This window comes from Oryza brachyantha, chromosome 10 (genome assembly GCF_000231095.2).
Source record: "Oryza brachyantha chromosome 10, ObraRS2, whole genome shotgun sequence".
Taxonomy (NCBI): Eukaryota; Viridiplantae; Streptophyta; class Magnoliopsida; order Poales; family Poaceae; genus Oryza; species Oryza brachyantha.
The window spans coordinates 9,095,176-9,218,993 of record NC_023172.2 but is presented as its reverse complement, the minus strand read 5'-3'; the positions used below and the strand labels follow the sequence as shown (position 1 = coordinate 9,218,993).

Here is a 123,818-nt window from a genome sequence, read left to right as displayed (position 1 = left end):
AGCTAACAGTTCCATTTGCACTAGAAAATTAAAAGCTTTTTGGCCAGATCGTCAAAAATTGGAAGCTAACGGTACAATTTAACCAATTTTTTTCCTTTTTCAACTTTAGCATAAAGGGAAAAAATGGTTAAATGGTACTACTAGCTTTCAGTTTTCGACGATAAGCTTTTAATTTTCTAGTCCATATGCAATCATGTTCAGCATGGCATCAAAAAAATTAGTGCAATATACAAACTATCCGAATTAGTCCATATGCAATCATATTCACCTGAATTAGTGTAATATACAAGGCATCAAAAAATCATGTTAAAAAAAATTCTGCCAGCATGGCAAAACAAGGAGCAAAACCACCAAAGCCAACGTGAAGGGATAATCTAAACAGTATTAGATTGATTAGGGGATTAAATACCTAATTTGTTAGGTGAGAGGGTTAAGTGATTAGTGGTAAAACGTTGGGGTTACGTAGACTTATTTCTTTTTATAATAGTTATTTAATGGTGTAAATAATAGAATTAGATAATATAAAGTTTAAAAAAACTATTTTAGAATGGTTTTTTATCATCCTTGAAAAACACCTTGAGTTATCAAAAATTAGTGTAAAATTCAGGTATCTCAAGGTATATTGTATATCGAGGGTATCAATTTTTTATACTGAAAAAATCTGGTGCCTTGAAATACTTTTCAAATATGTTAAAAAACATATTTTAGAAATGTAAGATGATAACCTCCTTTATAGAAACTTTTTGCAGAAAATTACACCATTTAATAATTTAGAAAATGTGCATATAAAACCCAAGAGAAAATTCTGAGAACAATCAGAGGAAAGGAACGCAACCATACTCATGTGCGTAAGGTCTGCCTCCCAATTTTTCTAGTATCTCATAAGTCACTTTAATGGTTTAATTAGTGGCAGTTGCTGCAATCAAGGACTAATTTGTAGTAGACTCCAAGACTTTTTACCTGTGATGACTCGTTGACTTGTCCCCATCCAAAATCCAGTAGGAATGGAGCGTTTTTGTAGCGTTTTTTTGTCTGTCCTGACAAAGCATGATACCAGAACAGTGCAATTGACCTGGTTACCTTACCTGCTGTCTAATTCTGCACTTTATCCTCGACATTGACATGGCATATATATGTTCGGTAGGTCTGACAAAGATTCAAAGTTTAGACTAGAGAAAAATGACAATACTCAAGACGATAGTCATCTTAATCACAATTTATGTCAGAGAAGCTTCTCTCTCTCTCTCTTTTTTTTGGTATGACATGGTTGTCTTGGACAAACTTGGCGAAGGTCACAGAAAACGGCAAAGGTAAACGCGTTGAGGTGGGTCACACGTACGTGCAGAGTTGGATTAAAAAAAAAAACCAGTGGGCCCTGGATTGATGACCAGTGTAGATCACTACATGGAGAGTCTAATATGCACGAGAATGGTCCGATCTTTCGGTGAGTTAGGATAACTACGATTTAGGAGAAACGTTGACGATCCAACTATAACCGTACAAGACGTTGTATTGCGCCTTAGCGATCTATACACCTCTCCTTAGGTTGTTGATCAAGCTCGTGCAAGTCAACCTTATTACTGCAAGCAAATCGAAGAAACAAGCAAGAACAAGATAAAAACAATCTGATATTGCAAATAGAAATTGAATACAAAACATAAGTTGGGGTTCCGAAGAACAAGTATCCGAGTGGTTGCGCCAACACACACGTATACAAGCAAGTAGCAAAGGCTAAACTTTAATCTAACAAAACCCGAGAAACCCTGAAAGGGTAGCTAGCTATTTATAGGAGTGGAGGAGGCCTTAGGGGCGTTCTCCCTGTGGTTGGGGCGCAGTCTCCCTTGGGCCCCTCTTGGGCCAGGGTCCCAGACGAAGTTACAAGCCCATAGGCCCACTACTGGTGACATGACACATTGTTTTTGTGATTTCCGTTGAGTCGTGTGGAATTGACAACGAGGCTGGATCCGTTGGAGAGAGGACTCCGAAACCTTTCCATCAAGTACTCATGGGCTGAAAACGAAGCTCGTATGAAGATTTGGCGACCGTTTGAACTTAGCAGTGTAGCATGTGGCCGAATCGGATTCCAGCACTTGATCAACAGGATCTTGATGTGAGCAATGGTTGTATCCACGGTAGTCGTGGTCACATCATCCTTCCGTTCTTCACAGAAAACCGTCCTCGGTTTTTCCATATGGTTCTCTTCACGTAGCGCATGATCTTCTCCATAGAACTGAATACATGAAAACAAACGCAACAAACTTCCATCATGTAATATCATTAGTTCTTTAGCAAATAGGCTTAATCTCCTATGAAACGAATGTACCTGGTAATTAGGATGCACAACATTGTACGTACGAACTACATTGAAATTATTCTCTTGTAGCTCATCTCGCTGCCCTTCTTTAAAAGCAAAGTAAGGATATGATAAATTTTCAATGGTGTAGGGCAGCAATGTTGGGCGATATTGTCGCTCCCCTTCTTCAAAACTAACATGTTTCTTCAAATCAAAACAAGACAAACTCGAGATAATATGATTAGCAAGAACATGTATCTCTAGCTTGCATATTTTGTCCACATGAACAGGAGGTTCTAAATCTAAACAGATGTAAACTCTATGCACCAAATATATTCCTTTATCATTATATTTGCCAAATATATGAAAAATAGCACTAGTTGGACATGGCAAATCAGACTTACAAATAATTTCTCCTTCAAATTGTCGAGCTCACAAAAATCATCAAACTGAACATATCCCAAAGTATTTAAAGAAGATTGCAATTCATGTTCCTCAACTTTATTAGCAACGTGAACAAGGTGCTTAAAATCAGCGCAGAAAGAATTAACAACAGGAATAGCATGTTCATTCATTAGTTGCGGCATAGATATAGTGAAGTATTATCACACAACTCTTCTTTATCACAAGAAACAGCCAGTAAATCAACTTGTGACAAAGGCATCACAACAATTGGTTCCACTAATGATTGCTCTACGATAGCATGAAAAGTGGACATGTGTAGCTCACCTTGAGAATACTCACATTCATTTACCTCGGCACCATTTAATTTACCTTGCAAATTCTCTTCAAACATCGCAGGTGCTTCATGCTTTTCCGCTTTCTTCTCAAGAACATCATTTTCCTCCTTTTGTTGATGGTTCTGAACTCCCTGCAAAACGTTAGTAACAGGAGACACAAAAGATTGCTCCTTGCATATTTGCACACCATCATTGCATAAGGATATAGGGGATTCAAAAACATGAGATAATTCACATTCTTCATGCTTCCTCTCATTCAATATGATCTTACTCTCACTGCTACAAGCAAGCATGAATAGGTGTCCAATATGATTATATGTCACATTAGCAAGCATAACCTAATTTTAGAATTAAGACCATTGAAAAATCTAGTCATTGTGTTCTCATTGCTTTCTTTTAAACTACTATAAGTGATGCAAATTTTAAACTCATGAAAATACTCCCGCACAGTTTTGTCACCTTGTTTTAGATGTTCAAATTTCTCACGAAGGGTACATTTGTAATAAGAACTCACAAAACGCTTTCTAATCATGGTTTTGCATTCATCCCAAGTTTCAGGTTTGTTACTCAGATTAGTTCACCGAAATAATGCAGAGGAGGTAAACTTATTACTAGCAGCCTTAATCATTTTAGCATCAGAGAAATCATAGTTATCCAATTCATTGTCTACTGCTAGCTCCCAATCAATATAAGTGGTAGAATCATACTTTCCATCAAAAGTTGGCAAAAGAGACTCTACTCTTGCAAGATTATAGTCTTGTACCTTATATGCATCATGTTGATCACTCCTCATGTGTCGACGAAGATGTCGATGTCGAGCAAAGTCATCTCCAATAGTCTTGCGTATCCCTGTCATTGTTAGTAGAAAACAAGAAACATACACAAAAATATGCACGTTCCTATTAACTACTAGGTAGTGGAGGCTTAAATATCACACACACTTAAGCTTTTAGCCAAGCTCTTACAAGATCTTACCAATGCAAGTGGAATGGTGACATACACCGACTCAACCAAGCACCTCAATAGAGGTTGGATGTATCGATGTCTTGGCAAACACTTGTTTTACAATTGTAATCAAATATGTGGAGCTCTAGGTAGACTTAAATATGTAGCAAAGGGATAGAAAATGCTCAAATCAAATAATGCAAAGTTGAATAACGGTTCAAAGTCAAGTACCGTGCTAAGTCCTAGGCTAGAACAATCTAGAGACGTGAGCCTAGACACAAACGATACAACAAGATAACATGACGCAACTCAAGCATCACTCTAATATATGTAATCAAAACCAAAGATACAATATGTTGTTTTTTTTTCTTTTTTTTCTCTTCTCTTTTCTCTTTTTTTGGTGCGGCTTTTCTCTCCTTTTTTATGCACCTTTTTACCTTTTCTATTTTTTTAATATTTTTTGACCTTTTTTCACCAAAATTGACCATGGACCAAAATTCAGAGTTACAGGGACTGAAATGTAAAAATCAAAAATTTCAGGGACCTAAATGTAAAATTATCATCCAAAAGTTTGATCCATACAAAAATGGAATCCTGATGACACGCCGATTCCGTTTTCACAAACGGATCTCGATTCCGACAACAAATAAAAAGGTTTCCAAATTTGTATGGAAAAGAGGGAGGTGGGAGGGAGTTCGGTGAAAAGGGAGTATGGTGGAGAGGACAAGGTGCATGGCCGAAGGTGGGAGAGGACTTAGATTCGCCCTAACTTGGTGGGGAAGGAGATATGCGGCCTTGGTGGACCATACCAAAGAAGGAAACAATCTAAACCTTCCTTTCTTGTGGACCAAGTAAGGAAATAAATCAATCTAGACACAATTTGTGATCTGTTATCCCATCCTTTTTCCTTCTCAAGTGCAACCTTTGAGCACGGTATTGGCACAAAGAAAGACCCCAGATGCAAACGACACAACTTCCAAACTAACCAACGAAAAATTTCGAAAACCACAAAAACAGAACCGTGGCAGCGAGCTGATTCCGTTTTCATAGGTCCCGACAAAAACAAAGACACGACGGTGAACAACAATGGTGGTACTAGACGGAACTCGAAACTCTAGACGTACTAACCCTAAGACCAACCAGACGACTCAACAATGCAACGCAAAACTCAACAATGAAAAAACTGAAAAGAACAATGCACGGCACAAAGATGGCTAGGTAAGGGATGAATTAATCTAATCTAATCTAATCTAATCTAATCTAATCTACTATTTTTGGTTGTTTTTTGTTTATGGGAAGATAAAAACTCACCGAGCAACGAAAGCTCTGATACCACTTGATGTGCATGAGGGTGGCCTGATCTTTCGGTGAGTTAGGATAACTACGATTTAGGAGAAACGTTGACGATCCGACTACAACCGTACAAGACATTGTGTTGCGCCTTAGCGATTGATACACCTCTCCTTGGGTTGTTGATCTTGCCCGTGCAAGTCAACCTTATTCCTGCAAGCAAATCGAAGAAACAAGCAAGAACAAGATAAAAGCAATCTAATATTGCAAATAGGAATTGAATACAAAACATAAGTTGGGGTTCCGAAGAACAAGTATCCGAGTGATTGCGCCAACACACACGTGTACAAGCAAGTAGCAAAGGCTAAACTTTAATCTAACAAAACCCGAGAAACCCTGAAGGGGTAGCTAGCTATTTATAAGAGTGGAGGAGGCCTTCGGGGCGTCCTCCCTGTGGTTGGAGCGCAGCCTCCCTTAGGCCCCTCTTGGGCCAAGGTCCCAGACGAAGTTACAAGCCCATAGGCCCACTACTGGTGACATGACACATTGTTTTTGTGATTCCCGTTGAGTCGTGTGGAATTTGACAACGAGGCTGGATCCGTTCGAGAGAGGACTCCGAAACATTTCCATTAAGTACTCATGGGCCAAAAACGGAGCTCGTATAAAGATTTGGTGACCGTTTGAACTTAGCAATGTAGCATGTGGCCGAATCGGATTCCAGCACTTGATCAACATGATTTTGATGTGAGCAATGGTTGTATCCATAGTAGTCGTGGTCACATCAGAGTCCAAGAAGGATGTTTTCTCTAGCAAAATAACTCATTTTGACCACGCAAGTTAATTATGTCGTCTAAACAGTGCTTTACGTTTCCGCATGAGATGCTCAGAAGACATTGGTCAATAAACCACCGATTGGTATCTCAACTGCTTGACATCGTTGATATTTGGGACCGTTTATTTTATTCAAATTTTTTATAAATATATAAAATTAAAAGTCATACTTAAAATTCTTTTGTAACAAATAAAATCATAAAAAATAATTAATAATTATAATAAATTAGAATAAGACAAACGGTCAAATATAGACCAAAATATCAATGTGCCAAATGAAAATACCAAGAGAGTACTTAAAAGTGAAGTCAATACTAAAGCTATGCTTATTACCCATCCTATTCTAACGCCGAACAAGTTACAATGCATGGCTATGTTACAAGTCGAGTAAAATGCACCCAATATTGTCTTCTTAGTCTTCTTGATGTTTTTTTCTTGTGCCCCCATGTCGCTCCTAAAGATGACACGAGCAGTGATCGCACCATATGCTATAGAACCAACGTCCCAACTCATTCTCTCTACCCTCACCGCCGTTGAATCATGTCATAGGAAAATGGGAGGCTGCAAGGATGGCCATGATGGGTCTTGTCCATTCCTCCATTTCAAGGCAGGCAACGTGGATATTGTCACAATTAGGACAGATGTCGAGGCAACACCGACTACGATGGTTATCGACTGACCAAATAAGGAGAGTACCAGTAATGGTTAGCAACATCAGAGACATGGTGTGAGAAGAGCGGTTGCAATGGCATGGCAGCAAGTTGGCATCCTTGGCAGTTGTCCTCCTCTCCTCTCGTACTTGGTCACTAGGATGAGACCAGCTACCAAGTAGGGAAGATGATGATTTGTGGCAATGGCGTAGGTTGGAGTGGAGGAGTGGTATAGCAACACAAGTCTAGTGTGGTGTAGGAGTTCTAAGCTAGCGCACAGAGGAGTGACGGTAGGGTATAGTGGTGATCTTGCAATAGGTAGGACCAGAAGTCGATAAGCGAGGAGGCATTGGTCTATTGGCCTCCTTAGACCACTCTAGAAAAAAATGCCCCAAAAAATTTACATAAATTTAAACTAATGAGCATGAAGTGGACAATTCATTTTGTATTTCAATGTCTAAACTTAAATAAGTTAAACAAAAATTTTAGTCCAAATCCTATATTAGAAGAAGGTTATATGGACATGTTTGGTATGGTTTCACTTTTAGCGTATTAGCAGTGGTATGATTTCACTTTAGCATATTAGCAGTGGCACACCCACACCATATAAATGTAGACGTGTTTCTAGAACGGGTATATAGGTTTTTTTTCGTACGTGTGGATCCATGATTCTACACAATTCATTCATAGGACCGATTGACATGAAAAAGAATTTTCTTACTACCCTCTGTAATTTAAACATTACAGATGCTCTAATTAAGGTCTTACTCGTGTCTAATCTGATCAACGATCCTTGGCATTCTTCGATAGCAGCAGTTATTCAGTGAAAGAGACAAGGCTGCGAGGGCGCTTCACAGACAAGTCTAATGTAACCACATACTGACAAAAGAGCAATCAAACAGGGCTGAACCAAGTGTTCCACATCATTGGTCAGAAATAGCGACTAGTAAATGGATCAGATTCCCTTATTGGCCACCAGATATTTCTTTTAAAATACTTCTTCTGGTTTTTCTTATTTAACGCAGTTATGTTTTATTAAATTTTGATTATTTATCTTATTTTTTAAAAAATATAAATGTGCAAAATAATATGTCATGTTTAAAGTAAAATAAATCATAAAAAAATAATTAATAATTATTTTAAAAATAAATAAGATGAATGCTTGGACGTATATTGACTTATTAAATAAACAATGAGACAATATTTAGTTGGTTGCTACGTTCTGGGTTCTACCTATCTTATATTAGTCGCTCAATTGCTTTTAAGCCGGTGGTTTAGTTTTCTTGGACTGTCCTTTGTCATATATTGTGTCTTCCATTTGGCGAAGCCTCTCTAGAATGCCTTCCAGATCCTAGAGAAAAGTACGAAATTAAAAGCTACAGCTTTAGTTAATGAAGTATATTATTAGGACATGTAAAGGGCTCTTATTTCCGTCTCTATCGCTTCATACTCGCAAACGTTGAAGAGAAAGTCGATAGGAGAGAGAAAATGAGTTGTTTTGCATGAAGTCAGCAAAACATCAACTCTTGGTGCATAAAACACGAAGACAACTAAAAAATCTACTTTGTACGTGTGCTGAATCTAATTAGAGATGCCGATCAGATGAAATGCAAACAAAAAAATTAATTAGCCTATAATTATGAAGAGTTAGCTTAATAGAATGTCCTTTGTATGAGGAGTTTAGTCTATAATGGGTTTTACCGTTGAACATGCCCTTAGATGTGATAAAACCAATCAATTAATCAATCATCTCATCAGAAGTACATGACCATATTTACTTAATAGTTAGCACTAACTATCAGATGGCAAATGGATGTTAGGGAATGCTTAAGTGATATTTATCATGAGAAGCCTTCACTTTATAGCAGTGGAACTGCATGTGTTGCTCTGGTTGGGTTCAAACGTAACTCTCACAATTAAGCTAGCGTCCTAATAAGCTTTGCACTTCCTCAAAAGAAAAAAAAAAGAGCTTTGCACTTTAATGGGCATTTTTGCCGTTATGGTATAAGTACTAATAATTATAAACTTTTTTAACGACGGAATAAAATAACCAAGCATGGATTTGCGACTAATAATTCAATATGTGGTCTTGTTATTAATTATCATATTCAATCCGATAATAGTATTGATCTATAGTTAGTACTCCCTTCACTATTTTACATTTGACTGTGTTAATTTTAGTCATGCAAATTATTTTTTTTGTTTTCAACCTTTTTTAAAAATATGAAAATATATGTCATAATTAAAGTCCTTTTAATAATAAAAATCACAACAAAATAAATAATAATTACGTGAGTTTTTAATAGGACAAATGATTAAATATAGATCCAAAAATTAGTGCCAACTGCATAGCATAAAAAAAACCCAACGTCCAGGATTCATCATTCAGTAGCAACTATATATGTGTATCTAGTGTGTAATGACTACGATGGTACGTGCTCTCTGAACACAACAATATAACTATATATTACCTCCGTTTCATACTGTAAGACGTTATAGTCTTGTCTAAATTTATCAATTGATGAATATATATAATTTATATATATATATATATGTCTAGATTCATTAGCATTCATATAAATCTAGATAAGGCTAGAAAGTCTTATATTATGAAACAGAGTATATTAAAACCTCCATTATCATCTTTTATTATCCAATATATCACGTAGGTTTTATCTAGATTATCAATCATATATGAGCATATCATAAGGGTGTATTCTTTTCCCCATGTTATTTCTCAATTTTCATGTGTGTTGCCCAAATTGTTAAACGCTGATTTTTTTTAAAAAAAAGTTTCTATTGATCATCTCATATTTTAAAACTAGATTTTCAACTCTATAGCAACTAATTTTTTAGATTATACTAGAAAAGAACTATCATAAAAATCAGATAATCATTTATCTTTCAACTAAACAACACCGGCTAACAAATAACACGGCAAATTCTCCACGAGTCAAGATACCACCGTACCCTACCCTACTGTCTACTGTAGTCTACTCTCCCCCAACCAAACCAAAACTAAACCAAACCCCTTGAAAGACGACGATGGCAACAACCACTCCTACAAATAAAACCCACCCCACCCACAAAACACTCCTCCTATAAAAACTTCTCCTCCTTCCTCCCCTCCATCCACACACGCACCGCGCGCCGCGCATGGGGAAGAAGACGACGTCGTCGCCGTCGCCGTCGTGGAGCTCGCTGTTCGGGCTCGGCTGCTTCACCTCCTCCTCCCATTCCCACCACCACCTGCGCCACGACGGCGGCGGGTCCGCCAAGAACCCGGCGCCGGCACCGCTGCCGGCCCGGCTGTCGTGCGGCAATGGCACCGACGGCGGCGGCGGCGGCGTGAAGATGCTGCTGCCGTCGCCGGAGGAGCTGTCGCTGTCGCTGGCGGGGTCCGGGGTGCAGGCGTTCACGGTGGAGGAGCTCCGGACGGCGACGAGGGACTTCTCGGTGAGCAACTTCGTCGGCGAGGGCGGGTTCGGGCCGGTGTACAAGGGGTACGTCGACGAGCGGCTTAAGCCCGGCGTGCGCGCGCAGGCCGTCGCCGTCAAGCTGCTCGACCTCGAGGGCTCACAAGGCCACAAGGAATGGCTGGTAATTCATTATTCTTATAACTAACTATTAAATTACTCTCACTCAGATTATCACACGTCAGGTTAATTAACTATTGTAAATTACTGTCGTAAAATTAAGATTATTAGTGATTAATGAATTTTCGACTCTAAATTCGGAATTGATTTTAGAGAGTTTTCATTGTAGTTTATTTTTTCGTCTTGGCTTGGCTTTTGAGTCGTTATGAATACTTATATAAAAGTTTTTGTTTATAAATTATTATTCGTTTGCAAATATGTCATGTGGGATTTTTATTTTAAAAGTGAAAAGATGGCCCCTTGATTTCTTAAGCAAATATTAAATCTCACTCCGATTATCACACGCCAAGTTAATTAACTATTGTAAATTACTGTCATAAAAACTAGGATTAGTTAGTGACCAGTGTGTTTAATTTCTTGAAAGGTTTGCTTCAATTTGCACTATTTTGAAAGCAAACTCTACCAAATATATTATTACAGTCAGGCAATGGCTGATCCACAACAAAAATGAGTTTCAATCGATTAGCATGTTTTATCTAGGACGGTTTGGTAAGAAAACAAGTTTCATATCATTTTTGTTAATGTGCACAATCATATCAATACGGGAAATACTGTGGGAATAGCACCTTTTTCTACAAAATTTCGTAATTTGAAATTGTCCAGTACATATGCCTTTTGCCTTTGAATTGAATGATGACTTGGTAAACATGGTTTACTAATCAACATGCAGTATTTGAGTTGCCATATGCAGCTTGATTTGTTAGTAGTTAGTTCTTCGCCCAAATTAATTGATAGGTATTGTTTGTGATAATTTCATCAGTTCTGTTAAACCAGATTTCCAGGGTCGTGACATTGACCGTTCTATTAACATTCACTTTAAATTTAGCCTACCCTACTTTTAAATTCATTAAACATACTTGGAAAAAGAACAACTGGAAAATTCCAAAAAAATTAATTAATCTCTTTCATATTGTTAGACGTGCATTTAGCTAGCGTGTTTATGAATGATGATTTATATTTAAAGTTATATAATTTTATCTTTTATCTAAGAATATACTTCACTGCACCTTGCGACACAAAATTGGCAAATTAAAAATGAATATATACCCAATAAATTTAATTCTCCTTTTATTTTTATGGATAATTTCATTTCACATGAGTTGAGCACAAACAAACCGTTGAACTGTCCATTTTAGTACTTCATTTGGCAACTAGTAGGAAACAAGGTCCAATTAACGTACAAATCCTGTCAGTCATGTGGGTAAACCCTACTCCAAAGCAAATTAATAATTAGTCAGTGCATGCCAGCTACTTAAATAGCTGTGATCCCTTTAGAAAGTCGCCACGTCTTCTCATAATCACTAATTAGTTCATAGTTAACAATCTCCTAGTATATACTATAAAAATCCTTTGGTACCCGGAGACATGGATAATGTGAGCCACCTAACTAACTAATATACTTGATAAATTATCTCTCAATTTGGTCAAATAACTAGTATTTTTATGAGTGGTACAGATTTGGTCAAATTTTGGCACAACATGCTGATGAAATGTGGGCGTGTGCTGACCTAATTAATTAATGGATGTAAAAATGTATTTGGGCAGGCTGAAGTGATATTTCTTGGGCAATTAAGGCATCATCACCTCGTCAAATTGATCGGGTATTGCTACGAGGATGAGCACAGGCTCCTCGTCTACGAGTTCATGGCTAGGGGCAGCTTGGAGAAGCATCTCTTCAAAAGTACGTCAAATTCCATCTTAAAATTCCATATTTTTTAACCAAAATATCTGGATTAGTGCGGAAGTTTAATTTAAAGAAGAGTTTTAATTAATTTATAAGCATTGTTTAGCGCATAATTAATAGCTACAATCAAATATGTATCCTACCCTACCCACCATCTCTAATGATAGGGCCGGATATTATATATTATTGTAAATATCTTTTATTGTTATGAGAAAATATAAATTTATTAATGGAGCAACGTAGAATTAGCATTAGCGTAAGATATTTACAATAATATAATGGTTAATTACTAATAGTTCAATAAAAGATATATTATTATAATATATCTTTTATTGAACTATTAGTAATTAACCATAAAAATTCATTCCACGGTACATTACTGACCCTACCTAAGTCGTTTACATTGTGCTTAATACTCACAACTCATCCCTCCGTCTTAAATATTATAACTTTTAGGTTTCAAAATTGTCTTAAAATATAACGATTTCTCCTCCTATAATTTTTATCTCAACCATTCACAAAACTTTTTTTATTTAATTTCTTCATATATTTTCCCATCTCAACATTTCTCACCTTAACCTAAATCACTTCAAAATACAGGATACATAGGCTGACTTCTTTTAGGTAGATTATTGCACAATTTTTACATGCATGTTTTTTAAACTGCTTAACGTTCTATTAAAAAAATTCTTTTATATAATTTTTAATCTCTCACCTCTATAGAGTAGTTTTTTTTAATTTTATATTAGTTAATTTTATCATTATATTATTAAATAACCATTAGAAAATAAGTTAATCTTTCATTAGAAAAAGAGTACAACCGTAGTTATATTTTAAGATGGATGGAGTAGTTTTTAATGTATGGTTGACATCAAACTATTCCAACTTAGAACCGAAAATAATATCTTAACACCTCCAGCTGTGCATCTTGTTACGACAAGTTACCGTTTTGACCATTGACCTCATGGTTCATACTGCTTTTGGGAGGGATTTACACTGGTTGGCGTAAAGTCTGTTGCATGTTTACATCAACGTTCTCACTAGCATGTACTCCCTTCGTCCCAAAACAAATCAAAGTTTTTAATTTTTAGATACAATGTTTAACTATTTATTTTATTAGAAAAATTTACGATTAATAATTTTATTTTTATTAGATGATAAAACATAAATAGTACTTTATGTGTAACTAATATTTTTAAATTTTTTTAAAAATTTTTCAAATAAGACGGATGGTCAAATGGTCGACACAAAAAACAAAAAATTGGTTTTTCATGGGACGAAGCGAGTAGCCATGTACACATGGTAATTAAAATAGCATCATGGCCAGGACATTATTTCCCATTGACGAATTACGACTCGTTTAATTTATTTGATGCAAACAACATTTACTATTTCATTTATCTATTATCGTTTTGGTGTGTGCCCTAAAATGCTAAAATTCGTTTATTTGGTCATCAACGCAAAAGGGACAACACCCATTTTTTTCCATGGTTAGAATTAATAATTGAAGCATGGTAAAATAAACATGCATCATCACATGTACATTTCTAATTTCTTCGGTAGGTGATCACAGTGCACTACCACATTGGAGAATACATGTATGCCACAATGATGACAAGTCATGTAGTTTGGATAACACACTTATTAGCACATAACCACAAGTCAAAAGTAGCCAATCATTTGGCAAACAAAATGTATATCTCTCCATTAAAAAAAATTCAACATCTCTACATAAAAAAAAAACTCATATACGGGAGGGAGAGCTAGCATGTGACGATGGACTTATAGGGTGCACAATTTCATCCACCAGAATATTAATTTTGGTCCTCATAACGCTGTATAAATTTGCCCCTGAACTCAGCCTCTTAATCATAAGCCTCGTTTTTTCGCTCCGGCTTAAATTCAAGTTTTAATTCAAGGTAGATTTTAGGATTTTTTTATCATAGCTTTTTTAAACATTGGCTTTTAGATTGTTAAGAACACGCATAGAAAAGTTTTATTTATAAATTATTTTTTATTTGTAAATATGTTTCTTGTTTTTTTTAAATAAGTCAAACGCCACATGTATTTGGTATTCATGGTTGTGTTTGCATGTGCTTCTGCATCTTCCAGTTATCGGACAAAAAGTGCATCTGTATTTTGTTGCTAGAGGCAAAGCAATTAAAATGGAAACGTGTCATTTTAATTTATCCTCGCAATATTGCTGGTACCTATCAATCTATTGTGTTTCTTATTAAGACAACACAAGTGTTCAAAAGGTTGCATTGAAATTTTAGTGGAGATGCACCAAGTTACTGCTCCCTCTAATTTCTTTATTTGGAGCTGTTGGCTTTTGGATCTATGTTTTGATAATTTTAATTTTAATGTTCTTTTTATTCAAATTATTTATCCAAATATGCAAATTATAAGTCATGCTTAAAGTTCCTATAACAATAAATTAGATTGTAACAAAATAATTAATAACTAAGTAAAACGAATGATCAAATATAAACCTAAAAGTCAAATAGAAAATAAAAAATCAGAGAGTACTTAATTGGCTGCTCCTAACAATTGGCATTGCCTCCTTTTTGCTTTCAATCATCTGATCATCTGTGACGGGCTATGATTGTTGACGAAATAATGCACGACGAACTGATCGATCATCCTGCAAATTAAAACGGGCAGAGTACTCATCGTCGCTGCCGTGGTCAACACGGCTGAAGATCGCCATTGGAGCAGCCAGAGGTTTGGCGTTCCTCCATGAGGCTGCCAAGCCCGTCATCTATCGCGACTTCAAGACCTCCAACATCCTACTCGATTCGGTACGTACGCATGTCTATCTATCAATCTATGATTGCTTTTGTATGCATATGTGCCCAACCCTGAAATTAACCTTTTTTTAATTCTGTTGCAAAAAAAAAAGAGAGAAACCTTTCAATTAATCACTTACTTTGATGTATTAATGCAATTTAAGAATTATATATGAAAATGTGATAGCACACCTGGAATGATAATGATGGAATTTGTCAAGTGAAAAGTGAAAATTCGGGGGCTTCTGTCGTCTTGGCAGTGGTTGTCCATGTGACATTTTGTGACTGAATTATCTGGTTTTGTTGTAGGATTACGAGGCAAAATTGTCGGATTTCGGACTGGCCAAAGACGGGCCTCAAGAAGACGAGACACATGTCTCTACAAGAGTCATGGGCACGCAGGGCTACGCAGCACCAGAGTACATCATGACCGGTACTAATTATCTCATGTTCTCACTGGCTAGCTACTCAAACACCATTTTTTTTTTCTCCTTGCATATGATTTTTATAAGCCAAAATTTAAATTTTTAATCTCGAGTTGAATTTGAACTTTTTTTGCCAAAATTTACTTTTCAACTTTAGCTTTTAAATCACTAAGAATACGTATATAAAAGTTTTATTTATAAATTATTTTTCATTTGCAAATATATCGTTCAATCACCCCGTAACTCCGTTTCAGAATATAAATATTTTTGTGAATTTGAATCTATACTAAAATATAAGCATTTTATACAATCTATGGTAGTACTTGTTCCATCAATTAGTTATATTCAAAATGCTTTCTATTTTAGCTTTGCATACCCTCTTACCCCGTCCATTTCTCATTTACTAAAAGACACTATATTTTTGCCTCTTAACCTTAATCTCCGCTAAACAATACAGAATACTTATATTTTGGGATAGAGTAGCAGTCCTTTAAACAAGAGTAAAAACAGGACCAGCTAACATTAAAAAAAATATCCAACGTAACGCAGGCCACCTGACGACGAAGAGCGACGTGTACAGCTACGGCGTGGTGCTGCTGGAGCTGCTGACGGGGCGGAAGGCAGTGGACAAGAAGAGGCCGCTGCGGGAGCAAAACCTAGTGGAATGGGCGCGGCCGTGCCTGCACGACTCCCGCCGGCTCGACCGCGTCATCGATAAGGGGCTGAACGGGCAGTACTCGGGCCGGGCCGCGCGCAGGGCCGCAGCCGTGGCGCACCAGTGCCTGAGCGTCAGCCCCAAGTCCCGGCCCCGCATGTCAGCGGTCGTGGAGGCCCTGGAGCCACTGCTGGCCATGGACGACGGCATCGTGGAGCCATTCGTGTACACTGCGCCACCCGAGAGTAAATAAATAATCAAATGTGTGTGTAGAGCATATGTAGAGATGAGACAAAGTCATATTTTCCTAGTGTTCTTGGTCAATTTAAATATGACGAAAATTTGCAAAAGCTCTCCGGTCCCTAAATAGTAGTTAATTTTGAGATTGCTCTCCTCCCATAAATCGGTTTGTTACTGATACCCACGTCATAGTTCACTTTGGTTTGATATTCTATTCTACTGAAATTTGTCACGATGGCTCGCGTATGTTTTTTAGGTTGTAGAGCCCATCTGTATTCCTATGAATAGTAATAGGTCAAGAGGAGTGGTGTTTAGCCAGACCTAGTGAGACAGTGTGGTATATCCACTCGTGCTGTGCAGCATGTTGTTTGGGTGACAATGGCCACAAGTCTCTGTTATTGAACATCGGGGTCATCGGAAGATAAGTTGTGTTGCGCTTGTCTCATGGGGTTTGATGGTAGTTGATTTATTCGGTGGATTCTACATAGATAAGATGATCCACCATTGTGTCGCTAAGATGAAAATTGTGTTTGGTTCCATATTATTGACCAAGAGTTCTGCTAGCTACATCATGCAACTCATATGGACAGGCCTAAGTAACACGTACGTGAGTAATGGAAAATTGGAAGAATCTTAGACCAATGTGAATTAAGAGACGAGTATTTACAACAAGTTTTTTTATAGAGGCAATCCTAAACTCATAGGTATGCTTACGAGGGATTTTGCAGCTTTCCCATTTAAATGTATTAAAAAATTTCAGTACGTGCCCCTAAGCTTTTCTTATTTCTCTTTACTAGCTAAATGTATGTGTGTTGCATAGGTTATTAAAAATAGCAAAATTAAGTCTTGTTGAAAAAGTATTTTTAATTGGTTGAAACAAGATCTACTGTGTTTAAAAAATTAAAAAAAAAATTTATCTGAAAAACAAAACAGCCTCGCTTAGAAAATTAAATGGTAGAGCTGCGCAAACACATGATGTACTAATATAATATATAATAGTCCACTTAACAGAGATGGTGGTGGTAATGATACCACCATAAGTACTATCTAGTAGTATAGATAAGGGGTGGGAATGGGTCAAGACCAGTGGGTTCTTTCACAACCCTATGTAATTCTTAAAAAAATTTAGCTCAAAACTCCATACAATTTTATTTTCAACCATTTTGTAGACAAAATAATTAGGTCTATTATCACCCCTAGTATAGATAATCAAGACTTTTGTGTCCTATGCACGGCGTGCCCATCCATCACGGCATCACCTAAGAATTAAGACAATTTTGATCTTCCCCAATTAAGACAATTTTGATCTTCCCCAATTAAGACAATTTTGATCTTCAACCTCAGTCTTCACGTACGTTTACTCGCATGATATGCGAGCTTTCTCGCCGCAACCTACACCTTGCTATAAAAAATAAAATACTCCTATCGTTTTATATTATAATATATTTTTTAAAGTCAACTTTCAATAAGCTTTAACTAAATTTATATGAGAATATAGCAACATCTACATACCAAATTAGTTGTACTAAATATAAGATTGAATATATTTCGATTAGATCGTATATTTGTTTGGTGTTGAATTAATGTTTGTGTGTTTTTATATAAACATAATTAAGCTCAAAGATATTTGATTCTTTTAAAAAAGAAGTTAGCAATGTCTTGTAATGATATGAAATGAGTAGTTGCTCATTTTTAACTTTAACACCTGAACCATTTAGTAGAAGTTGGGAAAGAGGAGCGCGTCGAACACACCCTTAAGTGTGCAACTTACTATGCAATATTTGCTTTGTTCACTTGCTGTAGAGTCACCATCTATACTAGAAGAACCATTTGTGTACGAGTCATTTGAATGATCCATGCTATATTCACTGTAGCCTTCAATGTTTATACTAAGAAACTCACCCATTCTATCAAAGAAATTCCATTACTACATCTATTCTGATTTTGCCTAAATTTATTGATGGATAAATATATACTTTATATATGTGTCTAGATTCATTAGCATATATATGAATCTAGGCAATGCTAGAAAAACTTACATTGTGAAACGGAGGGAGTATATTATTTGGACGGAAATCCATGCCACTGCAGCAATTTGGTTTACAAAATAAAGTTCTTTGTATATTTTTCAAGGAATAATTAACTTTTTACCACTCTTAGAAATGGCACTAACATATTTGCCACTGGACCCACATGTCATAGACACATGAGGCCCCACGTGTTATAGAAAAGCGGGTGGTAAATATGTTAGGTGTCATTTCTAAAAATGGCAAAAAGTTAAATGCCCCATTTTTCAAATGACATGCCACCAAGTTGCATACTTTGACATATCAGCCATATACAAACCCAAAAAAAATCCATAGCTTACTGGTAGTTACATTGTAATTAAGCTATACTATAGTTACATATGTGTGATTTTAAGGCAAAATCTCTCTGGTGATTTATGCACAAGGGCCAAAAATTCTTGCAATATGGAAAAGTGAGTAGTAATTTTAATGCCTTCCAAACTTCCAACTACTGGTTGGGATGGCTTAAACATGCAACAAAATTTAACAGGCAGCCTTGGATTCATGCTTCGATTGCACTGGGCCAAAACTTGGGCCAGCCTCTTGCCGATCTTGTTAGACAAGCAGTGCGAGTAAGTATGCAACTAATCATGTCCACAGACACCGGCGCGTGAAAGGGGATGCGCGTGCGTTACGGACGCACACGCATGTTGGATCAAAAGAAAAGAATCTTTCGGATCATTCGATTTGATTTTGGCCACCACTTTACAGTTCATTCTTCTGTGTGTGTGAGTGTCATCTTCACCAGATCCCTGAACTGATTCATGTTCCCTTTCCTTTCCTGATTCCTAATTATGCACACAACGAACTCTGCTGGTCAGATAAGAACATATAGCCAATGCAACAATCATTTCATTCTTCAGTTAATTCAGGAGTACAAGAATCAGTATATGGATAATACCATGGCTGGTCATTGGCATAAAACAACCGATTCATTTCAGGGTTATATTTCATGTCTGACAACATTGGCGCTAGAAAGAAATGAAACCTCACATGTTAATAGTGGTAGCAGATAAGCTTCTTGCCGGGCAAACGCACTGACAACTACAAGGGGAAAAAACTAGGTTCGGCGAGTGACCGACACTGGGAAGAACGAACTGCAGGTCTGCATTGCAGTCGAGAGCTTCACGCCGATTCTCTTTGTGAAGCAATCAGCAAACTACACCGATATCAAGTTACCTATCTTTCATCTCCTCCAGGACATAACTGAACATATCCAGTAAGGATCACTCACTGTCCTCACATCTTCCATGTATAAGCGACCGGACTCCGAACGACATGCTCGTTGCTCAACCAGGATATCCAACCGAAATCCGGTTTCACGCTGCCTGTGTCGTCGACCTTAGCCGCGAACGTGACATAGTATCTCTGCTTCTGTCCCACCCTGTTGAACACAATCCTTGATGGTGTCACCTTAACACTGACTGATGCAGGGCTGGTGACCTTCACATTGTAAACAGACATTGCTGGGCCGACATTGGTCACCTCCCTTCTGAACCTCATAACATGCCTTGAATTCTTCTTGAACACAACTGAGAATGAGGGGTAGTTGAGGTCACCGGGGCGGAACTTTCTCGGGCAGGTGATGTTGGACATCTTAGTGATCACTTGGATATGTGGGGTGCTGTAGTTCAGGGAGCAGAGGAAGGAGACATAGTCCTTAGTCGAGATGTCGTAGACGAGGCCTGGAGAGAGCGCCTTCTGCGGGTCTACATGGCCTGCGCCGAAAGCGAAAGGGTTCGCAAGCAACCCCCCAGCAGCATCCCGGAGAGAAGAGTTTGTGTTGTCAACGGTGTATGCGGTCGTCATCAGAGCAGATTTGATCGCGGCAGGGCTCCAACCAGGGTGTGCGGCCTTGAGGAGCGCCGCAACTCCGCTTATGTGAGGGCATGACATTGATGTCCCTGAATGGATCAAATGGTAGTTAGAATTTAAGCATTGATGCATCCAAGCATTGAGAAATATGTAGCTTTCATCTTGGCTGATGTAGCATGCAAATCAACAATTCTACAAGCTTACAGAAACCATAGAAGAAAAAATACTGTGTAAGCATTGGACAAGACAAGCATCATACATCCAAATGCTACCTTTTGCACCCTGCTGAATAATTTGCCCATAGAACTGAACAGTTGTTCCTTTTGATTTTATAAGTTGGATCTTGTTTTAAGTTTATAATGAAGTTGCAACTACATCCTAAACAAGATCCAGCTTATAAAGTTAGAAACCACTCAAACCAGTGGTGTGCCAATGTCTCCCAGCCTCATGCTAGTAAAACCACTTTCAGAATGGGGCAATCAAAAGAAACAAAAGTAAAAGGGTAACTTGTCTCAGCTGTTGTTCCCTCATCTGCAAGAGCATCACATGTGTATCCCTGACAAAGGGGCAGTGAAAGCAAATGCCATTTCATCCAACAAACAAGAAAGTTGAAATGAAAATTGCCTTTCTGCAACAGGGTCCATAGCTGAAATCTAAAGGCTCTGTTTGCTTGCATTTTCTTTTATCTGACTGAATTGTCTACTGCGATGGCAGTAAATGAGTAACTCCAAACATGACAGCAACATGACATGGTCAGAACAATTTGAATCTGGGCAATGTGAGAGCTTTTGGCAGGGAGTGTGGAATGCTCACCGGAGATGATGTTGAAGTTTGTCCGGCGGCCGTCATTGACGAGTCCGGTCGGCCCGGCGACGCCGGACCAGCCGGCGAGGATGTTCACTCCGGGGCCAATCATGTCCGGCTTCAGGACCTCCGGCACGACGGTGTTTGGGCCGCGGGAGCTGAACGCCGCCACGACCGGCGACGGCCGGACACCAAGAACCGTGCCGCCGAAGCTCAGCATTGCCATCGGCCTGCCACCGCCGCCGTGCGAGGCGTAGTCGCGTATCTTGTCGCCGGCCAACTTCCCGACCGCGACGGCGGGGAGGAGGTGGCTGTCCGCCACGAGCTCCTCCCCGCTTGCGGCGGTGTTGGCCAGCACCATCCCGGCGCCGCCCGCGGCCTTGACGACGGCGCCCTTCTCCACGCGCGCGTTGACGCCGCGGTCGCACAGCACGATCTTGCCGCGCACGGCGGCTGGGTCGAGGGTCCCCGACAGGCAGAGCTTGCTGGCGTTGTCGCTGCCGCCCCCGTAGACGAGAGGAAGCATGGCGGGGCGAGGCGCGGGCGAGGGGCCAGCGTAGAGAGACACGCCGGCGAGACGCGCTCCGGTGGGGAGCGTGACGTAGGCGGGGAAGTCACGGTCGAGCGTGCCGGCGCCAACGGTGGCGACCCACGGCGCGGAGTTCGCGACCGTGGCGCCGGACGGGCCGGAGTTTCCGGCCGAGCAGGCAACGAACACGCCGGCCGCGGCGGCACCGAAGGCGCCCACGGCAACAGTATCCCGGAAATACGGCGCCGAGCCGCCGCCGAGGGACAGGGAGAGCACGCCGACCCCATCCGCCACCGCGGCGTCGATGCCGGCCAGAATGTCTGAGCCGAGGCAACCTTCGGGCCAGCACACCTTGTACGCGGCGACGCGCGCGCCGAGCGCCATCCCGCGCGCCGTGCCCGTGGCGTACCCGAGCAAGCTCGCGTTCGCCACCACCGCGCCCGCCGCCGTCGTCGCCGTGTGCGTCCCGTGCCCGTCCCTATCCCTCGCCGACGCGTACACCCTCCTTCCCACTCCCAGCCTCCCACGGCCACCGTTCGCCGCGTGGAGCCCCCGCGAGAAGCTCCGCGCGCCGACAAGCTTCCTCCCGCACACGCTCGGCGGGAAGTCGACGCCCGCCTCGCACACCCCCTTCCACCTCGCAGGAGGCGGCGGCAGGCCCGCACCGGCAAAGCTCGGCGACTCCGGCCACACGCCGGTATCAAGAACCCCAATGACCACGTCGTGCGTGGCCGCCTCCAGGCCGTGGATGGCCGGCTGGTAGGCCGGGGCCAGCAGCCCCAGGAACTCCGGCGTGCGCGTGGTGTGCAGCCGGAACACCTCGTCCGGCACGACCTGGAGCACGCCGGGGCTGCCCCGCAGCAGCGGCACGTGGTGCGGGAGCAGCGCCGCCGCGAACCCGTGCGCCGCGGCGGAGTAGGAGTAGAGCAAGTGCCTGCCCGGGTCGATGGCCAGCGACTGGAGGTGCGCCGCGTGCCAGTCCGCCGGCGACGGGTGCGCGGCCGGCATGCGCGCCGGGTCCATGAACACGACGTAGGTCGTCGCCGTCGCGTTGGTGCCCCCCGCGTCGGCATTGGTGAGGAGGAGGAGGAGTAGGAGCAGGAGAGGAAGGAGGAGCGGCGCGAGCTCCATCGGAGAGGAGCGAGCGAGTGAGAGTGGGAGTGGGAGTGGGAGTGAGGTGGTGATAATGGTGGGTGGGAATGGCAAAGCAAGCACGCACTAGATGGGATTGGGATTTGGGAGTGGGAGGGAATGGTAGGTGTGGGCCCTCCCTCTCTCTCTCTCACTCACTCACTCTCGCAGGCAGGGCTTTGGAGAGTGTTTGGGGGCTTTTGGGATGAGCACGAGTGACGTGGAACTATGCACATAGGGAGAATGTTCCTGTTTCAAATATGCTCCCTTTTTATGTCTAGAGACTTCTTCTATACTAGTAGTATCTGTATTATAAAAGTTTTATATTTTAAGTAATGATTATGTTGTAGTTTGATAAAATATTTAACATAGATGATTAATACATCATGATTATTTAACATAGATGATAAATGCATCATGATTTATAAAGACGAAGGTCTCTGGCTTTTTCAGTAAAAAAAACTCAAACAATAAATTTACGAATGAAAAATAATTTACGAATAAAAAATTAATATTGTATTCTATACGATATAATGAAAAAGGAAAAAGTGAAATATAAATGCAATAAAAAAACTCCAAAATTAGCTTGAAATTTAAGATTAAAAATCAAATTTTAACATATCAAAAGCAAAAGCAAAATGATAAAGCTAAGGGCCTCTTCAGTTTGGCAGATTTTCAAAGGAAAATTAGAGAAACTGAACTGTTTTCTCTGAAAATCCAATTATGTGTTTCGAACAGATCCTAAAAGTTACTCCGGTGTTTTTTTAGCTTTACAAAGTAAGCATATATAAGGTCATTCCCAACCCAATTAGTAGGATGGTGTCCATAGTATTAAATAAGTTGCCACTTAGGATAAAAAATGATGTGGCAAGTGAATAAATGAGGAAAGAAAATAAAACCATATCTTGTATGAGACATAGTTTTTATACAACATCCAAGATATCATATGAGATAAGTAGTATTAAATTGAAGTATGTAATAGTGGTTTGCATTAGAATAGTAGTGTCTAGTACTAGTTTTTTAATAATGTGTACTTTATGAAAACTATATCTAGTGTTATGGGTTAGGAACGGTCTAAGAGAGGTTAAATATAAAGCATTTTTAATAAGGATACATTATTTTCTATTGTCTTTCCCCCATCATTTCAGGCTTTTCTTAATATGATTAGTGAGTAATGAAACATCATTATCCCCCCACGGTAAGTGGATTATGTAGTATTACATCCGTCCTATAATAACTCTATTTTTCGTTTTTCCGTCCAACGACCGTTCGTCTTATTTTGAAAAATTTATAAAAAACTTTAAAAAATTAGTCACGTATAAAATACTATTCATATTTTATCATCTAGTAAGAATAAAAATATTTATCCTAAAAATTTTTTAATAAGATGAAAAGTGTATCAAAAAACTAAAAATTGATTTTATTTTAGAACAAAGTTGTATTATTTATAAATGCTAGTACCAGCACAGGACCAACCGTCACCCTGGGCGTGGGCCCCGGGGTTGTACGGACCGAACGCAACAGCCGTGGCAGGGTGGGGCCACGGGGTCAGAGGCAGCGGAAGGATTTGAATTTTGTATCTAGTTCTAGCGGTCACGCTCGCTTTCTCTTGCCGGCCCTGCTCCCCAAGCCAGAGTGTCCCAACGGAAGGAAGACGTTGGATTTCATGCATGCATCGTCCGCATCCGCGTCGGCGTCGCGTCGCGCATGGGGATGCTCGTGTTCTAGGCGGCGTGATCAGGTTCCCGTTACCACGCAAGCCGTTAAAACCATGGTATCATGCTTCTGCGGATCTCGCACGATAACCGTAAAAATCGTGATAAATTTGAATTTAAACTCGTGCGGATTCGCGGCTTACCGCGCGGTTTACCGCGGTTACCGCGCGATAAGCCGCGAAAACCGCGCTAACTACTTGATGAAACAACACATGAGAAGAGCGGTTACCGCGTGGTTTTTTAGCCGAAACCGCGGTTACCGCGAGAAACCGTAGTTACCGCGAGAAGACCGTGGATGTGATGTCAAATGCAAAAAAAAACTTTAAAAAATCTAAAAAATACATGAAAAATAGGAAAATATTTTGTGACTATATTTATGACAATAGGACATGTTATAGGGAAAACAAGAAAATTTCACATGACATTTTCTAAATTCTTGATATTGCAACATACAAACATACACCGGCATATCACCATTCACCAAATAATTCACTTCAATAACAAGTAACGACAACTTCATTTTGATTGCTGCGTCACAACTATACCTACTACTTATTATTACAAATAAAACTATTATGTATGTACTAAGATACACGTATAATTTTTCTCTATACATATTTTTTATATATCTATCGTTGCATATTTGTATTTCAACATTATGTACCCAAGTGGCTAGTGTAAATTAAGAATGACTCAACACAATATATTCTTGACCATCTTCCTATGAAATATTACTTGCAATAGAGAATTTTTTAATTTGTTTCCTGAAATACTCGTTTATGATTTTTAATTACGCCGGGAATACATTTTTTCATTAATTTCTTTGACAAAACTACACTATATATCAACATATACAACATATATTTTTTTCATTAAATTTTCTCAAATTTTTTAAATTCTCTTCAAATTTAAACTTGGTTACCGCGGCTTACCGAAGTCGTGCCTCGGCAGAGGGCGCGGTTACCGCGGTAACCGGGGTAACGCGAACCCTGCGGCGGACTCTTTGCTTGCCCGCGCACGCTCTCACCAGGTAATGCTTGTTTTTAATGAATTTTTTGGATTTTTAATTTTATTTATTAATTAATTCACAAATTTGATTTTTCATTTTGAAAAATCGCAGATCTAACCTCCTGCCGCGAGCAGCCATCTTGCATTTTTACATAAAACACCTTGCCGCCCTCTGTAAGGGTGGAAAGGGGCAAAACACAAAAAAATCACCGAGTGCCGTCATCGCGTTTACTGCCGTCCGCCGTGCCGTGTGCTACATATGCTTTTCGCCCTCCTAAAGGGCGACAGGAGGTTAGATATGTTATTTTTTAAAATAAAAGTTCAAATTTATTAATTATTTAATAAATAAAATTAAAAATCCAAAAAAAATCTGTTTTTAACTCCCCACATCTCATAACATAAATAACTACTATCTCAGTCCCATAATATAGAGAGTCATGACTATTCACTTATAATAAATAACTACTATCTCGGTCCCATAATATAGAGAATTATGACTATTTATTTATAATTTTTGACCATTTGTCTTATTAAAAATTTAGTGTAAGTATAAAAATTTATAAGTAATACTTAAACTACTCTTAATAGTAAAGAAAATAATAAACAAAATAAATAATACTTTTAATTTTTTTGAATAAGACGAGTAGTCAAAGATTATAAACAGAAAGTCAAAATTCTTTATAATCTATGATGAAGGGAGTACTTTTTTTACATAATATAAGACATATATATAAGTATGTATTAACTAGCACATTCTTAACCGTCAAATATCTAACCAATAGCCACGTTACATGTATGTATACATGCACATAGGTAATCTAAACGAGTAGTTAGATATAGCTCTTTCTTCATCTTTGTGTTAGTGGTAGTTACGCCTTATATTATGAAATAGATGGAGTAGTACTCTTTGCCATCGATGCTTTTAGCTGTGGGGAGTGTAAATGGGAAAAATTCAGTTTATACATCTGTTGATTCGGCCTATGTGGAGTTAACTCGATCAAAAATGCCCTCGCATCAAGTGCAATAACTTGTTTTTCTTCATCATGACTGATACTCATGTTATTTTCACTTCTTGCACTAAAATTCTTAATCCTAGATGTTGAACGACGCCACGTAGATTGGAGTTGAGGAGATGATGTTGGCGACAACCGAAATAGTGTTACAGACCACGAACAATGATGGGCAACACAAACCATCCCAACTAGTAACGGTGTAACACATCTATGGAAGCACCATTCCAAAGAATATCATAATTGAGCCCATTACTCCCGAGGCCTAGCCCTCAATTGTCTCTCTCTTCTTCTTGCCATAGGTGGTAGGAGAGACGAAGTGAAAAGGGTGATATGCCTAAAAAGTGGAAGGGTATAAGAGGCCAACGGTCGATAACTTCCATATGAGAGAAGAAGCCAACGGTGACCAATTGAGGAGGCCACAACGTCGAAGACGAGGGCCCTTATCACACCTTGCCTTGGTACTCTCTACGTTGATGATACCAAAGGGGATGCGCCATAGGAGATCGGCATGAACCAACTCCCATGAGGCTGCTTTGTTGGTACCAATTCCAAGACACATCGCTGGTACCCACGGTCGTGCTAAGATACATCATAGCAACTAATAATAACATAGATTATACCTTTCGTAGGTCACACCTTTGGAGCGCTTCCTAAGGTTGACCGGCAAGTGTAGAAGCACCAACATAACTTAGCGCAAGTAACAACTTGAGATTAGGAAGGAAACTACCATTAGCTTCAATTTTACTTTCTTCAACAATCATGTCTGCTCTTGAGACTGCTAAGTATATAGCGTCAAGGGTGAGTACGAAAACGTACTTCAGCGAGTCAAGGGACAAATGAATGTGTAAAAGCCAAAAAAAAAACAGTTGGAGGGATGGAGAGGTTTTTAAATCCACACCCTACGTCATCTAGCAGTAGATAAAACAGAATTACTAGATATTCTCACCCCTATGGCCTGGAGCCTCCGACCAACACTTAGAACTTCCGGTCCTCTAGTCAATAACCTTCAGTAAAAAAAAACATAATTCCTCCTGACAAGGTTTAAGTGTTGTACAATGTGTCTCTCGCGTTATCTAAAGTGATCTTTGAGCATCAGAGGATCAATGGTCCATGGTTTGCTACTCCTCTTCATAGTACAACTTTCCTAGGGATAAATTTCAAAAGAAAAATAAATTTTGAATACACTTCTTTGCTATCATTCTAAAATATCTTCATAGTTGTCAAAATCAGTCGTGCCTATTCACCTTAAACTAACCTTTGTATTTATCTCATACATAGCATTATTTCCTTAGCAATTTTGTTATTAATAATCCAAAACTCACCTAGAGGCTTAATGCACTTTCAAAAATACAAATAGATCCAACAGTTATGACGCGCCGTTGACGTGTATTGCCATGTGGATAGTATTGTGTGGTCTTCCAAGTTGTTGCCTGTGCAAGTACTCCATTTGTCCTAGTTATTTTGGAGGGATCAATAATGAAAAAATAAGACTATAATGTCCCTTTTTCAATGATGAGTGAATATAAAGTGTGAGCATGGATGGTTGGAGTAAATGGTGAAAAATAATTGAGTGATAATTGTGAAAAAAAAAGTCACTTGGAGAGGGAGTCTGAATAGGCATTTTCTAAATTATATAAACCTGTGGTGGAATTAGCACCAACAATACAATACGGGGTTGTGAGTCTTCCAATAGGAATCACGTCTTCATCTAACTTGTATTCAGAACAAAAATAAGAAAAAAACACGCAAAATTGAAGGAAGTCTATGTTTTAATCGCAAGTTGGCAAATGACAACTTCATTTGGACAACAAGCCAATTCATATAGCCACATGTGTAAATGACATCTCAAGCTCACGAGCCAAATGAGTGGCCTGTGAGCCAGCTTTGGCTTGACTCATTGTAGGAACAAGCTAGAAAGGATGCCTGGTCTATTTGAGGCGGGGCGAGCTCACGAGCCTGATCTTTTTTTTTATCTAAAAGTATATTCAATAGAAATAGTTTATAGATAAATTTTTTTATATGAGTGTCATTGCCGATTTAAAAGCAAATGTAGAAATAAACTATGATGAAAAAAATTCTAAAAATCAACTTTGAAATTAAATTATAAAATTTGAATTTTGGCAACAACTTGTAAGCTAAAGGGTAAATGATGATAGTGCTTCAATGGGAGCCTCTTGTTTATCTCATTGGTCCGTCATATTTAGTGGCCAAGCCTAAAGGTAGTCTAATGGACGCGTGACTATCTCTGATTTTAGCCCATAAAGATCACTCTATATATATTTTCTATATTTGTACTAATTAAAACTATACTCGTATTTATGATGTACTGTGTTTAAATTAAATTAATGTGTGATATGGGCCGAAGGTGTAGGACTACCCAAAAAAAATTCATGACCACACCACTGCTCAGGGCATTCACACTGCACCGACGTGGCGAGGAGCCCTAGCCCGCCACGTCGGCTACGGTGTATATGGGCCCACATTTTGATCGCCTCGCAGAGGAGGCCGTATCTTGGCCAAGGCGTGCGGTTCTCCACCTCGGGCTCGGCGAAGACATGAGATGGCGCCGCACTGTGAAGCAAGTGGTTTGGCGTGGCTTCCGAGAAAGGGGTCGCTGGCGGAGGAGGAAGAGGACGGTGTTGCCGGTGGAGGGAGGCACGACGCTGGCCGAGCTCCGCCGATCCGTGCCGACGGAGGAAGAGAGGACGCGTTGATCCGCGCCGCCTGAACGTCGGATCTGTGCCGTGACCACCGCATCCGCCCAACGCTAGCGTCGTCGTCGTCTCGGCCGCCTCGGCCTGCACTGGCGCTGTCGTCGTCGTCGTGCGCGCGGCCTCAGACTCGAGCTCTGGCCGCCACGGCCTCTCCACGCCGGCCGCATCCGCCCAATGTCGGCGTCGTCGTCGGCGCCCGCGGCTCAGACACGAGCTCCGGCTGCTCCGCGTCGGCCGCCTCCTGCTCGTTGAGAATGTGGAAAGGTAGAGAACGTAGAAAGGTGAGAGAACTCAGATAAGGGGAAAAGTGGAGAGAGAGTGCCTAATAAAAAATACGATGAGTCCCACTCTAAGTAGCCTGTAATTTAGGGGGTTTCATCTGCATGATAGTTGAGAATGTATCCTGACCTTATGCCTCTTGGTGCATGCTTTTCCCCGAGCTTCGCCGCCGCCGTCGATCCGTAGGGCGGCAGAGCGCGGCGATTGCGGGGGGACGCGGGAATCCGATCATCTCCCACTCGACGGAATCTCCGGGGCCGGGGTAGGGTGATGGTGGACCGGCAGTGGCCCACGTGCCAGTCACACTCCTACTCGAGTCATATTTTAGCACATTTAAAAGGAAGAAGTTAAAATGTATATTTGTAAAAAAAATTTACGAATAAAATTTTATATATGTGTTTATAGTGATCTAAAATCCAAGAAAAAAATCAAACTAAATTCTAAATTTTAGATAAAAATTTAAATTCTAGGTTATAAGCATAAGCAATAGTCAAAAGATAGGGGTTACCTTTGCTGGCTCTTGCTAATCGTCCACGTAACAGTGATGCTAGTCAACTCTGATCAATGCATTGCATGAAGCTGCACTAGCTTCGTGAGTGAGTAGCGAGTAGTGATTAGTGAAGCGATACTCCACCTCCACTACACCGTAGCTGGCCTGAAAGCCAAATCTCCAAAGCGTAGGACCCCATAGCCGATGATACGACCTATACCACATCCCATATGGCCATACTACGCGTGCACACCATGCACCTAACAGAGCAAGCACAATGTATATCCAACTAATCATTCCACAACTTTAGAGGTTATCGTCGTCGTCGTCATCTTCTTGTGAACTTTTGTTTTTTAAATTTTAAAACTAAACTTAACTAGGATTTATTATTGTATCTAAACCTTTTGGTCGACGGAACAGTGTCAAATCCTCATGGTAGTATTGTTTGGTCACACCAGTTGGATTGATATAGCCATATAAAACTAGGTGTGTTAATGTGGTTTGACCCACGTCAAACTTGGTGGTTCCATTCAATCATGGAAATAAAATTCGGCGAACTTTACTTTTAAAATTCCTTTAAAATAAAATGTTTCTCAAAATGAAAAAAAAATCCACACCTTTTTCTTGGGAAAGAGAAGCATTCCTTTTCTCCATGCTACCTTTCGGGTGATTGCGTAATGGTGACCGACGCCACACGCAGTGAGCCGGAGACCGCGGTGCCTGGGCCTTGGTGGGCCGGCCCGCCATTCCGTGGGCCGAGGCCCATCTCTTTTCTGTCCTTTCGTCGTCGCGGCCGGCGAAACTCCATCCGGAAAACGGTTGGCTGAGACGCCGCGCGCTCGCAGCCGCAGCCGCAGGCAGGGCAGCTCACCGGAGTCCGCAGCTTGACTCCCACCTTTCTTTTCACCGCGCGTCTTCTACCTAATTAGTTACGGCGTGGTTTCACCGCCACGTCTTTTTTTATTTTGCTCGTACGGATAGGGATAGAGAAGTGACCAGCGGGCAGCGGCATGGCGGTGCTTCCGCCGGTGAGGGTCGCGGCGGCGGCGGCTTTTGGCCGCTGCTCGTCGCCGGCGACGGCTCCTGCAGGTTGCTGTCGTGGTTGTCCTAGAGGAGGCCGTGCCGTGGCCAGCGGGACCAGGCGGGGTTCTCTCGCGTGCTGCGCCGCGTCTGGGGGAGGGGGAGGCGGCGGCCGGCCGGCCATCGCCGTCGCCGGGGACCCGCCCACGTTCGTCAGCGCGCCTGGCCGCCGCATCGTCGCTGGTATATGCTATACATTCGCACACTTGTTTCGATAGGTTCATTTTCCATTTGTATCGAGAATTATCTAAACGAACTATCCTTTTAACTTTAAGTCTGTAGTTGATTTTGGAAATATTTTATTATATTTTATTTTTCAGTCTTTGCTTTTGGTGTTAAAAACACATGTATAAATAATATTATTCACAATTTATTTTAAATATGTCATTTTGGTTTTTTAGAGTAAAAAGCAGTGTTAAGGTCCTTAGAATTAATTGTTCTTAATAAGTTCGTTTCAAACTACTCCATTTGAGAGAAAAAAGCATAGATGAATTTATTTTTTGAACGAAACATAAATGAATTTCTTGCCTGACAAAATAATTACATCAAACGAAAAACATGATTGGATATTAGTGCTAAGTACACATTACGTGCCCCAAATTTATTTCATACGTTGAGGTAATTGGAACGGATGAACCTGTTGTACCCTTATCACTCCAACGATTAAGCTCATTTTCAAAAGATTTCAAGATTTTTGCCTTTGAATGGTAACATTTGAACATTGATGGTAGATTAATGTCTTGATAATAGTAAGCCATTATCAAATTCACAGTTGGTGACCTCCACGGTGATCTCTACCAAACGAGGGCGGCGCTGATGATGGCTGGTGTCCTGAGCTCAGAATCGGATGGCCATGTATGGACAGGAGGGCAGACGGTAGATATCCATGTTCCTGTTCCAATGTTTGCTATACATTCTCAATTCCCTTCATTAGATCCCGTTGCAAATAGAACATAATCTGTTAATCAATTGCATGTCAGTCAAAAACTAAAAACATGTCAAACTCTGTACTATTTCTGTGCATTTTACTTGTATTATACTACCGGTAGAAAAAAATATTTGTGTACTTTGTTAAAGCATTATTTTATAATTTTATTTTTTTGCAATAAAGATAATAAAAAGGACGACATTGCCCCTTCAAATTTCTACTACACCTAATATTGTTGGTAGTATAATTTTATAGTTTAATCATAGTCGTCCGATAAAAATAGATTAACTATATGAATTAAATTCTATTACCAGTAAAATGCAGCCCATTTCTGTATGGATGCCATGCTACAATGTGCGCTCTATTACCTTTTAGTAGCATAGATGCAACAGTGGTATCTGCTGCTTGATCCCACATCCCAGGTCAAGCTACTCTTTTGTTCTGTGGTATCCTCACTCCCCAGCACAGAGAAGTAGTATGATGTGAAATGTTTTCTTTTTCGTGCAGGTGCTGGTTCAAGTTGGAGATATCCTTGACCGCGGTGAGGATGAAATCGCGATACTCTCTCTCTTGAGTTCACTGAATATGCAGGCCAAATCTCAAGGGGGTGCAGTGTTTCAGGTTTGACCTTTCACTTCCTGTATTATATATGGTTTTGTTCATACTCAGTATAGCATCAATTAAGGAAGACAACACTTATTGATATGCTGATTGAGCTTAATCCCATCCGGTAGGTTAATGGAAATCATGAAACCATGAATGTGGAAGGTGACTTTCGGTATGTCGACCCAGGAGCATTTGATGAGTGCATACGCTTCGTGGAGTACTTGGATGAATGTGGTGGCAACTGGGATGCTGCTTTTCTCAACTGGGTTAATGTTTGTGAAAGATGGAAGGAAGAATACCCAACGTCACCCAATGGTGACTGGCGTCCTTGGAACTTTGTCAAGGTAATAAGTATTGTTAAACTTGTTCAATTTTGAAGAAAAAGACACCCCTTTTGCATGATATATAGAGGGTGATTGTTCGGATTTTTTAATGGAAAAAACAAACGTCACATTTGTAAATAAAAAATAATTTATGAGTAAAACTTTTACATGATCTAAAAGCCAATGCTAGAAATGTGAAAAAAAAACCCCAAAATCAACTCTAATTTAAGGTAAAAAACAAATTTTGATTTTAAGCATAAGCAGAAGTGGAAAGATGGATATGATAATCAAATGAAAAAAAGAAAAAAATCAAGGGCAACAAAATGTCGGTTAACAAATAGAGCAATTTTATAGTTCTTAAGAAGATATCATGAGGTACCAAAATTTTAGTATAAAATTTTGGTGCCTCTTGATACCTAGGTGTCTGATGAGGTACCATCAAGTAATTTATAACGCTTCTGAAATATTTTCCTCGAAATGTTGAGGCAGAAGCAGAAAGGTATTGCTGCTAGAGCATCGCTTTTCAAGCAAGGTGGCCCGTTAGCTTGTGAGTTGGCACGACATCCCGTTGTCCTAAGTGTTAACGATTGGATCTTCTGCCATGGTGGCCTTCTTCCTCATCATGGTGAGCCTTCTCATCTTCTAATGTCACCTGGGCTTGTGCTTTTGCTCACATGATTTTTCCTCTGAAGCTGTGAAGCATGGTCACTATACCATGTATCTCTTGTGCTGTACATTTTAATATATTACACTCTCCTGACTAGAATACCAGTTAAATGATAAATCAAATTCCAGAACTGCATTATAGTTTGAGATGGGCATGAACTGGAGTGGGTACTGTACCCTAACTATAAGTTCCACACATGATATTCTACTTAATTATACCGATTGCATCAAATGATGTATGAAATCTTCAGTTGATTTTCACCTCTACTTGCAGTTGAATATGGTATCGAGCGTATGAACAGAGAAGTATCAGTTTGGATGAAACGTTCGAGCGTAGACAGCGATGATGAGCTAGATATCCCCTTCATAGCAACTAGAGGCTATGACAGTGTAGTATGGAGTCGTCTGTACTCACAAGGGCCTACAGAAATGACGCGCCATTCCTGGAAGGTGAGGAACTTTGTCCACAAAATGCACGCTTAATTATTTTGCAGAATGGTCAATGAAAAACATATACAGCGTGCCAGTGATAAGATATACATACTTGTCAAATTAGGGTTTTTTCCCGTCCTTAAAAAATACCTTGTGGTACCAAAAATTTTATTGTAATATGGGTTTTTTACCATCTTTAAAAAATACCTTAGGTACCAAAATTTTAATGCAAAATTCTTGTATCTCAAGTATATTGTAACTCGAGGTATTAAATTTTTACACCAAAAAATATAGTATCTCAAGTTATTTTTTAAATGATGTTAAAAAAACTCTAGTGTAAAATTATGATATTTTAAGGTACATTACATCTCAAGAAAATATGGTACTTTGAGATACTTTTTTAAAAAGATGTTAAAAAATATTACTGATGTCTTTGTTGGTTTTGTAGCTATCTTCTGTGGTTGCCGAACGAACGCTGAAATCTGTGGGAGCCAAAGGGATGGTGGTGGGGCACACTCCCCAGACTCGCGGGGTGAATTGGTATCCATTTCTTGCAGTTTGGGTAATTACACTTGAGTGAAATGAAATCAGAGATTCAGAAGTAATAGATGGCCATTTCTTTGTCCCAGCAAATGCGATGGCAAGGTTTGGTGCGTCGATGTGGGCATGTCTTATGGTGTTCTCTACTCAAGACCAGAGGTCATCCTTTTGCCTGGAAATTTGGCATGCCCTTGTTTCTTCCTATTGATTTTAGGTTTCATTTTTTGATGTTAATAGTTGTGTTAAAACTTAAAACAGTTATGTGCTTGGTTGATGGGGTGTGGTTCAGTTTTTCTGACGCTCTAAACAGTTGTACACTAACTTATTTGCGGTAACCTACATAGCAAAACCATGAAATTTTTTCTAGGATATTAAGGCAGGCATATTAATTGGTTTTTTAGATAATGGATATTTATTGGACATATGCTTGCTTTTCTTATCTGAAATTATATCCTCGATATATTTATCGAGTAGTAGCAATATGTTGGTCCCATAAATGCATAACATGTTTTGCTTATAATGATTCGCAATTTTTTTAAGAAATGAACTTTCTCCCCAGTGTTTGATGTTCAACTCTGATGAGCTAGGTCCTAGAAATAGTCAATGACAGACCAAGGGTTTTGAAGAATCGGAGGGACTCATACGATGAGATGGAAGTGCTGGACTATCTATGAAACCTGAAGAAACTTGTGTAAGCACTCTAAATTTATCTCAGCCTCTTATTTATCTCTGAAGTTAGCTGAAAGGTGAGAAGAGTATAATTGTGTTTTTCAGAATGTTTAATTCTGTTAGGTACTTTGGGAAAACTGTATTATTGTTGTTCTGATAACCATTTTCTTATCAGTAAACAACTAATGTCATTTCTTTGTACTTATTGGTGGCTCACTGTTTGTTGACTGCAGGCATCTATACCAAAAATTCTTTGTCTGCAAAGCTACTGTACTAGATAAATTTGGACGGACATACAGGAATGGAAAATGCTAGCTAGAGGGACTGATATACACAAAAAGAATTTGATCTTCCTCCATCTGTGGTTAGTACATTTATATTTTATTAAGGAAACCATGTTCACTGTATGACCAAAATTACATGGCATTCAATCAGTCTTTCCTTTATTTTAAGATCATACCTATTAGTTTGGAAGGGTTAGAAAGATATTTTAAGCTCGCATACTCGTTCAAAAAAAAAAAAATTAAGCATACATGATTTACCACATTCACTAGTTTGTATGCATAAATTTTTAACTAAAACTAGAATCTTTTTCCAAAATACTTGAGGTCTACCAATTAAGATTAATAAGGGCAATCCGGAAATTCAGAAAAATAGAATCTGCTATCAGAATTCAAACCCAGAAATTCATTTCTTTCTGGACCGAAGGGAGTATGTTAATACACAGTGAATACAATTAAGTACTCATTTCAGTTCTTTTTTATTTGACACCATTAAATTTTGAATATACATTTAGCTATTTGTCTTATTCAAAACATAATATAATTATTAATTATTTCATTATTTTTTGATTTATTACTAAAGGATTTTAAGAATATCTTTTAGTTTTGCACAAAAAAGTTAAAAGAAGATAAATGGTCAAATGTAGATCTAAAAGCGAGCAACGTAAAATAAAAAATAGAGGGAGTAATACTCAACTACTCAAGGGTTTGGCAGCTGCATATCATATTGTGATGTATATGGATGAATCAAATCATTGATTTTGTTTGATTTACGGTTATGTTAAAAAAAATTCCCCGAAAGAACTGATTATGTCAAAAATTTTCAAGTACTAAATCTCAAACAGTTACAATAATCTGATAAGTCCTTCGGCTATTGTTATCTACTGAATACTGACAAAACATCAAAATTTACATTAAAATCTCATTTTAACTCCTGTAGACTGCTGTTGGGTGCTTCTCTTGCACACATGGAAACCGAAGTCAGAAGCTTATGTCTGCAACTTGGTTGTGCCTGTCGAAGCATACAGATTTCCCTTTGAGGAATTTTTGGTGGCCACCATCAAAATCAAACTCAGGAATGAATATAATTAACTGAAGAAGGCATGTATAATTGTATATCAATAGGATTCTCATACAGCATCTGCATACAGTAAGCAAGCTGGTGCTATTTTTCTTTTATGGTGGCTGTAGCACATTCAGAAAGCTATTGTGTTTTAGACTTGCAGTGTTCAGACAAACAGAGAATGAATTGTGCAGCATCAGCAACCTTTCCTATGTAGCCCTGATGCCGAGTCATGCTGAACATATCTTGTGTGAGCATTGTACAACACAAAACCTCAACTGAGCAATTTGACAGATGAATACACTCTGAAACCACCTGTCAGTTAGTGCCTCAATGATTGTTTTAGTGACAATTTTTGACCATGATGACTTAGTGATCAAGGAAGTTCTCCAGGAGAAACTTCTGATGGCCCTGCCAAACTAGTCAAGGGCCAAGACTGCACAGGAATTATTTTAAGCTGTACAATTAACTGGAGAAGCCATGAAATAATTGTCCATCAAAAACTTGAGAAAGCAGACAAACTGGTCCTGCATTCTTTATGATTGTGGTCAAGGACTCATGGCACCTTCAGATATTGTGTATTTTTGCAGGAGTTATGCCCCCTTGCATTATTTTTTGCAATTTTCCATTTGGAACAGAATGGCGTATCAAAACGGGGGCATCTAACTTTTTGCCACTTTTAAAAATGACACATAACATATTTGTCACCCGTTGTCTATAACACGTGGATGTGTCTATGACATGTGGGCCCAGTGACAAATATATTAGTGTCATTTTAAAGAGTGGCAAAAAAGTTAATTATTCCATTAAAACGAGAGAAAGGGCATTTTGTACGGAGAAAAACAAATGCATGCCATCACACAATTTTTAATTCTTTGCAACGGCATCATCGATCATCACACATACTTTGACTGATCGATGCATACTGATTGCCTTTGCTTCATGTACCTCGTGGAATTTATTTAACAGAAATTCTAAAAATATTAAGATACTATTGTAACTAAAGAGAAATATAATACACATATGTATTAGCATAATACCTAGGTAGCAGACAGAACGGGATCCTCTAACGTAGAAATTAGAGAGATTCAGTAACGGTCACGTAGACCCATAAACAGTGAGATCTATGACCATGTCCTTCTAACTTAAAACCGTGTCTCATGTTAGACATATTCCGTTCTGAAATATTATACTGTTCCGTAGTCTTCCTCTTTATTTAACTATACATAACAATTTATCTAATTTTCAATAGTTCCAAGACAAGAATATTGGGGGCGTGGTATACCGTCCTTCCACGATGCCATGAGCGATGACTCTGTTAGCCGCCTCCGTGTAGTGTATCCCGTCCAAAGAAACGTACTACAACGGGTCGCCGCACGCCGCCGTCCCCGCTCCGCCGCACCTCGCCGTCAGGTTCACGTTGTACGGCCCGCCGCCGCCGCCGCAGCACGCGAACAGCGGCTCGTCGCCGAACCCTGCGTGCGCCACGAACTGCACCGGTGAGAGTGTGTGTGCGTTGATTACTGGTGCGTGGTGCTTTTGCCGGGAGGAGTACCGTATCTGCGCGGCGAGGCGGCGATGTCGGTGACGGCGCGGCAGTAGTCGGCGTACGCGATGGCCGTGCCGGGGTGGGCGCGCCGGAGCTCGTCCAGGGCGTGGCTGAGCGCACGGTTGTGCTCCTCGGCGAGCTCGTTGAGGCCTGTCAGGCAGCCGGTCTCGGCGTCGTGGTCGCCGGCGCCGGCGGCACGGCCGCGCTCCTTGAAGAGCTCGAGTAGCCGCGGCTCGCAGCCGATCGGCAGCATCCCCTGAACCACCACCGTCTTCGCTCCGGCTTCGATCAACTCCTGCATGCACCAAACACATTGTCATCACTAGCTAGCTAAGGTGGATTGCATTTGCATCAGTGATCATGGTGGTGCGCCGCGTGTTCGTACTGTGAGAGATGAACGGATGGCGTCGATGATGCCCGGCACGAAGGTCTTGGCCTCGTCGAGAGTCCGGTTCTGGAAGACGGCGATGAGGTAGTCGTTGCCTCCCATCTCGCCGACGACGAACAGCGAGCTCGCCGTGATCTCTCTTCGCTCTACGTACGTATTTCCGATCATCATAAGGAATCAGAAAAAAAAGGCTCAGAACAATTCCTGATACATTTCAGTGTACTTACCATGATCACCGGAGCCAAGAAGCAGCAAGAGTTTCTTGAACCAGGCCATCTCGGTGGCGAAGGACACGGGCACGGACGACGTGAGCCCCCGGCGCTCGAAGAAACCCGGGTCCTGCGCCGTCGCGCCGCCCACCGCGAGTTTCGCGCCGTGCACGAAGTCGCCGGCGAGATACGGTATCAGGTGCGGCAGCTCCAGCGCCGCCACTGCAGCAAATTATAGATTGGATGATTGATCGGGTTGCAAGAAGAAGAAGAAGAAGAAGAAACCGTGCAGCCATTATTAGGTGTTGGCGCAGCACCGACGAAGTCGATGGCGAGGCGGCCGTCGGAGGCGCGGCCAGTGGCGCGGTGGAAGTAGGTCCGGCCGTAGGGGAGGCGGCTCTCCGGGACATCACGGCCGGCGGGGAGGAGCATCAGGTTGCCGGTGTCGGTCAGCGAGTCCCCGAAGCTAAACACGTGGGAGAACCTGGCCGCTGCGCCGGCGGTGGTCGTCGCAGCGCCGACGAGGAGCAAGTGGAGAAGCGCCACTCGGACAGGCGCCCTGCTAGTCTGCTGCGGCGACTCTGGAGCTGCAGAGTTAGGAGATTTTGTCGACGCACCCAACGAGCTCCGACACATATTTTACTTTCTAAAAACTTGCATTTGGTTTATCTAAAAAAAATATTAAGTGTAAAAAATACACACTCCTCTGACATAAATCTAAAAACGAATAATTTATATTAAGAACACATATTTCTTTTTTCTAAATTTAGGATATAAATGAGCTAATTTTAGACATGTGTAAATATTATGAATGCATTTGGTAGCGATATATTTACTAGCATAACATCTAAAATTTAATTTAGAGATCAATTTGAGATATTTCTTCAAGATGCTCGTAGTACTATTTTGACATGTTCAAAGACTTAGGCCATCAATATAAACGAAGTCCCTACTCCCTACGCAGTATCAATAGCTGTTTCGAACGTGGTTTGTTTGACTTAGGCCATCAGCTGATAGTTATCTTACCCCATATTCTCTCTGTAATTGTTCAGCTTACAATAATTATTCAGGTGGGGAAACTCTCCCCCTAGTGAATTTCAAAAAAAAAACTCATATTCTCTCGTTTTTCACGCGCACGATTCCCGAACGGGTAAACAGTGTATTTTTTGTGAAAATTTTGTATAGAAAAGTTGCTTTAAAAATCATATTAATCTACTTTATTTTTTAAAATAATTAATAATTAATTTATCATGTAATAATCTATTACTCCGTTGAATAACCAACACCCATTTCTACTCCTCCCAAACCCAGCCTTAGCCTATGTCTTATATGACACTGGCGTGATGTTTTTACGGCACTAAAAATATAAACAAAATAAATAGGTGAACTGTCACCCAAAAAGATAAAGATTTAATGGAAAAACCTACGTATAAGTGAATCTCGCATTGTTTATGGCTCCTCCTCACCCCTCCTTACTCTCTCCTCATCTTCCTCTTCTCCCCTTTCCCATGTATTCTCCCCACCCCGTGATGAGCTTAAGCTTGACCTCCGATAAGGGCAGGGACATCGAAGAAGCGCAGAGGAAGTGACCTCAGGGTAGTACGGAGGTGGAAACTGTTGAAAGTATAAGCACATAATGATTTAATCTATCGCGTAAATAAATCATGACATTGTAAAGCGAAAGCATGGCAGCACATAGATCAACCAACATGTACAGATCTAATCTAAACATGTATGTGAAATAGCTACACACGAATAGATTAAATAGACGCAAAACTAGATTAAACATAATTGACCTGTACCGAAGGTTGTTTTGAAGAGGATTGAAAGCAGCACGAACAACTCGCGGCGTAGGATGTTGACGACGGCGAGCCGCGACCGATCGACGGGGAAGACGAGCCGTCGTTGATGAACAACAGATCGCTGGTGCACGCCGGCGAAGGGGTTGGCGGACCATTAAAGGAAGCCGCAGCAAAAGCAAGCACGAGGAGCCAATTTTGGCGGACCATTCAAAGGAAGCCGGCGAGGTGAGCGAGCGCGCGCATGTTGCTCTATTTCCTTCTTGCTCAAGAGCCTAGAGAGCACTCTTCTATTTATGAAGATCTCACTCTCATAGAACTAGCAAGGTGGTACTAAATGTTCTCATACATGTTTACATGAGGTGGGTTTTTATGATTTTTCCTAAAAATTATTCTACACATGGGTCTTAGCCCAATTAATAATTCCAACAGAAACATCACTCGATGTTTCTATCTCCGTCTGGACCTGATATCCAGTTCCATATAAGCATCGTAGTAACGTTATGTATGACATAGATTAAGGTAGATAAGACACACATGCGTCATGTTAGCCAAAAACGCTACCAATATTATCTAATCACTTGGTTTGAAATGGTGTCGATAGTTAGAGAAATGCTTTGTATCCGGTTTTACGATCGAGGCATGAAAACAAAATTTGACTAATAGCAGGAAGAGCTTGGCAGATTGGTACGGGGCAGAGGCCCACATAGCAGCCCAGGCAGCTTTACCAGCTGCACGGCCGAGCTAAACAGCGGAGGGAACGGCCCAGCCGATTTCCAACCCGCCAGCTTCGGCCCAGAATAAAGGCTAGTAGGGCTGAGACGGTCGCGGGCCACCCAGCAATCAGGCCCGGCACGTACCCTACCCGCGCTCGCCGCAATAAAAGTAGTCCCTCCGTATTTTTTTTAAATTAATGTTATCGACTTTGGATCCATGTTTAACTATTTATATTATTTAAAAAAATTATATAATTATTTTATTATAATATGACTAGCAAAATGCGCGTGAGTTGCACCGGGCTAAGTTAATTTTAATTGTATAAATTAAAATAAATTTTAAAAATAAGTTTTAAAAGTAAGTTATGTGTTGAGTCGGCAATAGTAAAGTGCGCAAACACAGTTGATTTGAAAACATATGTTAAATCGTGAAGATTATAATTGAGAATAGTTAATTGTGCTCAATATCATAAATTAATTAAATAAGATGGGTGATCATTCGAGCGGCTGGTGTGGGAAAGCAGATGGAACATAGCACCGCTCGCTCCATCGAAATCAGAAAGAAGTTGAGATTCGTGACCGGGTGATAAGATTGGATTTAAGATGGTTCATGGACAGACAACATTCGCAGAAATAATTCGCGAAGAAGAGGAGGAGCAGCACATGCACATTGCTGCATGCATACCTACGTTCGGTATCTCACGTGCATGGACAAGCTTGCTGGCTGATTTGGCTACTGATCGCATGCACGCGGACGGCTTGGCCACGGCTCAGTGGCAGGCTGGTGGAGCAGGCTGGCTCAAGCTAGCCCAGGCGGCGAGCGAAGATGGCTGACGGTCCAAGTCAGCCCAGTGAAGGCAGGGCATGCAAGCCGGTCACCAGTGGAGGCACGCGCACAACTCGGCGTCGCTGGCAAGTGGGCCAGGAGGGAGCACGATGTACCGGAAGGAGCACTCGCGGAGGCAGTTGGGTCGCTGACGGGTGGACCCGGCCAGAACCAGATGCATGTGCGTGGATGCAGTTTTTGCATCACGCGGAGTCGCAGAGAGCGCGCCGTACAGGAGGCATGGAGGAAAGGGATTCGAGGGACCGAGTCCGGAGGCGATGCGTGGCGGCTGCTGTTGACGTCATCATGACGTAGGGATGCCGTCATAGACGAAAAAAAAGTTCGGCACTCATTATCGCTTTTTATAATAGTATAGATTTGTTTCTATAGAAAATTTAAGCGTAATTTATAATTGTATATATTTCTAAAAAATTTTTTAAATAAGACAAATAATTAAACTTATATATATAAAAGTTAAGCGTCAATTTAAAAAAAAACAGATTGAATAGTACTTTCTACGTGCGAATTACAGATAGGTGGCTATGTGGCTATACCCACCTTTTCTGTTCTTTCACGCGTGGGTCTCTTTTATATATATATAATTTTGTTCTTTGGGCATGATATATACAAGATTCTTTTTTTATCATAAATACGAAACATTATATATTAGATGTTTATGTATTTAATGTTTTAATATGTAAAGTCAGTACATATAATTATTAGTGTATAAAGTTTATATGTGCAATATTGTACTACCCCGTTTCATATTATAAGACTTTTTAGTATTGTCTAAATTTATCAATTAATAAATATATATAATTTATATATATGTCTAGATTCGTTAGCATCCATATAAATTAATGTAAAGTTAGAAGTCTTATATTTTGAAACAGAGGAGGAGGGAGTATATATAAAGGTTATACACTGAAATTGCATGCGTAAGGTTTATACATAATTCGCTGGTGAAAGAAACACATGAATGCGCGCGTTTTGAGACCGACCCGTGCGTCCGGCGCCGCAGCCGCGTGCGTTTGGATTCGGTCTTGTTCGCTTTCCGCACTAGTAGCAGCCTAACCTTTTTTCTCCACGCCGCCCGCGCGTTGCTTCCTTTCTTTCCGTAGTGCGCTGCAACCAGACACGGAGGTTTTTACTTGTGCCCCATTAAAAAAAATGGTGCCTACCTATGTACCACTAAAAAATTTGAATCTCCCTCTATACCATCGTCAAACTTTATCGCGTCCTCCATACCGCTCCGTCCGTTTTTGCTTCTAACGGGGAGTAACGGTATATCATAATGACTTAGTTGCACTTAGGTTTGAGAGACCATTTTAACAAGTTGTTTTTCTTCTGACATTTGGAGATTATGTTTGGTTGGTTGCATCTATCAAATATATGAAATCTATATAATTTTTTTTGTTAAGATGTCAACTCTTATATATATATATAAAACGTAAACTAGTTTTTTCCTTAAAACCATAAAAGAAGGATAAAAGAAAAAACTGAGATCTGTAGTAGGTTGGACCTGTTTGAAACACATAATAGATTTGGTGTAACACGAAAATTACTAAAATGTTCTGAGATAAAAAAAATATATGTACACTGACGTGTCGGAAAACAAAACCATTACGGAGTATATAGTATACACACTGTTCCGGTGTAAATTATTGCTATACTAATTTCATTGGTTTTCATATGGTGGCTGCTGGCTAGCAGAGTAGCAATAGTAGTCTAGCACACCAACGTTGCCCTCGTCGAGGAGGAGAACCAACCAACCAATCAATCCGGCGGCGCTAGCCCTCGCCGCCGCCACCGCCTGCGCTGCCATGGCCGCCCGCTGCGGCCCGCACGTCATAAAGCTGCACTATCCGCGCCGCCGCTACTCGGTCGCGCGCCGATGGCGCCGCCGCCTGGTGCTTGCGACGAGCCTCTGCCGGCCGCCATGCTCATCCACCACCCGCGAGGGGGCTCGCCCCTCATCCCGCCGTCGCGGCGCTCGAGGACTGGCTGTCCGCCCGAGACAGCGACATCCAGGACCACCTCGTCGACAACCAGCGGTTCGCGGCCACACACGTCGCGCTCCAGCAGCAGCTCATCTGCGCACAGCACGAGCTCCGGGTGGTGTCGATCGCCGCCACCAAGGCACGAGCCGAGCGCGAGGATGAGGTCCGCGCCATGGCGGAGCAGTCCGAGGCTCGGACCTTCGTTGCCGTTGCGCATCGAGAGGAGAGTGACACTGGCTGTTAAATGGGCAAGATGGACATTTTTCCCGCCCGGGCCCACATGTCAGAGCTAAATTCTAACATAATAGCGACGAAATGGCATGGAGGGCACGATAAAGTTCGCCGATGGTATAGAGGGATGCTCAAACTTTTTAATAGCACAGAGGCATGCACCATTTTTCTTAATGGCATACAAATAGAGACCTTCCAGACACGAGGCGACCAGATGAAATGAGGCAGGCCTCACATTGAGGCCTGCCGATCGCGGGCGCGATTGTTTGGCTTTTTTTTAATAAAAAACAAGCAGTATATTTGTAAATAAATAAAAATTATAATATATATGTATTTTTAGCGATTTAAAGTCAAAGCTAGAATGTAAACTTTAGCAAAAAAATGTAAAATTAATTCTAAATTTAAGGTTAAAAATTCAAATTCTGGATTCTAAACATAAACATAAAGTAAAAAGATGGGGGTTTGTCTATCCCTATGTCTACTACATTTGTTCCAAAACATAAGAATATCTAGGTGGTTTAGAACAGACTAATAAGATATAAAAAATTAGTCATTTTAGTGATTAATTTTTTTAAATTTAAATTGATGAGATTCACTCTAAATATATAATTGGTTATGTAATAATTAAAAATTTAAAAGATAGAAATCATGATAACGAGTGAAAAACATTTATATTATGGTGCAAATTATATATTATAGAAATAATTATATTTTGAAATATAGGGATTAGCCATCTATCTATCAGCACCATCCATCTGCCATGATTGATTAATCGTCCTCTTCTTCCTCAGCCAATGGAGAATATTGGTCCTGATTTCCGCTGAAATTTTCTTCTCACTTCCCAATCAGGGTACATCGGGCTACAACAGAAGTGCTGATTTTCTGCCGGAAATTGCACCATCTTGTGCGTCAGTAACCAGAACTGCTTGTTGGAAGTACCTGTTTGTTTTCATCTGATGGGAGATATATTTGACACATACCTACTAGTACTGCATTTCAACTTGTTAGGTACACCGTAAGAACCGGATCATGTAACACGGTCTGCAAAACCTGCTATGAAAGTGGCAGCACCCCTGAAACTTTGGCATTCAGACTGACAGCAAGTTAGCCAACTGCTGCCTACAAATTGTCGGAGGAGTGCTATAGGTACGATCTTCATATGTACGATTCATGGCATGAGCAGCGAGCAAATCGGCGTGTAACGGAGCGGCAAACAAATCACAGCGACGGCGGCGGAAATCATCATACACAAAGCAATTCCTCAAATTGTCTATAGCTGACTTAATAGCCAATTCATAGATAGCCATATACTACACAATTAATATTCAGCTCCACCTGTCATACATATATATCTTGGAGTCCGTGCTGCAGATGGCTATAAATCTGTAGCCTGTTGCTCTTCTCTCTACTCTCTTATCACATTAAATATGTTTATAGCTATATACTACCTCGGTTTCTTAAAAATATAATATTTTGGTTTCCTGTCCAGCTTTTGATCATCCGTCTTATTTAATTTTTAAAAAATTAAAAAAGTTAGTCATAAGTAAAATAATATTTATATTTTATCAACTAATAAAGTAAAAATATTAATCATAATTTATATATATATAATGAAGAGTCAAATATTGTATTTAAAAACTAAAAAATAGGTTTATTTTGGAATGGAGGGAGTATTTGCTTAATTTGTCCAGGGCTTTTATTGAACATAACTTCTATTATGCTCCTTTCCCTATCATTAGTTCAGTGCCGATCGACAAGGATTGCGTTACAATTGCGTGTTTACGAAACTATAAACAGTATTTAGCTGAACTTCTTCTGTCTGATATTTCCGTATCATATGAATTCCAATCAACAACTACAATGCATGCTTGATTCACTAGACATATGACGAAATAGGCTAATCCACCAGCACATACTTGACCCACCGAGGGTTTATAATATCGCGATAATTGCCACATATCGCCAGGGCACAATAATGGTAAACCACGGTTTTATTCGGTAAATATCGTGATAATTCAAAATTTTTAAAAAGATTGAAAGAAAAATAAAAAAATATGCAAATATATCGTGATACTTGTGACATATCGTATGGTTTTCGCATAAAGCCGTGATTGTCGATATGGCAAAAAAGTCACGATTATCGTCTCCGATACCACGATTATCGATTTCACAAAAACCACAGTGATAACCACTGCAAATCGTGCGATTATCATGCCCTACTGTGTGGTATATGATGATTTTGTCCAAAACTTTCAAATTCAAATGCGTACGATTTTTGTGTGATTATCGCCGATAATCACACTATTGTGGAGGAGCAATTCCAGTCCCTCCACGATAAATGGAACCTTGAACCACCTAGTTTAAACTAAAGAAACTAGATATGTTTAGTATAGCTCTACCTCGGATTTGCATCCTATGCATTTATGGTGTTACTACAACTTAAGTGGTCGTAGTACGGCTGTTTGATGCAAATTAATCCAAGGGTCCAAATATTTCAAGATATCATTTACTCTAGCATATAAAAACAGCAGTAATTGATATAGTCTTTCGTATGAAAATGAACGGTTGAGACTACGTGCAGTCCCTAACTTATAGATAGGACTGGACATGATCTCAATTCTTCTACCTCCATTTGCAGAAGATCTTAGATCTAGGAGAAATTTAACTTTTTGCCACTCTTACGAGGGGTCAAAACAGATTTGCCACTCGCTGTCTATGACATGTGGACCCTCATGAGTCTATAACAGAAGGGTCCAGTGGTAAATCTGTTATGAAAATCCGTAAGAATGACAAAAAGTTAAAAGCCCCTTGAGCGAGTTGTATCAAACATAACTGTATTTGATAGCCTCTCTGATAGGTGGATCAGGGAGTATTCACAAGTCAGTATGTGTCCATCCAATTACTTTTTTACTTTAGCAAACGCAAGGGATTTACCTTTACCATTGCTTCGTATATATATGCTCATATTCACTACGACCTTTACATTCATTATAAAGCCATATCTAATATGAATTGTGTCATTGAACAAGCAAATATTTTTACTCCTACATATATTGAAGCCAAACTCTTTAACAATATCAAAGAAAGAAACATATATGGTTCAAAGAGCAATAAATGGAAGCTGGGAGTCTTAAACAACTTGAGTTTTGTCTTGTCACGCAAATTTGATATTGATTTGTTTTGACCTTTTTTTTTAATCACAATGCATGGTTTAGACTGCCATGTCCTAATTTGTGTGCTTTTTATGTGCTGTCGTTTTATGTTGCTTTATTTTTTTTAAGCCCATGATGCTATCTTTTTCATATATTGAGTTGCTATGTATACAGTAGCTGTTAAATTTCCCCCATCTTTTATGCATGCTACTCGACTATTTCATGGATGATAAAGACAAGGAGAGTGCTTTTCTCTTTTGACGTGATGACTTTTACATGGGTTTAGAAATTTCTTTTTGCTAAAAAGTTATTCACTTTCTCACTGCGTTGTTTCACTTCCAACTCTACTATACATACTTAGAAGACAGTAAGAGAATGTTTATACATCACACGAAAAATTACAACTGCATCCATCGTAATAACTAACCAATTTAATTTTGTGGTTAACATTTACCGTCCTTAAGATATTAATAGCTACCATATTTTTCTTGTAAAACTTGATATCTTTATGTCACTGTCATTCTATCAACGTAAAATTTGGTAATTTCTCAAGAGCCATAAAATCTCTCAACTTTTATATATTTGCGCTAGCTATGTATACCATATCTATCACAACTTGTGATATTTGCCCTATCAGTCAGATGTTGCTTCATGCATATTTGCCAAATCTTTTGGTGGTAGAGAAACACTGCACATCTCTTTTTCTCACGTTGTTTGCCAATAATTGCCACTAAAACCTTCTTTTTAATTTTAAAGTCTGCTAGTGTCATGGTGTTCATGATAACTTTATGCAAAACACGATTTAAACTGTTCGACTCATCCAAAAGTTCCTCGAGATAGTGTGATCCACCAATCCACCCCAGGGCGCTTGCACTTTATCCATATTTTAATAACATGCATGATGGTCATTAAAAGATGGCTCTTAGACTTCTTAATTAAAAATATTTATTTGTACGAAAGAGAGATGATATAAAAATCTTTGCTAAATAGCTCAACACCTACTCTTAACCTTTATAAATGAAACCGTTTCTGTGTAAAGGTGGGGAAAAAATGAAACAATAGTTATATAAAAAATAGATTAATGGTTAGAATTTTGTAACCTTAACAATTATAGGATCGCATTCTCAAAAAAAATGTGTACTTCTTAAGAGCCTATACTAACAATTCTATCTTTGAAAATTAACAAGACATGAGATGCTACTTATATGGGTCTGTCGTTTTCTTCCGCTAATTAAGCTGGATGCATGTACATGCGCACAAAAAGCAACATCTCGAACCTTATCACTTAATTGTGTCACATTCTTCTCCAAGCTCCAAGGTATGGAAATATATGTAGTGTCAGTGTGGCACTTTTGGTCGATAGTTTTATTGGCATGAGTAGCTTTAGGTTTTATTATTAAGATCCTTTATTAGATCCTGAGGTTGGTGGTAGCCGGAGGATGTTTTAGACACGATACTCACGCGAATTAAAGGTCACAAACTAATCAAGATAGGAAATGAGTTGTCCAACCATATCATTCCATTTCTCTTTACGACTGAAAACAGCACTTCTTAGAAACCCTTGCTCGTCTCACTCCGCTCCCCTCCTCTCTACTCCCATACTGATGTAAAAAAAACCATTCTAATCTTTATCTTAATATTGGTTAACCCTCGTCTTAATTAACTAGACTGATACCCCACGCATTGCTGCGTGAGAACCGTGTGATAACATAGTAGTTATGAATTTTTTAGAATTTCTTACCTACTGTACGATTTTTTCATGTGTTTATATATTTTTTAACCTTTATCAATTATCTATAGGTTATAAATGGTTCGGTTGTATAGTGTGTTTTTTTAGGGAAGAGATGTAATTTACACCCTTGATGAATCATCCAAAGGCTAAAAATAATTGAGGTGTTGTGAAGGGATGTAATTTACACCCTTGATGTATCATCCTAATCCTAAAAATAATTGAGGTGACGTGGTGTTAGACCCGCGGGCCAAGGGACAGTCTTAGATAGACAGTTTCTATGGGGCGTAGGCCTCTCAAAAGGTAACGGAGGCGTACAAAGGTTTCCTCGGGCCAGACGGACATTGGTCCTCGAGCGCAAAGACAGAAGAGAGCTTGACTGCAAGACTCACCCGTCAAGCAGAGAGAGGTCTCCGAAGACTTTTGCGTAAACGTCAACGTTTGCAGCTTACAACTTTTATCGTACTGTGCTCTCCAAAGAGCAACTTTTCATGAGATAAAAGAGAAGAGAATGACATTAACTTTATTGAGGTGATGCGAAGAGATGCAAAGGGTGAGGCACCATCTACTTCATCCTTTCAATATATAAGAAGCTTGTTACCATAATAAAAGCACTTAAGTGTTGATTTTCTTAATTTTACATTGTAACTATTCTTCAACTAATTAAGTGGTTGGAAAGATAATCTAAATAGTTAAAAAAATTAACCACTGGTGTGACTAAAAGTAAATTTGTTATCAGTATTTGTTAATAACGTAGTAATGTTTATATTTTATTCCATCTGTTTCAAAATAACCTTATTTTCCACCCATACCACATGTATCAACATAAGCTATAATACCTTTTACTTTATTAAATCCTAATTCAATCATCCATCACTTTATATAACTTCAATATACTTATTTTATACTTTCAAGAAATTTCGATGCAATGATTGTTAAAAAATAAAGTTATTTTATGACAAAGAAGATGTAACAAAAATAATCAGATTTTGGGATGAATGTAATAGTATAAAGAAATTACTCTTTTACTGCTTTTAACACCCCGTTTTAATTAACTCTTAATCACCGGTCACCAAATATTTTCCAATCAACCAGTAGGACATCATTGAATACATCTACTGCAGTTAAATGTCTGACGGCAACAGCAGTCTGCTTTTACTGAAGTAGTCAAAAAGAGGACGAGAATCAATTCGTCAGCAGATTCGGCAAAAGCGTGTAGGTGTGGGAAACTTTGCATGTAATCTAAATAGTCATAAAAATATTAAAAAATGTAAAAATATTAAAAAATGTAATATAATAGATTAATATAAGTTATATCACTTCATAAACGTACAAGTTTAAATTCAACTCACAAATAAACAAACAAAACTGAAACTAAATATACGCATATTCATAATTGTTTTTGTTATTTTTGCTACAACTGATAGAAGTTAAATTTAAACTTGTATGGTGGTGGAATAATATAACTCGTATCAAATTATTTTATCAATTTTTTTATATTTTTTATAACTATTTAGATCGTATATAATCAACGAGTGTATACACCCGTACGCTTAAAAAACTTCTGAGGCGGTAGGTGTGTTCGTCTTTAGCCTACGACGACGGTTAACGGGGCTCCACATAAAAGCATCTCAGCCGTCCACGTGGGCCCGGTCAGATCAGCACCCGATCCTCCTACGTCCAGCCTCCGCCGCCGCCGGCCACGTCGTCGACGTTGCCATGCCCGGCGGCGCGGCGCCGGCGGGGCGCACCTTCAGCATGGCGCAGGCGATGTGCCTGTTGGCCGCCTCCGTGAAGTGCACCCCGTCCCACGACACGTACACCGACGGGTCCGCGCACGCCGTCGCCCCCGAGGCGCCGCAGAACGCCGTCACGTTGAAGTTGTACGAGCCGGCGCCGCCGCAGCAGGCCTCCAGCGGCATGTCCCCGAAGCCGTACCTGCCCGGCGAGACGACGATGTCGGTGACGGCGCGGTAGAGGTCGGCGTAGACGACGGACGTCGACGTGCCCCAGTGCGCGCGGCGGAGCTCCGCGACGGCGCAGCGCAGCTCGCGGTTGTGGCGCTCGGCGAGGCCGTTCAGCCGCGCCATGCAGCCGGACCTGGGGTCGTAGTCGCCGGCGTCGGAGCTGCCAGCACCGCCTTGGTAGAGGGCGAGCAGCTGCGGCTCGCAGCCGAGCGGTATCATCCCCGGCACCACCACCGTCGTCGCTCCGGCGGCGATCACCTCCTGCACACATCTCTACTTCTCATGACACTTACGTTACTACTAATCAAGATGAACTCCGAGCTAGCTAGCTAGACAGCTTACGTACGTTCACGACGGACCGGATGGCGCCGACGATGTGCGGCACGAAGGACTCGACCTCGCCGACGGTGAGGTTCCCGACGAGGGAGACCAGGTAGTCGTTCACCCCGATCTCTCCGACGATGAACAGCGAGCTCGCCATGACCTTCCTCCGATCTGTCGATCCAGTACGTACGTAGCACGTGCAAACACGTGTTTATTTTAGTTTAATTACCCGTGCGTATTAATTGTGTCAGAGATTAAAGCACTCGATGATCGATGGTGCACTGAACATTTCGCAATCCACTAGTGTCTACCGTGATCTGAAGATCCAAGAAGCTGCACGACGTTGTGGAACCAGATGGTCTGGTTGGCGAGAGAGACCGGCACGAACGGCTTGAGACCCCTGCCCGCGTAGAACTCCGGCGAGAGCGCCGTCGACCCGGCCACCGCGAAGTTCACGCCGTGGTCGAAGCCCGCCGCCGTCTTGCCGGCAGCGGCGAGGTACGGCGCCGGGTGCGGCAGCCGCAGCGCCTCCACTGCATCATGCAAGAACGCGCAGGTAAAGTGTGTCGTCAGAAAATGACGCGTGGATCGATGGATGCAGCACGTGTGTCGTCGACGGCCGGAGTGAGTGGGAGAGGAGAGGTGTGTGTGGGTTACCGACGAAGTCGACGGCGAGGCGGCCGTCGGAGGCGCGGCCGGTGGGGCGGCGGAAGAAGGTCTCGCCGTAGGGCGGGCGGCTGGCGGGGCCGCCGCCGCCGGTGCACGGGAGGCGCAGCGCGTTCCCGGTGTCGGTGAGCGAGTCGCCGAAGCTGAACACGCGGGCGTATCCTCCCGTCCCGCCGCCGGCGAGGGCGGCCGAGGCTGTGGCGAGAAGAACGCCGAGAAGCGCGGCGGCGGAGGCGGCCACGACGTCGAGGCGCGGGCATAGTGGCGGCGCCATCGATCGATCGATCGATCACGCGAACGCCGCCGCGACCTGACAGGCTGATCGATACGCTCGATCAGCTGCCATCTATTTGTAGGCGTCGTGTGGCGGGAGTGATTAATTTGTGTTTATCGAGAGAATTCTCCTCGTTTCCCTTCAATTTTTGGGATTGTTTCCAAGACTTATGCTAGGGGTACGTTGTTGGGCGGGCTGAACGAACCCACACACCACAATCGTCGCTATACATGTATTTTAAAAAGATAAAAAGGAAGAGAAGAGAGAACAGTAATAAGCTACAGATTTATAGCTAGTTACAGCACGGACACTAAGACACAATATATGTTTGATACGTGAGATATATTAGTATATGTTTTGTAGGTAACTATTATATGAATTGACTATTAGATTGAGTATAGATGAATTGGAGCTACTAGTTGACTATAGTGTTAAACTCGCTCTAAGCTTGGTGTCTCGAGTGGGTACACATCAGTTGTTAGGGTGTGTGTTGGTTTTGTTTTTCTGTCTTCTATTATCTGAGTTTGTTGGTTTTGTTTTCATTAACCATACCCTATAAATACAATTTAGAAATATCTAAAATTCCAATTTAAAATAAGTAAAATTAAGAGAAAGAGTCAACATATAAATACAATTTAGAAATATTTAAATTTTGAATTACAAATTAATTATTACGTAGTATAGAATAGAGATAAATAAGGTTCCACATAAAAATAAATATAGATAGATTTAATTTCAAATTAACTATTATCCAGATAAAAGACCCTATATAATGATGCTAGTCGCGTAATATTGTAGGCTACCATGCTAGTCTATACATACTAAGGAGCAACTTTAAATCAAAATGAGTTACACGTGAGGTATTTGCACCAAATCAATGCACAGGGGGAATCAAAGTAGGATTGACATTTGGAGGTTTGCAATTTCTCTTTTAATATTATGTAGTTTAATCCCAATTTTATATATTTCTATATGGATTCTTCTCTCAATATTAAGTTTTTAAAATTTTAAACCGAGTTTCGTGTTTCTCCCAAAATTGTATTTCTACGTGAACTTTTATCTCAATAATAATATTTTTTTACTTTTTAATCATAATTCCAGATTTTTGTAAATTATATTTTCACACACACTTCTTTCACTCTTTTTTCTCTTTTCTGAATTTTGCATATTTTAAACCATACTCCCTCCGTTTTTTCTTCTTATTTAAAGTCGTTGGCTTTTGTATCATATTTGACAGTTAATCTTATTTAAAAGTTTGGTTCAAATATATAACATTATAAGTCATCCTTAAAGTATTTTTAATAATAAATCAAAACATAAAAGAATTAATAATTACGTAAATTATTTGAATATGACTATTGGTCAAACGTAAACTCAAAAATCAGCTGTATCAAGTAAAAAAAATAGATGGAGTATATTTCTACTTAGATGTTTTTTTGTTTTTATTGATGTGCGAGTTTATAGACCGTAACAACAGTTTTCTTAGTATTATTACTTTATTAATGGATCGTGAACCATTCAGCCAAACCGGGAGAACGACGATAAGAATGCAAATCATAGAGGCGCGCCGCACGCATCGGTCCTGCACTCGTGTCTCTCTTGCAAATTGCTAGGCTTGGGCCACAACATACGAACAAATTAGCCGACGCAGCCGAAAAGACCAGCAATTATATATACTAATGACACGATATATTTATATAAAGAGATTTGCTTCAGTTTAATAAAAAGTGATAAAAAATATCTCAAAATACGGGTATCGCAGTACCAAATCATTTCTGATCGTTGGATCTAATAGTGCACATCCTATTCAGCTAGATCCAATGGTAAAAAATAATTTGGTGTCTTTGAGATATTTTTTTACTTAGACCGTAGCAAATCACTGCTACGAAACAACAAAGTAAGCCGAGTCTACATTGCTTTTTTTTTTGTGTCGCATATATTGTTGACGAGTTTCTTTTCTTTTCTCTTTTTTTTTTAAGATTTTGGGTCTCTTACGGTGGTACTTGTTAGGATGGCATGGGCGACGAGTCTGTTGGTGGCCTCCGTGTAGTGGATGCCGTCCCACGAGATGGACGCCGACGGCCCGCCCGCGCACACCGTCGACCCCGCCGTGCCGCAGAACCCCGTGAAGTTGGCGTTGAAGTTGTACGGCTCGCCGCCGCCGCCGCAGCACGCCGCCAACGCCGACGACCTTCTTCCGAACCCTGCAAAATTCATTTAAAGACGCGAAGCAAATTAATTAACATCGGCCGGCGGCGAACCGGCGGGCGGCGACCATTCCGTGCGTGGTGAGTACTGTTACCGTATTTTCTGGGGGAGGCGACGGCTGCGGAGACGGGGCCGTACAGGTCGGCGTAGCGGACGACGGCGGCGCCGGGGTGGGCTCGCCGGAGCTCGCGGAGCGCCCGCTGCAGCTCGCGGTTGTGCAGCTCGGCGAGGTCGTTGAACCGCGCGATGCAGCCGGACGCCGGGTCGTAGTAGCCGCCCGCGGCGGTGGCTCCGCCGCCGCTCGGCGGCGGGAAGAGCGCGAGCATCTCCGGCTCGCAGCCGATCGGTATCATCCCGGCGACCACCACCGCCCTTGCTCCGGCGGCGATCACGTCCTGCATTTGTAGTAGCCAAGAGCCCAAGACATCTAAGCGATCGGCGGTGTCAATATATATGCAACCATAGTCGATCGAGCTCCAGAGCTTACGGCGACGGATGAACGGATGACGCCGATGATGTCGGGCACCAAGCTCGCCGCCGCGTCGACGGTGCCGTTGCCGGCGGAGAGGGCGAAGGAGTAGTCGTTGAATCCGATCTCGCCGAAGTAGAAGAGCGAGCTTGCCGCGATCGTGCGCTGCGCGTGCTCTGCATGCGGCGGTAGAAAATATTTGGTGGTAAAAACAAGTTAATTACAGGGGTACGTGGTGCACTTGTCCGATCTAAATCTAATTAAGTTATGCCAGTTGTTTGTGTTTTTTATGGGTGGAGAAGTTACAAGTCAAAACTGTACTGCGATCTGCACATGAGAATTAACTGTGGAATCCAATATTGTTGAGTAAAACAGTGTTTTCCATTGATAAATAGACACAGCACACAAACCAATTGTTCATTTATGGTCTTTCGTTTGTTTTTAAATAGAGTTTTTTTTACATCCTTAAAAAGTAGCTCAAGGTACCATATTTTTAGTGTAAAAGGTGTGGTATATTCAGATATCAAAAATTTATACTAAAATTCTTGGTAAGAAAACCTTAAGATACTTTTTTAAGGATGGTAAAAAAACCATTTTAAATATATTAAGCTTTCACCATTTTGCGAGCTTCTCAAATCATATAATACGAGTAAAATCAGGACAAATTAATAAGTTCTTTTAAGCAGAGGACACAGTTGAACATTTAAAATTATGTTTGACTATTCATTATGTTATAAAAATTACCTGGTTATCAATTATTTGGTTATAATTTAATTTATTATTAAATATGGTAAGTATGATTAATATTTTTACATATATATACACAAAACTAATAATACATATAAAAAAATTTAATAGTGTTAACTAGAGAATATATATAGATAGATAGATATATAGATAGAGAGAGAGAGGGGTAGTACACCGAAAGCCTTGGAAGGTCAGAGACAGTCAATTAAGTGAAAAGTTGACCTTTTTGTTACTTGTATGAAAAACCTACCAATCACAGTTCAATGGCCTTTGATTAAAGAAAAGTTTTCACCGGGTCAACATCTTCTAGGGATCTGTGGATGCTAACTGTTGGCGCAACTTGCAACTTGCCATGTGAAGCACTAGCTAAAGACTCGTTTCAAACGTGGAAATTAATTTTACATGACTTTTAGAAAGAGTCAGTTCTTTTCCTTTTTGAAACTAAAAGAGTTGGTTCAATTTCTCTAGTTTTAGGTTCCTCTTATTCTTGGCCGTATGTGAACGTCAAATGGAACTAATTAAATGAAATAAAATGGATCTCTCTCTATCCTCTAAATTTGTAATAAATTCATACTATTGTAAAATTAAGCGGGTCGTCCTCCTACTCCCTAATCGTCGTTCTTCCCGTAGACAAAAAAACATCCTACCTTAAAAAAAAAACTTAAACTGGCTGTCATAAGCATTTATCTGTCATTCTCTGTCTCACTGCAAGACACCAGGTTAACAATAGTAAACATTAAATTTAGAGTATACATGTATGCTATTATATCACGATGAAGTAAAGATGAGACTAGCTGGGAAATTGATTTATTTTTATCACTCGGTTGGATATTCACTCATTTCTTTCATGTTACCTAAAGAGTTTTTACAAATTAAAAAATTATATAACATGATCGATTAATATGAGATATATCACCCCACCAACATGTAAGCTGAAATTTGACTAATGCAAGTTTTAACAAAAAAATATAAATTTAATTATAAATGTGCTCATGCTAGTTTCAGTTTAATTAGTGTTTCTTTTGTAACAACTTATAAAAGTCAAATTTGAACATACATGTTTAATTGAATTTAAACTTGCATATTTATGAAATGATATATATCTTATATTAATTTATCTTATTATTTTTTTTACTATCTTCATAACTATTTAGATGACATGCAGGGGGAAAGAATGTAGAACTAAGAGATGGACGACATCCATATATTTGTTTCAAGGAACGAACAAATCATACGTGGTAAACTGCAAGAGATCGTAATTTTCCACTAAACATGCAATGCCTTGTACTCTACCAATCAATAACTACCATGGCAATGGTCACATACATGCTCATAATTACCATGACAATAGTGATAATGTGACTGCTTACCGTCGTCGGCTGCAGCGGCGAGCTGCCGCAAGACATCGTGGAACCACCTCGTCTCGTTACTGGCGAGCGACACCGGCACGAACGACGTGACCCCTCTGCCCCTCAGGAACGCCGGGTCGAGCGCCGTCGCGCCGCCCACCGCGAAGTTCGCCCCGCGCCGGAAGTCCGCCGCCGCCTTGCCGGCGAGGTACGGCGTCGGCTCCGGCAACCCCAGCGCCTCCGCTGCATCCACAAGACAGTAGCAGCACGGAATCACGACGGCGGACGTGATTGAGAGATCGTCGCGCGTCGGTCGAGCTCGCGTCGTGCTCGTGCTTTACCGAGGAAGTCGACGACGAGGCGGCCGTCGGAGGCGCGGCCGGTGGGGCGGCGGAAGTAGGTCATCCCGTAGGGCGGCCGCGTGAAGGGCCCGCCGGCGGTGGCCGGGAGGATGGCCGCGTTGCCGGTGTCGGTCAGCGAGTCCCCGAAGCTGAACACGCGAGAGCAGCGCGGCAGACGCCGGCGCCCTTCGTCGTCCGCCGCAACGGCGACGAGGAGGACGCCGAGCGCGAGCCCGGCGAGAAGACGTGGAAGTGGCGGCGGCGGCGCCATGCGTGGAAAGTCAATCAAGCTCTCTTTACACTCTTACAATAATTAGCATAGTGTAATCGAGATATTCAATTGTATATAGGGAGAGATTAGAGATGGATCGTCGTTTAACTGCAGCTGCGTGCGGAGTGGTGGTGGCAGCACGTCGTCGAAGTGTGATCAATGCCGTGAGAGGGAAGCAATATTTTTAGCATACGGGGTAGGTACACCCGTTAATCTAAATAGTCATAAAATATTATGAAACAATTTAACAAAATAGTTTAATATGAGTTATATCACTACATCAATATGCAAGTTTAAATTTAACTTCTATAAGTTGTAGCAAAAATAACAAAAACAATTATAAATATGCGTATACTTAGTTTCAGTTTTGTTTTTTTCTACAACTTGCAGAAGTCGAATTTAAACTTGCATGTTTGTAGAGTGATATAAATCATATTAATCTATCTTGTCAAATTTTTTCATATTTTTTATAACTATTTAAATAGTATGCAAGCACACAGGTGTATCTACACTCGTATCCTAAAAACTGTTTCCCGCGGTGAGAGAGATTAATTTCTTGAGCCGCCACTGCACCGCTGACTTTGATTTGGATCTCGTACACACCAACTAACATGCATGCAGAATGGAAACAGTAGGCCGTGGATGCATGATTGGAATTTTGCTTTATTTTGTTCCTTCTCTCTCTTTTTTTCTCTTCATTTTAGGGAGTTACTATTTATTAATTAAGGGTAAGTATAACAGTGGAAACTGTTATTGTCAATCTATTTGACATACAGAGACAGTGAATAGACGGTTTGTATAATGACTTATCTATTTGTTTGTCTGCAAAACATTTAATTTATCTTTCGACACATAAATCAAGGTAATCAATGGTACTAGCGAATAGACGAGACGCGGCGTATAACAGTGCTAGCGGTGTCGGTTTGGCATTGGAGCACGTACCCGTGCCGTCTCTTCACAAAGAGATGTTATGGTCGTCTGTTAGATAAGGTGGGGTTTTTCTGCAAATTTCGCAACATACAGACGGCTTAAAAACAGACCGTTGTACATGCCCTAAGATGTTCATTTACATTTATCTTCTTACATAAAAGTGTAGCTCTACGTTCTCTCATCAGTACAAAACTACAACATACACACAATAGAAATTAGGGCACAACAATCTGAAGCGCAAACAGTCTCCCCAAACAAGCCATCAAAAAAGTGGTTGGTAAAGGGAAAAAAAGATATTTTTTTACCACATGTTTGAAAAGTAACTCGAGATACCATAGTTTTTAATGTAAATATTTAGTACCTTGAGGTACACTATATTAGCAGAATTTTACACTAAAATTTTTGATACCTCAGGATACTTTTCTTAAGAATGATAAAAAATCCCTTAAAAATAGTCCACTTCTAATCATAATGTTCCACGTTCCTGATCCATCCCCAATTACAACGTTGTTTATCCCAGTTGTATAGGGCCATTAATTATTTTTCAACGGGCATGTTACTATAGTTTGAGAAAATGTTTTAGTCATTATAGTCCCTCTTGGATTAATTGCCTATATTTAACAGGATTGTGGAAGGAGTACATAGATGGGTTTTGGTTGATCATAGCTGTGACATTGTATCTGTGGTGCACCGTGCAGCCACTTGGCGATATAGAGATATCGACATCATGTTGGGATCTGCAGATCACAGTACATAAATGGTTTTGCTAATATATATAGCAATTCTCATTTTTAAGTCGATTTTTCCAACGTATATGATCTGTACGTTCAAACATGAGATGAGTTGTCTTGTTTGACTAAATTATACTATATTCGGCCCTATGCGTGCATGATATATTATTTGATTCGAATCCCTACTTATATGCACATGTATGTTATTAAACAATTAAACCAAATCAGTTATGAGAGATAGATGTGGCTTTTCTTTTATTTATTTTCCATCATTTCCTAATTCTTAATTATCACTCATATCTTTTTGCTTACGCTTATACTTATAGGCTCAACATTTGAATTTTCAACCTTAAATTTGAAGTTATATTTAGGGTTTTTCACCAAAGTTTACTTTTCAGCTTTGACGTTTAGATCACTAAGAATACGTATTAAAAATTTTATTCATAAATTATTTTTTGTTTATAAATATGTCGTGTGGCATATAAGTGACTTGTCATGAAAGAGGTACTCACGAGCACAATTTTGCTGAACCAAATACGGAACACACATTTTCCATAGCTTCGAGTGATGTTCAACTATTCTTATTATTAATGTATGATTTGATGGAGCTAGAACAAAATACAAATAGAATTGAGTTTAGGCTAATGCGAGTGCTTGAAATTAGACCAAGGGATATTTATATGGTCAAAATAAGCAAACGGTAGCTAAAAAATATTTTAGACTTCTTGGGCACCCCTTTTTCTCGAGAGCATGAGCAATGGAGGCCACAAGTAGCAGTGGTCTTAGGTTAACCATATGGGCTTAGCTCATATATAGGACACACTACCTACAATGGAGGCTACGATAAATTGTTAAATTGCTTTTGTATTTTAGGCCCCGATTATTTATACATCAGCCCAGGGATTATTCATTATTATAAAATCCATTGAAACTTATGTTTTTGATCATTTGGCACAAAGATAATTCATATGTACCATTTCTTTAGACGTCGTTTGCCGACGCTGAGCTTGCGAGCCCTCCCACCTTATCGATCGATCGGAGAGGGGGAGGTGGACGTTTCTTTAGTGAGGTCATGTTGATTTCATCAACTGTGGCTTGATTTGCTTCCTCGCCGCTTGATCTACACTCCATAGGCCTCCATTAGATTTGCTCCATGTTTCCTCGTGTCGTCATTGTTCCATTTCCACTCTCTCTCCTTCTCTCCTCTACTCAGGCCTGGACAACTGAAGCTATCGTGTCATCTGATTGACACATATACTTCTTGTAGGGTACATGCATCCCTGCATGGGCATACCCAGTGCCGTAGCTAGGAAAGAATTAGTGGGTAGTCCTGTCCAAACTTCAAAGTTTCAATTTAACGTGACATAAAAAAACATCACAATTCCATGTATAGGTACACATTTAAGTTAAAATATGATAGAATATTGAAATACTACCTCTGTCCCATTATAACTTCATTTTCAGTTTTTTGGTACAATGTTTTGACTCTTTGTCTTATTTGAAATTTTTGCGATTGATATTTTTATTGTTACTAGATGATAAAATATGAATATTACTTTATGCATGACTAATTTTTTTAAGTTTTTGTACAAATTTTTCAAATAAAACGAATGGTTAAACGTTGGATACGGAAAAACGAAAAATGAGGTTATTATGAGACGGAGGTAGTAACATTTTACGACATCGAAAAATTAAGTTTGAATTGTTAAAATATCTCTTTTCCTTCACATATTTTACTTAAATAAAAATAGTCCAAAACAAATCCTATAATAACAAGTGGAGTAAATCATAAGATGGTGTAACAATGAAATAGTATTTTATTCGAGCATGAGCAGTATCATAATTGCAATCGATTGGATTGGAAACGAATGTAATTAGAGAGAACTGAGTAGTGGCTTATTTATGTTACTAACCTACTGTGAGAGTTAACAGAGAGACAGTAGAGAGGCTGAGCGCCCAGCGGAGAGGGAGCTGCGCAGGGCGGACGGGGCGGCTGGCGTCGGACAGCGGGGCAAAGCCGCGCAGGGCCATGACAGACCGGGGCCGCAGCGCGACGGCCGACGAGCAGCGCCACAGCGGGACGCGGACGCTGGGCGAGCAAGTGAGGGTCGCGGGGCTGCGGTCCACGCCCAGCGCCGAGGCGGACTAGGCGGGCAGTGGTGGGTGCAGATTCAGGGTTGCAGGGAGAGGCGCCGCTGCCACTGCTATGCTCACTGCTCCATGCCTCGGCGCGTGCGGCTGCAAACCCTCGCCTTTCTTTAATTTATTCCGAGCTGTGCGACGTCGCTGGGGTCCCGTTATTGCGCCGCCCCTGGGCATACCTCCATCCTCACTAGTGTGCAGTGAATATTGAACTGAGACGGGATGAAATCATCCTTCATAGAGGAGCATTGGGCATCACCTTACTAGCTCCGCCTCCAATTACAATGATGCGTGATATGTGGATATCTCTAAATGCGATGAAAACACAAGTAATATTGAATTGGACTTTTGCATTAGCAACGACTGATTTTTGTTTTAGGTAACGGCGGTGCATGCATCCAAGAAAAAGGAGTACGACCAGCCTTCCTCAGATTCTTGCTATTTGGCTTGCATAATGCAATAACGATATCTACTGACAACAGTGGCATGGAGGCGTCCCTAGTTCATGAGCAATGGCTACATCGAGGCCTCTCCATAGCTCATGGATGATGACAACTAGCGATGGAGCCCATCGATAGTTCACAAGCAACATTTAGATTTTAATATGATCAAAGCTTAAATATAAATAGTAGTTGTTATTGACTACTCCGTCCGTCCTTTGATACAAATGATTCTAGATTAAACTAATATTAAGAAAAAATATTATAATACTCCTCGTCGTATAGAAAGTAAAGAGTGACTAAGGGGTAAATAAATAAGAATTAATATAAGCCATAAAACAATATAATGTTGAAATGAATAGACTAATAGACTAATACCTAGATATTAAATCTGATACACATATTTTTCATATCTGATACCTATATCAGATCATATTGTTCTCCAACATTATACCATTCCAAAGACTCAAAAATTAAATGTGGAATCATTGTTCACTCATATACTAGAAAAGAAAGAAAATTACGTGAGACATCTGTGTACGACTCAAAAAGGTTCCACTTCTCGATTGCCACGTGTCCAGCACATATCTTTTACCTCTAGCTCAATTACCCAAAATTTCTTCTTCTCTCTTATTCGCTTTAGCTAGAGCCATAACTCTAAGATTCGTGCGAATACATGACCGTAGATAAGGCAAGTCTTTCTAAACATAGAAAGAACATAGATGCCGTACTTATTTTCTTACAAACTACTCTGTAGAAAACTACGGAGGGAGTACTCCTCCATCCCAAAATAAATCAAATTTTTAGTTTTTACAGTTTTTAGATATATGTTTGACTCTTCGTCTTATTAAAAAATTTATGATTAATATTTTTATTTTTATTAGATGATAAACCATAAATATTACTTTATATGTAACTAATTCTTTTAAAATTTCTTAAATTTTTTTAAATAATACCGATGGTCAAACACTTAAAAAAAATTACAAGTTGGTCTTTTGAAGCACATAGGGAGTATGGAGGAGTGGATGGAGTACTTTTATCCGGTACAGGATGCAATTTACTGTGGTGCCCCTTGGCCCCACTCTCCCGTCTGACGGCGGCGCACTCACCTCACCCGACCCCGAGCTCGCGTCGCATGGTGGGGGCCCGCTTGCGAAGTGGGAGGAGGAGCTAGAGCAGGGAGTCGACTCCTCTTCTCCGCCCGCGCCGGCGGCTTCCCTCGCCTGCGCCTCCCAGGGCTCGTCGGACCAAGAGGGGCTCGGATCCTGACCTCCTCCTCTTCCGCATGCTTTTTACCCGGATCTGATCTGATTGATATCTCCGGTTAAAAAAGAAGAAAAAAAGGCGAGAGATCGGAGGTTGCAAGACGGAGAGGTGGAATTCGCGCGACATCTCGGTAAAAGTTCTCTTCTTTTTTACTTGCGAATTCGGTTCTCTTCTGTCAGGATCGGCCGCTGGCTGTTCCCCCTTGTGATTGCTCTAAATTTGCCTCCTTTTCTTTGCTCTGTGTAGTAGCCACCAGATAGCGCTGTTCCTGCAACCAGATCTACAGCGCCGCCGCGCCCCCGAGTCGTCGGAATCGATTTGGGCGCCGTTGGCATCGACTTCATCAACGGCCGGGCGAGCTCCCGGTTCCATTCCACGGTGATGAACCCCCCCCCCCCCCCCCCGCGCACGCTATTTCTCATTCCCAGAATCAATAAACCCTGGATTATATTTCCTCAATACTCGTTTTTGTCCATTTTCACCTGCTAAAATGGAATGAAAATAACAGGAGTAAATTATGTTTTATATTCCCTCTGGTCAAAAATATTTGTAGTTTAGCATGCGATTTAGTCAAACTTGTAAAATTCTAACAACTAATTTTTTTTGTTACGGATGGTTTATAAAAACGAGCAAGTTTATGATATTTTGGTAGTACCTTTCGAGGAAAATCTGTATATATCATTTGTTTTGCATTTAAACTAAGTATTTAAGAAATAATTGGTTATTGGAATTTTAGAAGTTTTTACCAAATCTTGTCCTAAACAAAACAAATATTTTTGACCGGAGAGAGTACGTTTGTTTTAGCTATCCTTGATGCTTACTACTAGTAAACTTTACTGTCTATCTAGGTATAGTAGGTGGGAGAAGCCTTGGCAAGGGAGAGTGTGCTACTATGGAATCCCTGTGGAAGCTCAGCTACTTGCTCGAACCAGCATCGCTTGCTCTAATTGTGACCGCCATTTCTGTTGCCTATGCATCGGCATCACGTGCTCTAGAACATGGGAAAGAGATGGAGAGGAACTTGGACTTCTCTGAGGCTTCGATCACGCTTGATCAGTCGCAGGCGCTCATGATCCCCCTTGCGAGTTCTTGCAGCCTGTTGCTGATGTTCTATTTGTTCTCATCCGTATCACACCTGGTTACCGCCTTTACCGCTGTGGCATCGGCAATGGCACTCTTCTTCTGTCTGTCTCCCTATATAGCATATGTCAAGTCACGTTTCAGTATGGGGGATCCTTTTGTGTCAAGGTGCTGTTCGAAGTCATTTACCCGGTTGCAAGGCTTGCTGATTCTGATCTGCATATGCACGGTGGTTGCCTGGTTGGTATCAGGTCACTGGTTGTTAAATAACCTACTGGGGATTTCCATATGCATAGCATTTGTCAGCCATGTGAGGCTTCCCAACATAAAGATTTGTGCATTGCTTCTTGTTTGCCTGTTTGTGTACGATGTTTTCTGGGTATTCTTCTCAGAGAGGTTTTTTGGAGCAAATGTTATGGTGTCTGTCGCCACCCAGAAGGCATCTAACCCAGTTCACACGGTAGCAAACAAGCTCAGTCTGCCTGGCTTGCAGCTGATTACAAAGAAGCTAGAACTTCCAGTCAAGCTTGTCTTCCCCAGGAGTTTGATGGGTGGGCTTGCTCCAGGAAGCAGTCCTGGGGACTACATGATGCTTGGTCTTGGAGACATGGTAAGTTTAATTTAAGTTTTGCACGGACATAGTAAGAATGAGGATAGGGTCACTCACTGTTTAAAGGAAAAAAGACCTTATAGCAATGCAATAATTCTATTCATTGTAACTTGAGATTAGTATCTTTATGCAGCAGCTCTTTTTTGAAGGCTTCAGATGTACAATTAGCTAAACCATGACTGCTCAGCCAGATTTTGAGTATTCAAATTTCTGTAAACATTTTGCTGTGACAAGCAAAATAATTTCTATCACAGCATTGTTGTAGGTTTGCATAGTCACATACTGTGTGATAGACATCATATTCTACAAAGATATTTGCATATCAACCTTGATATTTTCATATGAATTAGTTGCATGACTCAAATTCCTCAAAGATATGATTTTTGTGGAAGGCTACAACATTCATATCACTCTTTGCTCATGCTTCTATTGATACTGTCCACTGACAGTCAACTGGTGATAATTCCATTTTAATTAGTTCTTCACTTGTGTGCATAGGCCATTCCAGGGATGCTTCTAGCTCTTGTGCTCTCGTTCGATCACCGGAAGATCAAAGACATGAGTGTTTCACAGGACATGCCTCCCTCAAAACAGCGGAAATATGTATGGTATGCACTAACAGGTTATGGTATTGGCTTGGTAACTGCTTTGGCTGCTGGGATCTTATCCCAGTCTCCTCAACCTGCTCTACTCTACCTGGTATGTGTTGTCTGGTGATAGAACAACTTTTCATACATCATTACTGTATCATCCTTGTCCTACTGAATTATGTTTTCCTGACTTTGTACATTGGCTAATATTAAATTTGGTTGAATCAGATCTTGTATAGCTACAATGCCACACTTGTGGTGTCTACTATATGCTTTTCTGACAAGAGTTTGGTGACTTCAGGTGCCATCAACGCTTGGTCCTGTTATGTACATGTCATGGTTGAGGAACGAACTATGGGAGCTATGGGAAGGATCCAGGCCAATTCTAAACGATAAAGCTCATTTGTTGGAGGTCTGAGATACAACAGGTGGTTGTGAAGAAGGTCTCGACCTCCATGATGTAATCTGATTAAGATTTGTTTCAGCCCTTCATAGTCTAAAGGAGAATATTTATAAGCTAGAATGCAGCAAGCAATGTAAGGTTATACCCTATTGTTCTCACAAGAGGGAACAAGATGTATCACTTAATAACAATAATATAGAAGGTCTCTTTCGTTTCATGGCTTCCATCGTTCAATTCTGTCGTTGACTCATGTCAATTACTTGAATGCTGACGCAGTGCAGTAGCTGGTGGCAACAGTGATCAATTGGCATAGTAGTGTTCATGTTTCCTCTCTGCATAAATAGTGGAAGTCCACAGATGCATTTTCCAGAACTACCATCTGCATTAGAGCCGGCAGGACCGCCCACCGCTGCCGCCTGAGCACCTCATCTTCACTCTGCATCCACAAGGTGAGGAACTCTCCTCTCTCTCTCTGATTTGTTATTTTTCGCAAAGGTGACCGTTTCTGAATACCTATGGAGCAACTGTGTATATGCCATGCTCATGGAGCAATTGTTTGTATGCTCATAGTTGATATATTATTCATTTTAAAATGTGCTTAGATCTTTGATCCGTCTAGTTTGCATCGTAGAATAGGCAACACAACAAGTTAAATACTAGTTTGGCATATATCAGTAACCGACTGATGTTCTAGACTTCTAGTTGCTTGCAAATAGTTTGCAAATCATGATCAGACCAGTCGGTTCAGTACAATCCAAATGGCCTAACTAGATCATAACTGAAGGCAGCCATATATGACTTCTGTGGCATATACTACCTCCGTCCTTAAATATTTGACGCTGTTGATTTTTTTATACACGTTTGACCATTTGTCTTATTCAAAAAATTTATATAATTATTAGTTATTTTTATATTATTTCATTTATTTTTAAGTATACTTTTATGCATATATATAGCTTTACATATTTTGCAAAAGTTTTTGAACAAAATGAATGATCAAATGTATATAAAAAAGTCAACGGCGTTAAACGTTTAGGGACGGAGAGAGTATATGTTACCATAAGAATGATGCTAACTTCTGTTGTTTTCATTATTTTGTTCTCACTTTCAGCTCTTGTTATGCATTGCAATTTCTAATCGCACCCATCGTTCTATGATTCCGTTCATGGGTGCCTGTACAAATTATTCATCTTCATCTAGCTGTCTACATTTGGCGAACATTCTTTTTGGCTACAAGGTCAGATCCTAGAATTTCTGAATGATCGTGTTGTTAGTTTCTGTTTTGATCTTCTGTTGCAGAATGTACTGCTTGTGCATTTGCCATCCGAGTAGACTTTAACTTGCAAAACTACTTGCGATGTTTCTTTGTATTTTGTTATACCACTGTATGTTCAAGCTTCTAATTACTACTCCCTCCATCCCTAAATGTTTAACGCCGTTGACTTTTTTATACACGTTGATCGTTCGTCTTATTCAAAAAATTTACTTAATTATTAATTATTTTTATATCATTCATGTATTGTTAAATATATTTTTATGCATATATATAGCTTTACATATTTGACAAATTTTTTTAATAAAACGAATGATCAAACGTGTATAAAAAAATCAACGGCGTCAAATATTTAGGGACGGAGGTAGTATATCTTTAATCTCTTTCATGAAACACGGTAGATCATTGCTTGCTGATTCAAATGGATAGCGAAAATATCACGCTTACTGATTCAGGTGAAGAATAAGATGATGAAGAGATGATGTTGCTAATCTTTCCAATACTACATTTAACATATGTTAGACCAAGAAAAATGTCATGTCATACTTCAAAACTGACTGACCATCCGGGGTGATGCTTTAACAACCTTAGGGTGGAACCTCTCATATCTTTCAATCACTTTTAAATCATCTTAGGTTAAAAACCTTCTTTAAAATACAAGAGGTGTTACTGTATAGGAGCAATTAGGCATGTTTCTGTTTATGCTATCAAGGAATGCTAGTTTTGGAGACCTAACAAATAAATTCCAGCTACGAGTGTTATAAGTATGGCACACCTTATAATATTATATTCGTGAACATATGGGAATACCGTGTATCTTATTAACTCTACATGGGGATCTACATGTTTCTTAGTCAAATACAATTAAGCAAGCTAATTGTATTGGGGTAGGGCTTTCCTTGGTCTAGGTTCGGTTCGGGTACAAGGTATGATTAACATCCGAATCCTACTATCTACTATGAGAAGGAATGATTTTGCGGTGTAAATACAATGACCCCCTAGGCAGAGGGGAACAGAAAGAAGGAATACACAAGTGCCTATATCGAGATCGAGTCCACATAATCCCATTGACTTCGTCGACATCTAGGTTATGGTAGTCTAGTTGGGAGATGAGTCCCCATCTTGTACTCTAGTATATATCACCAACTTCATGCAAAGAGCAAAATAGGCTTTGACTAACTGGATTAAGACTATTACTTGACATCAGGGGGCCTGAACTAGTATATATTGTGTATCTACTCTATCGTATACCCTAGTATCAACCGAACCCTACACCCTCAAATATCAAAGTCGAAACTCTGTCCAGTGATAATTGGCACGCCAGATAAGGGGCAGTTGATATTCCTAAGGTATTTGTCGAATAGAACCTCAAGAGACGACAGGTCCAACATGGAGCCCAACAACGACTTAGGGTCGGGAGATCGAACCCAACCACCTATTGCTCCACTTCAGATCAGAACCTTAACCATCTCAATGACTTCAAAGCTGCTGGACTTGCATGTGATCGTCATGAAGCCAAAAGTTGGGGCGGTCAAAACCCGCTCCACCAAGAATTTTTTAAACATTTTTAATAAACCTCCAGGTAACTAATTTGACTCTAATCCAGTAGAAATACTGTTATATTGAGACGGATGGAGCCGTAATTAATTACTCACTCAATACAGTTAGTTTTGTGCGCTGTGTTCGAATCCTGTTAGTACGCTTTTCAAACTACTATTTCGTGCAAAAATTTTTTATATAAAAATTGTTTTAGAAGATCAAATAAATCTATTTTTAAAATTTTTAATGAGTAATACTTAATTAATCATATACTAATTACGTTTATCGTTTTCCGTGCAGCAAATTGGATTTTGCAACCCGCTGCTTCGAACGCAGCCTGTAGGTGGGAGTCGTCCGTGATCAGTCAGGTAACAATACAAATAAGGGGTGTAGTTTTATGTAATTTACTTCCATTATCATGATCATGAACTGGCTAGTGTGCACTTGTCGTCCAAACAGTTTACATTACAGCGACCTGGCTATTGTCTCATCAGTCGAGTGAACTTGACAGTGTCGTAGAAAAAGACGGATTGGACACCGGAACTACGAACCTGTCAAGTGTTAACCACCCCTGTGTAATGCATCGCGTCTCACGACACGTATTTAATTGGATTGGCCGATGGTTGGTAATGAGTCCGTAACCATGAGTACTCTTTCGTAACCCAAACTCATCACTTACATACTTTTATCTTAAAAATCTATATTAATTTATCTCATTTTTTTTAATCTAGTCTTTAAATTTTAGGAAAAAAGCAAAATCACGGTGTACCGTGCCGTAAGACGGATAGAATATAATGCCCGTACTAACCATACACACACGCCACGCCATGCGAGCCGTGTGCAGCTGTATTCCTTCTCTGTGTTGTGTCCCTCACACGTATAAGCTTTTCTCTCTTTGGTCAAGACTATCTGTTGGCTCGGCTTGTGAAAGTCAGCACACTTCTGTGATCATAGGTCAGCATGACAGCGCAAGAAGAACGTGTAGTCGTGTGTGCTGTGGGGGACGGGACGGTTTTACAGCACTAACAACCGCTCAACCTGTTACTTGGGTTGGATTTCTTTTCTTTTTTTAATTTATCTTTTTCGTTAGAATTAATGTTTTTAAGGTATAATTTATATTTTAATATTCTTCTTCTACCGATGATTATTATCGATACCATCCTTTTATCAGTTATTACTGACGGTATATGAGCCAATACCACCCTAGTATCAATCGGTACCAATAGAGTATCAACTCGTATTGGTGTGGTATTAGATCTCATACCGGTGATGTATTATCTTTGGTTTCTCGTATGAATCATCTCGTTCTAGAATGAGATATCGTACGATAATAGTCCCCTAAATTTTTTGATAAAAAAGATTAGTCCCATTACCACCCCTATCCATCTCCTTCCTTTTCCGTCTTTGTCTTTCTCCTTGCCCTTTTTCCTCGTTTTCTTTTGTTGAGCTAAACCAAAAAGTGGAAGGCGGCAACTATGAGTTTGACTAGCAATGACGATAGCGAGAAAAGCAGAGAAAGGGTCAGGCTTGGTACGGTCGACCCAGGTATCGGTGGCCTCAAAATCCTAGAGCGACATGACGGCCTCCTCTACTTGTGCGCTTGTCGGTGGGTGATCTATTTTAGTAGCGACAAGGAATAGAATGCACCATACCTCTTGCCGCATCTACTCGTATTTGACCTCCCCCACTAGTCGAAGAGGACATGGTTTGCCGTCTAGATTTGCCAACGCGGATAGGAGCAACTCGATAACAAAAACGACGAACATGACTCCGAGCACTCCTACGCCTAGCCTACTCAAGGTCAAGCTTGCCACGACTCACCCTAAGATCCTCCCGCTGACCTAAGAGGAGGGGGTTGATGGAGACACCTAGGGCTCTTAGGAGTAGAATCAAAGAGCGAGGGTCCCTGTTATTGCCGTCTGCCACCCTCCTTGCCCTTCCTTTTCCCATTTCGCTATTGCCGTTGTTGTTGAATAGTCCCACATTGGTTGTGGAGGGGCAAAGGACCTAGGATATAAGTGGGGGAGCCCCTTACCTTAATGGCTAGCTTTTGAGGTGGGAAAGATCATTTACGATCCTACAAGTGGTATCAGAGCCTGGCTAGTTTAACATCTCTGGCCCGATGGACAAAGTGTGTGAAGGCTTAATGGACCGTAAGGTGTCTGCGGGGATGCGGGGCCTGTATACCTAATGGACCGTGGGCTGGTGGTAGCCCGAAAACGGTGAAGGGGCAGTGAAGAGCTTAAGGGACACTAATGTGTGAAGGGAGAGATTGTTGAATAGTCCCACATTGGTTGTGGAGGGGCAAAAGATCTAGGATATAAGTGGAGGAGCCTCTCATCTCAATGGTTAGCTTTTGAGGTGAAAAAGACCATTTACGATCCTATAGTTGTTGCACGATGGGAGAACGAAGTTAGAAGATGGAAAAGGGAAGGAGATGGATAAAAACATGACAACAGATGGACAATTCCAACTTTGTAAAATTCCAGTGGTATGCAGCCGATATCATGAATAGTAATAGTATTTTTCCAATTCAGCAAATTTACAATGATATAGATCTAATTAACCTAATAAATAAGCCCATGTTAGCTTAGCCCTGACACAAGTTAGGCTACCATAGCCTCCAAATTCAAAGTTAGCCGAGTCCTGGTACAAGTATTGAACGATAGTAGTTGCAAGTAAAGAAATGATATGTTTAGAAAATAAAAAGGAACCAAGATTTAAAATCATCATGTTTGCATGTAGCTGCGTGTGTTGCAAGCACAGCTAGCAGCTAGCAACTAAACAGGTTTGGGAATAACAAGATTAGCGGCAAATTAGTTAGGAGAATGCAGCATTAGTGGAGCACGTTGTGGCGGGCTCACGATCAGCTAGCTCGGAGGAGCGATCCTGGTGCGTAAGACGCGCGCGCAGATCGATCGTGGCATGAGTTAGTGGCTCTGGCTCGTAGTCGTGTGTGCGACCCGGCCGGCAGTTAGCCATGTGCATGTATGCAAGGCTATATAAACCGTGTAATCATAGGGCAGCAGCAATACAGTGAAAAAAAAAAAGAAAACATAAGTGGTGTTCGTCGCCAGTGTGTTTTGAGTGTGTATCTCCTCTAGTTTTGCCGCTGTCGTGTCGTGTGTGTACACTCGCGTGAGTTTTTGTCGGAGATGGAACGTCGCTCCCCGGTAGTTTGTTTTATGGGTAGGGCCTACTTGTCGAATACAGTGGTGAGAAATTAGTCGAAGGAAAAGATGGAAATAAATTTGAATAGAAAACAATTGACGGGACGATTACTACCGTAAAACAAAAGCAATTAATGAGGCAAATAGTATCGTGGAAGTGCTAGAAATTCTTATATTATTATGTAGCAATTATTAAATCATAGAAACTATTATATTTTGAAACATAAATGCAAACTGTATATATAATTATGTGATACTATCTCTGTTTCATATCTCTATTTCTGTTTCATAGTATATAAGTATTTTTTAAGTATTATCTGTATTTATATATATACTAATAAATTTAAATATTTATATAAATAATAAACATTAATATATAAATAAATCTAGCCATAACTAAAACGTTTTACGGTACGAATAGAGCAGTACATAGTGCTATAAATTTTTCCACGAAATTTACTTATCTTATTACCAAAGTATGGATTAGGTGAGAGCCGGCCGGGCTGCGCACGTGCTTGTCACCCAAACAGTTCACTGCACAGCCTCCCTGGTTTCTGTCACGTCGCCGGGTCCGGCGATCGCATTCTCGCCTGAACGCGACAGCGCCATGGACGACAGGGGCGGCAGCGAAGCTCCCCTCAGCATGGCGCGAGCCACGAACCTGTTCGCCGCCTCCGTGTAATGGATCCCGTCCCAGGACACGTACTCGGACGGGTCGCCGCACACCGTCGACGCCGGCGAGCCGCAGAACGCCGCGAAGTCGAAGTTGTACGCGTTGCCGCCGCCGCCGCAGCACGCCACCAGCGGCCTCTCGCCGAAACCTGCGCCATACATGCCATCGAGTTCGTTGTGAGATGAAGGCCGGATCGACTGCTTGGCTCGCATGTTCACTGTGCATACCGTGTTTGGCGGGAGAGGCGACGATGGCGGTTACGGGGCGGTAGTAGTCGGCGTAGTGGACGGCGACGGCGGGGAACGCGCGCCGGAGCTGCCGGAGCATGCGGATCAGCGCGCGGTTGTGCAGCTCGGCGAGGTGGTTGAACCGGGCGTCGCAGCCGGTCTCCGGGTCGTAGTCGCCGGCGGCGGCGTCTCCCGGGAACAGCGCGAGCAGCTGCGGCTCGCAGCCCAGCGGTATCATCCCGGTGACCACCACCGTTCTTGCTCCGGCGGCGATGGTGGCCTGCAGATCCATATACGACATCCGGATATTCATCAACTGATCGATGCATGGATGATTACATCTTTGCAAGATAATTGAGAGGGGATCGAGCTGAGAGCTCGAGCTTACGATCACGGCCGAACGGATGGCGCCGACGACGTCCGGCACCAAGGTCGCCGCCTGCTCGACGGTGTGGTTGCTCGCTAAGGCGAGGAAGTAGTCGTTGACTCCGATCTCTCCGAAGAAGAAGAGCGACGTCTCCAAGATCCTTCGCCGTCCTGTACGTGGAGGTGCATTTCGTCGCACGAGAGGTGGTTAGGTAGATAAATTTTCATGTTCTTAATAAAGTAATAAAATATACGCATATACTAAAATTTTACGGGTCCGCTCAGTCATCAGGTATTTAAAAATTTTAATTCCATCAATCAAATCCATTCATTATGATAATATGAAAGAATACACGTAAGTTAAAAAAAATCTCATACACGTCCTCCCCAGTCCCTCATGTATTACATGCGTGTTTGACAGACGAACAAAAAATCAAACATTAGCAAAAAAACATTTGATCAATAGTAAAAGTGAAATTTTACACAAGTGAGTAACTTATTAAGAAAATAAGAAAGCTCGGTAACAAAAGCATGATTAGTGATTTGAAATGATGAATTGCTAGTTTTCAATTATCTAATTTTTAATCGTGAGTTACATGATGATTTATATAGGGTGTCTGAAAGTGCATCTAGTTTCTAAACGAAGTTTTGGATGATTATGCTAGCCAAGCATGTGTACATTAATGAGTTATGATTGTAGAGAAGTTAAAGGGATAAAACTCAATTGAAGGATTACGCGACTCATTTGGAGCATGGGTGACCCGAAGCAACGGTTTTACGAAAACGAAGGCGTTCGAAGAAGTTTTTATTTTTCGTTTTGAGTCGTAGAAACTTCGTACTATTAAGAGGGGTCACCAGAAACTCAGCCTGCATCCAAAAGAGTGTCTAAGGTTAAGTCTAAGTTGAGCGGAGGCTGGTTGCTATTTTTCACAAGCAGCAGGGACCAGACGGTCCAGGCCCCTGTCCAGACAGTCCGATGGCTAGACGGTCCGGACCTTGGTCCGACCCCTGCTCTGAGTGAGTGAGCTAAGTGTCGGCCGGACGGTCCGGCTCCCGAGCCGAACATTCCGGTTAGTTTTTTTTTTCAACAGCTAAGTGACGTCTGCCAGCCTATATAAGGCCCTCTTTTGATCAAGCCGTTTGAGAGGCTTTCTATTCGAGTTCACTAGTTGCTAGGGTAAGTTTAGCACCTCTTAAGCTTCTCCACTAAACCAAAACACTTCCTAGAGAGCTTAATCGCTGGATCATGTCTTAGGTTTAGTGGTTAGGTTAGTAAGTGATCTTCGGCGTTGATGGATGCATGTGGAGTCAAGGTGACCTATTACTTTTGAAGGTTGATCTCCTAGACGGATATGTGTCTCCCGCGAGCCTCCAATCCATGTGGATCGCCTAGGAGCAAGTTTATAAATGTGGTTGCCTAACCTCCACAAGGAAAAAGGTAATAGTGTTAGTGGTTTCTTGTGCTTCTTCATAGAAGGCTACAGGGTAGAGTGGATTGTAACCTAGGGCTAGGCAAACCGCCTTGATCTTGACCTTGGTGGTCGATCAAAGGGGTTGCTAGTCCTTAGGTGTGAATCCGGAGACCCGTGTTAGCCTTGTATAGTAGGAGGAAGCCAAGAGAGGGAAATAATCGAGAGAGATCCCGCTCGCTGGAGCGCCTCAATGGAGAGTAGGATCCAAAGATCCGAACTTCGGGATAAATCTCTTGTGCCTTCACTTTGTGATTTCGGTGTTCTCTCTGTCCCTGTGACCTTCCTGAGTTTATTTTCTGCACACCATCACTACATGTTCCCAGGAACTTCACGGGAAAAGGAGACCTCCAGGTCTGCTGTTTCCACTAACCGGATAGTCTGGTGTTTTAACCCGGATGATCCGGCCCCTGTACTAACCGCTGCGATTTCGAAGAATTTTTCAGGACATCTATTCACCTCCCCTCTAGGCTATAAACGTATACTTAACGATAAATAAAATGATATAAAAATAATTAATAATTATTTAAATTTTTTAAATAAGACGAATACTTAAATATGTATAAAAAGTCAACGACGTCAAATATTTAGGGGCGGAGTAGTTCAAAAGGTTGATATTACAAAAGAAGGCATAGAACCAGAAAAACAAGACAACACATATGGCGAGTTCTTTTCGCTATACCGATCGAAGTATGAACCCTGCTTTGCCTCATCCGGTTGTTCCTTTTAATTTGTTTTTCTCCAATTCATTACAGCCGTCATGTCATCACAAGTCAGCTTTGCAATAGTTTGTAGTCGCGGGATATGCATCAGCACTTCATATCGTGATTTTCGTTTTCATGTATTTTTCGTATTTATTTATTTGACGATGTTGATTTTTAAATGTATATTTTACAATTTGTCTCACCCAAAATTTTTATATAATATGAAAAATTACAAATAATGCTTAAAGTATATTTAATGATAAAATGAAACATAATAAAGTAATTAATAATTATATGATATTTTAGTAAAACAAATAAAAAAACTTAAATCCAGAAGTTAACTATTAGGGAGAAATCTAACATGGGTGTTGGGTTTTGTGGGACTTAAACCTCCGTTGGATCCTCTTAGAAGATAAAAGGACGGGAGGAAGAAAAAAAAAAAGAAAAAGATGAAGACTAGGAGCACCCAAGGAGGAATAAGGCAATCAGTTTCTCTCTCACTTGGCTTAATCAGTTTCTGTCAACGGTGTTAAGGCCTTGTTTAGTTGCCAAATTTTTTTTAAAATAGTCACGTCGAACGTTTGACCAGATGTTGGAAGAGGTTTTTGGACACGAATAAAAAAACGAATTTCACAGCTCGCCTAGAAACCACGAGACGAATTTTTAAGCCTAATTAATGCATCATTAGCACATGTTGGTTGCTGTAATACTTATGGCTAATCATGCTATATTAGGCTCAAAAGATTCGTCTCATGATTTTTCCCATGACTATACAATTAGTTTTTATTTTTATCTATGTTTAATGCTTCATTTATATCTCCAAAGATGCGATGTGATATTTTTGAGAAAAGTTTTGGCTAGGTCTAAATAAAAAAATATATAGGAGGACGCTAATTATTTTTTTAAGAAAAAGGACGGCTTCTTGTGTCTCTCGTGTCACTTTTACCATTGTGGGAGGTGGTGGCAAGCAGCTGCAGGGCATCCTCGAACCAGAACGTCTGGTTGCTCATAGACACCGGCACCACCGACACGATGCCCCTGCTCCTGAGCAGCTCCGGCTCGAGCGCCGTCGCGCCGCCCACCGCGAAGTTCGTCCCGGGCAAGAAGTCTGCCGCCGTCTTGCCGGCGGCGAGGTACGGCGTCGGCTGCGGCACCCTCAGAGCCTCCACTGAAAAAAAAAACACAGCTCACGATCGATCGACGTACGACGAAGTCGCAGAGATTCAGGTCAGTGATTAGCCATAGCCATAGCTAGCTTCCGGTACGTTAATTAATTAGCTTGCTAATTAGTTAGTTTCTTCGAAGGTGTTACCGAGGAAGTCGACGACGAGGCGGCCGTCGGAGGAGCGGCCGGTGGGGCGGTGGAAGTAGGTCATCCCGTACGGCGGGCTGCTGGAGGGCCCGCCGGCGGTGGCCGGGAGGATGGCGTTGTTGCCGGTGTCAGTCAGCGAGTTGCCGAAGCAGAAGACGCGGGCGTACCGCGCCTCGCCGCCGCCGCCGCCGGCGTTCTCCGGCGACATGGAGGCGGCGGCGGCGGCATGCTCTCCGGCAACAAGCACGCGGAGGAGCACGGCGAGCAGGCGTTGCAGCAGCGCCATGGATTTGGCCACGTAGGCGTGCGTGCGTGTGGTACGTAGCTAGCTCCGGTTGCTGCGTGGTGTGTGGGTATGATCGAGTTGGATGCATGTGTGTATTTGTAGACTTGAGCATGCCGGGCGGGAATCCGTGTGTATCATGCACGCGCGATCAAAAGGGTCGAGCGATATTATTTTACGGAAATAGTCTTAACACTAGAACCCACATCTACCACGGGTCATCTATATACATTTACATTCATTAGCACGTAAATAAAACAATAATAGAAAATCTTATAACGTGGAACGCAGGGTATACATAGTAGAAAACACCCGTTAATGATAACTAACTATCTACGACGACTCTTAAAATACGAGTTGTAATGACTCATAAATACTAGTCACTACGGATATAACACGCTAGTTATCTGTAACAACTGGTTATTTAAGAATAGTTACAGATAATTTGAGAGCGTTTGAAATGGATTAATCTTTTGGAACCAATACACACAACATACACCAATAAACATCAATTAGTACAAGTACGGTAGTGGTTGCTCTAGCCCCATCTCTAGCTCCGGCGATCGTTTCTCCCTCCAATCCACAATGTCAAGCTTGCTCGCTCCTAGCTCTGGAGGCATGGAGTGGAACCTCTCCTCGAATCGCTCGACAAGTACGACATCAATGGATCTAGAGTCGACGACTGCCGGAAAGGACCATGTAGACACCACTGGCCCACCACCTCCGTAAACCCCTTCCATTGCACTTGCCACCACAATGGTGGTTGCCTAGGGTTGACACCGGGGTCAGGATGGACAAAAACGGCCTTGGTCCGGACCCTGAATTCCATCCCCGACACGTACCGGCTCCGAAATCAAGAACGAGGAAAAATTCCTCCTTGGCCCCGACCCCGACATTGCCTCCTCGGATCCCTGCGGGTTCCCCGCGAGTACAAAGCCACCTGGCCCTGCCCCCGACCAAACCTGGGGCCTCGGCCCTGACTCCTCGCGAGGCGAAAATGTCCCCATGGGGGAATTTGCCAACCCTATGGTCGCCTAGTCCTAGGAGGCAGATTTGGTGGTAGAACCGAGTCTCCATGCAAATGTCGATGAAGGGGAGTCCAGGCAGATCACTCTAGCACAACAGCAGATTAGTAAAGCCCTGTTTAGTTTCCAAAGTTTTTTTTCCAAAAACATCACATCGAATTTTTGGACACCTAAATAAAACATTAAATATAGATGAACCAAAAAACTAATTGCACAGTTACGAAAGAAATCTTAAGACGAATCTTTTAAGCTTAATTAGTCCATGATTAGCCATAAGTGCTACAGTAACCAATATGTGCTAATGACGGATTAATTAGGCTCAAAAGATTCGTCTCATGGTTTATAGGCTAGTCGTAAAATTCGTTTTTTCATTCGTGCCCAAAAACCCTTTCCGACATCCGGTCAAACATTTGACGTGACACTTCTCTCAAAAATTTTCTTAATCTAAACACCCCTAACGCCTTGTTTAGTTCTAAAAAAATTCCAAAAACATCGCATCAAATTTTTGGACACCTAGATAAAGCATTAAACATAGATGAACCAAAAAACTAATTACACAGTTATGTAAAAAAGTTTGAGACGAACCTTTTAAGCCTAATTAGTCCATGATTAGCCATATGTTCTACAGTAACCAACATGTGCTAATGACGGATTAATTAGGCTCAAAAAATTCGTCTCACGGTTTGTAGGCTAGTCGTGAAATTCGTTTTTTTATTCGTGTCCGAAAACCCCAACCGACATCCGGTCAAACATTTTACCTTACACTTCTCTTAAAAATTTTCTCAATCTAATCATCACCTTTGTATCTCGAATGTTGATGCAGTTACGCCTCGGCCTCGCGCTCCAAGCACTTGCTGATGCCACCTCCGACTGAGAGTGTCCATGCAACTACCACCACGACCTTGACCTCCCATGTGCCCGTCGACACTGTCTCCACCTCCCGAGCGTTAATAATGTCTCTACCTCCGCCTCCTTGCCGGTTGGCCTCCTCGAGGCGAGGGATCAATGGATCCATTGGCAACTATTTTTTTTTACTTGGATTGTTTCCTATATATCACTAACAATGTATCATTTAGAGCTGTTACATATGTGAAATATCTGTGACATTTGACGTCGAGGATACGTTACCGAGAAGGGTTTGTATTTGTGACCATGAGGTTGGCATGGTTGACAGCCGTTACAAATGTGTTGTTCTCTAGTAGTGTGTGATATGGTTAGCAATTTCTCATGTTTATAAATTAAACTATTCACTACAAATAAGTTAAACTATTCAGGCCACTTTCGTTGCCCCCTCCAAGTTAATTAACGTATCCCCTCGTTTTTCACGCGTACGATTTCCGAAGTGCTAAACGGTGTATTTTTTTTGCAAAAATTTTCTATAGAAAATTCATTTAAAAAAATTATATTAATCTATTTTATTTTTTAATAATTAATTAGTCATATACTAATCTATTACTACGTTTTCCATGCCAGAGATAAGTTAACTTATACCCCATACCAAACACGGCCTCAGGCCGTGTTCGTCCGTCCCTCTTAGATAACTTACCACCCTCGTTTTTTGAACTACTAAACGGTATAATTTTTACAAAAATTTTCTATAGAAAAGTTGTTTTAAAAAACTATATTAATCTATTTTATATTTTTTTAATAATTAATTAATCATATATTAATGTAGTACTACGTTTTCCTCACCGGGATAAGTTAACTTATCCCCGTCCAAACGAACGAGGCCTCAGTGGTAGTTTTAACCTTGACTAAAATCAGAAAAAAAAATTTCGTATATTGCAAGAAACGAAAGCAGTCGGGAAGTGTCACGGTCACACACGATCGGGATCAGGTATTATATCGGCGCACGAATCACGTGCTAGTATGGATAGAGCGAGAGTTCCATGCTGAGATTCGATCGATCGATCAGGGCGGTCGCTAACCAAACCCAACAGCCAACCGTGACACATGTAATCGAGGCTCAGATCAATTATTAATTGCCACTTGCCACACTGTACCACTGTACGATCGAGTCGAGTGACAGTAGATAGATGTCGGCTCCTGCACTGCATTCATCGCCCACGTTGAACGCAGGTTTGCCTGATGCCGATTGCTATTCAATGTGGACGCCTTTGAAAATTTTGTCCAACTTTTAATTACATTTAAGAAAAGAATTTAAAAAATTGCAATAGGGTACGTATATACTATATATTAAAAGAATAGGGTTAATTAGATACATGCTATTATAAAAATATCACTTTAAAAATATGCCGTTACAATTCCGCTAATTATAAATATGCCATTACAATTCTTTCTCCTTCACGAACATGTCATTATCTATGTTTTAGAGACCGCTGGACCCACATATAGATCCGTATCACCTGAAATGCCCTTGTCGATTCCTCACTGATATGTGGGCCCTCTCTCACTGACGCAGGCAAAGTCGACGGCGATGAGCGAGTCAACGGCGTCGTCCGACGGATATATCGATCGAGTCGACGGCGGAGGGCAGCCGGAGTACGTCGACGGTCGAGTGAACGGTGGCAGGTGGCCGGCGCGGGGAAAGGAAGAGTCGACGACTTGATAGCGGAGAGTGGTCGGCGCGGCACGGCGCCGTCTCCTGTTCCCCGTATCGCCTCCCTTGTCAAAGACACAGAGGGTTCTCCCTCGATGACGAGATGGCTGCCGGCCTCGATGCCTCGGAGAAGGAGGACGCGGGAGGAGGTACAACTCTAAGCCCAGGGACTTTGTCATCAGGGTGGTGGTCTCCGGCACTGAAGCACGCCTCGACGTCGTCTGCGGGCACCAACCGTCTTGCCATGCTCCTCACGCTCGACCGATCTGAGCCTCCCACCTTCGCTGAGGCAGCTTCGCCTCGGCCGGGGAGCGTTGGGGTCGTGGCGAGCCCCACCGCCAGTGAGGATGCCCGGAAGCAGCAGCCCGGGGTACGACGCTAGCAACTAGTCGCTGCTGTCGACAAGGCAACTCTTCCGGCGCCGACCACCTCGCCATGCTCCTCAACGGCAGAGGGTGGCCGGAGAAAGAAGGAGATGGACAAAAAACGTGATGGGCTGTTGGACGATTCCAACTTTGTAAAATTCCAGTGGCATGTAGCCGATATTATAAATAGTAATAGTATTTTTTTAATTGAGCAAATTTACAATAGAATAGATCTAATCGACCCATAAAACAAGCCCATGTTAGCTTAGCCCTGACACAAGTTAGGTTACCACAGCCTCCAAATTCAAAGTTAGCCGTAGTCCTAACGTAAGTATTGGACTATAGTAGTTGCAGGTAAAAAAAATATTAAGTTTAGAAAACAAAAAGGAACAAGTTTTTAAAATCGTCATTTTAAGTTCTTAAGGAAAATTTTAAACAAGTTCTACCATTTTTCCAAACCTGCAAGGGAAAGATTCAACATACCTCTCCATATGGACAACATTTTAATCCCATCAACCGTGGAGACTTTATTCAATGCAGCATGCATTTGGTGTGTCCTCTCTCCCCTCTCTTCTCACGTGATGGATGTTCTCATGTGTCTATTTTCCAAACTATATGTTTTTTACGAAAATTTTCTATAGGAGGAAAGTTGTTTTAAAATATCATGTTAGTTTATTTTTTAAATTTTTTATATTTAATAATTAATTAATCATATACTAATCTATTATTATGTTTTTCGCGTGGGATAACTTACCCTAAAACTACGTAAGCTGAACGCGGCTGATGTAGTTAGCACATCTGTCCGCTTCTTCCAATATAGTGCCGCGTGATCACATCAGGATTCAATGTTTTATTCTTATTCTACCTTACCAATTCATTCCCAATCTTATGATTCTATCTCATTTCAGCACACGGGCATGCTATTAGTAAATCATGTAATAGTGATGTCATAAGTGTATACTTTTATTATTAGAGTTTAAATGCTAATACTCACAATATTCCATATACACACGTGCATTTTTAGTGGGTTTTTTTGTGAGGCTAGAAATTTGTTGCTGGTCTCTTTATTTACGGAGACATGTCACATGTGTTACGAAACGCGTCTCGCTATCACTGTGTAAGCGTGGTGTATATATGTAGTAATGTGTGTATATGTGCCTTCTATAATCAAATAAAAATAGGGTTAATTAGATCCATGCCATTATAAATTTACTAGTTTTAAAATATACCATTACTATTTAACAAATTATAAGAATGCCATTATAATTTCAGAACTATTAGAAATATGCCACTCCATACCCTTTAACTGTATTTTTTAAAAAAATTTGGACCATATTGCCCCTATACTGTTCGCTGTGCCCTTAATATGTGCAAAGGGCAATATGGTCCAAGAATGACATATTTAAAATAGTTCTAAAATTATAATGGCATCTTTACAATTTGTCAAATAGTAATGACATATTTCAAAACTGGCAAATTTATAATGGCATGAATCTAATTAACCCATAAAAGTAAGGGAGAATCCGAAGGTGAGTGAAAAAGAATACGAAGAAGATCTTGGAAGTGAATGATTAATTGAATAACTATGTTGACTTGAAAAGCATATCAATATTATTTCTAAAGTAACTTTTCTAAAATTTTTTTTGCAAGAACACACTGTTTACCGACTTGAAAAGCATGCTTATAAGAAAGGAGAAGACTTTTCATCCTTTCCGCTATAAATAAACGTGGTCTACGAGCCATTTTTCATTGAGACATAAGCTACTCCATCTGTTTTATATCCTAAGATGTTTTGGCTATATATATAGAGCAACACTAATATGTACACCCCCTTAGTATAAGCTATTTTACACCCCCTCCCTTTTAAGGTTTCCTAAGGCCTATCCCAACTCCCATCCCTTTTCTTAGGCCCAAAAATCATCCCCACCTCAATTAAAGGTTGGTCAAAGAGTTTCCCTCGTGGATCAACTCCCTTAGAGAAAGTTTAATAGTATAGCCAACTACTAGCTCCAATTTATTTATAGTTAATCTAATAGCCAACTCATACAATAGTTACCTATAAAACATCAATATATGGTCTCACAGGTCATACACACATTTTGTCTTGGAGCCCATGTGTAGCTGGCAATATATTTGTAGCTCACCTCTCTTCTCTCTCCCCTCTTATCTCTTTAAAACATACTTATAGTTGGCTTATAGTCTGCTGTTGTACCTGCTCTTATGAGCTTCCCCTCGTGCTTATCTAAGACCCTCTCTCGTCTCACAGGAATTTTGTAGTAACACGAAGGTAAAAATACAGTAACACGACAACTAATTCACAGTAACAACGTTAAAACATATCCATGAGGGATCTACTTTTTTAAAACACTTTTTTTTTCTAACAACGTGGTACAAACGTTTTTAAAAAATAATATATGAGGTGAGAGATAAAGTTGTTTAAAGTTAGAAATCTTAAGAAATATCTATAGGATTTGTATTAGTATACACTAATGCGCTATGGTAATAGCTGCAATAACGCTATAACGTCATGTTACTGTAAAATATGTGAATTGTATAGTAATATAAGTACAGTAACATGTGCATTGTTACTGTATAATTACAGTAACGTCATGATACAAGTATAGTAGCATTATGATCGAAGTGCAGTAATACGAGGTGTGACTGCATACTATTGCTATAATACAACTAATACATGTGAGAGAGCTAAAATGTTGTATTTTCAATCTTTAGAGAGCAATATCTCATGTGTCTTATATTATTTTAAAAATCACTTTCACTATAGTGGTTAAAAAATTGTGATTTAAAAATCTAGATCTGTCGTGGTGTTGTTACTGCATTTTATAAAACATGTTACTGTATTTTGTCTTCGTGTTACTACACTTTTCACATAGACGAGACTGGACAAAGGTGGGGTGAGGAGTAAGCTCAGATGATGGGTTTGAGCGGCAGGAGGTTTGACCAGGTCAGGAGAGAGCTTTTGGGCCCTTTGAAGAAGGTGGGAGGTGGGTTTAGGCCTTGTGAGAGGAGGGCATGTAATAGTTTATTCTAAGGGGTGCATATTAGAGGAAGCCTCGATCCTACTACCAATTGTAGCTACCCCTTCACGTCTAAAGTACAGAAATACTTTCATACGTATTTCTAAATTTATTAATCCATACGATGCTACAAAGTCAGAACCAGTAGTAACCAAATTGTCTACACAGTACAGTTTGTTTTTTGTTTTATGGGTGTGGCCTACTTGTCATGTAACCGTGTGGTTAATGTGATAGGAAACAATGTGTCGTCCTGTAAAAACTTACCGTCTATGTTTAGAAATACAAGTATTTAAGTTATTTAGTGGAGATTAAGGTAAATAAGAAAAATACATTGGTTTACTAAATAAATATAACATGAATGGCGGTGAGAAATTGGTCCAAGGAAAGATGAGAATAAATTTAAATAGAAAACAATTGACGGGACGATTGCTACCGTGAACTAAGCAATCAATGAGGCAAATAGTACCGTGAAAGTGCTTGAAATTCCAGTATTATGTAGAAAGAACTAAATCATAGAAACCACTATTTTTTTTTAAAACAGTTGCATGCAAACTGTATATATAGTTATGCGATATTCCCCCGGTTCCTAATATAAGTGTTTTTAGTATCAATCATATGGATGCTAATAAATTTAGATATATATATAAACAATATACATTAATATGTAAATAAATCCAACGATAACCAAAAATATTTTACAATACGAACAGATAGGAGCACATAGTGGCTATAATTTTTCTCCAAAATTTACTTCTCTTTACGAAAGTAGGGATTAGAGAAGGCCCCTGCGTCACCAGGGGCGGTACTACGCCCAGGACAGTTATGGCAGGAGCCCTAGGCCTAGGTCCGTAATCCCTTTAAAATTATACAAAATTAACGTATAAATTTAAAAAATAGTTAACACTAGCTTAGCCCTCCTTTTTAAAGTTTTTTTTTATTCGGTCATGCTTGTCACCCAAACAGTTCACTGCACAGCCTCCCTGGTTTCTGTCACGTGGCCGCGGGTCCGGCGATCGCATTCTCGCCTGAACGCGACAGCGCCATGGACAGGGGCGGCAGCGAAGCTCCCCTCAGCATGGCGCGAGCCACGAACCTGTTCGCCGCCTCCGTGTAATGGGTCCCGTCCCAGGACACGTACTCGGACGGGTCGCCGCACACCGTCGACGCCGGCGTGCCGCAGAACGCCGCGAAGTCGAAGTTGTACGCGTTGCCGCCGCCGCCGCCGCAGCACGCCGCCAGCGGCCTCTCGCCGAAACCTGCGCCATACATGCCATCGAGTTCGTTGTGAGATGAAGGCCGGCCGGATCGATTGCTTGGCTCGCATGCCCGGCCCACTGTGTGTACCGTGTTTGGCGGGAGAGGCGACGATGGCGGTGACGGGGCGGTAGTAGTCGGCGTAGTGGACGGCGACGGCGGGGAACGCGCGCCGGAGCTGCCGGAGCATGCGGATCAGCGCGCGGTTGTGCAGCTCGGCGAGGTGGTTGAACCGGGAGTCGCATCCCGTCTCCGGGTCGTAGTCGCCGGCGGCGGCGTCTCCCGCGGACAGGGCGAGCACCGACGGCTCGCAGCCCAGCGGTATCATCCCGGTGACCACCACCGTTCTTGCTCCGGCGGCGATGGTGGCCTGCATGTGCATATACGACGTCCGGATTCATCAATGGATGATTACATCTTTGAAAGGTCAGGTTTTGGACGATCGATCTTTGCAAGCTAATTGAGAGGGGATCGAGCTGAGAGCTCGAGCTTACGATCACGGCCGAACGGATGGCGCCGACGATGTCCGGCACCAAGGTCGCCGCCCGCTCGACGGTGTAGTTGCTCTCGAAGGCGAGGAAGTAGTCGTTGACTCCGATCTCTCCGAAGAAGAAGAGCGACGTCTCCAAGATCCTGCGCCTTCCTGTGGAGGTGCATTTCGTCGCACGAGAGGTGGTTAGGTAGATAAACTTTTCATGTTCTTAATAAAGTAAACAAATATCCCAATATACTAAAATTTTACACTAGTGGTACTCTCTTCAAACTTTTTTGTATTTATGACGTTGGCTAGTTCTCTGCGTTATACATTAGCACATGGAAGCACATGGAGGGAGTAACTTCTTAAGAAAGTGAGAAAGCTTAGTAACAACTAACAAAAGCATGATTAGTGATTTGAAATGATGAATTGCGAGTTTTCAATTACCTAATTTTTAATCGTGAGTTACATGATAATTTATACAGGGCGTCAACTAAACTCGCTGGTAGTACCTAAGGATGGCAATCGGTCGGGTCGGGTACAGGCGTAGCACGAATATGCCCGACCCGATACCCGTCCATAAATACCCGACCCGTACCAGAATTGCTTAGCGGACAAAATATTATATCCATTCCTATGCCTGGCGTACCTGGTGGGTATTTTGAAATAAATATATCTTTAATTCCTTATCCAATATACATTACCAAAAAAATAGTAAAAAAAACTATGAACTCTAAATTACATAGAAGAAGAACAATGATATCAAAATCATATTATCACACTTAAAAATAGTGAACTACTAACTAACCATAGTATCACAATGAAATATTGTTAATATAAAAATTTGATAAAATTCCTTATTGGATTCGGATAAGAAAATGTACAATCGGCGATAGAATTTTTTATCCGGAAGATTTCAAATTCAACTGGGAATCGTGAAGACCAAGACTTGGCGGCGTAATTTTATCTACTAGTTAGAGTTAGTTAGGATTTTATCTCTCAGAGATTAGAGTCCGATCAGGACTTGTTTGTTTTCTTTTATCTATTAGAATCTGTGTCGTATTCAATAGAAATTAGAGATAGAGTTTATTATTTCTTTTTATCTATTAGGAGTCGTGTGTTGTATTCGACATGGACTACTATACACCTCAGGGTATAAATATGTGTGACTCGGGTCATTGTAAATGGTCTACATCAATCAATAGATCAACTACTCTCGGCGCATCGCCACCCTCTTCCGAGGTTTCAACTCACGCGGAACTTGGCACCTGACGCGGGGCTGCATCGCTTTGATCTCCGGCGGAGGGGTAAGTCCTACGTTCTGCCGGGCCACGGTAATCGCATCAGCTAGACTAGAACTGTCTCAATTAGGTACAATCTTCTAATCTAGCTGTGAGATTGCTAGTTATCGTATCAGTTTTAGCTTAGATCACTTTCGTGTTTTGAGTTGATCTGGTCGACCACTTTGGACGATCTATGTTGGTTTGATATTTGTTATTTGACATATTCAATCTAGTACCGTGTCAGTTCGGTCCGATCTAGTAGATTGTGTTTATCAGATAGTTTATATCAGATCAATGTATTTTGCTCACTGTTTTATCGGAGTACCAACCGATAAATTATCAGTCATCAGCTCATTAGCTTGATAACAATCTAGATCTGTTTAGTATCTAGCCTGACATTACTAGGCGTAATCTCGAACTGTCTCGGTTGGGTCCGATCTTCTATGATTATTCTTGGTAATCTAGGCCAGGTACTTTATTGATCTTGGTTGTTTGTCCGCCGTCTATAGCCGATGATTTTTGCCGGTCTACATGCTTATCATATTTACATCAATAGAGTAGTTGATTGCCTTATTGCATTATTTTTATACCAATAGGCTTGATTTAGTTAGATCGACAGTTATTTATGTTGCATGGGCTTATGAGAATCATACGTAAATTGGGTTCAGCACATGATTCATTGTTTATTCCAAGTAATTCGTCGGTTTATCTATTAGCCCTATCGATCTTCATGTTTCCTATAATCATATCGTGCTCGACTGCATACTGTCTTGGTTAAGGACAATCTCTGTCCGTCTAGTTCGATCTGGTTATAGGGGCTCGTCCGATCGACTAAGATTAATAAGTAACTTGGCGGATTACGTTGGTCTAATATTTAATTCAAGTCTATTTCTGTCAAATTTCGAGCCGATCCAAGCTTTTTACAGCTGATCGTTTATCCTATCGGCTAACCGCTGCTACGCCAACATCCAATCGACTGGATTATTGGTCACCTATCGGCTTGATAGCCGATCGGCTTGTTTTACTGTTTATGTCTTGTCAGTTGCAAGATCAAACTGACTGGCACGCCCGCGCACCTTTTAAGAATTAGGTCCTACACTGGAGCTGTCTAAGATTGACTCCTAAGCCTTCGTGTGTGATCGTTAATTGTCATTTTCAGCGTCAACAAATATATATGGTTTTTATTATGGGTCAATTGAGGGAAAATATATTCGGGTCGGGCGCTCGTTACCCACGGGTAAAAGTTAAAACCCAGCCACTACACATTAGGTAGTCGAGTCGCGGGCGGGTACGCCAACGGACAAAAAATTGAGCCCATACCCATACCCGTTGGGTTGGGTACCCACAGGTACCCATACCCATCGGTAAAATTGTCATCCCTAGTAGTACTTCTATTCTAAAATATAAGTATTTTTAGTTTATCTAATATAGATAAATGAGATATCAAAAGATTCATTTCTAGTCAATTTTTGTGGTTACTTTTTTAATTTGAAATTGATTACATTCTCTTTCTAGGCATTTAATTGGTTGTGAAATCAATGAATCAATATAGAAATGCTTATATTACGATACAAAATTTGAACCGTAAATTTGGTTATATTTTGGGACGGATAGAGTATATATAAAATGTAAACTTTATATAGTACAAATAAACTATAAATTATTTGTTTCTTTACTTTTTAGTTGTAATTAAATTACAAGCATTTTTATGTTTATATAGACAATAAATTCGTCCCCTAGCGATGCGGACAAGCAACAAAATATCTTTTTAATTTTGATTATTATTGTTGATAAATACGAAACAAAATCAGAGAATTGATAAATACGACCTCCGTCCCATAATAACTTCATTTTTCTTTTTTTCGTGTTCAATGTTTGACCATTCGTCTTATTTGAAAGTTTTGTATAAAAACTTAAAAAATTAGTCACGCATAAATTACTATTCATATTTTATCATCTAGTAAGAATAAAAATATTAATCACAAAAACATTTTAAATAAGACGAAGAGTCAAAACATTATAACAAAAAACTGAAAAATGATCTTATTTCGGAACGGAAGCAGTAGTATTGAATAAGAAAAACCACAGTAAGTTGTAACAAGAAAAAGATACATAAGATAGCTTACCCAGCCCAGGGTCGGCGGTCCTGCTCCCCTAATATACCTTAGAATCATAGTCAGTCCCCGGTTTCCCATGCATGTCCCTAGTACAAAATCACGTACCTTTTTTTTCCAAGGACACGTTTTGGCCGAAACATGCTTGCCGCTAGGTCTCCGTTGTGCATCAGGACTTATACACCAACATTACAGCGGTCATGTACTCATATGTCATCACAAGTCAACTTTGCAATAGTTTTGTAGTTGCGGGATATGCATCAGTACTTCATATCGTGATTTTCATTTTCATGTCCTTCCTCTCGTATTTATTTACTTAGTGACGCTGACTTTGAAATGTATATTTTACCATTCATCTCACCCAAAACTTTTATACAATATGAAAAATTATAAATAATGTTTAAAGTATATTTAATGATAAAATGAACCATAATAAAGGAATTAATAATTATGTGATTTTTTAAGTAAAACAAATAATAAAACTCGAATCTAGAAGTCAACTGTTAGGGATAAATCTAAGACGGGTACGAAAGGGTTAAACCTCTTGTCCGTTAGATCCTCTTAGAAGATAAGAGGACAGGAGGAAGGTAAAAAAAAAAAAAGATGAAGAGCAGGGGCCGCCCAAGAAGAAATAAGACAATCAGCCTCTCTCTCACCGGATGAGTTTCTATTAACGGTGTTAAATAAAAAAAAAGTACGCTAATTATTTTTTTAAAGAAAAAAAAGACGGCTTCTTGTCTCTCTTGTGTCACTTTTACCATCGGGGGAGGTGGCAAGAAGCTGCAGGACATCCTCGAACCAGAACGTCTGGTTGCTCATAGACACCGTCACCACCGACACGATGCCCCTGCTGCTGAGCAGCTCCGGCTCGAGCGCCGTCGCGCCGGCCACCGCGAAGTTCGTCCCGGGCAAGAAGTCCGCCGCCGTCTTGCCGGCGAGGTACGGCGTCGGCTGCGGCACCCTCAGCGCCTCCACTGAAAAAAAAAACACAGCTCACGATCGATCGACGGACGACGACGTCGCAGAGATTCAGGTCAGTGATTAGCCATAGCCATAGCTAGCTTCCGGTACGTTAATTAATTAGCTAGCTTGTTAGTTAGTTAGTTTCTTCGAAGGTGCATGTTACCGAGGAAGTCGACGACGAGGCGGCCGTCGGAGGAGCGGCCGGTGGGGCGGTGGAAGTAGGTCATCCCGTACGGCGGGCTGCTGGAGGGCCCGCCGGCGGTGGCCGGGAGGATGGCGTTGTTGCCGGTGTCAGTCAGCGAGTTGCCGAAGCAGAAGACGCGGGCGTACCGCGCCTCGCCGCCGCCGCCACCGGCGTTCTCCGGCGACGTGGAGGCGGCGGCGGCGGCATGCTCTCCGGCAACAAGCACGCGGAGGAGCACGGCGAGCAGGCGTTGCAGCAGCGCCATGGATTGGCCACGTAGGCGTGCGTGCGTGTGGTACGTAGCTAGCTCCGGTTGCTGCGTGGTGTGTGGGTGTGATCGAGTTGGATGCATGTGTGTATTTGTAGACTTGAGCATGCCGGGCGGGAATCCGTGTGTATCATGCACGTGCGATCAAAAGGGTCGAGCGATATTATTTTACGGAAATAGTCTTAACACTAGAACCCCACATGCATCTACCAAGGGTCATCTGTAAACGGTTTTAAAGGCCGGCCCGTTCCGGTTACTACACCTGTAACAACTGTTTATATTAACCATTAAAAATGTATGTAGCGGCAAACACTCGTCAATGATACTCTGGGATGGAACCAAAAATTTACGAAGCCTAAAGCTCACTAATAAAATATAAAACTTTTAAATAAATTTTAGCTAGAAGTGGTAAATTCCCAATGCATTTTTGTGGTCCCCACGCCTGGTACCATCCCTGATTGATACTAACTGTATATGTCTCTTAAAATACGAGTCGTAACGGCTCATAAATACCAGCCACTGCAGATGCAACATGTTGGTTATCTGTAATGACTCCTTATTTGAGAACCGTTACATATAACTTTAGAATATGTATAATAGAACGAACTTTTGAAACTGATATAGACAATACACGTTAGTAAACATCAATTAGTAGCTTGTACGATGACGGTGTCTCCATCCCCCATCACTAGTTTGGGCGATCGTTCCTCCCTAGGAATGGCAATGGTTCTCTGTCAGATGATTCCGCACAGGGAATTCTGCCATTAGGAGGCGGGATGATATAAATTATGTCTCCATGGAGGATTAAATGAAGCCAAAAGAGTCCCATCGGGTCTGACGGGTTCGGGTATGGTTAACCATCCCTTGTACCCGCTACCTGTGGAGACCCGAAAATATATGTGTGCACTCAGCCTGGCCATATGGCCATAAAATCCAGCCCAATATCCAAAGTATATAAGCAAATTATCGGAAGAAACCCTAGTTTCTGCTCTCATTCTCATCCTTCTCCGTCTCTCTCTCCAGTCTCTTCTATGTAGCCATCGCTGCCGACCGCCGGCCCCGTGGACGTCGCCTCTGTCGATCCTGTGGACGACACTGCAGTCGGCCCCTTCGACCCCATGGACAACGACACCGCCGGCCTCATGGGCGACGTCACTGCCTGTCAGCCCGACGCCGCTGACCGCCGGCCCTGTGGACGTCGCCGCCTCCGTCAATCCCATGGACGACGCCGCCACCGGGGAATCTAGGATAAATTCACGGTGATGGAGGCTCCATGGGAAAAAGTTCCCCGCACGGGTATAGTGATGGGGAAAGATGTTACCCCATTGCATTTCACGGGGACGGGGACGGGGAAAGTTCTCCTTCGCGGGGACGGGTCTGATGGGGTAACCTCCGACGGGGAATTCCTCGTTGCTATCTCTATTTCTCCCTCCCCGTTCATAATATCAAGCCTCATCGCCCCTACCTCTGTTGGTATGGACTGGTTCCTCTTCTATCGTCGCTCGACAAGTATGACACCAGTGGATCTAGTCAGTGTCTCCTAAAAGGACCACGCATACACTACTTGCCCGCCACCTCCATGCACCCTTTTGTTGCAATTTACTAGCGGATCACATGCCTAAACCTCACCCTCCAAGCACATGTCAACAAATGTTGACCTTGCGTCATGAGTGTTGGCAAAATTGCCGCCTCGACTCACACTCGTTGGCGCCACCTCCGCCATAGTGTCGATGCAATTGCAACCTTGACCTTCATGCACCTGTTGACACCGCCTCCACCTCCATAGCATTGATGATGTCGCTGTCTCCGCCTATCTTTGCCTGCTGTCCTCCTCGAGGACAGGGATCGATGGGTCCATTGCCCATTTGTTTTGCTTAGATTGTTTCCTATCACTAACAACTTTTCATTTGGAATTGTTTACAGATGTGAAATATCAACTTATCATTTAGAGTTGTTTACAGATGTGAAATATCTATGGCATTTGAGGTCGAGGATCTGTTACTAATGAGGGTTCATGTGTGTGTGACCGTGAGGTTGGAACGGTTGACTGATGATATGTTTGGTTGCAAGGTTTTTTGGGTTAGGTCAGAGTCATTCTATTTTTATGGATATTTGGTTCATAGATGAGATGAGATGAGATGTGATGAACCCGGATAGATAATATTTCCTTAGATCCGGGATAAGATGATCCGTAAAAAATGACTAGACGACTCCGTCCCACTTTGTCTACGATATACCTGGGATCATCTTTATTTGTATTATCTAATTTTTGGTAAAATGACATACACAATAGATTATTATTTGGTCTATTATAATTTAAAATAGCAGGTAATTTAGATATTACTTCATTAATATTAATACAAATATGATGGGTTATTTTTTAAATATAAATAAAACTTATTGTTTTATTTGAACTATCATTGTGAAGGCAACATCATCAACACACTATGGGAAGTTAACCACATCAAGTCATTACACATCCATCCCTCCATCCAAACATGTCGCATGCTCACTCCATCCCATTCTATTATTCCTCTATCTAAAAAAAAACAGACCTCAACTCATTCCTTCAACCCATCTCTTGAACCAAACAAAAAAAATTATAACTAACCTATCTCATGATTTTGGATTGGCTCTAAACCATCGTAACTAGTCCACAGAATAAACATATTCTAAGCCATTACAGATGTGTGTTTGATATGCTTAGCAATTTCTCATGCATGTTTATAAATTAAAGTATTTAATTACTAATGTATTAACAAATTAAATTATTCCAGTGGATGTGTTTTAACCATGACCAAAATTAGAAGAAATAAAAAGTAAATTTCGTATATTGCAAGAAACGAAAACATTCGGAAAGAGTGTCACGGTCACACACGATCCGATCGATCAGGTATTATATCGGCGCACGAATCACGTGCCAGTATGGCTAGAGCGAGATTTCCATGCTGAGATTCGATCAGAAGGCCACTAGCTAACCAAACCCAACACCAACCGTGACACATGTGGATTAGTATTACCTCCGTCCCATAATAATTTTATTTTTCGTTTTTTCGTGTCCACGTTTGTCCATTCGTCTTATTTAAAAATTTTATACAAAAACTTAAAAAAATTAGTCACGCATAAAGTACTATTCATATTTTACCATCTAGTAAGAATAAAAATATTAATCGCAAAAAATTTCAAATAAGACGAAAAGTCAAAATATTGTAAAAAAACTAAAAAATGATTTTATTTCAGGGCGAAGGTATTATAGTTGAGGCTCGATCAGATCAATTATTGATTTCCAGTTGCCACACTGTGCCACTGTACGATCGAGTTGGGATAATGAACGGGGGTTTGCCTGATGACGATTGCTATTGAATGGACGCCTTTGAAAATTTTGTCCAACCTTTAATTACATTTAAGAAAAAAATATAGAAATAATGCAATAGGGTGCATACTGAGTAAGAATATACATCCGAACTGACACAACACCATTCGGATTATTCCTGGTTCTTGGTTTGAGATGTGTATATTTCTGGTTTCATATGTGACATGGGGTTCCTAGGGTCCTATTAGGTTTGAACTAGTTCTTGGTATTTGATGTTCCATGCGCTTCATGTGGGTGGCCAGGTGGAGGGAGCACTCGAGCTCGATGCACGCATCGGCATTGAACCAACTGCTTTTTTTATTAATTCTTGTGACCTTATCAGTGTTGGTTCTCATATATGGCATAAATAGGTTGTGCTCATCCGTATTGAAAATTCGTGCAAGATCAATACCCAACACTGATGAGGGTTAATAACATGCACGAATGCCTCTTCTATGGTAGTGCTAGGTCAACCTAACCTCTTTTCTAAAATGACTTTGATGACCTTGTTACTTACTTTTGATATTCTGATTAGTTAAATTACTCCGACGTTGATCATGATCCCATCCCCCTCTCTCACGTTCACATCATCTATGCCCCCGGATCAAACCTCCTTGCACCAATGATGAGGAATTGGGGGGCAACATCTTGTCCATGAAGTAGTGGCGGCTTCAAGAGGTCCATGCCCCCGGGTGAGTAGGGGTCTGCTTGGTGACAAAGTTAAGCAGGTGGAGGTAGTAAAGATAGGAATTTTTTAAAAAATATTATTATTTAAATAAAATTACAAAAAATATACGTCAGTGAGAATTTTTTTTTTGTAAAATTAGGGCTTAGTCGAACTTTGCGCGGGTGATAGGTCCCTATCGAATAGAGGACAAATCACAGGGCCCTATCAGACAGAGTTATACACCAGTGCGGGCTCTATCAAACTTCGATAGACTGCCTCCCTATCATATCAGATTTGTGGGCTATGTCAAACTCTCCCAGTTCGATAGGTTCTCTCTTGGCCAGACCTATCAAAGTGGAGATCCTTGTTGATTTGGACCGTGTCGACATACCTCATATTGAACATACAAATGTCAATGTATTACGTCAACTTGGCCCAATTTAATAGAGCTCTATTTTTGTAATTTTTGACAGGCACGGATTAGGTTGAGGTGCACAAGCAACAGTGTCATAGGATTATTTTCCGGTAGTGATAATAGTTGGGCTCACTGAATTTGTCAAATATAGACCCCCTAGGTTCATTGTCGTTGATGGTAATTTGTTATTCATTTTTATTTTAAGTGTGCTTTCAAGGTCTTTCTCTAGTGGTGACAAATCTAAAACTTTTGGCCACACACTCTACCTAACGTGTCCAAATAACATGACCACACCATGAGGGGTTGGTGTAGAGCCACTCTAGTTAGACTGGTGTGAAATAACCCTTACCATATCAGTCTAGTTAGAACCGACCAAAATGTTCAAATCTAGAAATAAATTTTTGGTAGAGCTTAGTTTTGAATTTTTAAATAAAAATATTCACAAAATAAGAAACATCTCTTGGGTGTGGATGTGCCATCACTAACCTCGTCATGGAATGGACCGGATATACTTCAAGTCTTATTTTCTCAGTTATCCACCACGGTTTGATGGTGGATTTGACTTTTCTTTCTTCTGTATTTTTTGTTATTTTTCCAATCTAATGATGCCTAATTCTCTATTTTGTCTTTCTATTAATGTATAATTGTTTTTTCATTTTGTCATTCACTATATTTACCAAAGAGAAGGGTAGGGGACACATTCATAAACTATATCTATACTAGAAAAAACGGCAGTGCGTTGCAACATGTTAATTTTAATTGTCAAAAGTAAAGTACATTTTGAAAATAAACTGCTCATCATGTCAGGAATAATAAATTATGGTCAACATACAATTGATTTGAGAAGCGTATGTTGCATCAATAAGGTTATAGTTGAAGATAGTAAATTATGCTCGACATCATAAACTAATTAAATAAGATAAGTGATCTTTTGAGAAAAAAAAAGATAGAGGCACACTAAACCCTATCATGTCATTCTAAACCCAGTTCTCTAAGTCCTACTCCATTTGATTTTTTTATTTGATGCAAACATTCAATTTTATTTGACTACTGAGAACCTTTTAATTTTCATTTTTAAAATTATTTTATTACAGTGTCGGTAGCGAGTGGTGCTAGTATTGGCGGGTTGGTACTGAAATCTGAATTACCCTTGAATTTCATGAAGCTAAGGAGTTGTTCTGTTGCTGGGAGATGCTTAGGTCACTTGTGTTCGTCTAGGCCATCGACCACTTTTACGTTGAGTTCTGCACAATCCTCTTCTTCTATCATGACACCAACTTATCGTCCGAGTCAATGAATTTGTCCTTGTGACAACTACGGAAAAAATATTGTTTCTCTCCAACTGAGGTAGACCTAGTTGTGCGGTCACGGATTCGGACAGATTGACGTACGACAAAATAAAATTTTATTTTTATCATAGTAAATATATTATTTTATTTAAATATTAATGAAAATATATTTTTATAAAGTTATACAAATCTATACCGAACACCATACGAGAGGGCATTTTTAAGAAGTGCAGAGACATTTTACGTGACATGATATATGCTCATTCAAAACTTAAAAATGAATTACTACTATGTTTCAAACTTGAGAATATACCAGTAGAAAACCTATAAATTCATAAGATGTTTCATAAACTTAAGAATGCAGAAATATAGAAAAGCAAATAGTTTAGCATTTAAAAATAAATTTAAGAATGTAGAAATAGAAAAAACATAAAAAAGAAATTTGAGAAAGTAGCACTAGAGAAAATTTGAGATTGTGTAGAAATACAAAAAGAAATTTTAGAATAAGTAGGAAAACACAATTTTTTTTGTGCAGAATAAAACACAAAAAAGATTGTATAGAACAACACAAAAAATAAATTTTAGATTAGGTAGAGAAACACACATAAATGAGAGTGAGTAGAAAGAAACAAAACGTTTAATAAAAAATAAATTTGAGATTGGGTAGAAAAATAGACACAAAAATAGAAAGCGTAAAAATACAAAAAATATACATAAGATATTATAATGAATGTGTAAAATATATGAAAAAAATGATCCACAAGAAATGAGAATATGTTAAAATATACAAAATTATTTATGTAGATAAATAATAGTAAAGTTATTATTATCGGCCCATGCAGGTCTCGAGCTTGCGACTTCCGCATTATTAACTATACGATTTAATCATTTAGTCTAATAGGCTTTTTTCATTAATATCTGACTCATTACGGTAAAAATACTATGGCTTCCCGCAACATAAACGTTTCGCTAGCGTGCATAAAAGAAATAAACGAAGACTCACCAGAGGGATGGAACCTACGACCTCACACTTATTGAGACACACCTTATCTATCGGGTTATGCAGCAATTATGTCTAGTCATTGCGCGCTAGAAATGCTTCGGATCATTGGATTATGTCGCTGTCAAAAACGAACAATAAAAATATTCTATATTTTTGTAATAGTAGTAGATAAATTTGGATTGGAAAAATCTTTGCAAAAATATATATAAATCCTGACGAGATATACAACTTTAAAAGTTGTTTCACAACCTTTTTAGTTTGATTTAAAGTCATTTGTATGCCCAAACATATACTCCTGCAATAGAGCAGAGGACCAATTTGTGAAATTCGTAAAAGTTTCAGCCTCTGTTGCAACATCTCCTTCGTTCCCCCTTTCCTCCCCGAAAACCCTAACCGCCTCGCCGCCGAATCGGAGCTCCTCCCCATCCCGCTCGCCGCCATGCCGGACGTGCAGCCACTCGTCAGCGAGTTCGTCCTCAAGCTCAAGCGCCGGTAAGCAGCTCCCTCCGCACTGCCCCGTTCCGTTGCCTCGATTTTGCCTCGCCTCTTGACGCACTCGGCTCATGTCCGCGCGTGGTGGGTGGGGTGGGTGGGGGCAGAAAGGTGGAGGGGTCCCACGCCGTGGCGCGGCAGACGGCGGAGCTGCTGCGGTCGGTGGTGTCGCAGCACCGCATGGGCAGCACCAACCAGGCGGCGGCGCTCGCGGACGCCATCCGCGGCGTCGGGGAGCAGCTCATCGCCGCCAACCCCATCGGTGCGCCCAATGCTTAGCGTATTTCTTTTTTGCCATAATCCCGTTGGTATATCTATTGGCGTGGTTTACCTGAATTCTCTAGATAATGCATGGTTCTAGATAAGGAGGGTTCGCAGAATATATGAACTTCTTAGGAAATAGATTGCCTGAGTTTGAATTCGAAAACTTTTCTTCATTGCCTATGTTTGGTCTCTCAAAAAGGAAGTGGCAATCAAAATACTATTGGACAAGAACCATTCAATAGAATGGTAGAACCTTTTATCTTGCAAATCAACTTAATTCGTAGTGTATTGGGTACTGCATCTGCCTCATCTTTTCGCTTGTGCTTATGCTTATAAGCCAAAATTTGAATTTTCCAACCTTGATTTTGGAGTTGATTTTGGGTCTTTTTTCATCTTAGATTATTTTTCAGCATTTGCTTTTAGATTGTTATAAGAACATATATATATATAATTTATTCACAAATTATTTCTCGTTTGCAAGTATGCTGCCAAACGATGAGGGTCTATATGTCTAGTCTGTCACTACCAAACACTGATTGTCTCCGAATGGTATGGAATCCATGTCTGATCAAGCATATGTCCAGTTTTATGACTGTCACCTTTGGTATATGAATATGACATACAAGTGGAGAGATAATAAACCACCATTCCTGGGAAACTACAAGCCCTTCCATCAGAGCATGTGTATCAACAAAAGCATTTCATTATCTTTCTCTGGCTTTTTTTGGAAGAGGAAAGAATTCTTCTTTGTATGTCGATCTCATGAATCTAACCTGTTCATTTCAATGGATGTTTGTTAATTCTTTATTTCCTCTCTTTCCAGTATGTAGGTTCATTACAAATGTACAATAATATTTTGAATATTTATCAGCTAAGATAGTTAAATGTTCCTTGCTAAAAAATCATCTATAGATCATATATATCTGTCAGCAGGTCTTATGAGTTACCCAGTTGATTATTCATTCTTTGGATGTCAGAATGGTGCTTTCATCATAATGCATTGTATAATGCAATGACTGATTAGTTCAATTTCCATGTATGTATAGGAGACTAGGAGAGTAGCAAATATTATGTAAGTAGCTTGTAGCTACCTCTAATGCTTTAATTTTTTGTTATATAATACATCACTCATCCTTTTGATTCTAAGCAATGTGGGCTGATATCAATCTCTTGTTTCTTTGCAGAACTTGCTGTTGGAAATATTGTGAGACGTGTTTTGCATATAATAAAAGAGGAGGATATATCTTCTACAGCAGTTGGTATTGAAGGACTCTCAGTGACTGCTGACAGTGATGATGAATATGACAGCGGAAATGATGATCACCCTACCTTATCTGCTGCTGTCCTTGCTGCCCATGCTAGAAATGCCCTCCGGGCACCGTCTTTGCAGACACTTCTGGAAGATATTCCTGTGAACACTGGACTTTCTCGTTCTGCATCGTCGACTGGGGACTCTGATGGGAAATGTATATTTTTCTCACAATCTTTTTAATGCTCATCTTACTCTTGTACAGGCATTATGATTTTTTTATAAATTTATTTAGAGTTATATAGCTTTTTGACATATGACTATATGGGCAATTTATTGTTAAGTTTGTGTTACCTTTTTAGGGCCTGTATATTCATTTATGTTCTTTTGCCTCTGAAATTCTATATGTTCCATGTGAGCAGCTGGAGATAAGAGCTCAAAATCTAGGAAACTCAAGCATGATGTGATTGCAGCCATTGGTGATCTAATTGATGAGATTGATACGTGCTATGACCAGATTTCTGAGCAAGCTGTGGAACATATTCACCAGAAGTATGATTTCATTTTGCCGACAGTACAATGTTGTTACTATTAAGATGAACTAATTTCATATATGCTTGTGTGAAGTACTTGCACGGTGAAAATCATTTTTAAGCTGTTTGACATGTGTATTCAGGGAAGCATTCATCAAATTTTGAATAGATTATTGTCTGCCATACTCTAATGACTAAATAACCTGTTATCTGTACCATTTGGTTCTTACACTACCTTCGTCTGTCACTAAAATCTATCAATATAAATAAACTGATATGGCCCTTCAAATGCAACTTTGGCCACTAATTTCTGTTTCAAAATATTCGGAAAAGCTGATAATATTAGGCAAGTACTTTTTGAGACAAATGTATACATTTTCATGCATCTAAACTAAATATTCAAAAAATATTTTTGATTCTATGTAGAAAATGTATTGATGCTCAACATTTTAATGTTTGTCTTGAAACATTATCCAAAATGGCATTTTGTTCATGACCAGAGTACTTAAGAAGAGCATTCTGTGCCTATGGCTCTGCGATACCAGTACTACATAATTAAGCCTATGAATAACTGTAGTAATATTTCTGGGCTTGTGTACATTATTTTGTTTAAAGAATCTGTCAGCTATAATGCTTGTGTATTTATTATTATAAGAATTTGATTCTATTATCCTTTTAATACTGAAGGACACTCCGAACATATATACCTTATACAAATGTTAATGTAGCTGACTGCTGTTTTTCTTTGATACAGTGAAGTAATTCTAACTCTAGGTCGCTCTAGGACTGTGAAAGAATTTCTGTATGCTGCTAAGGAGAAAAAACGATCATTTCGTGTATTTGTTGCTGAAGGTGCTCCAAGGTCTGTGCACTTTGCTAACTTTGATGTGAAACGTTTAGTTATAGGTAGAATCACCTTTCGCTTCATACATTGTTGTCTTTTGAATGTTTGAATCAGATATCAGGGACATGTTCTTGCAAAAGAGCTGGTTGAGAAGGGTGTACAAACTACTGTTATAACAGACTCTGCAGTCTTTGCTATGATCTCCCGTGTTAACATGGTATGCCTGCTGGGTGATTATTATTGTTTATATTTTCTTGTATTTATTAGAAATATAATAACACTTCTGATTCCTCTTATAGGTTATAGTTGGAGCACATGCCATAATGGCAAATGGTGGTGTTATTGCGCCGGTAGGAATGAATATGGTTGCTCTCGCTGCTCAAAGGCATGCTGTGCCCTTTGTTGTTGTTGCTGGCAGTCACAAGGTTGATTTCTGTATATTGTGCATTTAATTATGGCTTTCCATGCCCAGATGTTTATTCCCTAACTAAATAAAGCATACACTGTCCCATTATCTTGAAAGGATAGATTATGTCATGCTATCATTGGCCCAATAATATCAGTTTGTGCATTCTGATGTTATTAACCCAAAATCACTTTTTTTAACTTGTACTACTCCTGCGTTAATTATTTTAAGTAGTACTTTTGGTTCACATGTTGTGACTTTGGTTTTATCTCCAACCCACCACAACTTGCTTGGGACTAAATGCTCATGTTGTTGTTATTGCTGTTGTTCTTGCCATGTAATTAACTCACTTGTCCCTATGAATTGTTGACTGGACAAAGTAGGCTCCAATTGGCATGATGTAATGCAATCATCACACAATAGGATCCCACTAATTATGATATAGCCAGATATTTCTAATTCATGAAGTCCAATGCAAATTGTTTGTCATTATTTGCTGTTCCTTACAAATCTTCTAGTTATCTCTGCTCTGAGGTCATTTATTTGATACTTGCAGCTTCAGTAGTTAAGATTGGGCTTACGCTCAATGTGTCTGTCAGCAACTGCATTCATTCCTGTTCTTTTTCTTCTATAGTTCTACAACAAAATACCTTGTCCTTGTGAAGATTAGAACTATGGCCTCTGACTGTTGATAATAGTAACCAATATTTTACTAAGATCCCACTTATATGTTCAAGAGAAGGCATTTAAACCTTTGAAGCTATGAATATTTCTGTAAGCAGTCATCATATAAAGAAATGATGTTCCCTATTTGAACATTCACATCACCTGGTAGCATTAATAATGGTTTGAATCACAATGTCTAGAAACTTAACTCTTTTTTCTTCCTTCACGTGGCAGCTGTGTCCTTTGTATCCACACAACCCGGAGGTTTTACTGAATGAACTTAAATCACCATCTGATCTGCTTGACTTTGGCGAATTCTCAAATTGCATGAACTGCAGTACTCAGGATGGCACTCTTCTGAATGTTGTCAATCCAACATTTGACTATGTGCCACCAAAGCTTGTGAGCCTTTTCATCACTGATACGTAAGTCATCTGTGCTGGTTTTTCTTATCCATTCATGGTACTTGATACTGCTTGCATTAGTAGTTGGGTATGGCACAGCACATACACCATCAACTAAACTGGAGAACATTTCTGCCCTATATGCTATGACATTATACTTCGGGCATAATACATCATGCACATTGTGTAGGCATGAAACTCCAGTTATATCACATGGTCCTTATGTGTAACAACTACAATTGATTATTGTTATTTCTGACTTATTGTTGAACTAATATATACAGCATTTATACATATGCCAACCATTATTATAAAGTCTGTATAATCATTACCCTTATATTAAAACCACTGCGGGTTCCTTTGCTGACATAGTAAACTACTTTTATATAGTGGAGGGCACAGTCCATCGTACATGTACCGCCTTATTGCTGAGTATTACTCGGCTGATGACTTGGTAGTGCGGCGGAAGTCGACATCTTCATAGAACAGAAAGAAGGCACACCAGGCTCAGTGTGTGATCGTTTTGAAGGTATCTAGGATGTGCACAAGTGCCGTTGGTCGGAGATGTTGAATCAGCTGTTTTGATCTTGAAGTTGAATTCTGTAATTACCATCCGACTGCAATCGATCAATCTGGGAAAACTCCTTCCAATAACTTCAAATCATTGCAGCATTTTGAGTGTAGACTGTTGAGGCAATGGGGGCGTGACGGATGCCTGAATGAATTGAATTGTATAAACTATAGAAAGCTACATAGGTGATGCAGGGTGTAGAATGTGGCCGTTTTCTGTCTGTGCATCCTGTGATCTTGCTAAAAGTCTAATTTTTGTCTGTTCTTGAGTGACAAATGTTTCATGCCAGTGTTAAAAAAAAAGCCAACACACTGATGGACTTCGCTGAAGAATTTTTCTTATATGTGTATACATGTCCTCTACCTCTTACATGTGAGTTTACAAGTAGACAAACTAGCTTGCTCATCGCTAATCTCTCCATTACTCGTTTCGTACAATCTAGTACCGGCAATTAGGCTTAGGAAAAAAAAAACTCGAGCAGCTGGTCTGGGTGCTAATTTTTTTATTAACCTTTTTAGTAAGTAATTTATTACTAAACCACCGGATAATTTTTTAATACTGAACCTTTTGGTTGTCCTAGTCGGCATGGCGTTAATGTTGGTGGCGTGACCAAAAGATTCACCTGGTGAGAATATTTTCTCCAGTGCTTTAGTAATAAAATTATTTATTAAAAAAGTTTAAAAAAATAAAAAAATTTCTCTGGGTGCTTCCATTCTCCTTCAGATGAGTATCGGATCGGCGATCTGAATGGACTGCAGCACGCCGGAGTCCGGCGAGGCCGGCGGCGCCGCCATCGGCGGCAGCGAGAACCATCCGTACGTCGAGCTCCCGCTCCGGAGCTCCTGCATCGTCGCCAGCGCGGCGACGGTGTTCCGGAAGATGCCCTGCCGGTCTGCCATCGGAGCCACGCCGGCGTCGACGTCGGTGAACGCTTTCCTCGTCCGCCGGTCACCGGCCGGCGCCGTCGTTGCTGCCACGGTGGAGGAGGAGGAGGAGGAGAAGACGGCGTCCATGGTGGCCTCGCAGTCGCGGACGAGCCTCGAGATGAGCTCCGTCGTGAAGAAGGGCTGCCGGAGCACCTTCTCGATGAACGGCAGCCGGAGGAGGCGGCCGGTGCGCTTGTCGTACTTCTTCAGGATCTTCGCCAAGCCTGAAGTTTCATGGTCCATCATCATCATTTATGTCTAAACTTTTATACACGTGTTATTAACCATCTAAAAATAATAATTACAAGCGTAAGCAAAAAGATTGAGCATATCTTTCAACAGCCAACCGTAAAAAAAAAAGATGATTACATACTTGCCCTATAAAAATGTCTATAATATATAAATGTAAATAAATCTGTTTTGTTAATGTAGACAAAGGCATTTAACTTTTTGCCATAACAGATTTAGCATCCGCTGTCTATTACACGTGGACCCTCATGTACCTATAATACGTGGATCTAATAATAAATTAATGATAAATTTGTTATGATCAAATGCAAGAGTGATAAAATGTTAATTATTCTCTAAATTTTTGGTAGTCTGAAAAATGTGCAACCAGAGGAGACCGTTGACTCACGTGGGACAACCACGACAAGTCTTAACTTCAACAGTGATCGATACACAAGAAATTTCTAAGTCAACAGTCGTTGTTATTAGTACCGGTGTATCACAAGTTATTGAGCACACAGCTGCCCACTTGTTTGCGCAAAAATTGGATTTTTAAATTAAAAATCTGTTTTTTTCCCCCTGGTACTATTCTGCTCTATCAGGAGTTCAGGACCCATCGAAACATTTGAAATTTAAAATCTCTTTCACGAGTGGTTTAAGAAAACTCTGAAAGTTTTCGCCTCCAAGTTTGAAACTTGTAATTTGAAAACTGAGATCAAACTCGAACCTGTGTAGTTGACGGCGCTGTAGTTGAGCAGCAGCACCATCTCCCCGTGCAAGTCCACGATCTCCTTCCTCACCCTCCTCATCTCCGCCGCGTCCGGCGCCGGTCGCCGTCCTCCGCCGCCGCCGCCGGCGGCCGCCTTCTCCACCGTCTCCTGCAGCTCCTGCGACCGACAATGCACGCGGCTTACAATCACCAATCCAATAGAAAGAGAAAAAAGAGAAGGCCAAATCTTGCTGCTGCAGAAACAATGCAGAGAGACGGGCGAGACCCTCTGCCGGATGACGAACTCCTCCTCCTGCTCGAGGAAGAAGGCGTTGATCCTGTCGACCTCGCCGTCGAGCAGCCGCACGAAAGCCGCCTCGCCGCGGCCGCCATCGCCGGAGCCGGAGGAGGAGATGAGCCTGACGAGCTTCTTGAGGCGCTTGTACTCCAAGAACTTGTCCCTCCACTCCGGGAGGCTCTCCTCCACCTGCTTCTTGAGCCTCTTCCCAAACTTCATCCCTCACAAACTAATCAAACACAAATCCCCAATTCACACACAATTAATCATCAACTACTCTCTATGGTATGAGAGATTTGCAAATGCATTGCAATGGCAATTGTTTGATTTTATGGAGGGAATGGAATGGAATGGAATGGAAGAGGTGAGAGAGACATGCATTCGTCACATGGAGTGCAAGGGGTTAAGTCTGGAATATTTTGGAGCATATGCCATATTGGCCATGGTTGCAACTTAGGCATGCAGAGAAATAGGGGTTGTACAACATTGATGATGGTGTACTGCTACATGACTCCACAATTCTTGACAATTAATCTAAACGAGTAAGTACCCACCACTGTTGTCCATGTGAGCTTTTTAGTGGAGTAGCAGTAACAACTACTCGGGACATCGTCATAAAAAAACATAAGTTGTTTATACGATTTTCGATCACAGTTGTGTCGTGCCATACTTTCTTAGCTCTGCCTCAGTTTTGCATCCAACAACCTACACATCCCAAATTTTGTGTATGTCAGCATTTCCATACTTTGCCAAGTGTAACCATCGCAATAGAAAACCGTATCCATCTGATTCATAGGAATACTCGGATCGTCAACATCAATTTTCTGGAAGCAGAATAACCAAAGAAAATGCCGTTTCAGACTCAGGCCGTGTTCGGCTGATGGGGGTGATAAGTTAATTTATCCGGCACGTAAAAGATAATAATAAATTAGTACATAATTAATTAATAATTTATTATTAAAATAATATAAATTAATATAATATAATTATTAAGACAACATTTCTATAGAAATTTTTTATAAAAAATACACCGTTTAGTAGTTTAAAAAGCGTGCACGTGGAAAACGAGAGAGATTTAACTTGTGGGTGTTGCCGAACGGCGGCCTACACGGAGTGTGCTTTTTTCCCATTGCTGAAGAGTAAAACACACTCGGTCCAACTATGCAACAAAGCGTCAAAGAGAGGACTGAAACAGAAAGGCAGCAGCAAACATATCCTTGAGCATATTCCATGATCCAGAAGCTCTGAACATCCAGAGAGTTTTTGTACTGTTCATGCTTTGATGATGATTCCATGAGAATATGGGATCACTTGAGCTGGTGTTAGCTGAGCCAGCCCATCGTTTGACATGGCAGTAAAACTTTCTCACTAATTTTTAATTGTTCTCATCGAAATGATTAATTAATTAGCTTTTTGTTTAAGAATTTTGGCGTGATGGAACTCGTTGGCACGAGATGATATATTCTCTGAACTTTTGGAACAATTCCAGTTCTAGTTAGGTTGGCATCTTGCAAGTCTTCCTTTTTGTTTCTTCCGACAATGGTAATGGTGTTTGTATGCTGGACTTTCTGACAAGCCTTAGCATGAACAACTGAAGTGATGGCATATGCTCTAGTTGTAAACTACTGCCTCCAAACTTTTTTTTTACGACGTTAGCTAGTTCATTTTAGCACATAGAGGGAGTACTTCGTCTAGGGAAATTAGGGAACCAAGGATCTTGCAAGAGCAGGTTCTTGAAAGAACTTGGTATGTTATAAAAAAGAACAAAAAGAAAAGAACAAATAGAACCAATGAGGATGCGATGGTTGGACAACAATTATTTATAAGATCAATTAAAACTTACATTGTAAAGCTAAAAATAACAGAACACATATTGTTTAAAGGGTGCTAATTTAAGCATGTTTTCGAGAAAAAAATTCGTATTTTCTGAAAGCGTTGCAGGAATAATCCGCTATAACAAATAAACAAAACACGCTTATATGAGAGAATTCTCTCTGTGCAGCAACACACGAGATTATCTCAGCATTACGAACACGATCAAGGAATCCCATTATTTTTTTCACTTTTGTCCGTCTATTGATTAAATGTTTGAAAATTTTAATTCTATCAATCAAATCCGATCACTTTCATTAGATGATAATTTGAAGCCATGTATGTAAGTCAAAAAATCTCATACAAGTCCTCCCTTCAACCCCCACATGTATTACGCGTGTGTTTGACAGAAAAACAAAAGTCAAACGTTTGATCAATAGTAAAAGTGGGTTATTTTTATTTTTGAGAGCTGAGATCACGAAGATGAAATGTTACTTTTAGCTGACGCGGAGATCGAGATTTTCTCATTGCGTAAAAAATGTACTATCTCTGTCCCATAATAATCTCATTTTTCGTTTTTTCGTGTCCAATGTTTGACCATTCGTTTTATTTAAAATTTTTTGTGATTAATATTTCTATTCTTACTAGATGATAAAATATGAATATTACTTTATACTTAACTATTTTTCAAATAAGACGAATGGTCAAACGTTAGACATGGAAAAACAAAAAATAAGATTATTATGGGACGGAGGTAGTATTTTGTTTAGTCTTGTTTCAGGTAAAAAAAGCCCAAGTAATTAAGTTCTAGAATTAACGTCTGCAAAACAGGCAAAAAGGTGGTGCATGCAAGTTAACAAATTTGGCCTGAACGCAACTACTGCTCTGTGCATCTTCTCTAACGTCGAGAGGATATTCGATTGGGTTAGGCCTGGAGCATATTTGGATCATGATCATCTTGGATATCCTCTATAATACTCCGTTGACTTCGATAAGCCATATTTTAAGTTGAAAAAGATTAAAAATTTATTGACTTTGATAAAAAAAATTTGTTAAATAAAAAATATATTTAGCAACTAAAACTTATACCAATAGATTCATTTTTAAAATACCTTTTATGACTCGAGCTCCGTTCTTAAAAAAAATACTTTTTGCTTATTTGTCTATATTCATAACTAGAAATATATTTTTTTCAGAACGGTACTAGATGCTAAGAATATTTTTTAGAATAACCTGATGGTCAGAGTTGATCTTAAAAACTTTTTTCATAAACGAAATACACTATACAAATCTAGCAATATATAAGACGGATACAGCTAGATCTAGCAAGGGCATCTCCCTCCAACCAGAAATGACTTTCCATTTCTATATGATGATGACATATAGTCATATATCATCAAGTAACAATAATTATAATAATTTTAGTTATTAAAGAAATAAACGATGCCCCTAGTTAGAAGTAAGCCAAAATTTAAATTTTCAAAACTTAAATTTGGAGTTGAAATTGAGATTTTTCATCATAATTTATCTTTCTTCCTTTGCTTTTACATGGTTTGTTAAGAGCATGTATATAAAAGTTTTACTTATTAACAAATTATTTCGATTATGCTTATTGAAAGCAAAAATATGAGGCTGTCCATTAAGTCCTTCAGAACATGAGCCCATGAGCAGAACCTGCAACCTGGCCATATTTTCTCTAGATGGGTGTTCGCCCAAGCCCATTAAGCCCATACTTGAACTGGGCCGTGTTCTACACTGGGAAATGGAAACTCCACATCATTAATGGTCTGATGAAGGAATAAGTCTACCAGAGGTTCCTCAATTGTACCCCGAGTTTATCTTTTGTCCTCAAACCAAAATACTAGAAATGTGCCCCCTCAACTATCTTATGCCGTGCAAACTTGGTCCCACAACAGTATTGACTATATTTTTCCTGGTTTTAGCCTACGTGGTGCTTGTGGGGCCCACCTGTCAGGGCGGTTGGTGCGGCGTTAGGACACGGAGTTACTCCGGTCGTTGGGACGTTGCTCGGTGCCGCCTCCCTTTTTTCCCTCTCAGAGCAAACCCTAGGCGGCGGTGGGTACGATAGAGGCAGCGGCAACTGTGATGGCTACGTCGATGGCGACGCCAACTCACTGGCCAGAAGAGCGCAATGGCGAGTTCGTTGAGCGAAAGGTCGTCCGGTTCATCACATCCCTCCAATCGGGCTCCCATCCCGCCGCGAGTAGGCCCGTTCAATTATCAGCCGGCAGTGATATGTGGGTGTGGTGCAAAAGTGGCGCAGTGGACGTCGTGAAGCGTGGATAATCCCGGTCGCCGGTACTACAGATGCCGCAATCAGGTAAATGAGTTAGTTGATTGATTTGGTTATTTTGGGATGTATGTTTGGTAAGTGGTTTCTTGAGTTGTTTTGCTCGTTGTTTAGGGTGCCGGATGCAATTTGTTTGATTGGTATGACCCCCCGTCAAGCAATTTTTTGAGAGAGCTATTGAATGATCTGCGAGATGTGGTTCTGTCGCTTAGAAGGGAGAAGGCAGAGCTAGAGAGGTGTATTGAAGAACTGAGACCAAGGGAAGAAGAGCAATGCGAATAGATTAAAGAATTGGCGCATTTGAGCATTCTGGTAGCATAGAATGAAGAAAAGATGAATGCACTAAAGGCAACTAACTATAGGCTTGAGAGACAGACGGTTCAGCTTGTTATGCCTTTGCTTTTGTTGGGTTGTCTGTCTGTGTAACTTGTGTACAAGTTAATTTGAGGTAGATGTTGTACTCAAGCTGCTTTGTGTATGTAGGGTGGTTAATTCTCATGATTTTAGTTTCAGCAGCAATATAGTTGTAAGTGTATTGAATTATGTATGGATGTTGTTGACCTATTTAGCCAATACGGTAATTGCTGGAATTATAGTGCAGCGGTCATTGAATTTGTGAGCTAGTACATTGTAACTTAATCCAGCTGTCCAATTTCCAGGAATTATCTTGCAAACAAAATTTGGCATGTTGATTGCAGGCAGCTTGACATAGGCACATAATATTTGGAAGCAACAACATGAGGACTGACATAAGCTCAGAGAGCTCACATTGCAAAATAATACCCTGCATTTGCAAAATACAGTCACATAAGTTCACATTGCAAATGCAGACTGACATAAGCTCAGGGAGTTTTAGAAGGAAGTTAACATGGTACATGCCCAAAATACAAACACAAATTACATAACTTATGCCAAAATGATAGGCCTTAGTAGTCTGCTATTATAGATTACATAGCTTATGCCTAAATGACATGACTTAGTAGTCTGCTATTACAGGTGCAACAACAGTGCCCAATCACACTTCACAGTTTGTCATATTCCCAGGGTGGAATAATCATAAGTGGCCCAGTTGGTTTTTTCTTGGTCTTGAAGACATCTGGTTGCTCAGCTTGCACACTAACACATGCTTTTCTAGAGGTGATCTTGACAGAAGCAGTTGAACTAGTCTGTGATTGTGGTAGCGCTTGAAGATTAACAACGGTTGAACCACCAAGTTGGGTTGACACCTTTGCACTAGTTACAACCTTGATGAGAGCACTCTTCTTATTGGCTGCCTGGTAGGATTGGAAAAAAGTTAGCAAATAGCAGTACAAAGTCAGAAGCTAGGAAATATTCAGGGTTTACATTTCACATACCTTTTTAATAGGAGAGGTCCATGTTGCACCATGACAAGCAGATGTGCTAGTTGTAATATCTGCAGCCTTTCTTTTCAGACCTTGCTTACTGCTACCTGGTGTGCTAGAGACAACCAGATTTGTAGTTGCAAACCCAACACTACCAGGTTCATCAGTTGTGCTAGGAGGTGCAGTGCTAGGGCTAGGAGCTGTGGACGTACCTTGTGAGTATGTGTGGTAGCTTGTCCTGTTATGTTCAGGTTGTTTACATGTTCTGCATCTTATGACAGTGCCAAATTTTGATGATGCCTTGGATGGTTTTGCTGGTTCATTTGGCTCCCTTCTCCTTTCAGTCTTAGGCCTCCCAGGCATTTTGATATACCCTGGTGCATTGAGTGCCTCTCTACTGTCCTCTAGCCAGCTAGCCATGCCCTCAACTGGTAGTAGGCAATGAGCATAGGTTTTTTTGAATTCTGCCACTAAATAGCATGGAGCAACCCATCCATCAAATGTATTAGTCCTATAGTATATGCAAGCAATAGCATGAGGACATGGTAACCCTGACAGTTGCCAGTACCTACATGAGCATTCCTTCTTATCTAGGTGAACTGCAAACCTGTGTTGACCATGCTTAACTTCATAACTGTCAGCCCTATTACATATAGCATGGCAGAAAGCAAATTCAACAATGTAAACATTCGGTTTTTTTAGTATACCAGGGCAAATAATAGTCTCCCATCTATCAGACAATCTTCTCTGGGCATTTATTCTTGCCATCACTTTCCTTCTTATGGTCTCAAGCATTGTAATTATTAGGAAGAATCTAGCTTCTAGGATCCATTTGTTGAAAGACTCACATATGTTATTGTCAACTGAATCACAGTTAGAGCCTAACCTGAACCATGTCCTGCTCCAATGCTCTGAGTGTGTATTCATGATTGCTTGAGCTCTTGGAGGGGTAAGCTAGGCTAGCTTGGCCCTAGCTAAGTTGAAAAGAACTCCGCAGGAAGCCTTGGCACATTTTCAGAATTTTTTTTGTTACTCCTTGTCAGGAAAGTGCTTCTTCCAATTGGCATATATATGCCTAGCACAGTTTCTATGTTCATCCTCAGGTGCCCATTTAGAGATAGCATTAATAATACTCTGCAATTGGTAATATGCCATTTAGACAATGCTTCATATGTTTCACCTCGCAAATAAGTAAAGAAGAAATTTAATTACCTTATGCTGGTCAGATATGAATACCCATCCACTGCCATCCCCTACTTTCAGATCACTGCACAGCAAGTCACAAAACCAATCCCACTCCTCATTGTTTTCTTTGTACACCACTGCCCAGGCTATTGGGTACATCTGGTTGTTTGCATCCCTCCCGATAGCACACAGTAATTCTCCATTTGTTGAGCCCTTGAAAAAGCATCCATCAAGGCCTATCACCTTCCTACATCCAGCCATGAATCCTTGCTTGCATGCTTCTAGACATATGTATATCCTCCTAAAAACAGGGGGTTCCACTTCTATGAGTCTGTTTATGACAACAGTGTTGCCAGGGTTGCTCCTCAACAGTTCTAGCTGGTAATTGTACATTTTTTGTACTGCCCCTTGGTGACATCAAATGCCTTCTTCATCACAATTGCCTTGGCTCTCTTCAGCTTTGAAATTGAAGCATCTGCAAACATCTCCTCTTGAACAGTGGCCTTCATGTGAGATAGTGGCCATCCTATATTGGCAAGAATGAATTTTCCATACTTTTCAACAATTCTCACAGATGACACTAGCTTGTTGTCCCTCCTAGGTGGGCTTGCATGAAGGCTTTCATATGTTGCAACCTACTAGCTTTCAGAAGTAGTGGTTTTAGACAGCAAACAGACCCATGGACATGTTACCCAGTCACACTTGGCCCTCACCCTCTTATGGTCATCCTTAATGAATTTGATCACTTTCCATTCAGCTAGAGCATAATTAATTACTGCCTTTTTAAACTGCTTTTTACAACTGAACTTCATGCTTAACTCAATGACAGGCACACTTGGCTGCTTCTTATACCTAGGATGTGTGCCTTTTCTTCTGACAATCTCACCATCACTCCCAACCTCATTAAATGACTCCTCATCATCAATATCTGCATATGGGGTGTCATTACCATCTTCTGTGGAACAACCTTGCATAGATGGCTTAGTACTAAACCCCTCAAACAACACCTCATCCATGTCACTTACCTCACTAGATTTCACCTTCTTCTTCACCTCTTTGTCCTTTCTCTCTATCTCCTTGGACTCTTCATCATCATCGGAAGGACAATCATCTCTAGGTATGTAGTCACTGTCATCCTCACTTTCAGAAGGTAGAACAATGTTTATAGGTGAGGTTTCCCTAGAAGGACAATTATCCCTAAATAGCACTATGCTCTTGTCACCATGTGGCACCTCATCTGTCAAAACATCTTTGCCCTTCACTTTGCTCCCCTTCCCCTTCACTGCTAGCTTATCACCCTCTAACTCATCCCCTTTGATCATCTGAATCATCATCAACTGCCACCTCCATCTCTGGCTCATAATCATTGTCTTCATCTTCATCCAAGTCAATGACAATTGGCTCCTCGGCGTACACCTCGGCCACACCACCCTCACATATGCAATCTGACATGAACCCACATGCCTTGTCATCTACCAACAAACGCAGTCCTGCACCCAAATCTTCCCCTAGGAATAACCAATGAAGTAAAGTACCCTCTGCTACCTTGCAATGGTCACAGAGATGACCAATAATTTTGGGCAGTGAAACCTTATCTCTATCTATGTATGACATTCCTTCCATCCCCCCACAATAATCTTTCTGTCTCCCGCTACTGACAAATTGACCATTGAAATGGAACCGTACAGCTAGAGTATCCAAGGGATCCATAATGTAAGTTCTTAATTATCCTGCATGGAGTTTCACAATTAAAAACAGTTCACAAGTACTGTCCAACATAAATAAACTACTATTAGGGTTATGTACTACCATCAATATAATTAACAAACACTACAAGACTAGAGTGGATAGTACATCATCGGTGAGCATCAGCCACGTGTGTGAATATTATACTTGACCTCCACACGGAAAACAACTCAACTTCCCCCAACTCAACATTGAACCCACCCAGATCCACCAGCACATACCACTTATATTACTGAGCCTCGAGCTAGTGCGCCAATATACTACTTCACCTCGGCAATTCAAGCATCACAAGCAAACAAATCTACCAACGGTTCTCATTTCTCAACTTGGCCCAACTGAAACAAACAAAATAGGATGAGGTCACTTGTGACTTACCAAGATTGATTCCGCCACCACTTTCCACGAACATGCTTGACGTCGCCGCCGCCGCAGCTACCTCGTTGCCACCACACTGATCTTGTCGCCGCTGCATCGAGCTAGCTTCTGCCGCCGCTTCCCAATTGCCGCCCGGCTAGGGTTCTTACCGAGAGAGAGAGGATTCCCCCGTGTCTTAACTTGACCGGAGTAACTCCATGTCCTAACACCGCACCAACCGCCCTGACAGGTGGGCCCCACAAGCGCCACGTAGGCTAAACCGGGGAAAAACATAGTCAATACTGCTGTGGGACCAAGTTTGCATGGTATAAGATGTTGAGGGGGGCATATTTCTAGTATTTCGGTTTGAGGGCGAAAGATAAACTCCGGGTACAATTAAGGGACCTCGGGGGGACTTATTCCGTCTGATGAACGATAAGCGAAGCTCCACATCATTAGAAAAACTAGTCATCACTCAGTACTCTGGAAAGAACTATTTTAATTATATGCTAAATGGTTATTTTAAATTACAATGGGTTATAGTGGATTAGTTCATACTGATTACTAATTATTGATTTCGAACTCTAAAATTAAATATAAAAATACTAAACGAAGAGTCCAAGGTAAGTACAACTAGCATATACTCCATCTGTCCCAAAAAGAACAAGATTTGGGTTTTTGTGTCAAACGTTTCATCATCCGTCTTATTTCAAAACTTTATTAAAAATTTTAAAAAAATTAGTCACACGTGAAGTACTATTTATGTTTTATCATCTAATAAAAATAAAAATATTAATCGTAATTTTTTTAAATAAGACAAAGAGTCATACATTATATCTAAAAACTGAAAAGTTGTCTGATATGGAGGGAGTACTGTTTTTGTTACAATATTCATATTGTAGCTGGCCTAGATTCATTTATTGATAAACATATATAGTTTATATATATGTCTAGGTTTATTAGCGTCCATATGAATCTTAGCAAGGTTAAAAAGTTTTACATTATAAACCAGATGGAGTATTAATTTGAGTTTAGGAAGGCGATGATATTTTGCGACATTCTATTTCATTCTTTTATATAACCAAAGTGAAAACCAAAATTCCAGGGTATGTTCTCTGATGGTACACTTTACTTAGGGTCACGTTAAATACGATTCTAGGCCAAATGTTGCGGGACAAAATTTGAACTCTAGAGTGTGAATTGTTTTTAGGCACTATGATCAAGAGGATATACTCTCAAAATGCGATCGAGTATAGCATGTGTGCATATATATATATATATATATATATATATATATATATATATATATATATATATATATATATATATATATATATATATATATATATATATAGTACTATTATATGTATGTGAATTAATTTCCTATTAAAAAAACAACAAGAAGAGGAGATAGTGAATAGCGAGTGTCACAAGTCACACAAAGGAAAAGGGTCAAGCCCTGATGCACCATATCCATATGCATGATGCTGTATATATCACTGAAACCGCGTGATGCTTGTGATCAGAACCATAGCTAGGATCACATGAATTTCGCTATACGAGATATATCATTTTTTTTGTTTTTCCAGGAAAAAACTCAAACGACATATTTATAAAAAAAATTTATGAAAGAGACTTTTATATATATACATGTTCGTAGTGATCTGAAAATAAAGATTGAAAAATAAACCATGATAAAAAAATCTCCAAATCAACTCGGAATTTAAGGTTAAAAATTTAAATTTTGGCTTCTAAGAATAAGCAGAAGTGAAAAGATAGGAGGCATTTCCTATGACCAATAATTAATTAGTTATTGCTTATCTGCATGCAACATGAGAAAAAAAAAATGATCCGACAAAGGCAAATTCTCTCCGGCAAGCTAGCTACACGTTGAGTATCTCGTGAAGACTGCCATACGGCTTGATCACGAGCTTCGGTGACGTGTCCCTTTACTCTAATAATTACTTTCCTAACTCAGACTTTTCAAGAAGAAACATGAACATCTTAAGAAAGAGACACTTAATTAATTAATTAATTAAGCATGGCACTTATATGTACAACCTAGTAAGCATAAGAACACGTACGATTATCATTGATAGGGCCTCGATATTAACGCTGATGTATAAGAGATAAGAGACTTCTAGGATTAACATATATCTCTTAGCCTTTGAAAAATACTCTCTCCGTCTTTAAATATGATCATCTTTTTATTTAAATTTTAACCAGAAAGATAACAATATTTTGGTACATATGAGTAAAAACTTTGTTCTACAAAGCTATAAAACATTAATAGGGGAGCTGATTTTTTTGGGTTAAGAGCTGAGAGTATTTGTTATCTCAACCCTTCTAGGGTTTTAGCCATGCATCATAATCGTTTTGATTGTGCTGTTTGTTCCTATCTCATCCGGCCAATTTAATATGTCAATTGCTACATATGCAGTAATGTGATGTCATTAGCACTTTCTGTTGGGCATGGGTGGTTTTAGCCATGCATAATCCTCGTCATCCCGTGCCACACGCTACTGATTATCTCACACTTAGCCATGCATGCATGCATCTTAGTTAGCTAGAACAGTGTCACAGCTGGGATCTTGCATTTCCAGCTGCATACATGTTGTAGTAGCTTGTAACAAGAGAAATTTTGGTCAGGCATTTCTGTGTTTGAGCAGAAGTTTATGCCTAACTGGGTTAGCTAGTGGCTCACCTTACTACAAGCTGGCTTTCCCTGAGAGGTTGGAGAGAGTGTGTGTCTAAAGGACATGGACAACTAATCAAGAAGTAGGCCACATGACATCAAAAGTATATATATTGCGTGCAAGAATGGAAACCTCTTTTAGATATATATATATATATGTTGGAGATAATTGTAAATTTGCCACTGGTTTAAAATGTTATTATAAAACCGCCACTGAAAAATTGCAAAAATATACTCCCTCCATCTCAAAAAAACCAACTTTTCGGTTTTTGTGTCGACCGTTTGACCATCGTATTATTTAAAAATTTTTCAAGAAATTTTAAAAAAATAGTCACACATAAAGTTCTATTTATGTTTTATCATCTAATAAAAATAAAATTATTAATCGTAATTTTTTAATAAGACGAAGAGTCGAACATTATATCTAAAAACTGAAAAGTTGATTTGTTTTGGGACGAAGGGAGTATAACACTAAACTGTCATTCGAGTGACATCCATACAATTTAGAAAAAAACAGTGACAAATTTGCAAATAGCATAAGTATGTGTATGTGTACTAGGTTAATTAAGTGAGATAATCAAGTTAAGTCACAAGTGTAAGAGGACATGTGAGCCATGGGTGTCATGTGATAGCTCAGTGGCTATCTATGATTGCCCTTGAATAGCAATGTATCTAGCCAACATGGGTACGCATCTCTCTCTTATCTACTAAAATTGACGTATGCTGGATGATAACCAGGGAATCGGTAACCTTCATTCATTGAATAGAAAATCCATTCTAAACCTTGAAGATTTTAGAACACGGGTTGTGTTGTTTCTTGATGAAAGATAAAAGATTTTTTAATTTTTATGATAGCTATTTAGGATGGATATCTAAAATGATGAACTTCTATATATTTTTCTTTAAAAAAGTACACCACTTAATAGTTTAAGAAATAAAAAAATACTAAGAATAAGCTAGCTTTAAACAACGCAGCCCTAGACTAGACGGTTTTGGATTGTGGTACGTTGGGTATAGAAGGGAACTTGGGGAAGGAAGAAGAGTAGGGTTATTGCTTAGAGTGATAGATGCCAGTGACAGTTGGACTGGTGGTGGGTAGTGGACACTAAAAAGTAGCAAGGTGGTGCCAGCAGCATTGGAGCCATGTAGGAAGAGAGCTTCGGAAATAAGATGGATTAGGAGAAGCAGAGCATTGGTAGATCTGGCATTAGGAATCAGCGGAGTGGAGATGAAGGGTAGGGTAGGTGCGCTCGTCGCCATTGCCGCTTTGAAGATGAGGGGCAAGGGGTTGGGGAGGACGCTAGCAAAGTAGGCCTTGACATGGGCTAGAGAAAGTAAGCTATGGGAGTTCGAGAGGATGATGAATAAGACGAGTTATCGTAGGAGAACAGCTGTCTAAAGCTCACATGATTTTAGAGGAATTTTTTATCAGCATAATGTGAAGAAGACCTAGCCGGATATATAACTATTTAACTAGTAGTGTCTTATTACTTATATCTTTCCACTCCCATTATTAGTTCTTTTGTAAGCTTATAACTAATTAAAAACAGGCATCCTCGATCGTATACTCCCACCTTAATTATTAGAAACGTTAGAGGAACTTGAACGGATACTAGAAGAAAGTATCTCACTAGCACGAAAACAATAACCAGTGTTGGTTAATAATCAGCCATTACTGCTAGGTTTTATAACCGGTTAATGGGTTAACGGTAGCGATAACCGATTGCCATGAACTAGAAGATACTTAGGGCCTGCTTGGGAGCTTCTTTCAGCTGTAGCTTTTTCCAAAAGTTGTTTCTGTCAGAAGTTGCTTCCCCTAACGGTTCACAGCTTCTGAGAATCTGTAGTTACAAATTCTAGAAAATGAACTAAGAATCTAGAAGATGGAGAAGCTAGGTTTAGTAGCCTTTCCAAATAGTCAGAAACTGGCTACCAAACATCTATTTCTCAGAATCTAAAACTTTCCAAACAAACCCTTAATCACCGCTGGCTCAAGCCGAACCGATCGACGATGCATGAGCCAGCAACGTATACAATCGACGGTTGTTTCTACAAGTGTCTATTCAAAAATGAAATTATAGGAATTAATCAATCTTTTGTTGTTCCACACGCATGATCAAGCTCAAATTAACCATAGTATACAGAATATTATGCATTTCCTCTTAAATTCATCCACACCAATATGGCCGGCTCTTACTTTACATGCAGCATACTAAACTAATGACCCTCATGCATATGGTCATGAACTGATGACCAGATCAAAATTAAATTCGCACGTGACACTGAATGGTGACCAGCGCGATTCCATTGGCACGAGGACTGTGTTCTTTTACGAAGGATTATATGATTTTATGTAAATATTTAATGATATAAATAATTGAATTAAATACTGTAAAATTCAAATTTTATTCTAGAATGAGACAATTAGGGTCATATTGAGAATGTTTCAAAGAAAAACCAAACGTCATATTTATAAACAGAAAATAATTTACGAATAAAATTTTCATATACATGTTGACTAAAAGTCAAAGCTAAAAAATAAACTTCAATGAAAAACCTCAAAATCAACTCCAAATTTAAAATTGAAAATTTAAATTTTAGATTATAATCCAAACCTAAAGATAAAAGATGAAGTTCTATATAATTATTTTTTTTCTATAAGCAACGCAACGTAGCTCGTCTTCAGGTCAATCTCGCCCTGCAGTTGATTATTGTGCACATCAATTATTCAGCTCAAGTGCGTGGCACAGGGAAAAAATATCACGCGTTTTAATTTGACGAACAGACATGACAGGGAGAAAACTGACGAGACCACGACGGCGACTACGACGATTGGGGTGATTGCTTGTCGACCAGAATATTTGCAAATAAAGTAATCGGTGAATTATATATATATATATATATATATATATGATCTAAAGACTAATGCCTAGAAATAAAATTCAAGAAAAAATCTAAAATTAAACTTTAAATTTAAAAAGTTTAAATTTTGACTTATTAGCATAAGAATAAACACCTTTCGCTACTGTTCAGCATTTGTCTGGTTTCTGCAAACGCATGCAGGCAGGAGGGGCAGGCATACAGATCGAGCACTGTAACAGCCGAAAGAAACTGACCGAATCAGTGCACGTTCTGTACACTGTACATGTATACCTGCAAGGGACGTACTGTTACGTGACTGAAAAACAAGGGTTTAATCAATGCCAGGACTGTATTTCCTTGTTTTTTTTTCTCTGTACATGCATATGTTGGCGAAAACTATTTTTTGGTTTCAAATCACGACATATTTATTCTACTACCAATGCTATCGCAATTGAAACGATACCGGACCTTGTTTGGATCCAGAGATTTAGTCTCTTGTTGCATCGGATGTTTGACGTTAATTAGAAGTATTAAATATAGACTAATAACAGAACTAATTGCATAAATAATGGCTATTTTATTATACATTTTTTTAAGACTAATTAAGCCATGATTAGCAAATGTTTACTATAGCACCACATTCGTCAATCATGGACTAATTAGGCTCAATAGATTCGTCTCGCGAAATAGTCTAAAGTATAATATGAGTTTTATTAATAATCTATATTTAATACTTCTAATTAATGTTCAAACATTCGATGTGACAAAGACTTAACAAGCCCCTAGGAAACAAACATGCCCTTAATTATAAGTTGTGAACAGAAACACTATTGCTAAGCTAGTACTCTAAATAACGCCCATCTTTTCGCTTATGCTTATATGCCAAAATTTAAACTTTTAACCTTAAATTTAGAGTTGACTTTAGGGTTTCACTGAACTTTATTTTTAATATTAGCTTTTTATCGCTAAGCATACGTATATAAAAGTTTTATTCATAAATTATTTTTCGTTTAGAAATATACCATTTGTTTTTTCGGCCAAGCAATCAACCTTAAGTATTTTTGGGATTGGATATAGGTATTAAGAAAGTAGTTAAAAATGATTGAAGTAAGATTGCGATTTGTTGAGAAGAGAATGTAGATAAAGAAATTAAATGAAGAATATGTGTGGTTGGTTGAGATAAGTGTGTAGGTAGAGAAATAATTATATTTTACGACAAATGTGAACAGGTAAAAATAGCTATACTTTGGAATAGTGGCATTAGTTCAGATGATCTAGGAGTATATCCAAACATATTTATTGGATGAGAAATTTTATGATCTTTCATAAGATAATCTTTTATTAAATTTTTACTCTAGAAAATATTTTTGGTATTTATTAGAAAGGCTCTTATTGGGTAGTAAAAACCACAAGATTTGGATTGATTCTACCATAGCAAGATCACCGGGAAAGTGTCCTTCTATCAAACATTTTCCTATTTATTAACCGTCCATTTTTCTCATTTATTTGTTAGCTGTGCTATCTTAGTGCATCTCATCTTTTTACTTTTTTTTACGTTTAAACTAAAATTTTAATTTTAATCTTAAATTTAATGTTAATTTTAAGATATTCTGATAGTTTACTTTTCAGCCATTATATTCAAATTATTATTTTTATAATTTATTTTTTATTTGTAAATACACTATTTGTTTTTTTCAAAAGAAAGCCAAACAACGAGTCGAATCTAGAATCCCACTGTTCCAGTAGCAGGTCGAATAGCTAGGTAGCACGTGGATTCTCTTGTGGTGTGGGGCGACGACCCAGCAGCGTCTAGATCGGTCGACGAACACTGTTGGCCAGGATGGCGACGCACAACAGCTTGCATTTGCATTGCTCCATCCATGTCGTCGATCCACGCCTATCCTATATGCTGGATTTGTCAACACCTACTAAGCTAGCGCATTGCAGATAGATTTTATTAAGAGCATTTTTTCCGTTTCCTCGTTTAGGTATCAAAAGTTATCATTATTTTATATGTAAAATTTAATATCTCTTGATACCTTTTAGCGAAAGGGGTTTTATATAGAAAACAGTGTATCTCATATTATCTTCTCAACGATGATAAATATTCACTTTATAATTAAAGTTGCATCGTGGTTTCGGTTCGCTCCCTCTTAAAATATTTTTAGGATTACTATGATTTAAATTAGCTTTATATATATATATATCCTAAATAATTTATATCACTAATCCACTAATTTCATTCGAACTTTTTCATCTTATTCTGCATACATCTCGCCTTTATTTATTTCGCATTCGTTGAGGATATTAATGTAATAATTTTCTTATTTATCTTAATCACTGCTAAAAATACGTAGAAATAGTTGAACTTCAAGGAATAAACGAAATGATTTCATCGGATCTCGTGTGATCTTTCGGGCATGTGTTGTCGTGGACTATTATTGCACGCATCACCATTAAGTTTTATGTAGCCGGATGCATATGCGTACATGCTTGTTAGCGACAGTGTGATTTTCTTTTGAGATTTTTATAATTTTTGTATGGTTTGATTTTGCGATAGCTACTGGAGAGTATAAATAATTTAATTAATTATTAGAAATTTAAAAATTAATTTAAAAAGTTTAAATGAGGAGCTTCTTGTATACAAAACTTTTACGCACAATGGATCATTTAGAAGCTTCAAAAGCATGCAAAGAAAAAAATATAAAATTTACAATCAGTTAAGAACAGAGCCTAGGGATAGGGTCAAAACGAATTGCAACAGTCCCTGCGCTACTGCACTGCGTGAAAATTGCTATATGTGTCGATTTTTCATCTGCACAATATTATTTCCTCCGATTTATTTATTTTTTATCTATATCTGACCCTTTGTCTTATTCAAAAAATTTATATAATCATTGACTATTTTATTGTAATTTGGTTTATTACTAACTTTAAGTACCATTTATAATTTTGTATATTTGAACAAAATTTTTGAATAAGACGAAGAGTCAAACATAAATCGAAAGATCAACGGCGTCAAAAAAAAAGAGGGAGTAGCATATAGTTACATCTTTCAAACTCAAATTAGCATTCATGAGTTTTCTTGTAGATATTCACTAGGTATTCCGAACTAACATATTATTTTTTGTAAATTTATAGTATCTCTGGGTGATAAATCAATAAAAAAGGCACGAAGAGATATCTTAAATTAACGGTCATCTTATAACACATGAATGGATTGATTGATTGGCTTTTTTAAGAAAAAAGTTAAATAATATATTTATTAGTGAAAAATAATTTATAAATAAAATTTGTATATACGTGTTCTTAATGATATAAAAGAAAAGACTAAAAAGTAAACTACGATAAAAAACACCAAAGTTAACTCTTAGAAATTTAAATTTTGACTTATAAGCATAAGTAGAAGGAAAAAAGTTAAGGGTGATAGATTTTGAGATAAGAGTTTTTAAGAGTCAAGTAGGATTGTGAAATGACCTAAAGATCTTAGCTCATTACCACTCCTATGTACATTCTGACGATATTTGTGATCAACCATAACGGATTTTATTTATACTCAAACGTGCTTGAGCTCGCCACTATCTTGGATTATACAAGGTGAGATACAAGCCATACAACTCAAACCCTCCCCGCCTAAACAAATGAATTCCTTAGTTATAGTAATACATCTTCGAATCGACTACGGAGCAGGACCTCATCCGAACAGAATAAGTTATGAACCAGTCACGAGATAGCAGGGAGGGCACAATAGAGTACGGATGACACATAGGGGTGAACGCAGATTAGACGACGACGGCAAGCCCGGTTGAGGGAAACAACGCGGACGGATACGGGCGCCAGCGGTGTCATAGGTGGAGATTGGTGCAGCAGGGCAGCAACACAGTGCGGAGACGCAGGCGTGCACAGGTAGCAACGCCTGCGGCAAACGAGCGCGGAGCAGCGCTCGGGCGGAAGACTCTTGTCCGGACAAGAGTCCGTAGCATGGATTTTGTGTAAACATTCATCTTTTATCTGTTATAGAAATATTCTCTCTATCCTTAAATATTTGACATCATTAATTTTTTATGCACGTTTGATTATTTATCTTATTAAGAAAATTACTACATAATTATTAATTATTTTTACATCATTTTATTTATTGTTAAGTATATGTATAGTCTTATATATTATAAAAATTTAAATAATATAAATAGTCAAACGTATATATAAAGAAAATTAACGACGTCAGTCTATGTATAGACTGAGGGAGTAAAAGGTAAGGGGGGCAGAGGAAGCTAGTGCGTCCTCCTAGAGAGAGACGAGACGAGAGCAAACGCAACGGAGAGAAGAGGCAAATTGCACACCAACTCGAGAGGGAGAGAGGAGAGGAGAGGCGTGCAGCAGGCAGCGGCCGGCCCCCCTCCCTCGCCCGCCGCGTCGCTTTCCGCTCTCGCGTTTCACGTGCCTCCTTTCCTCTTCCCGCGCTGCCTGCCTTTCTAGGGTGTGTTTAGATCGTAAAAAATTTTGTAACAAATGTCACGTCAGACGTTTAACCAGATGTTGGAAGTGGTTTTCGGACATTAATGAAAAAACAAATTATAGATTCTACCATGAAACTGTGAGACGAATCTTTTAAGCCTAATTATATCATCATTAGCACATATTTGTTACTATAGTACTTATGACTAATCATGGCCTAATTAGTCTCAAAAAATTCATCTTGTGATTTCTTCCATAACTATACAATTTATTTTTTGTTCATTTATATTTATTGCTTCATTTAAATGTTTAAAGATTTGATGTGATGTTTTTTAAGAAACTTTTTGAAAACTAAACAAGGCCTTAGCCTACTACTCTACTCCTCCCTAGTATATATCCCGCCACCGCGCACGCGCGTACACACACAACCGCAACCC

At 40.2% G+C, this 123,818-nt stretch overlaps 11 protein-coding genes and 1 pseudogene across 13 annotated transcripts in view; 5 read left to right on the top strand and 7 right to left on the bottom strand.

Moving 5' to 3' along the window:
• Nucleotides 1-9,864: 9,864 nt before the first annotated feature.
• Nucleotides 9,865-16,308, top strand: LOC102706879 (serine/threonine-protein kinase RIPK-like). The gene is made up of 5 exons (XM_006661678.3): nt 9,865-10,349; nt 11,951-12,086; nt 14,754-14,890; nt 15,188-15,311; nt 15,853-16,308. Exons 1-5 carry the CDS (start codon nt 9,906-9,908, stop codon nt 16,209-16,211), a joined length of 1,200 nt encoding a protein of 399 aa, XP_006661741.2. The 5' UTR covers nt 9,865-9,905; the 3' UTR covers nt 16,212-16,308.
• Nucleotides 16,309-19,102: 2,794 nt separating this feature from the next.
• Nucleotides 19,103-22,543, bottom strand: LOC102703067 (subtilisin-like protease SBT1.8). Its single transcript, XM_040527990.1, has 2 exons — nt 20,893-22,543; nt 19,103-20,168 (listed from the first exon to the last, which is right to left on the bottom strand). The coding sequence occupies exons 1-2, from the start codon at nt 22,541-22,543 to the stop codon at nt 19,504-19,506; spliced, it is 2,316 nt and encodes a 771-aa protein (XP_040383924.1). The 3' UTR covers nt 19,103-19,503.
• Nucleotides 22,544-30,645: 8,102 nt separating this feature from the next.
• LOC102702785 (shewanella-like protein phosphatase 1) lies at nt 30,646-36,780 on the top strand. The gene is made up of 11 exons (XM_015841743.2): nt 30,646-31,025; nt 31,615-31,718; nt 32,278-32,391; nt 32,505-32,720; nt 33,189-33,324; nt 33,640-33,815; nt 34,246-34,337; nt 34,427-34,496; nt 34,925-35,028; nt 35,240-35,370; nt 36,228-36,780. The coding sequence occupies exons 1-9, from the start codon at nt 30,773-30,775 to the stop codon at nt 35,009-35,011; spliced, it is 1,248 nt and encodes a 415-aa protein (XP_015697229.1). The 5' UTR covers nt 30,646-30,772; the 3' UTR covers nt 35,012-35,028; nt 35,240-35,370; nt 36,228-36,780.
• Nucleotides 36,781-37,303: 523 nt separating this feature from the next.
• Nucleotides 37,304-44,054, bottom strand: LOC102702500 (annotated as a pseudogene).
• A 6,553-nt stretch (nt 44,055-50,607) lies between these two features.
• On the bottom strand, nt 50,608-52,180 carry LOC102701942 (GDSL esterase/lipase At1g28600-like). The gene is made up of 4 exons (XM_006662258.2): nt 51,898-52,180; nt 51,552-51,773; nt 51,263-51,411; nt 50,608-51,177 (listed from the first exon to the last, which is right to left on the bottom strand). Exons 1-4 carry the CDS (start codon nt 52,178-52,180, stop codon nt 50,608-50,610), a joined length of 1,224 nt encoding a protein of 407 aa, XP_006662321.1.
• A 1,803-nt stretch (nt 52,181-53,983) lies between these two features.
• On the bottom strand, nt 53,984-57,565 carry LOC102701661 (GDSL esterase/lipase At5g45910-like). The gene is made up of 5 exons (XM_040528476.1): nt 57,295-57,565; nt 56,975-57,196; nt 54,876-55,033; nt 54,483-54,783; nt 53,984-54,384 (listed from the first exon to the last, which is right to left on the bottom strand). Exons 1-5 carry the CDS (start codon nt 57,563-57,565, stop codon nt 54,155-54,157), a joined length of 1,182 nt encoding a protein of 393 aa, XP_040384410.1. The 3' UTR covers nt 53,984-54,154.
• A 5,368-nt stretch (nt 57,566-62,933) lies between these two features.
• Nucleotides 62,934-65,974, top strand: LOC102706409 (signal peptide peptidase-like 1). 3 transcript variants are annotated; one of them, XM_006661677.3, is made up of 5 exons: nt 62,934-63,204; nt 63,324-63,452; nt 63,923-64,764; nt 65,263-65,463; nt 65,656-65,974. In XM_006661677.3, the coding sequence occupies exons 3-5, from the start codon at nt 63,967-63,969 to the stop codon at nt 65,770-65,772; spliced, it is 1,116 nt and encodes a 371-aa protein (XP_006661740.1). In that variant the 5' UTR covers nt 62,934-63,204; nt 63,324-63,452; nt 63,923-63,966; the 3' UTR covers nt 65,773-65,974. The 3 variants fall into 3 exon arrangements, with proteins under 3 accessions (XP_006661740.1, XP_040383903.1, XP_015697358.1); XM_040527969.1 differs by having other exon boundaries at nt 63,321-63,452; nt 63,929-64,764; XM_015841872.2 differs by having other exon boundaries at nt 63,321-63,452.
• Nucleotides 65,975-72,134: 6,160 nt separating this feature from the next.
• Nucleotides 72,135-76,776, bottom strand: LOC102701383 (GDSL esterase/lipase At1g28590-like). Its single transcript, XM_040528401.1, has 5 exons — nt 76,491-76,776; nt 76,125-76,346; nt 73,028-73,176; nt 72,640-72,919; nt 72,135-72,560 (listed from the first exon to the last, which is right to left on the bottom strand). Exons 1-5 carry the CDS (start codon nt 76,774-76,776, stop codon nt 72,271-72,273), a joined length of 1,227 nt encoding a protein of 408 aa, XP_040384335.1. The 3' UTR covers nt 72,135-72,270.
• A 7,661-nt stretch (nt 76,777-84,437) lies between these two features.
• Nucleotides 84,438-90,601, bottom strand: LOC102701110 (GDSL esterase/lipase At1g28590-like). The gene is made up of 5 exons (XM_040527975.1): nt 90,011-90,601; nt 89,643-89,858; nt 85,507-85,655; nt 85,103-85,382; nt 84,438-85,014 (listed from the first exon to the last, which is right to left on the bottom strand). Exons 1-5 carry the CDS (start codon nt 90,405-90,407, stop codon nt 84,749-84,751), a joined length of 1,308 nt encoding a protein of 435 aa, XP_040383909.1. The 5' UTR covers nt 90,408-90,601; the 3' UTR covers nt 84,438-84,748.
• A 6,772-nt stretch (nt 90,602-97,373) lies between these two features.
• Nucleotides 97,374-102,797, top strand: LOC102706130 (translation initiation factor eIF-2B subunit beta). Its single transcript, XM_006661676.3, has 9 exons — nt 97,374-97,517; nt 97,625-97,779; nt 98,966-99,247; nt 99,453-99,582; nt 100,318-100,425; nt 100,522-100,624; nt 100,707-100,832; nt 101,714-101,904; nt 102,274-102,797. The coding sequence occupies exons 1-9, from the start codon at nt 97,465-97,467 to the stop codon at nt 102,365-102,367; spliced, it is 1,242 nt and encodes a 413-aa protein (XP_006661739.2). The 5' UTR covers nt 97,374-97,464; the 3' UTR covers nt 102,368-102,797.
• On the bottom strand, nt 102,540-104,966 carry LOC102700834 (SPX domain-containing protein 3-like). The gene is given in 5 exon segments (XM_006662256.3): nt 102,540-102,598; nt 103,162-103,198; nt 103,201-103,604; nt 104,336-104,495; nt 104,604-104,966. Coding segments are annotated over 5 exon segments (891 nt in total). The 5' UTR covers nt 104,835-104,966.
• Nucleotides 104,967-123,817: 18,851 nt separating this feature from the next.
• LOC121055576 (protein TIFY 11d-like) overlaps nt 123,818 on the top strand; it is a 1,191-nt gene continuing 1,190 nt past the window's right edge. The window contains exon 1 of the mRNA XM_040528385.1: nt 123,818. This exon is cut by the window's right edge and continues 555 nt beyond it. The gene's annotated coding sequence lies outside the window, so the exon portion shown is untranslated.

Bases quoted from the DNA above. Each gene is read 5' to 3' on its own strand.
- LOC102706879 (XM_006661678.3), top strand. From the start codon at position 9,906: ATGGGGAAGAAGACGACGTCGTCGCCGTCGCCGTCGTGGAGCTCGCTG. The intron at 14,891-15,187 runs GTACGTACGCAT...GTTTTGTTGTAG, and splicing joins CCAACATCCTACTCGATTCG to GATTACGAGGCAAAATTGTC. The intron at 15,312-15,852 runs GTACTAATTATC...AACGTAACGCAG, and splicing joins ACCAGAGTACATCATGACCG to GCCACCTGACGACGAAGAGC.
- LOC102703067 (XM_040527990.1), bottom strand. From the start codon at position 22,543: ATGGAGCTCGCGCCGCTCCTCCTTCCTCTCCTGCTCCTACTCCTCCTC. The intron at 20,169-20,892 runs GTGAGCATTCCA...TGATCCATTCAG, and splicing joins AAACTTCAACATCATCTCCG to GGACATCAATGTCATGCCCT.
- LOC102702785 (XM_015841743.2), top strand. From the start codon at position 30,773: ATGGCGGTGCTTCCGCCGGTGAGGGTCGCGGCGGCGGCGGCTTTTGGC. The intron at 33,325-33,639 runs GTGAGCCTTCTC...CTCTACTTGCAG, and splicing joins TGGCCTTCTTCCTCATCATG to TTGAATATGGTATCGAGCGT. The intron at 34,338-34,426 runs GTATCCATTTCT...TCTTTGTCCCAG, and splicing joins CAGACTCGCGGGGTGAATTG to CAAATGCGATGGCAAGGTTT.
- LOC102701942 (XM_006662258.2), bottom strand. From the start codon at position 52,180: ATGGCGCCGCCACTATGCCCGCGCCTCGACGTCGTGGCCGCCTCCGCC. The intron at 51,774-51,897 runs GTAACCCACACA...TGCATGATGCAG, and splicing joins CCTCGCCGTCGACTTCGTCG to TGGAGGCGCTGCGGCTGCCG. The intron at 51,178-51,262 runs GTACGTAAGCTG...AGATGTGTGCAG, and splicing joins CCATCCGGTCCGTCGTGAAC to GAGGTGATCGCCGCCGGAGC.
- LOC102701661 (XM_040528476.1), bottom strand. From the start codon at position 57,565: ATGGCGCCGCCGCCGCCACTTCCACGTCTTCTCGCCGGGCTCGCGCTC. The intron at 57,197-57,294 runs GTAAAGCACGAG...TTGTGGATGCAG, and splicing joins CCTCGTCGTCGACTTCCTCG to CGGAGGCGCTGGGGTTGCCG. The intron at 55,034-56,974 runs GTAAGCAGTCAC...CGCCGCATGCAG, and splicing joins CGCCGCTGCAGCCGACGACG to AGCACGCGCAGCGCACGATC.
- LOC102706409 (XM_006661677.3), top strand. From the start codon at position 63,967: ATGGAATCCCTGTGGAAGCTCAGCTACTTGCTCGAACCAGCATCGCTT. The intron at 64,765-65,262 runs GTAAGTTTAATT...TTGTGTGCATAG, and splicing joins TGCTTGGTCTTGGAGACATG to GCCATTCCAGGGATGCTTCT. The intron at 65,464-65,655 runs GTATGTGTTGTC...TGGTGACTTCAG, and splicing joins AACCTGCTCTACTCTACCTG to GTGCCATCAACGCTTGGTCC.
- LOC102701383 (XM_040528401.1), bottom strand. From the start codon at position 76,776: ATGGCGCTGCTGCAACGCCTGCTCGCCGTGCTCCTCCGCGTGCTTGTT. The intron at 73,177-76,124 runs GTAAAAGTGACA...CTCCACGTACAG, and splicing joins TGCCACCACCTCCCACAATG to GACGGCGAAGGATCTTGGAG. The intron at 72,561-72,639 runs GTATGCACAGTG...TGTATGGCGCAG, and splicing joins CGCCTCTCCCGCCAAACACG to GTTTCGGCGAGAGGCCGCTG.
- LOC102701110 (XM_040527975.1), bottom strand. From the start codon at position 90,407: ATGCTCAAGTCTACAAATACACACATGCATCCAACTCGATCACACCCA. The intron at 85,383-85,506 runs GTAAGCTCGAGC...ATGCACATGCAG, and splicing joins CCATCCGTTCGGCCGTGATC to GCCACCATCGCCGCCGGAGC. The intron at 85,015-85,102 runs GTACACACAGTG...TGTATGGCGCAG, and splicing joins CGCCTCTCCCGCCAAACACG to GTTTCGGCGAGAGGCCGCTG.
- LOC102706130 (XM_006661676.3), top strand. From the start codon at position 97,465: ATGCCGGACGTGCAGCCACTCGTCAGCGAGTTCGTCCTCAAGCTCAAG. The intron at 99,248-99,452 runs GTATATTTTTCT...CCATGTGAGCAG, and splicing joins TGGGGACTCTGATGGGAAAT to CTGGAGATAAGAGCTCAAAA. The intron at 100,426-100,521 runs GTCTGTGCACTT...TGTTTGAATCAG, and splicing joins GTTGCTGAAGGTGCTCCAAG to ATATCAGGGACATGTTCTTG.